The 142,883-nt window shown below is 51.8% G+C and overlaps 1 protein-coding gene across 2 annotated transcripts; it reads right to left on the bottom strand.

The window, feature by feature from the left end:
• Positions 1–44,465: 44,465 nt before the first annotated feature.
• On the bottom strand, positions 44,466–112,163 carry PDE2A (phosphodiesterase 2A). 2 transcript variants are annotated; one of them, XM_040258769.1, is made up of 31 exons: positions 111,983–112,147; positions 101,420–101,481; positions 78,549–78,638; positions 74,852–74,940; positions 65,646–65,755; positions 64,827–64,882; positions 59,524–59,583; positions 58,569–58,722; positions 58,287–58,339; positions 58,019–58,093; positions 57,875–57,916; positions 57,271–57,339; positions 56,870–57,000; positions 54,128–54,239; positions 53,610–53,649; positions 53,409–53,472; positions 52,634–52,706; positions 52,316–52,493; positions 51,987–52,099; positions 51,237–51,314; positions 50,253–50,375; positions 49,742–49,812; positions 49,344–49,466; positions 48,931–49,018; positions 48,645–48,692; positions 47,526–47,600; positions 47,275–47,374; positions 46,912–47,024; positions 46,503–46,541; positions 46,257–46,363; positions 44,475–45,913 (listed from the first exon to the last, which is right to left on the bottom strand). In XM_040258769.1, exons 1-31 carry the CDS (start codon positions 111,999–112,001, stop codon positions 45,703–45,705), a joined length of 2,766 nt encoding a protein of 921 aa, XP_040114703.1. In that variant the 5' UTR covers positions 112,002–112,147; the 3' UTR covers positions 44,475–45,702. The 2 variants fall into 2 exon arrangements, with proteins under 2 accessions (XP_040114702.1, XP_040114703.1); XM_040258768.1 differs by lacking the exon at positions 101,420–101,481 and having other exon boundaries at positions 44,466–45,913; positions 111,983–112,163.
• Between the last annotated feature and the right edge of the window lie 30,720 nt (positions 112,164–142,883).

Genomic DNA, 142,883 nt, shown 5'->3' on the forward strand with positions numbered 1-142,883 from the left:
GGGTGGGCGGTTTCAATCAGTGTGCTTCCCCTAACATCAGCATGCCTAGGTGTGAAACTGAGACATAGAACAAGGTGGTTTAAAGTCATTTTAAGAGCAGTGGAAGAGAAAAAATTTGACTGGCCAGGAGATGCTTGCAGATTGTCAGGGTAGACAGATTGAGATAATCTTAGAAGCCCGTGTTTGAAAGAGGCAGTGGGGAATGAACAATCAAAGGTTATCATGGGAATATAAATGTACAATCATTACTGTTCTCCGTAACGAACAGTATGGAGGATCCTTAAAAAAGCAAAATAAAAAGGAATGAATATGAGTCAGCTGAACTGAGGTGGATGAATCTAGAGCCTGTTAGTACAGAGGGAAGCAAGTTAGAAAGAGAAAAACAAATGTTGTATATTAACTTGTATATATAGAATCTAGAAAAATGGTACTGAGGAATCCACTTGCAGGGCAGGAAAAAAGGTGCAGACATAGAGAATGGACTTGTGGACCTAGTGGGGGATGGATAGGGTGGAGTAAATTGAAAGAGAAGCACTGAAATAGATACATTACCATGTGTAAAACAGATGGCTAGTGAGCAGTTACTGTATAACACAGGGAACTCAGCTTGGTGCTCTGTGACGACCTAGAAGCGTGGGATGGGTTAGAGGGAGGAGGAACATTCAAGAAGGAGGCAATATATGTATACTTATGGCTGATTCACACTGTTGTACAGCAGAAACCAACAGGACGTTGTAAAGCACTGATCTTCTAATTAAAAATAAATGAAAAAAAAAGTATTACAAAAATTACTGATAAAAATCCAGAGTTATCAGTAAATCAGACTGACAACCCTCTTATCAGAGTCATTGGTAAATCAAACTATGTTGTTGGTTCTGCATAATTTTGGAGAGTTTCCCAAAATCCCAGAATTGTGACATTTTAGAAGAAAAGGCAATCCAGTCTGTTTTACAGATGAAGAAATAGAGACCCACAGAAATGGACTGGCAGACTAGCACATAACTCCATAGTTAGCAAGGATCTGCTCTGCCATTTCCTAAACAGTATGATTTGGGCCAAATACACAGCCATCTTGTTTCAACATTTATTTATTTATTCAGCTGCCTTGGGTCTTAGTCGATGCGCGCAGATCTTTGTTGCATGATGTGGCATCTTTGCCGAGGCTCACGAGCTCTCTAGCTGTGGCTTGTGGGCTTAGCTGCTCCACAGCCTGGGGGATCTTAGTTCCCTGACCAGGGATTGAACCTGTGTACCTTGCATTGCAAGGCAAATTCTTAACCACTGAACCACGAGGGAAATCTGGTATATAGCTTTTTTAGATCCAAGTTACTAATATGTGAAATGGGGCTGGAATGGTAAGTACTAATTGGTAGAACACATGTGAAATGTTTAGCAAAATGTCTAACATATATTACATACTATTATCATCATTATTAGTATAGGACTAAAATCTGGCTTTATAATGACTTCCAATCTGGAATAGGCTTCCCAGGCGGCCCTAGTGGTAAAGAATTTGCCTACAGATGCAGGAGATGTAACACAGGCGCGTTCAATCCCTAGGTCAGGAAGGTTCCCTTGAGGAAGGTACAGCAACCCACTCCAGTATTCTTGCCTAGAAGATTCCATGGACAGAGGACCCTGGCAGGCTCTTTGTGATCTATGGGGTCACAAAGAGTAGGACATGACTGAAATGACTTTACCCGCGTGAGCAAGTATGTGCACGCACACACACACACACACACACACACAATCTGGGATAATGAATAAGAAGACTCTAGATATTACAGAAGTTGAAGGAAATTTTATCTCATGCTTATGATAAACTTTTAAACTTGCATATAGTAGAGACAGCAGTACAGAATATTTTTCCTAATATTTTCCTCAAAGATAAATGTCTTCTTGTTAAAAGCCTTCTGTTATAGCAACGTTCAGGGAAATTTCCCAGTAGATATAATAACTACTTAAAAGACATGAAATTTGTTTCCCTATAAATTCATAACAAATATTTATTTACCCTGGAAAATCCAGATATATTTGGTGATGTCAATCCCCTGCTTTAAAAGAAAATGAACCCAATAAAAACAAATGAAATAAAGGGAAAAAAACCCTTAAAAACAGAATCATCATGTGATCTAGCAGTCCTACTCCTGGGCATATATCTGGATAAAATCATAATCCAAAAAGATACATGCACCCCACTGTTCATAGCAGCACTGTTTACGACAGCCAAGACAATGGAGCAAACTAAAGGTCTATCAACAGATGAATAGATAAAGAAGATATGGTACTTATATACCATGGTCTATTACTCAGTCATAAAAGTAATGAAATATTGCCATTTGCAACAATATGTATGGACCTAGAGGTTATCATACTAAATAAAGTAAGTCAGACAGAAAAACAAATCATGTAATATCACTTATATGTGGAATCTAAAAAAAAAAGATACAAATGAAGTTACTTAAGAAACAGAAACAATGTCACAGATGTAGAAAACAAATTTGGTTACGGGGTGGGGGGCAACGGGGAAGGGAGGGATAAATTGGGAGATTGGGACTGACATATACACACTACTATATATGAAATAGGTAACTAATAAGAACCTGCTGTATAGCATAGGGAACTCTATTCAATACTCTGTAATATGCTATATGAGAAAGAATCTAAAAAAGAGGGGATATATATGTATGTGTGTGTGTGTGTGTAACATTCACTTTGCTGTATAGCAGAAACTAACACAACTTTGTAAATCAACTATATTCCAATAAAAAATTTTTTTAAAAAAGGATATTGTAAAAGACTTCAATTTGAGTTCTTTTTTTATTGAGGTCCTTAATGTGGTTGTTTGCGGTTTTTTTTTCTTTTTTACCTTTCTTAGGTACTTATGTGGGTGGCAGTCAAGGATTTGGCCTTCCTTTTATAAATGAAGGGAAACAGACTATGCTTTCCCAAAATAATTGCTCTTTGGCATAAGGATTATTTTGAGCTGATTATTTTTAAGAAACAGGAGGCACAGAGTGGAAGTTGTCGCATTGTCAGGGATGAAAATTATGACAATTACATTTATAAAGGAAATCTCCATTCGCCAACTGTCTCCCTCTCTGTACCAGGAAGACAAGGATGACTCTCAATCATGAAAGGACACACAGTGAGGCCAAACAAGCCAAAATGCTGGAGTTCGGAACAGAGAAGGCTATGGCAGGATCATGCGAGGAGACCTGGCTCAAACTCTAAAAAGCTCCCCTGAAGGTTTTCAGCAAAGCCGTTTTCAGCAGGGGTGTGGGCGGGTGCGGGGGTGGGGGCATGTGGCACAGCATTTTGGATCCTAGTTCCCTGACCAGGCATTGAATCAGTGCCCCCTGCATGGGAAGAGTAGAGTCTTAACCACTGGACCACCAGAGAAGTCCCTAGCAAAGCCTTTTTAAAAGCCAGGTTGGGGTGGGATGGCGGTGATGGTGTTGCAGTTCACGCACAGTTCTCTGATTGGCTGGCTGATGGTGAAGTAACAGGGAGGTGTCACAGGGGTTAACATTACTAGTTCTTAGGTTCCAGGAGGCCTGGGGCTAGGTACTCATGTCATCACATAATTAACACCTTCCACTGCGGGTGGGGGAGTTCACATCTGTAAAACAACTCAGGAAATGTACATTAGATACTGTTGTCTAGGTACCTCAGAGAGGTGGCTAACACAGAAGGTATGGGGAAAAGGCCTGTCCTGGGAAGGCCTTGGAGAAGGAAATGGCAACCCACTCCAGTATTCTTGTCAAGAGAATCCCGTGGACAGAGGAGCCTGGCCGGCTGCTGTCCATAGGGCTGCACAGAGTCGGATGTGACTGAAGCAACTTGGCATGCATGCATGAATGGGAAGGTCTCATAGCGTCCTCCTCAGTTACACAGCCAGATGGAGAGACACTGGGTGATGTGCTCCAGAGGGGCCCAAGTCCAGTAACTTCTGTCCTGTGGAGCTGGAATATACCATCTTCCTGTGACACAGATAAGGACGCCAACCTGGAAACTCTCTAAGTCTCTTTGTTCAGAGTTTTATAACCCAAACTCTACCTTCACCTCTACCACATCATCTCTGGAGGGCAAGGAATGGGGCTGAAAGTTTCATCCCACTAATCAATTAGTCTTTCTCAGCTACATCCTAAGGGACCTCATCCTTAGTTACCTCATAATTGTGATTGAAAGAGGCTTGTTATGAATAACAAAGACACTCTTATCATTCAGGAAATTCCAAGGGTTTTAGGAGCTCTTGGGTGGGAGGGTTGGGAAGGGGAAGGCAAGAATAAACATGTTTCTTATTTTATCCATGAGAAGGAAACCACAGGGCAAATTCTAATTTTGACACCAGTTTCATACTTTATACCAATTCCATTATCCTAAACAAATTATAAACACCAGGGACCACAGTTGCCTTACATATATTGAGCAGAGTTAAGACTTGTCAATTGAAAGAAAAAATGCACAATGTAAGAGTTAAGTTTTATTCAGGGTCTTACTGAGTTCTATAGCCCAGGAGACAGTTTCCAGCAGCATTGAGAAACTGCTCCAAAGGGATGGGGGGAGGTTAGCTTGTATATGATATTTTGCTGGGAAATACATACAGTCAAGTATACATCTTGATAAAAGATTACTGCTAGTCACAAAGAACAGATATCTCAAGTTAATGATTATAGTGCTTTTCTGTGTGTGTGGAGAGATGCAAGAAGTTGGTTTCATTAAAATTCTTCCTGAGATACATCTAACTATGAGGCCTGCTTGCCCTAAGCACAGAGCATCTGGTTATCTTCTTCCACTTCCTCTGAAGCATAGAGTACTTCATCCTATAACACTGCCTTAATCTCTTCCGTCTGAAGCACAAAGCTGGTCAGTGATGGCAGTAGATTAGTCTCTGGTTAGCAAAATGCTATGGTGAGCAAAATGCTGTTTGTTCTTTTCTTTGCAGACTCCTCCCAATGTGTTATGAGTTAATGAGGAAAGATAAAATGTGGGGAGACTCAGTTTAAAATCCTTACAAGAAAAGGCAAAACTCCCAAAATGAAGGTAAAGGAACAGTCCAACAAAGTGGGAAGAACTGAAATTCAGGCAGCAAAAAAGTTGGTGTGTGTGCTTAACCCTTACACTGCACACCTCTCCACGAATCACAGGCTCTGTGTGCTTCCAGATTCCGACAAGAACAAACTAGATTGTTGTGGAAAATAAAAGATCACAGACAAAAGGTGAGAGTTAAAATCTGTTATTTGCTAAGAGGGATATTCAGGAAGGAAGTCTGGGCTCACCAAGAAGTTGGGTGGCCCTTGCTCCGAAGATCCTCAGCTCACCTTGCTAGGTATGTGGCTTGTGTTCTTAAAAAAGGAAAACTGAATTTTATTTAGGTGCAGTTAATCACAGGCAGTTTGGGTCTGAGCAAGAGATTACAACATTGAAACATGTTCCGTGGTGTTGACATAAAATCAAAGCCATATATTAGAAAATGCTAAGAACTGTTTGTCATGAAGACTAATAACTCACCTTTGAAAGGGGTCGTGGTATTTTTCCATGAGGAAAAAATGGAAAGGCTCAGTTTTGGATCCCTACTTGAAACAACAAAGCCTTTGGAATCAATATCATCTCCAAAACAGAGTTCCCTGTGATAGTCCTACCCAACGGAGAGGAGGCAGGACTGTTATATTAGTATTCCCTATTCATTGCCCCTGTCTTTCTCGAGTTCTGGATTGCTCCATATTCTGCCAAGGCCAGGTCACATGTCTATGGAAAGAAACAAAACATATTCACGATTAGGATCTTGATATTTACTAAGAGCTGGGTGAGGGAGGGAAATTCTCCTTTCTTCTCTTCTACGTTCTTTGGCTGGCCCAATAATTAAATCGAGAAGACAGATTAACAAGGGAAAAACAAATTAAATTTTGCATGTATGGGAACCCATAAAAATATGAGACTCAAATAAGTGACCAAAGTAGGCAGTTTTTATACCTTTTAGACAAAGAAACAGTAAATTTGTAAAGAATTGGTAAGACAAGGAAGTTTGGGCTTGGGGTAGTAAAATAGTAAAGGACTGATAAGGTTTGTTTATACAGTCTTCTTGGCCATAAATCCCCTATCTCTGGTGATAAGGATGTCTCTCTTTCTCCTGGTATAGGAAGTGTAACTTTTATTGCTCAGGGGGACAAAGGAGGTCAGAGTGTCTTTCTTGCACTGGCTATTTCTTCAGGAACAATAATTCAAAATAATCAGTATACCTAAGTGGCATATTCTGTTCCCCTTTTGTTGCATGAAGAAAGGACTGATGACTAACTCACCTTAACTGCTTGACTAGTCTTATTAAACATGTCTCTTTTTTTATAACCAGAAGAGGAGAGTGAAAAACAACACCTTTGCTGGAGATATAATACATAATGAGGCAAGCTGGTCATGGTGAAAGCTTCTAACTCTGAGAAATATTTGGGGGCCCTAAATTAATTTGTGCCCTGGACTAGCAAATATCAAGAACTGCTTTTAAAAACAATTGATACCATACTTTTGACAAGAGTCACGGTATTCATCTAAGGGGAGAAGATGAAGTTTTGGAGGGTCGATGAAATCTTATTTTTTCCTCTAACTGGTAGTCTGTGCAATAGAAAGCTGTCTGATTGGGAGGGTCACTTTTTTCATCAGGGGCCCTCTCTCAGGCTGCATCAAAGCCAGGTTCACCTAACTGGTGTGGGTAAGATTCAGACAATGGTTTCTAGGACATCAAGTTTAGTTGTTTAAGATGGAGGGGAAATTTAGGAGTCTGGAATACTACATCACAAATTTGAAATTAGGATTTGTTAGCACTAAAGAGGGGCTTCCCTGGTAGCTCAGATGGTAAAGAATCTGCCTATAATGCAGGAGACCCAGGTTCGATCCCTGGGTCAGAAGATCCGCTGGAGAAGGGACTGGCAACCCACTATGTTGCCATTATTCTTAGTATTCTTAGTATGACATTATTCAACCCCCTATTCTTAGTATTCTTGCCTGGAGAATTCCATGGACAGACCATGGGGACAGAGATTCGGATACAACTGAGCGACTAACACAGTAGATTCAGGGACATATTTACAATAAAACTACATTTTCATACTTCACTTTCACAGTCTTATGTTTCTTTGCAGTCCCAACTGACCTTGACGATGGCGTCTGTTCTCGGTGCATGGTTCACTTTTTGATCCTAACTTGGTGTCTAAAAGTACAGGTAACATTTCCTGCTCATGAGTCCTCATCTCTGCTGACACCTACTCTCTCATAGCACATATAGGCAAGAGGCCTCCAAGGTTGGGCTCCATAAATTGGGCTTGTTAGAAATTGTGAATCTCAAGAATTTTAAAGACAAAATTGAGAAGCTAAATAAAAGCTCAAAGCTTAATTATTTCAGAATGTAATTAGTGTGTAGCTATCATGCACACATGTATGTATCATTCATGACATATGTGACCATGTCACTTGGCTTGTACATCATTCTGAGCAAGGAGTACATAAACTGGGTAATATGGAGTGCCAAGTACACTCCAGTTCCTCTTTCAATATGATGAGGGCATGGGGCAGAAAACTTTTCTCTCTTCCCCTCTAGGATCTTTGGCTGGTCTAATAATTAAACTGATATAAGACAGATTAACAGGAGAAAAACACATATAATTATGTACATACAGTAGTCGACAAAGACATGAGACTCAAAGGACAGTCACACAGTTGAGGCTTATATGCCATCCCAAGCTAAGAAATACGATAGGGGCCTGGGGCTTCAAAGGGGAGGAGAGTAATTCACAGGAAGATAAAAAAAGAGCAGATATTTGATAATCAGTTGTTTGCCCTGGGACTTCCTTGGTGGTCCAGTGATGAGGACTTCATCTTCCAATGTAGGGAGTGTGAGTTCAACCCCTGGCTAGGGAGCTAAGATCCTACAGTGCCTCGTTCAGTTCAGTTCAGTCACTCAGTCGTGTCTGACTCTTTGCAACCCCATGAATTGCAGCGCGCCAGGCCTCCCTGTCCATCACCAACTCCTGGAGTTCACTCAAACTCATGTCCAACAAGTCAGTGATGCCATCCAGCCATCTCATCCTCTGTCGTCCCCTTCTCCTCCTGCCCCCAATCCCTCCCAGCATCAGAGTCCTTTCCAATGAGTCAATTATTCACATGAGGTGGCCAAAGTATTGGAGTTTCAGCTTTAGCATCAGTCCTTCCAAAGAAATCCCAGGGCTGATCTCCTCTAGAATGGACTGGTTGGATCTCCTTGCAGTCCAAGGGACTCTCAAGAGTCTTCTCCAACACCACAGTTCAAAAGCATCAATTCTTCGGCGCTCAGCTTTCTTCACAGTCCAACTCTCACATCCATACATGACTACTGGAAAAACCATAGCCTTGACTAGACGGACCTTTGTTGGCAAAGTAATGTCTCTGCTTTCTAATATGCTATCTAGGTTGGTCATAACTTCCAAGGAGTAAGCGTCTTTTAATTTCATGAAAAAAAAAAAAAACAACAACAACATAAAACAGAAGCAATATTGTAACAAATTTAATAGAGACTTTAAAAATGGTCCCCATCAAAATGTTTGCCGTGCAATGTAGATGTAGGCTTTCAGATAAAAAATGTTATCTCTGGTAATAGCTTTCTCTGGTATAGGCCCCTTGTCTAAATGCTTTTAGGCAGTGAAGAGGGAGGTAAAATTTTTTCCTGAGTCTGCTGGTTGTTGATTGCCTTCACCTCAAAATAATCCGCATGCCAAAGTGGCATGGTTGGGGGTGGCATATTCTGCTCCCCTACAGTTCCCAAGGACACTGTTCCTTCCTTATAGGTGTCTGACCAGGTTGACCTAGACATGGCTGACAATGCATTTGATGATCAGTATACGAGCTGTACTGAAGAAATGGAGGAAATGGCACCCCAGCTGCTAAAAGAACTGGAGGCAAACAAAGAATTTTCATTTGAATGGCAATGGCCATCAGAGACATTGAATGACATAAGGAACACAACGTTTCAAAGAAACTCAATGATTTTCATGGAACAGCTCTTGTAGCCTCTTCTAATGGGGACATTGTAAATTTTAATAGAGCCATAAGAGAATTTTGCAGCAATTCAGATAATTTTCAATTCAAAGCCTTCCATTATTGTTTGACAAGAGCTCTTCAACTTCTTAATCAAGGAAATTGTTATACAGTATATAAATGCTCTGTCCCCAGGTTTCATTACAATGGGACTGGAAATGTAAGCCTAGGGGGATTTATAGACTCAACTTTGTCTGAAAGAGGTATAAGTCCTTTTATTTTGCAAAAATGGCAGTGGAACATGTTTAAAATCACCACTTGCTTGGACATTCCTATTAAAGAATATTCTTACTATCCACAGGAAGTGGAAGTATGTTGTATTAGTTCATTCCAGGGTATAAGAAAGCAAATGTCACCGAAAAGGAAAAATACTTTGAAATTACACTTGAGAATCCCAAAAATGATAGGAACAATTACAACTGCTTCTATCATAGCTTGAAAAATAATAGGAATATGGACACAAACTACTCCTATAATTGGAATAGTCCGTGCCACTTCTACGAAGTCTCTCTTCAGGTGAGTCAGGGTCTGTGCTTGAGATGGGAGTGGTGGGGCCATCGAGAGGGGAGAAGCTACCCAGAGCAGACAACAGGGAGGCTTCCAGTCAACTGAGGAGCATTTGGTCCCTGAGCAGGGTACTAATGTTCCAAAATAGAAATCAAACCTCAGGCCTAGAGACCCATGGCAATTTCTAGTCTTGCTAAGTTCTCCATCTCCCTGCGGCATTAAAAGATCAGAAAGGTCTGCTGGCGCCACGGAACACGACTCATGAAAAGTACCAGAACGTGTGGTGGGGAAGTCAGGGGAGTTGGAGACCTAGTTCTAGGCAGAAATCCAGGCAAATATCCAGATGCCTGAACTGAGGCAGTGGCTATGGCGATCAAAGGAGGCCTGGGAATTGGTGTTTCTAGGAGGTGTTCCAAGAGAAAGAGACTGAAAGCTGGCCAGACGGAGGAGTGTGGTCAAAAACGAGGGTGAGGATAATGAATCTTGAGATTTCTAGTATGGAGGGTTTGCAGTTCCTGAGTAGGTTAGAAGACATTCCCAGCAAAGTAGCTGGCTAGAATGAAAAGTAGGTGAATAGTGTTGGAGCTGAGATCAAAGATCTGAAAGGTGTTGCAGGATTAGGGCCATGTAGGAGACCACACACAGGGATGATGCCTGGCCTGATGAAGATTAGAGATGGGAAGACCAGAGGACACAAACCTCTGGGAAGGTGTATTAGGAATTGCTGGAAAGAGCAAGGGAGGGCATAGAGAAAGACTGCTATGTCTCCATCCCCAGGATGGGTGAGAAGTGTCACCAGGATCAACCTCCAGCAACCTTCCCCAAGGGGGCCTGGCTCTCAGATTTCTGTGCATTTACACTCATTGTTCCTTCTAGTCTGAAGTCTTTGATTTCATGTCATATTTCATCCAGTCTAAAACAGTGTCATTTTAGTAACTGTCTTTTAAGACCTATCTCAAATATCACTTCCAATGTTGAGCTTTCCTTGATACTTTCAGGCAAAATTTGTGATCTATGCCGCAGGTCTGGTGTCAAACAACCTCAGTGATAATTCAGGCTCAACCACCACTGGCTCTGTGACTTTGGCCAGGTTACCTTAATAACCTGTGGATCAACTGCTTCATTTACAAAATGAAGACACAAATAATAAATAGCAGATGGTAAAGAATCCACCAGCAATGTGGGAGACCTGGGTCCAATCCCTGAGTTGGGAAGATCGCCTGGAGAAGGGAACGACTACCCACACCAGTATTCTTGCCTGGAGAATTCCATGGACAGAGGAGCCTGGCAGGCTATATAGTCCATGGGGCTGCAAAGAGTCGCACATGACTGAGCTACTAAGCACAGCACAGCACAAAGTGTTTTTTAAAACTGTAATGCAATATGGTTCATCAGATTGGCAAATATATTTTTTTATTATATTTACAGTATATATATATATGCGGCTTAAGTTATATATTACATCTACCTGCATTGGCAGGCGGGTTCTTTACCACTAGTACCACCTGGGAAGCCCCTCTGAAAGGCAAGAGGAGAGTCTAATTGCTGGCCAAGTACATGGAGCCTCCAGAGCCTACCCTCTTGGTTTTCTGACCATAATGTAAAGCTCAGGAAGTTTGAGAGATCCACACCTTGAGCAACCCCATACGGAAACCTTTCCTTCTCTTCTGCCCCTCTGCAGGAATGAGAGAAAGTCCTAACTCCTGCTGCTGCTGCCTGGCCTCCTGGTCCTGCTGCTCTTCCCTGCTGAGCTGGAACCCTCCCCTGCATGGAGCCTGGTTCTGCAGGGGTTTGTGAACAGGGCTGTTGGAGGAAGACAGAGTGGCAGGGGGCTGACTGGCTTGCCAGCATCGGCAGTCCTGTTGGACCTTTGCATCCATAGGTTCCACCGACCACGGGTTGAAAATATTGGAAAAAAAGTTCAGGAAGTTCCAAAAATCAAAACTTAATTTATACCACAGACTCAGTAGCTATTTACATAGAATTTACATGGGATTTACAACTATTTACATAGTATTCACATTGTATTGGGTATTATAAGGAATCTAGAGATGATTTAATGTATATGGGAGCATGTGTATAGATTAAATGCAAATACTATGTCATTTTATATAAGGGAGCTGAGCATCCTTGAATTTCAGTACTCGCAGGTGATTCTGGAACAATTACCCCACAAATACCTTCGGACAACTGTACCGTATTAGGAAAGGTGGGACACAGGATCTTTTTCATGGCCCACGCTAGTTCTCATGTCCCCTAAGACATCTGAGGGTCTGTTGGATCTGAGTGCAAAAGTGTGTGCTCCATCTTCAAATTTATTACCTGAGATAAATCTCTAATCTCTTGATACTTTGCTATGATTAAAAAGCAATGTTTTTATGCACTGTCAGCAGGAACAGTCTTAAAAATGCAATTTCATTGTGATGAATGTTATAATCTAAAGAAATAAACCATTTATAATCACACTTTGCTTTTCTGTAACTGTGTATTTCTGCAGCCTGTATTATTTGCTCAAGAAATTTTCCCAAAGAATCAGATAGGATGCTGGCATTTTCACAGTTGAAGAGGCTCATGTGATATACTTGTCACAGATAGCCCTGCAGCCCTGATTGACTGAGCCAGAAATGTAAGAGCTGAGAATGGGCTATCCTGTATAGCTCAGTCTGAATGAACCCCAGGAGTTGGTGATGGACAGGGAGGCCTGGCGTGCTGCGATTCATGGAGTCACAAAGAGTCGGACACGACTGAGTGACTGAACTGAACTGATAGGCAACTTACCAGTTAACTTGTAGCAAAAGCAATAGAATAGGAAGATTAAAATAAAAGAAACAGATCTAATACAGAGTCAGATTGTTCTTCCCTATTACAGGATGAGTCAATGAATGGTATTGGGATGACAGTCTCTGCACATGAGAAAGATTAAAAAAAAAAAAAAAATGGATGCCTACATTGCACCACGTCTGAAAGTAATCACAGGGAAATTAAAGGTCTAAATATGAAAAATAAACCTCTAAAACAATCACCAAAGACATAGGAGTTTGTTTTTCTGTTTTGTTTTAACTCAGAAAAGGAAGATATTTCTTACAAGCAAACAAAGAAAAGATTTACTTCTTGCTTAATTCAGACCATAACAGAGCTCTGCTCATAGTCACACAGGGAAGCAGGATTCTGGCTCTATCACAGAACACACTTCTGTAATAGGGCGACAGCTGGAGGCTGCCTGATGAAATAAGGTTGTGATATTCTTGAGCAAAGATGCTTGTGGGAGTTTGGCCCAGTTCGTGACAGAATCTTGCTGGTTGTGGACTCAACAATGGTGGCCTAGAGAGCCAGGTGGGAGAGTGAGGATGCTTTAGGTACTTACTGCTACTACTGCTTCCCAGGATCGTGAGGTACAGACACGGCTTCTTATTTATCTAGGGACAAGGTGACATCATATTCACAAGAGTCTTAATGTTAGGATGACCTAGGGTATTGGTTATAAATCCTGGTTCATGATGATCCAGCAGCAAGGGTTAAGGGGGAGCTCCAGAACGGTGTGTTTTAATAGACCTCCTACCCCTCTCTCATCCCAACATTCATAGCCTCACCACCACTTTCTTCCCCAAGGATTGTGTAAGGACCAATCTCATTTTGCCCTTGGCCCCTGTTTATGAAGCCCAGGTCTTTCGGGTCCTCCATACAAGGCTCCACACATTCTCTATCTCACACTTCTTTACCTTCTGAAATGCTTCCACTGTGCCCCTGGAACTTATGGTGAATGGTTAGAAACAGGTCATCAACCTCTCTCTAAATGTGCCCTTCACCCTCTAGCTCTAACTTAGACACACCCTCAGGAGGACATGTCAGCCTCATTCTTCCAAAGCTCAGACTAAGAAACCAGGAGTTAGCCTTGACTCCTCTCTTTTCCTCACACCCCACATCTGGGCCGTGAACAAAATGTACTGTGTCTACCTTTCAATTGTATACTGAATCCATGCAATCACCTCTCACCACTTCACTGCTACCATCTTGGTCTCAGTCCCTGCTATTTCTCACCTGGATTGCTTCAGTGACCTCTGCTGTAGATAGTAATCAGACTGTCTTTCTTAATCCCCCTCATTGCTCTCCTCACTCTTGGAGAGGTTGGAAAGTTAAAAGCCACATTTCCCATAGCCCATTGCAATTTGTTGTTGTTTTGTTGCTAAGTTGTGTCCAGGTATTTTTGGACCCCAAGGACTATAGTCCACCAGGCTCCTTTGTCCATGAGATTTCCCAGGCAAGAATATTGGAGTGGGTTGCCATTTCCTTCTCCAGGGGATCTTTCCAACCCAGGGATGGAAACTGAATTGGCAGGTGGATTCTTTACTACTGAGCCACCAGGGAAGCCCCCCATTGCAATTAGGGTCTATGTATTAGTTCCTGATAATAATCACACACACAAAATACAGAAGGTGGGAAATGGAATCATCTTTTTGATGATGTGAATACTGGCAAGCAAAGGGAAACAAACAGGACTATTTTGGTGACTGGATTCTGGATCCCTTTTCCTTCCAAGGTCTCTCCACCAGCTTCATGGATATGAGAGCCAGTTTGGAGTATAGCAATAATTGCAGGAATCAGAATTGGCTTTCTCACAATTGGGTTTCATCACAGTGGTGAGACTTTGAAGACCAATGCCAGTGAGGACACCTGACTTCTACTCCTTCAGCTCTTCCAACAATTCTGCAAGCTCCAAATTTCCTAGATTGAATCCTTTTCTGTTTAAAACACCTGAGCAGTTTCCTTCTTTCGCACGACCCTGACTGATACAACCTCCTAACTGATCTTCCACCTTCTACTCTCACCCACCAGAATGTCTATGAACTTAAGCCTAAACATATTGTTTCTCCTCTCAAATCCTCAAATGGCTAACAACCAAAGTCCTTACAGTGCCCTGAAAAGGCCATATCCAATCTGCTATCCCATAAACATTGTGATCTCATCTCATCTGATCTCTTACCTCCCTGTCACAAACACTCCATCTCTCTTTCTCCTATTCTTGCTTTATGCTTCCACTTAGCACTTGTCACAATTACTGTACATGTATTTTCAATGTCATTTCATATTGCATCCTGCCCCCTCCATACTCCTGGTTCTTCTTGTCCTTCTTAGTTTCCTTTTTGCATAACAAAAAGTTACTACTTACAATCATCCTGTATCATTCCTCCGTGTATTTGTTTATTGCCTATCTCTTTCTCATTTCTAAAACTTAAGCTCCAAGAGGACAGGGATCTGTGTATGCTTATTTCACTGATGTATCCCAGGCATTGAGCATAATGCCTGCCATGTATTAGGAGCTTAGGAAAATTTTACTGAATAAATTACTTTCATTCTATGAATTGGAAAGCTATTAGAGGAAAAACTAATTTAATAGGATGCCACCTCAAGTTACCCAGCCAAAAGAGGCAGATCTTGAGTTATCTAGGGCAATGTGGTATCAAGGGAGTCTTAATTATTTTTTAAATGTTTTATTAGAGTATAGCCTGAATAAGGAAGGACTTCCCTTATGGCTCAGCGGTAAAGAATCCAGGTGCCAATGCAGGGATGTACGTTTGATCCCTGGATCAGGAAGATCCCCTGAAGAAGGAAATAGCAACCCACTCCAGTATTCTTGCCTGGAAAATCCCATGGACAGAGGAGCCTGGTGAGCTACAGTGCCTGGGGTGGCAAAAAAGTTGGACATGACCTAGTGACTAAACAACATTAAACAATCAATAATTATTGATTATAATAATTTATAAGAGAAATGTGATAACAAAAGTGAAAACTGTAGATTTATATAATTTGCAATAGTATATAAAGTACAATATTACACAAGTACAAGAACCAATTTATAAAATGCTGGTCTGTAAAATAATTAAATTTTGTTTAATACTCAAATTTTGTTTACAAACTCAAATATTAATGTGAGTAATAATAATCAGGGAACTTGAAATTTCCACTTAATTTAGATTTTGAGGTACGGGGATTAAGAAATTAAATTCAAAGTCTTGCAGGAACTAAAATACCACATTTGCATTTTCATTTCCCACTGTGGTAAGATCAAGGAGAAGACCTATAGTCATCTTTTAACAGAATTCACAGTATAATTTATTTTCTCAAAGGGTTTGCCTTGACAGAAAATATTAAGGGCGCATGTATTAGAATTTAATTTCCTGGTATTTATTTACTTTTCTGTTTTATGTCTGTTTGTTTGAGAACTTTGCCTGTAAAACTCATAGTTGATAAAGGCACATTGTTACAAAATACCTGGGGGACCAATAAGGCAGAATTCCATCTGATAAAGGATGAACACGAGCAAGATTAGATGGCTGTTCCTTCCTGCTTTTTTCTTTCTTCCCTGAACTCCAAATCAAAAGCAGCAGCTGATTTCAAAGTCTAATCTGTTCCACCCAGCCCCATTCTGGCCTCGAGGGCTTCTGTTACACTTGTCTAAGATGAACTCCCCAACTGAGAAGGATCATATATAATGCACATTCATACCCGGAACACATTTTTTTTTTTTCTCTTAAAATGCAAGGATTCTCAGGGATCCATGCGGATCACAAGTCCAAGATTTCAGATTCTGGCAAGACTCTTGGTCAAACAAAACCAACATTCAGAGAACACTGCCTAACGGTGAGGGTATGAGTTGCTGGAACAGAAGCAGTAGTTGATCCACACGGCTACTGGGCATTTTTTTTCCCTAAGGGGAAGTCATGTGTAAATTCAGAAAAATATATAGCTCTCAGCCTCTTCTATTATCCTCTTGCTATTATCATTATCTTAGAGTATCTGTCCACAGGGAACAAACTCCAGTTGCTCAGCTTGGGGTTCACCTATCTCCTGCCTCACCAGGATGTTCGTTTGAATGAGGAAAAGTGAGAGAGATCCAGCCCTCATCCAGTCACTTCGGAGCTCTTGCAGGTTCTGCCGGCAACAGAACTAGTTAATTAACATTTAATACAGTAACCTGCCACTATGGGTTCAAACCCTAGACAAGTGCAGCCACCAGGGGGCGTGGTGTGTACATGTACTCTGTCCTTTCTCAACACCCAGAGCATCCAACACAAGTTTTTCAACGTGGATCTGAAACTCTCAGGCAGGCTTACAGCTTGTTTCCCTTGACTTGGGGGGGGTGGGGGGTGAGTCATCAACATAAATAAGGGGGAAACACCTTTGAAGAGACTAAAACTAAGAAGTTAAAGAACATTGTCAGTGATTTATGTACACATAGTCATTTACTGGTAATGTGCTCCAGATAATTGAACAAGGGACAAATTACTTTAGAAAATGGGAAACTCTGGAGAGGAAATGAGGGAGCTTCGGGGTTCCCAACAGGAGAATTCAAATGAAGACTATGCTGAATCTCTTTGTTTTCAGTAAAATATCAGCTGGGTGGTAGTGTCATCTGTGAAAGCAGCAAAAGGAAATCCCATAATTCCCAGCCGTGGGAGGAACTGGGCTGTGGCTGTGGACAGGCCGCTTGGCAGAGGGGATCAAGGGCCTCCTTGATTCCATTCTCAGAACCCACCTTATTAGAAATCTTAGGAATGGAATGGAATTCTCAGAACCCACCTTATTAGAAATCTGAGTACTGAAGCAGTTCTTAAAACCTTTGTGACTACTGATTTTTGGCCTGGTGTGAATTTGCATATTACTGGTCCTGATCTGCATATTTATTTTGTAACTCAGCAGGAACCATGAAGCCGTTAAACCAAAGTTAGATTTTCCTGGTTCCCTCCCATCCAAAAACATTTTGAAGAAAAGGCTTAGGTTTGAAAACAGGAATAGTGTTTGAAGTTGTATTAATTACCTAGTTCATTTTCCAAGGTTATTTACACATATTCTGTTTTAATTCTTTAAGAATATAAAATTTACCTTTTACCTAAAGGTCTTAATACTCAGTTGAGTAGTTTCATTTTTTTCAATTGGAAGTCATTTTTCTAACTTAAAAACTGTTAAGACTCATTCTTTTGAAGACTAATTAATTTATTTACATGTATTAACATAAATTACAGAGTGCAATTTACAGCCTCTTTGTAAACACGGTGTTCTGCAGTTTGGAAGGTTTTCTTTTATTTTTCTTTCATCCTGGAGGGCTTTTCATAAAGAGCTAGCACATTTAAATTAATGGAGGTGTGGCTTGAGTCCCCTTAACCCCAGCCCAGACACTGAATCCCTTTATTTTAGTCTTAAATATGCACTCAGGGATCTCTTGAAACCAATACAAATAATTAATTTGTATTAACTATTATAACCTCAGTGGAGGTTGAGAGATATTACAGAACTATTTTCTACAAATCTACAGAGGGGGCCTAATTTATTCAGAAATACTTTTGATACTAAACTTATTGAGTCATCTGTGAAATGACAAGACCAGTCCTCCAGAAAGAATCAAACTGAACTATCTATTGGGGTTCCAACCCTTGGATTCCCCATTCCCAATCCTTTAATTCATACCAGTTCAAACACAACGCAGCTGGGCATTTACAAGTGGAACCAAACGTTCACTGAAACAACAGAAGAAGTTATTAAATTACTGGACAACCTAAAGATTAAGCAATGGCATTTTTTCCTTCTAAGGAGGAGAGTTCAGTTCAGTCGCTCAGTTGTGTACAGCTCTTTGGGACCCCATGGACTGCAGCACACCAGGCTTCCCTGTCCATTACCAACTCCTGGAGCTTACTCAAACTCAAGTCCATTGCATCAGTGAGGCCAGCCAACCATCTCATCTTCTGTCATCCCCTCTGTCGTCCCCTTCTCCTCCTGCCCTCAGTCTTTCCCAGCATCAGGGTCTTTTCCAGTGAGTCAGTTCTTCGCATCAGGTGGCCAAAGTATTGGAGTTTCAGCTTCAACATCAGTCCTTCCAATGAACACCCAGGACTGGTCTCCTTTAAGATGGACTGGTTGGATCTCCTTGCAGTCCAAGAGACCCTCAAGAGTCTTCTCCAACACCACAGTTTAAAAGCATCAATTCTTCGGTGCTCAGCTTTCTTTACAGTCCAACCCCTAAGAAACTGTGCACAAATTCAGAAAAACTGCTGTCCCGAACTTCGTGGAACCATCGTATACATGTTTATCCTCTAGGGGGCGGTAGTTCCTTGTTTCTGGGGGAAAACAACCTCTACTCCAGAGTTTTGTCTCTTGGAGCCTCCAGGGAAAATTCACTTAGCCATGCCTTAACTCGAAGAGAAAAAAAATTCACTCCAGCTTCGAAACAGATAAAATCCTAACCTAGAAACCAGAAACATTCATTCCAAGAGACAGAGGCACCAGAGCCCTTCCGTCTGCTCTGACTGCCACAGACTGACAGATAAGAGTCCACCTGTATTCTCTGGATCGTACCTGTGAACATCTGGTGAAAGCCACAGGACAATAATCCACAACAGCAGGAAACAGAAAATGCACTTTTTCACTTCCCAATGCTCTATAGATGTTCTCAGACAGCTGCAGCTTGATGTCCTTGTTTTGAACCAGTTAGAACAGGTCCCAGAGAATCGGGAAGCAGCACCCTACTCCCTGGCAGGACCCAGATCCAGAGGGTTGAGGAGCACAGCAAGGGGCTCACCCCTACCCACCTGATCCCTCCATGGGTGGAGTGGAAGCAGCAGCCCCAGACCTGAAGGGACCAGTAGACTAGGATGATGTGTGTCTCCATGGCAACAAGTGTAATCTGGTGACTCATAGCTTTTGTACATGCTGGGGAATCAGGGAAAGGACTGGGGGTTGAGGGGCCCTCCCAAAACCTTGGTGCTAGACCTGTTTGGGTAGGGATGAGGGAGCTCTGAGAATTACGGCATGGGATAGTCACTGCTGAAATTAAGCTGCTTGGAAGAAAATAAAGGGATTTGGTACTTATTCGAAAAAAAAGAAAGAAAGAAGGAAGGAAAGCGATCTCAGAGACAGGCAGCTACCCCAAGGAGACCCAAATGGGTTGTCATTGCCTGGGTTCCCTCTGAAAACAGAGCCTGAGACAAGGACTTGCATGGAGAGGATTTATTTGGGAGGTAATCCCAGGATACAGGAGTGAGGAACTAGTGGAGTAACCAGCCATGCCTGTTTGCTCAAATCCCCTGTTTGAGGGGTTCCCATAGATGGGAAATTTTCATTGCTAAAATCAAGAAAGTCCCAAGCACACTGGGACAAGTTGGTCACTATAGGAAGTGGAGAGCTAGCCCCAGAGGAGGGAAACCAGTACAAAGCTGAGCTGATGAGTTGGTTTGATCCCACTGGAACTTTTAAGACCATCTCAGAACTGGGGAGCATTTATCTGACACTTCTCACCCCTCACTGCCTCTTGGAGTGTTAATTCTACCCACAATCAGGGATCATATGCATAAGGGCCTGTGAGTTCCCAAAGGCGTTTCCCACTGAGGCTTCAAAGAAACCCTGAGCAGAAAGGGAAAGAAATACAATGCAGCTGAGGCCCAGTAGGCTGGGTGATGCCTACACAGATCTGGTTGCAGCAGCAATTTGGCTGGAGTCAGAATTGGACTGACAGGCTGTGAGGTGGAGCACAAGAGTCCAATATGTGGTAATTAATTTTGCTTCCCTTTGGATGACTCATTTGAGCTCTGCATGGGGTCACCAAGGCCTGCTCTTAGCTTCTCAGAGTTTATTAATTTAAATGAGATAAAACTCTCAGACTCTTTGTTTAATTAAGAAGTTCTGCAGAGTGGTTTTATTTTACCTCATGTATAATATTGAGGAAGAGGTCATGCCCATGAACCCCTTCTGGTGAAAAAGAGAGAATTCACCACGTAATTGTTGGACCCTCCAAAACAGAGATGACAATTTAAATGTCATCACCAGTATAAAACATTAAGTGAAGTCACTCAGTCGTGTCCAAAAAAAAAAAATTTCTAACTTCACTCAGACTCTTTGTGACCCCGTGGATTGTAGCCTACCATGCTCCTCCATCCATGGGATTTTCCAGTACTGAAGTGGATTGCCATTTCCTTCTCCAATAAAGCATTAAGAAACCAATCAAATCTTTGACTTTTTAAATTCCCTGGTGATCCAGTGGTTAGGATTCTGCGCCTTCGCAGCTGTGGGCCCAGGATTCAGTCCCTGGTCAGGGAACTAAGATCCCATGCAAGCTGTGTGATGAAACAAACAAACAAAAAAAATTACAGACTTTTTAGAGGTTACAGCATGGTTATAAGACATAGCAACAACCTCTGAAGCCCAGATGTCTTGCCAAAAGTTTTGGAAATCACAATTACAAGGATGATTTATATGTATTTTTTATTTCCATTATTCTTTTAAACTTTTTATTACCTAAAATTTTCAGAATCCCCTTGATATCATCAACAACCATCAACTTTTGGCCATTTTCCAACTCTCTCTCCTAAGAGTGCATGAAGCATCAGGAAACAGAAAAACCAACTATATGATCTTAAACAAATAGAAGCACTATTTGTCTCAGATAACAGAAAGTCCAGAGACAGGTAGTCCAGGCTGCTGTCAAACTGAATGGTGCCCCCCAAAATTCAGCTCCTTCTACTGCTTTGGCCCTCCATCTTTAGAATGTGATTGCAAGATGGCTGCCAAGCCTCCAGAAATCACATCCTTGTTCCAGGAAGTAAAATTGAGGAAGAGCAAGAAGGAGCCTAAGATACACCAACTACCTCAGATTTCCTTCAGAAACCTTTCCCAGAAGCTGTACTCAGTGTGGTCTCTACTTTCTGCAAGGGAGTATGGGAGGTGAGCTGTCTTAGCTGGAACATAGCCACCCTGAACTAGAACCAGGTCCTATTAGTCAGGAAGAAGGGGCCTCTGTCCTTTCCCCCATGTTTTTCTCTCTGTTTCTAATGCCTTCCCCTCAGCCCCTTGACTACCCAGGTTATTCCTTTATTTAACAAATATTTATTTAATACTCATTCCCTGCCAGTCCTAAGGCCAGGTCCTGGGGCTCTAAAGAGAATAAAAAATAGTGTTTGCTCTTGAACAAGCCCTAATGTAATCTATAGCAGAAAGCCAATACATACGATCTAAACTTGCTGAAAGCAGAGTCACACAAACACACACATTAGTTAAAGATATGGAGGAAGCTCTCAAAAGATAGAGAACCAGAGATGATTCAAAGGGGCTGCCTCCAGAGGTCAGGCTGCGACCGGAAGATGAAGAGCTGGGGATTGCTGATACTGTTATAAGCTCTTTTGTACAGTTAGGCTTTTTATTTTGCTTTTAAACCATGTGCCGACATAACTTTGATAAAATGTAAAAAGCAACTCTGAAAAATAACACCACAGTAGACATCTTTATGCATAAAAAAATGGTTGCCATTTTTTGCTTATGTTTTCATGACATATTCTTAGAATTTCTGTTAGAGACTGCAGCTATAAATTTGTTTCCAGAAAGTATGAAAGATCATTGGGTTTAAATGGAGTGACATATGTAAGCTACCGAGTGCAGAGCAGGCCCTCAGTACACATTTGTTAGAAACAAATAAATCACCCAGCATTTTGTCTGGATTCCAGCCCTTCCCAACAGCTGCCACAAAGCACAGCCCTCTTGATGATGCTCCTCTGGGTCCTTTGCAAAAACAAATAGTGTGGCAGTGAGTAATCTTGTGCCAATGTCAATCCAGGTCTTTGCCAGTGTGTATTTGGGATGGATTCCTAGAAATGGGTAAACGCACGTGTCATTCTGCTGGGTGTTGCCATGTCCCCTCCAGAGGGGTCGCAGCATTTTCCGCTGCCCCTAGTAATGTGCGAGTGTGTCTTTTCCTCACAGCCTCATCAAGAGAAATTATTGTCCAACTGTGGGGTTTATTCTCATCTGATGGGTGAAAAAATGGTCTCTTGCTGTGGTGTGAATTTGCATTTCTGATACTTACCATTTCTCCCTGGTGCAGCCTGTACTAAATTTCCCTCACCCTCAGGCTGCTTGCCAGGCAGATGACCCAGACCTTTGTCCCTGAGGGATCTGAGCCCTTGGCGGCCTTGCCTTTGTCAGGCCCAGGATTTCTCAGTTGCCCAGGCAGTGTTACTACTGAGAGCTCAAGTCATGTGTCCTAGGGAATTTGAGCTCTGAACGCCTTCCTTTCTGCCCCACTAAGTGCCAGCAACCGTTTCTCTTCATGAAAATCAGGGTTGATTACATCCTGCTGCCATCACAAACCCATTTGCCTTCTGCACCACTGGTATAGAGATCCAAAAATGATCAGGTGGCAGTGAGAGCCTCAGGCTCCATGGAACCCTCCTGCGCCCTTGTGACGAGCTCACCCCTCCCTGGGAACAAAGTCTTCTTTCCAGCAGATCAGAGAGTTGTAGGAACACAATGCAAAACAATTGCAAGTGAGTCACTGGAAATGATGGTAAGAGGGGCCTCTTTTTCTACCCTTGGTTTCCTGATGGAGAGAGCACCACGTAACAGCCATTGGTTCAGTCCACATTGTACAACCTCCAGGCCAGCACTCGACCCCACACGGAGTCACCCCTAGGCTAGTATCCTCACTAACACTTTCAAACCAGGCAGTGTACTTCATCCTGTACTTTCAGGATGAAACATTCCTTAGGAGACCCAGTGGATCCCATGGGAATGTGCCCCTTGACACACCTTCTCCATCATAAAATGGGGTGAGACATTAGGTGAGGTGGTTAGGGTAAGGCGGTGAAACAGAATGCTTTGTCAGGAAATCAGGCAGCCCTGTGTTGGTGCTGGCAGAGACTCTGTAGGCTGGGAAGGCAAACCCATACCCACAACTAGTTTAAGTCTCTATGAGGAAGAATCACTCCCCCTCCAGATTAGAAAGGATCTGATGCAATCAGCTTGCTTAAGCTTCTTGAGGGATGGAGCCGCATTGGGGACTCTGTGGGTGGCAAGTTAGATAATCAGCAGAGGCAGCAGGTAGAATGGCTTCGGTGAGTGGCAGCCCCATGCTACTGGGCCAGTGCAGAGCCCCCATCCCTGCCATAGTGACTGCTCCACTCAGGGGTCCATTGCTCTAGCACTGGGGCAGCTAAAGGCAGAGGCTGACCACCATCCGCCAGGGAAGTCATCCTGTCCACCGGGCCACCAAGGGCATCCTATAAGGAAGATGCTTCCTAGTGAACATGGATATGAGACGTAAACATCTTCACACTGGTGCCCACCCCTTCAGCCCCTCCGCATGCCTCTTCCCTCATCTTCCTGTAGTGCTTCTTTCAGGCCCCTGACCAGCCAGTGAGTCACTGCTGCTCAGAAGCATATATCTCCATCTTCGGCCACTTCTCACTCCATCAAATGCTAGCAACTGAAATTCCTGCTCAGAGCTCTGCCCACCAGGAGAACTTTCTTCCATACTGCATTTTAAGGCCACCACTGCCTAGAGCTTTAGTGTGGCTGCAGTTCACTTGCAGCTCACACTATCCTACCAGTGAGCTGATCCATACATGAAGCAGGCCAAGAAATGTTCTTTCTCCATCATCCAGTCGTTGGGAAGTCCTCACAAGACCATAAGTGTGAGCTGCAGGAGAGGCATCAGTACAACAGAATCCGTGACACGAGCCACCTCTGAGCCACCTGCTTGTGTGACCCATTTGTGCCCGCTGAACTTCCTCAGGCCTGAATGTACCATTTCCACCGTGGGTCCACCACAGTTCACTACAGTGCCTGCCTGACCTTGTTGTGATTTGATGGACCTAACGATACCAGGCTCATGATGGGCAGCGCCTGTCCACAATCACGTGGTGCCTGTCCACTGGTCAGTGTCTACTGAAGCCCAGGAGTGGCTTTTTGAAGGAATAGTTCCTTGATGAAAAAGGCATGGCCTAGAGGACTGTACCATGCATCTCCTATCGGGGCTTGCCAGAGACTCTGCCCAGCATCCGTGTCTCACGGGACATCTCTAACCCCACAGCCAAGTGGCAGAGCAACTTGTCCTGCAGTCTGGTCCTAAGGCAGAGGCCTCTCTTCCTCTGGGCCTCGCTTGCAATTTTTAGACCCCTGACTGCTAAATAAATTGGCATAGTATTCTCAATGTAGCATAGGACCCATCAAACATGTGTACCTTGCTTAGCAAGGAGGAGTATAAGGTGCAATAACCTGTTCTTTACCTCAGAAGGAACGTGCCAGCATGCCTCAGACCTAGACTCCCTAAAACCTTTACCTATGTAGCAGGCTCCTAAATCTTTGTAGACTTTATCTCCTTATCTTCTGGCATACATGTGTCTTTTTAAAAATATATTTCTTTATTTGGCTGCACTGGGTCTTAATTGGAGCATGTGGACTCTTAGTTGCCCCATGTGGGATCTAGTTTCCCAGCCAGGGATCAAACCCAGGCCCCCTGAATTGGGAGCACAGAGTCTCAGCCAGAGAACCACCAGGGAAGTCCCATATATGTGCCTTATTAGGATATTCAGAGTAATACCATATTTCTGTTTACCAGATCCAAGTAATGTGATGTCATCAACACAGTAGACTAAAGTGATGTTCTGCAGAAGGTCAAGATGATGAGGTCTTTGTAGACTACGCTGTGACAGAGAGCAGGAGAGTTATCATCATCTCAAGGCATGAATACGGCTGCTCTTCCCATACACACCAGAAATGCTCTTGGTTCTCCCTATTAATGGGGATTGAAAAGAGCACATCGACAGATCTAACATGATCTAGCATGATCCAAATGGTTTTCACAGATACTTAATACAGGCGTATTCAATGGGGGCTATAATGGGAGCCATCACCTCTGTATCCTTTAAGTCTTCCACGGAGGCATTAACCTCAAGCCCAAGTAAATTGCCAACCTACAGATTTAGGAACTAAATAAGCAGTTCTAGTTTTAAGCTACTAAATTTGGGATACGGTTGTCATGTAGCAAAAGCTGTACTGGATATGCAGGCTGGGAATATAAAGAGCGATCTGAACAGGGCATATAGATTTAGGAGACAGAAGATGGGAACCGAAGTCAAGGCAGTAGGTGAGACTATCCTGAGAAGTCATGTAGAGTAAGAACAGCTTGAGACCCCCAGAGTCAACATTACCAAAATAAGTTCAGTGATTCCTACCTCAGAGAATGGCACCTTCGTGACTTCCCTGGTGATCCAGTTGCTAAGACTCTAAGCTCCCAACACAAGGGGCTTGGGTTCAATCTCTGCTCGGCAAACTAAGATCCCACAGGCCCTAACTAAGAGTTCAAATGTCACAACTAAAGATCCCATATGCTGCAACTAAGATCTGGTGCAGCCAAATAAGTAAATATAAATAATTAAATATTTTTTTAAAAAATAAAAGAAAATAGCACCATATACCCAGGCACCGAGCTGGATGTCATGCCTTTCATGACCTGGCCCAACCAATGTCAACTCTCTCCTGCAGGCACCTTATACTCCAGCAAAACAGACTGCCTGATGCTCTTCACCTGTGCTGTGTATGCTTTCCTCCCAACACCGGGTGACTCTGTCCCTGCACTTTCTTCTACCAGGAATATTCTTGCTAGCCCCGTTCTCATGTATTTACCTGCCATTTCACCCTCATAGGTCATGACTTCTGGGCAGCCTTCCCTGACAATCCCTGAGCAGAAGGTAGATTCTCCTCATCCCAAATCATGGAACACACAGCATAGAGATGATTGCTTTATCTCTGCCAGCCCTTCCCATCCTCCCCACCTGCCTCTGTGACCCTGAAGGGCGTGGACTGTGCCTTTTATGTTTATTTATAATCAAGAACAGAGTGTCTCTCTGGGAACAAATAAATCTAAACAGCGTTTTGCTTGGTGTGGGGAGAGTTCAGAATGGCCGGTCTGTGAGAATGACAAGTCTGATGATTTTTTTCCTCTCTTTTTTCTATAAAGTGAATAGTAATCACTGTTTATGGTTAATGTAACACTCATCCTCAAACCACTTTTCCTTTGTCTCATTAACTATAAAGCCTGGAAAAACCTCAATTGTTTTCTCAGGCTCTTTTATATTTAGCATGGCTAATATGTAAAGCAAAAGCCTACTAGAGGCTTCTGGGAAAGTTTTTGCTTCTCTGATCAAAAGGACACATGAGCTGGCTTCATTTCTACCACCCATCTTCTTGCTGAGAATATAGTGGTGAAGCCTGAGACTTTGTCAGCCACCTTGCACCGTGAGGCAACCAGCCAGCCCATTATGGGGGATGGAGTGAAAAGCTGCCATGGGTCTGAGCTTTTGATGGCATCTTAGAAGCACTGGCCCCAGCCTTGGACTGCCTGCCTCCAGACCTTTCCATGTGAGAGATAATTAAGTAATCTGATTGTTTAAGACACGGCTTGTCGGGTGTTCTGTGGCAGAGCAGAAAGCAGTCCTAACTGAGGCAGAACACACAGAGCAGCAGGAACTAACTGCCAGAAGAGAGCTCCGAGTCAAGGTGGTCCTGGAACCAGGGTTAAAATAAACCTATCAACCAAGGAGTGCAGAGGGTGGTTGTTTTTCAGTTCAGCTCCTGGTTCTGTGGGGGAGTCTTGGAAACAAGAGATGTAGCCTCTGTTCTTAAAGTGTTTACAGTCAAGTGGGAGGCAGTGATGAAATACCACACTGAACAGCATGCAGTCAAGAGCCAGATCTTTATAAAGCTCAGAGGAGAGGAGGCTTAGTGAAGGGGAAGTGGCTCAGAAGGGGAAGGTTTCCTGGAGGCTGAGTGCCTTGAACCTCAGAAGATCAGTGGGATTTGGTGACATCATTAGCCCGTCTGTGACCTGTGCCTCCAGGAGTGAGCATGCTGTAGCGAGAAACCTGATGACAAGCCCCCTGCTCCCTGCTCCCCCCACCCCACCCCTGGCTTTCTGATTCTCCATACAAGAGTTTTAGGAAGACGCTTTTCTCCCTGTCAGATTTATTTATTTAACACGTATTTATTGAGACTTTGGGCTTCCCTGGTAGCTCAGCTGGTAAAGAATTCGCCTGCAAAGCAGAAGACCCTGGTTCGATTCCTGGTTCTGGAAGATCCTTGGAGAAGGAATAGGCTACCCACTGTGGTACTCTTGGGCTTCCCTGATAGTCAGTAAAGAATCCACCTGCAATGCGGGAGACCTGGCTTCCATCTTAGGTTGGGAAGATCCCCTGGAGGAGGACACAGCAACCCACTCCAATATTCTTGCCTGGAGAATCCCAATGGACAGAGGAGCCTGGCAAGCTACAGAAGTCACGGGTCACAAAGAGCTGGACACAACTGAGTGACTCGGCACATTGAGCCTTAACCGTGGATGAGGAACAGTCTCGGGTGCTAAGGAATCACCCGTGAGCAGCACACACAGTACCGGACCCCAGAGAGTTTCTGTTCCAGTGAGGTAGGCGAGCGACAAATAGAAGGAAAACTCAGGGCTGGGGGGGCAGGCTGAACAAACTCAGTCCCTTTTTTTAGGCCTCTGCCTTTCCAGATTGGTTACACATCTGGTTCCTTGGCCCAAGTGACTCATTTGGCAACCCTGCTTCCTGCAGGAAACACTGGCCAGGGAGGACAGCCCCGTGGGAGCTTCTGTGGGCCTCTGTGCCCAGACCTCCCCTGTGTTGCTGCAGCCTCCAAGCCTCTGCCATTCCTTTCTCTCTCTCTTTCTTCTCTTGCCAGAACTATCTTATTTATTATAAAGATACACCATGAAGAACAGACCTCACCATACACTGAAACCTGGAATGGTCCATGTCAAAATGTACAGTACCATACATTAAAGTGCAATTCTTTTCTTCCAGCCAAGCAAATCACCGTGTACCCCCACCACTACCTCCCTTTCTGGGGTTTTGTTTGTTGGTTTGGTTTTTTGACCCTGTCACATGGCATCTGTTCCCTGCCCCCTGCATTGGCAGTGCAGAGTCCCAACCACTGGGCTGCCAGGGAAGTCTCATTTTTTTGTTTTTGCTTTTTAGTTTTTTGGTCCACCTCCCTTTCTACATCACATGTATATCATGTGCTGGAGCTCAGCTTCATACCCCCTCATTCTTCCTGACAGGCTATGCCATCGCCCCAGCCAACACAGTCTGGCCACACCATCTTGCTCCCCAGGGAAAAGCAGTGATCCCTTCCTCAACCTAAGGGGCCCCTCACTTTCTCCTCTCCCTGGGAAGCCCTCCTACTCCTCCAGAGCTGAGTGATCACACAGTCAATCATCCCAAACTGGGACACAGTGAAGCAAGAAAGGGGGCACACATCAGACAACAGGCAGACCAAGGCCTGTGTGGACCTGTCCAGAGATGTTCCGGACAGCCTCTTTGGGAAATGGTGAGGTAAAAGACAAACTGTTCTGTGAAACACCTGGGAGATATCAATAGAGTTTCACAACAACAAAAAGAAACTAAAATTTTCACATTGAAATGATTTTGAGAAACTCTGAGTTAACCCAAGATTAGTAGGTAGGGGTATTCTTGCCTGGAGAATCCCTTGGTCACAAAGAGTCAGACACGACTGAGCAACTCACACTTTACACTTATAATATGTATTGGTAAGAATGCAGCATGCCTGTCTTCCAAGCTGGTTTGACAATGGAATTCTTGTGCAGAGAGCATCTCATGGAAGTCACATACCTTCAGAAACTTTGTCCTAGGCAAATGGAATTGTTCCCAGATTATGTCTTATCTCTGTCCTAGTATTTAGTATCAAGATAGGAAATCACCAGGATGGAGACCGGCTCATTCTCAGGTCTGCCTCTTTCCTTCTGGGTAGTATTTTGCACCAGGATGATTTTGGCTGCAGTAACAGATATCAGTGGACACAGTAGTTTATCACTCTCCTAGCAACGACTCCTGAGCGAAGCATTTCCAGCCCAGCAGCACCCTCAAGGACCCAGGTGTTTTCCATGTCTTCTCCCTGCCGTTTCAGCATGTTGCTTATCTCCTCTCGTGGTCACAGGATGGCCACAGCAAGCCCAAGCACAGCACATAGAAACAAAGACACCCAGCAAAGAAGGGCGTGTCTTCCCAATATGTCTTTAACATTTATTCTTAGCAAATAGAAAGTTTTCCAGATGCCCCCCCGCCTCTGCCCGCACACCTCCCCCACCCCACCCCCACACCTGTAGAAGTTTCCTTCTCAGGTCTCAGTGGCCAAGCAGGGTGACCAACCCACCCAGTCTGCCCAGGACTGATGTGTTTCCTGGGAATCAGCACTAATAGTACTAAAACCAGGACATTCCAGGGCAACTTGAAGGGAGTTCACACCTGGGTTGAAATGGACCCTATGACTGCCTAAATCAATGATTGGATAGGGGAATGGACTTACAGGATTAGTCTGGACTAATCAGGATTTACACCCTGAGACAAGAGAGGAAGCCAGCTTTCCTGAGTGTGGAAAGATGAAACCTACTTCCTTATACTGATAATTCCCTTCTCATGATGCTGTAGGAAGGATCAGACAGAATGACAGTGCCTTACACAGAGAACCAATAATAGCGTCTTTTCATTAAGCACTTATTGCATGTCAAGCACTGTGCTAAAAGCATTAATGTGTTGTCATCACATCCATACAACTTTCTAGGAGACAGGGGCATAAATCCCATTTTACAGAGGTTTCTGAGTCACCAAAGAGTTTAAGTGATTTGCCCAAGGTCATACAACTGACAAAGCTTACAGCCAGGTCTTGAAGCCAAATCTGTCTAACCTGATGGCCATCTTAATCTCTCCACCCCACCGCCTGGTAGAGCTGTGCACCAAATGCTAATTTCCTTCCCTTTACTCTCCAGCACCTGGCACAGAGCCCAGCATACCGCAAGAACATTAAATTTTTTTTTAATAAGTAAATGATAACAGCTGACATCCCTCAACCACAGAGGTTTACAAAGAACTTTTTCCTGAATTTAGGATTTTCGTCTTCAAATCCAGGCCTCTTGCAGAGATCCTTCTCCCAGCAATTGGCACCACCATCTATCCATTTGCACAACCAGAAGAGTAGAAGTCACCATCAATGCATCTCTCTCCATCCCACACATCATATCCAACCCATCTCCACAGCTGCCTCTCAGACCCATGCCTCTCTGTCCATCCTCTGTTGGTGTCACGCTCTCACCTGAACTGCTGTCAGAGCTCCCTCACTGTTCTGCACTGAAGCTAGCCTCTGGGCATTTCCCCATGCGCAGCCAGAGTGGGTGTCTCCATTTTCCACCAGGTCACCTGCCTGCTGAAAACCCTTAATGCCCATTCACTGGGGACAAAGCCCAAACTCCCTGACACAGCGTGGCTTCTGCCTGCCTCCCTCACCTGGTCTTACGTATGATCCCCTTCACTCTCATAATCCTTCAGCCACCACCTTCACTGGCCTTGTTGAAGTCTCTCCTTGTGTGTTTCCTCTAGCCATGGGATCTCCGCTCACGCTGCTCCCTCCCCTCTGTGGCTAGTTAACTGTTATTCACCTGAGGTCTGAGCCCAGCCTCCTCCTTTTTGTAAAGACCCCACTGACCACCATGACCGGGTCAGACCCCACCCCCCACCCCCCCAACTTCAGAGCAGCATCTACTTTTCCTTAATGGCCTGGTTGACACTCTTACAGGTCTACATTTGCTTGCGAATTTGTTAACAAATCAGGTCCTTGGACCCTTTAATCAGTAGAACTGATGAGAGGCCAGACGAGGAATTCAAGCAAGGCTTGGCTGGGACCTGTGCTATAGCACAGTGGATCAAAAATAACAGCTGTTCTTGCTCTCTCTCCAAGGAGTGAAGGCCTGTTCCTTAAATGGGGTGAGGGTAGGAGCGGGCTCAGGGGTGGGCCAGAGGAGTGACTTTTAGGTGGTCTGCCCACCCCCTTGCTGGTGCTGTGTGCAGGGATCATGGTGTAGTTCCCGCTTTAGCTCCTGGCACCTCCCAGCTGGCAGCTGGTTTGTGGCCTTTTTGTAGCTTGTTGTTCCTAATTGCCTCAATTGCACATGCTCGTAGTTACCTTTAGTCCCTTATATTTGTCTTTGTATTCTGTTGTTCAGGGAGAACTTTATCTAGGTGCAAGCACTCCAGTAAAGGGTCCCAGGCCCCAGCCTATCTCAGTTTGATTGACTAGCCCTCTACAAGCTTGTTGTCTGGTTCTGTTACTCTTTCTGCAGCCTTTCCAATGCCCAGCCAGGGATGGCACATAGTCTGTTTTCAACAAATGTGTGCTTGTTTAATTAATTAGTTGATTAATTAACAAATTAATGTTTTACCCATGTTACTGTGAGATCCCTTAGGGAAGGGCCTTGTCTTAAATTTTCTGTATCCCTTGTCCCCTAGCAGCCAGCAGAGGGATGGGCAAGTGTGTAACGAATACTCTGAGCGATGGTGACCACATGACTTATAGGGACGGGAGGGCTTATCAGAAACAACCATAAGGGAGTGAGGCAAGTAGGACAGGAGAGGAGAAAGAACTGAGGACAGATGTGGCCTAAAGGGGCCCAAGCCTTAGCCTGGTACAGAAGAAAGGGGCTGGAGCATAAATCATGGGCTGTACTGAAGAGCTGTCCCACTTTGAGGCAAGACGGTCAGGCTTTTGTGTGTATGTCCCAGATAGTCTTCAGTGATTTGGTGTCCCGTCAGGTGGCCCCAAGACACAAAAGCTGGAAAATGATGGTCAGCTATGTCCTCTCCTCCCTCCAGTCCACCTGTCCCCTGTGAACTGAGATACCGTGTATCTTTCCCTTGGGCTGCCACAACAAAGTACCATAAACGGGGAGGCTTCAAACAACAGAAGTGTATTCTCTCATGATTCTAAAAGCTAGAAGTTGGAAAACACAGTGTTGGCAGGACCTTGCTCTCTCGAGAGGCTCTAGGGGTGGACTTTCCTTGTCTCTCTCCTGGCTTCTGTGGTTGCTGGCAATCCTTGACGTTGCTCGGCTATGGCAGCATCACTCCAGTCTCTGCCTCTATCTTCATGTGGCCTTTCTCCTGTGTGTCTCTATGTCCGATTTCTTTCTTCTCATAAGAACCTCATCCTAACTTAATCTCATCCGCAAAGGCCCTCTCTCCAAATAAGGTCATATTCACAAGTACTAAGGGTTGAGATTTTAATATATATTTGGGGGGACACAATTAAATATACTAACTCTGAAAGCTACAGTTACCTCTTTCAAACTCCTTTTTTTAAATTGGTCTGCACCAGCACACAGGACCTTAGCTGCAGTATGCAGGATCTAGTTCCCTAACCAAGGATCTAATCTGGGTCCCCTGCATTGGGAGGGTGGAGTCTTAACCACTGGACCACAAGGGAAGTCCCACCTCTTTCAAACTGTTTTGAACCTGCCCTTTCTGGATCTGAGGCTGAAGCCTTCTTCCTGAGACCACTCTCCTGACTGCTCAATTCAGTTCAGTTGCTCAGTTATGTATGACTCTTTGCAACCCCATGGACTATGCAGCACACCAGGCTTCCCTGTCCATTACCAACTCCTGGAGCTTACTCAAACTCATGTCCATTGAGATGGTGATACCATCCAACCATCTCATCCTCTGTCAGACCCTTCTTCTCCCATCTTCAATCTTTCCCAGCATCAGGGTCTTTTCAAACGAGTCAGGTGGCCAAAGTATTGGAGTTTCAGCTTCAGCATCAGTCCTTCCAATGAATATTCAGAACTGATTTCCTTTAGGATTGACTGGTTGGATCTCCTTGCAGTCCAAGGGACTCTCGAGTCTTCTCTAACACCACAGTTCAAAAGCATCAATGCTTCAGCGCTTGGTTTTCTTTATAGTCCAAATCTCACATCCATACATGACTACTGGAAAAACCATAGCTTTGACTAGATGGACCTTGGTCAGCAAAGTAATATGTCATAACTTTTCTTCCAAGGAGCAAGGGTCTTTTAATTTCATGGCTGCAGTCACCATCTGCAGTGATATTGGAGCCCCCCAAAATAAAGTGTGTTACTGTTGCTATTGTTTTCTCATCTATTTGCCATGAAGTGATGGGACCGGATGCCATGATCTTAGTTTTCTGAATGTTGAGTTTTAAGCCAACATTTTCACTCTCCTCTTTCACTTTCATCAAGAGGTTCTTTAGTTCTTCGTTTTCTGCCGTAAGGGTGGTATCATCTGCATATCTGAGGTTATTGATATTTCTCCCAACAATCTTGATTCCAGCTTGTGCTTCATCCAGCCCAGCATTTCTCATTATGTACTCTGCATATAAGTACATGTACATTCTACATGGCAATATACAGCCTTGACGTACTCCTTTTCCTATTTGGAACCAGTCTGCTGTTCCATGTACAGTTCTAACTGTTGCTTCTTGACCTGCGTACAGATTTCTCAGGAGTCAGGTCAGGTGGTCTGGTATTCCCATCTTTTGAAGAATTTTCCACAGTTTGTGGTGATCCACACAGTCAAAGGCTTTGGTGTAGTCAATAAAGCAGAAGTAGATTTTTTCTGGAACTCTTTTGCTTTTTTGATGATCCAACAGATGTTGGCAATTTGATCTCTGGTTCCTCTGCTTTTCTAAACCAGCTTAAATATCTGGAAGTTCATGGTTCACATGCTATTGAAGCCTGGCTTGGAGAATTTTGAGCATTACTTTGCTAGTATGTGAGATGACTGCAATTGTACAGTAGTTTGAACATTCTTTGGCATTGTCTTTCTTTGGGATTGGAATGAAAACCGATCTTTTCCAGTCCTGTGGCTACTGTTGAATTTTCAGATTTGCTGGCATATTGAGTGCAGCACTTTCATAGCATCATCTTTTAGGATTTGAAATAGCTCTACTGGAATTCCATCACCTCCACTAGCTTTGTTCGTAGTGATGCTTCCTAAGGCCCACTTGACTTTGCATTCCAGGATGTCTGGCTCTAGATGAGTGATCACATCCTCGTGGTTATCTGGGTCATGAAGATCTATTTTGTATAGTTCTTCTGTGTATTCTTGCCACCTCTTCTTAATATCATCTGCTTCTGTTAGGTCCATACCATTTCTGTCCTTTATTGAGCCCATCTTTGCATGAAATTTTCCCTTGGTATCTCTAATTTCTTGACGAGATCTCTAGTCTTTCCCATTCTATTATTTTCCTCTATTTGTTTGCATTGATCACTGAGAAAGGCTTTCTTATCTCTCCTTGCTATTCTTTGGAACTCTGCATTCAAATGGGTATATCTTTCCTTTTCTCCTTTGCCTTTAAAAGGCAAAGGTATATCTTTTCTTTTCTCAGCTATTTGTAAGGCCTTGTCAGACAACCATTTTGCCTTTTTGCATTTCTTTTTCTTGGGGATGGTCTTGATCAATACCTCCTGTACAATGTCACAAACCTCCCACTCTATCAGATCTAATCCCTTGAATCTATTTGTCACTTCCACTGTATAATCATAAGGGATTTGATTTAGGTCATACCTGAATGGTCTAGTGGTTTTACCTCTTTTTTTTCAATTTAAGTCTAAATTTGGCAATAAGGAGTTCATGATGTGAGCCATAGTCAGCTCCTGGTCTTGTTTTTGCTGACTGTATAGAGCTTCTCCATCTTTGGATGCAAAAAATATAATCAACCTGATTTTGGTATTGACCATCTGGTGATGTCCATATGTAGAGTCTTCCCTTGTGTTGTTAGAAGAGGGTGTTTGCTATGACCAGTGTGTTCTCTTGGCAAAACTCTGTTAGCCTTTGACCTGCTTTGTTTTGTACTCCAAGGCCAAATTTCCCTGTTACTCCAGGTAGCTCTTGACTTTCTACTTTTGCATTCCATTCCCCTATAATGAAAAGGACATCTTTTTTGGGTCTTAGTTCTAGAAGGTCTTGTAGGTCTTCATAGAACTGTTCAACTTCAGCTTCTTCAGTATTACTGGTTGGGGCATAGACTTGGATTACTATGATATTGAATGGTTTGCCTTGGAAATGAACAGAAATCATTCTGTCGTTTTTGAGATTGCATCCAAGTGCTGCATTTCAGACTCTTTTGTTGACTATGATGGCTACTCCATTTCTTCTAAGGGATTCTTGCCCACAGTAGTAGATATAATGGTCATCTGAGTTAAATTCACCCATTCCAGTCCACTTTAGTTCACTGATTCCTAGAATGTCGATGTTCACTCTTGCCATCTCCTGTTTGACCACTTCCAATTTGCCTTGATTCATGGACCTAACATTCCAGGTTCCTATGCAATATTGCTCTTTACAGCATTGGACTTTACTTCCATCACCAGTCGCATTCACAACTGCGTCTTGTTTTTGCTTTGGCTCTGTCTCTTCATTCTTTCTGGAGTTATTTCTCTACTGATCTCCAGTAGCATATTGGCACCTACCAACCTGGGGAGTTCCTCTTTCAGTGTCATACTTTTTGCCTTTTCACACTGTTCATGGGGTTCTCAAGGCGAGAATACTGAAGTGGTTTGCCATTCCCTTCTCCAGTACAGCACGTTTTGTCAGAACTCTCTACCATGACCCATCCATCTTGGGTGGCCCTACACAGCATGGCTTATAGTTTCATTGAGTTAGACAAGGCTATGGTCCATGTGATCAGACTGGTTAGTTTTTTGTAATTGTGGTTTTCATTCTATCTGCCCTCTGATGGAGAAGGATAAGAGGCATATGGAAGCTTCCTGATGGGAAGCTTCCTGACTGCTCAGCTTTCGTCAAAGATGAATTCATGCTCCTCATTCCCAGAAATGCACCCTGATAGAGCCCTGCAGTCTCACAGCTGGCAGCTTTGACAGTGGCCAAAGGCTCTCCTGCCTTCTTTTCTCAGTCAATCGTCATGACAGCCTCAGGAAGGTTTACTCTTCTTCCCATTTTATAAATGAGGTCATTGAGACTCAGGGAAGGTAAGTGCCTTGCACAGTCTCACTGGAGGGAACTGACAGAGCAGAGACTTGGTCCAGGTATGCCTGATGCCAGATGCCATGTCCTGTGCCACCGTGCTCTACCCTTGGTGGTACTTCCCTTGCTTCCCTTGGTAGAACATCTGCCAGTCGCTGAGAGGGTCTGGGTAAACCCACCCAGCAACTTACAAGAGTTGTTAAGAGATAGAAAGTACACAAAACTAGAGGCCTGACTTTGACAGTTAAGAGGACGTAGGGCTAAGAAGTCACAGGTTTCCTGAAGAGATGAAAACAAAGTACAGTTTGTGGTGACATTTCTTTAGGAGGAAAATTTCCATTGGTGATAGTTTTAAATTGATTTGATGGTGATATAATATAAATCCAGTTATTTTTCTCTGTCTGACTTCTGTATGCTTATGCTTAGTGAATACTGTTTTGCGTCCTGGCACCTGCTGTTGTTGTAGAAGTCAGTTTGTTTTGATTGATGTTCAGCGCTGGTCACGCAAGCCTGCCTCCACTATGAACATGATCTCCTCTTATGGGAAGTCTGACTGTTCGTCATGCCAGCATGGTTTTACTGAGAAGACTATATTCTTCAGTTGAATGTGGTAACTCTTACATGCCCGTGATCACTACTGAGATACCCCTCAAGATATGCAGGTCAGCCCCAGATCTATTAGAGGATGCAGTCTCTCAGACTGGATTTTTAATGCCTAACATTTCCTGGGTGGCTCAGTGGTAAAGAATCCACCTGCTAATTGCAGAACACCTGGATTCAATCCCTGGGTCAGGAAGATCCCCTGGAGTAGGAAATGGCAACTCACTCCAGTGTCCTTGCCTGAGAAATTCCATGGACAGAGAAGCCTGGCAGGCTACAGTCCATGGGGTTGCAAAAGAGTCAGACATGACTTATGACTAAACAGCATTTCACTTAAGCTGTCAATAAATTTTGCTGAGTGCCTACTCTCTCTTAGGCTGTGTGTTAGGTACTAGTCCCTCCCCTCCGAGAGCTCACTTTTTACTGGGGACGATTGACGATCGCAGCCAATGGGATCAGTGCTTCAAGAACCATAGGTTGAGGTTCTTAGTTGTCTATACCATAAACCATACAGAATTAATCAGAAGAGGAGAATCAGGTTCAGTGCTACACAGCATTAAAGGTCAGTGCCAATGCAGCCAGCCAAAATGCCCATCCACATCAGGGGAATTTTCTTGTGAAAATGTCACCATCTTGCCACCTGTTGCTTGGCACCTACATGAGGTGCTAGCTGTTAAAAACTCCTCCATAGATGTGCCTCACACACCCAGACACCGGCATCACAGATGCTTTCCAGGTGATATTATCTACCTGCATGCAGCCATCAATGCCCGTAATTTCCTTCCACCTTCACATCTCATTGGAAACACCTTCATATAGGACCCAGGTTACAGGTGAGACCTATGTGGAGTGTGGGAAATGTTTAGTTTTTCCTCTATAACACAGGAAAGCTATCTAGAAGGGATTGGGCAATTGGATGTTTATATTCAGGGAAGATATATGGACCAGTGAGCTGAGTCAGCACACACAGGCTTCGCCCAGGTGCAGATGAGCCGGTAGACACAGATACAAGAGTGAAGGTTGCTCCCTGAAGCTCCCCTACCTTCTCATACAGGTGCACTTGAAGCCTAATGGTCAAAGCAAGGAGTAAGAAACCTGCCAGGGCAGGGGGACCCTGGCTGCCCACTGGTCCTTCTTTATTCTGTTGGGCTAGAACTCATCTGTTAGGAATATGCTTACTATCATGGAGGGACTTCCTTCAGTGGTAAATCCAAACTGCTATTCTGATTTGCAGAAGTCCTAAACAATGGGATACTAAACTGTTCTGTATGAAAATGTCAGTATTGGCACATCTGGTGGCCCAGTGGCTAAGACTCCACAGTCCCAATGTAGGGGGCACTGGTTCCATCCCTGGTCGGGATCTAGATCCCACATGCTGAATGGCACTGCCAAAAAAATTTTTTTAATGTGCTGACTGAGAGACAAAATTTAGAGAGAAAAAGAAGTTTTTCCTTCTCATCAGTCACCAGACAAATGGTGGAAAGTCTTGATTCCAGGTAGGGATGTTGGTTGGGACAGATCCTTGGTTACAGATCAGGAGCTAAGGAGAGACCACCACTTCTCTCCTGATGAGGAATGTGAATTTGAAGCCAGACAAGAATCTAGTGGTTGATTAAAAATATTTTCCCCACTGCTGCATCATTCTTTCTTTTTATTCCAGGATTCTAGTAAAATTTTCTAGAATGTTCTTAGCACGCACTGAATTATGAGAAATGATTTATCTACACTTGATGAGGATTGAACTGAAGAAAGGAAAAATCATCATGGATTCAAGACATATTATGAATCTCAAGTAGACTAAACATAAAGAAAACCAGACCGAAGCACACTGCAGTAAAACTGCTGAAAAACAAAAACAAAGATAAAATCTAAAAAGCAGCCAGAGAAAGAGATGCATTACTTTCAAAGACACAATAAGACTGATAGCTGATCTGTCAGCTGTAACATAGTCAGAAATAACGAAAGTCAGAAAGAGAACAGAATATTATCTTCAAAGTGCTAAAAGAAAATACTACCTAACCTAGAATTCAATATCTTCAAAAACATCCTTCAAGGGAATTCCCTGGCTATCTAGTGGTTAGAACTCCACGTGTTCACTGCTGAGGGTGTGGATTCAATCCCTGGTCAGGGAACTACAATCCCACAAACTGCACAGCAACGCCAAGAAAGAAAGTAAGAAAAGAAAAATCCTCCAAGAATAAGGGGGAAAAATAAAAGGAAAAATGAAGACATTGTTAAATTAATGAAAACCAGGAGAATTCATCTCAGCAGACCTACTCTAAAGGAAATAGAATGTTTTCACATAAGGAGGAATGGTCTCAGTTGTGAGCTAGAAGCTATATATCAACAATAGAGGTAGATGAAGATATTCATACAATGGAATACTCAATATATACACATATACAAGAATAGTCATGGGATTCCTTTTTCTTTCTAAATTTAATTTTGTCTGCACAGGGTCTTCCTTGCCGTGGGCAGACTTTCTCTAGTTGCAGTGTGCAGGCTTCTCACTGCGGTGGCTTCTCTCGCTGTGGAGGACAGGCTTTAGGGCTTGCCGGCTCAGGCACTGTGGCTCTTGGGCCCTAGAGCCTGGCCTCGGTAGCTGCAGCACGTTGGCTCAGTTGCCCTGCCGCATGTTGAATATTCCTGGACCAGGGATTAACCCTGTCTCCTCGTCATTGGCAGGCAGATTCTTAACCACTGAACCACCAGGAAAGTCCAGGATCAGTGTTTCTAATTGCCAAGACATTCATATCCAAATGTCTGTCTAGGGACTTCCCTGGTGGTCCAGTGGTTAATACTCACAGCTTCCAATACAGGGGGCCTGGGTTTGATCCTTGGGCAGGAAACTAAGATTCCACATACCACGTGGTACTGCCAATAATAATAATGATGTCTGTCAACTTTCCTACGAAGGCAATGGCAACCCACTCCAGTGTTCTTGCCTGGAGAATCCCAGGGGCGGGGGAGCCTGGTGGGCTGCTGTCTATGGGGTCTCACAGAGTCGGACACGACTGAAGTGACTTAGCAGCAGCAGCAGCAGCAGCAACATTCCTACATGGTGTACTACAGTGCAATGAAAGTTATAAAACAGACTTACACTCTCATCAAAGATGGGCTAATAAAGACTAGATTTAGCTTCCTGTCTGAAATAGCAACAAAACTGGACAAAATGTATGAAAGAAAGGTTTTCAAGGCATTGCTTATCAGGTAATGATTGGAATCCTAAGGGGCAGAAGACACATGTAAACACTACCACTGCCCACACCACCTGGAGAGGCCACCATGAAGGCAAAACGAACCCTGGAAGTCCCCTTAAGTTAAGGAGATGGAGTTGTGAGTCTGAAGAGGCTGGTTGGCAAGAGCTTACAGGGTGGAGTACCAGAGATGAAAGAGATGCAGAGAGAGAATTCTAGAGAATTTCAGAGGGCCTCCCTCGTTGTTCAGCTGAGTTTTGATTGATACATGCGTTGGAGTCCTGACTGCTGCTATCTACCAATCAACACACCTGTTTTGAGCTCCTGTGTGTACTCAGTCCCTCAGTCATGTCTGGCTCTTTGTGACCCCATGGACTGTAGACCGCCAGGCTCCTCTGTCCATGGAATTTCCCAGGCAAGGATACCCTGCTGCTGCTGCTAAGTCGCTTCAGTCGTGTCTGACTCTGTGCGACCCCATAGACGGCAGCCCACCAGGCTCCCCCGTCCCTGGGATTCTCCAGGCAAGAACACTGGAGTGGGTTGCCATTTCCTTCTCCAGTGCATGAAAGTGAAAAGTGAAAGGGAAGTCCCTCAGTCATGTTTGACTCTTGGCGACCCCATGGACTGCAGCCCACCAGGCTCCTCCATCCATGGGATTTTCCAGGCAAGAGTACTGGAGTGGGGTGCCATACCTTAGTGGGTTGCTATTTCCTAATTCAGGGGTCTTCCCAACCCAGGGAGGGAACCCACATCTCTTGAGTCTTCTGCACTGACAGGCAGATTCTTTACACTGTGCCACCTGGGATGCCTACACTAAGGAGGGATGTGGGAAACCAAAGCTGAGGCAGATCCGTTCCTGCCCTTACCAGGCTTCCTATCTAACTGAGGAGAGAAACCACACACACCCAGCTGGCACACACCACCTGGGAAGTCTCAGCTGAGAGCCAGAGGAATGGTTCAGGCGGCAGATGTGAAGAGAAAAGAGGGTCAGCGATTCTAACCCACACCACCCCCTCCACCACCCTGTCCTCAGCACAGGGCCGACGCAGGGGCAGTGATGTGGGAGACAAAGACCCGCTCTCCAGGTCTGGTCTGAAACGTGAGTTCTAGGTGGGACCCGAAGAAGCAAAGACTGCCATCCCTGGGAAAGGTGGTGGGGAGCCCTGCGCCAGGAAGTGGGAGCTGGTGCCCGTCCCTACGCTACCTCTGGGTCTCTGTGTGGACTTAGAGGTCCCTGCCATTTCCTGGTCCCAGCTTCCTCATCTGACCCTGGGGAGCTAAGCTGGCTTTACTCTAAGGGAGGCTCCCATCAGCTGAGCTTCTGGCCTCAGTTTCTCTTGCCCACAAAGGGGACAATAATCCTGTCCATCCTTGGGAGAGCCCCACAGTCAAGAGATTGTTCTTTTCCTCCAGCTACTTTCGAGAGAAGATGAAGAAGCCCCAGATGTTTGTGCAGAAGCGAGGGGACAGGCAATGGTTGACTGTCCAAGGCAACAGGCCTGAGGCAAGTGCTTTCTGCCAACCCAGCACCTCACTTTTACCTCTCCCCAACTCCCACCCCACTGCACCCCAGACTATTTTTTGTTAGTTCCCAGGATTCCATGCTTCCCGCTTCCTCCTCAGTCCTACAGTTTCTCCAGAGATGATTTAGGAATGGAGGGTGGCAGCCATCTTGTCAGGGAGTAGCAACACCTTTCTCGGGTCTACCCAGCCAATCTTCACACTTGAGGGTGTACTTCCCATCTGGTAGGGACCCATCCTAGTACGCCCTCAGAGAACAATCTGGCCGTGCAGATTTCACTCACACAACATACCCTCCTGTACCCCGAAGGCCTCCAGCGAACTCATCACCCCAGTGAGCGCGTGGACAGGAGTGAGGTTAGCCCCCGTCACACACCTGCCACGTGCCCTTCTCAGACCTCTGGGGAGGTGAGGCCAGCGGGGGCTCGGCGCCACCTGGTGGCCATAAGCAGCGCTACACGCCACCAGCCTCTTCACGCCCTTTCTCGTGGCCCACCCGCACCCGCAACACAGAGGCACACAGCGCTGATCCCAAACCCTTCTCAGGGGCCCCAATCCACTTGCTCTCCACTCCTTCCCGCCACAGTCCTGAGGAGGCAGACGGAGACCCTGCGCTCCTGAATCTCCTTCCTCTATCCCAGAGAAAGAGCCGTCAGGCTCACATCCCAACCTTGGCTGATTACTTAACCTCCTGGACTTCACCTTTCTAGACTGCAGAATGAGACAATAGTGTCTATGCCCAGAATCATGGTTTCCTGTAAAATGAAACCGTTAAGTTGGGAGGGCAGGGCAGTTACCAGAAGCCCTGGTGCGGGGGGCGGGGGGGCGCTAGGCTTGTATTCCCCAACCGGGTGAGGGCTGCCAGCAGGCTCTGCAGAAGCAGGGTCCTCCTCCCGCCCCTCCTCCGGCCCCCACCCCTGGCAGCCCCCAAACAGCTGCCCCGCCCATCTTCCCCGTGGACTCACCTGCCAGAGGCTCCACCCAGCACCTGGTGGCCCGGGAGGATGGCGCCTGAGGAGCTGCCCAGGGCTGTTCAAGAGCAGGTTCCTTTTCCAGGGCACTTGCCAATCCGGCCTCCGCCCCCATCCAAGCGAGCACAAGTTCTGTGAACCCAAAGCGTCTTGAACTCCTCCACCTTTGCCCATCCTAGGCCACTAAGCATCCACTTTAGGATGCTGCTGCTGCTGCTAAGTCGCTTCAGTCGTGTCTGACTCGTGCGACCCCATAGACGGCAGCCCACCAGGATGATCCCCTCCCAACCGCTCGCCTGCAGTCCTTGCTTCGCCTTCTTGCAGGACCTTCTAAAATGCACGCCTGAGCCCCCATTCCCTCGTGCCCACAAAGTCCAGCCGAACTCTGCAGTCTGGCATTCATGGCCCTCCCTGATCTGGCCTTAGCTCTCTCCATTCTCATGTGTCAGCCACTCTCCTTCTCTCCTTCTCTGAGCAGCAGCGTTTGTAGGAGCAGTTCCTTCTCCCGGGAGTGCCTTGCCCTCTTCGCCGGCAGGAAAACCCCTGCTCATCTTCCAAACCTCACTGTGGTTTTCTCAGGCCCTTGCCTGGGGCCATAGGTACCATGGCCTGTGTCTCCCCTGCCAGGCTGTTAGACCCTCCAGACCAGGGTCGAGGATGAATTTAGCTCTGGGCCTCAGCATAGGGTCCTGCAGTGCAGGAGAAGATATCTGTGAGTTGTTTAATTTGGAGGCAAGGTGGGATGTGTCGCAGCATGGGCCTTGAACAGAATTAAATGTCCACGAGGGAGGGCAGGCGCGGGGGGAAGGGGAGGAAGGCTCAGGGGTGGGTACCTAGGTTGTGCTTCCACTTTGCCCAAAGGCCTGTGGAAGAGGACACACACACACACACACCCAGGGTCGAGGGTCATAGGCACCTGTGTTAGCCCACACCAACGCTGGTGTCAGCTGGGCACAATTAGAGTAATCCTCTTCTGTCAGCCTGGAGCCAGGAAATGACTCACCCCCACCTGGGGGCCCACTGACTGGCCTGGGATCTGTGCTGTGAGAGGACAGACTGGGGGGCCCCAAAGCAGGGGCTGAGCAGGGGAGGGGCCTGGACCCCACAGCCCCACGGGCAGGCTAGAAGCCCTGGGACCATTCAGCCCAAACAGATTCCAAACCAGAATAAACTGCCAGGCATGAGACGCAGACAAGCTCTATGGTCCTGGACACCCTGAGGTGTCAACCAGCCAGGCCGACACCCCGAGGCCATTGTGGGCAGACACAGGACCATTGCCTCCCAACCGTCCCCCACCAGGAAAGGAGAGCCTAGTGCCCAGCCCCTTAACATGCCACCCTTTACTGATCTGGGAGAAATGGAGAGAAGATGGGAGGGTTACAGGCATGGTGGGCGTGGGGTCTGGAGACTGCCAATCAGAGCTTCCTCCTGGTCACCAGTCTGGAGTCTGCCCCCCTGTCTGTGAAGAAGCAAACACTCTCACAGCCAGGAAAGCAGGGACTCAACCCCAAAGACACAACCCAGGGCTGTATTTGATACACAGTCAGACCCCTTTGGCTGGATTTACAGGGACACAGACAGGTATCCTGTGGCTAGGAGAGCATTCAGAGGCTCAGGCCTTGGCTGTAAGGGCATGCATGACTAAGGTAGACCAGCAGAAAGAGGGTCTAGAAGGAGCACCAGGTCACCTGCTCCAGGCAGCCTCCTTGATTGCTTCAGTCTCTCATTTCTCCATTTCCAGCCCACAAATGACTGCCTCATGCTCAGGCCTCTGTATCTGCCATCTCCACCTCAGTACCCAGTACCTGGCACAGGACTGGTCTGGGGGTGCCCCGACAGGTCCAGGACTCCCACAGAAGAGGGGCTAGGCAGCAGGGATGGGGGTTCCAGTAGCCTGGGAGTTCTTAAAGGCATTTGCCTTCCCCGATGCTAATTCCCCACCACCACCAACCTCACGCACAAAGTCTGCAGACAGCCCCGTGGCAGAGGGTTGGTAGAAAGAAATAGATTTATTCTCATGTACAAAGCGGTCAGCCCACGGAACCATATACAACAGTTGCACAGAGTCCTAGAAAAAACACATCTCTCTAAAGGCAACTCAGAATAGGTAAGGCAGGTGGCCCCCCTCCCCCCACCCCGCAACACATACAGAACAAAACACAGAAAGGAGAAGCCAGTGGCCAGGATGACCCCAGAGCCCCAGCCCTAGGGGGTCTCCCAAGCCCTGGGGCATGGGTGGATATGGCCTTGAAGAGGAGAGAGGCCTTGCCAGGCTGAGGCCAGGTCCCCCTCTGGCTGTAGGAATGGGGAAGGGGCTCTGGCTAAGGGGGTATACTCAGGGGGCCACTGAGGGACTCAGTGTCAGCTCTGTGCCCAAGGGGGCCAGGGACCCTCAGTGGCCTCTCCTGGGACTCCAGAGAACTATGAGGACTTGGATCTAAAAGGGGTCTTAGAGGATGGATTGTCTCACCCTACTGTTTCACAGAGAGGGGAAGGGACTTGCCCAGGGTCACACAGCCAGGAGGAACCATGGCTGACCCATGCTGGGCCTGCTTCCCAGCCCAGGGATCCTTCCTTCTCGCTGTTCTTATCCTGCTCTCTTCCTGAGCCCCCTCTCCCCAGAGCACTGCACTGGCCCCCTGGCAGCTTCCTCCTGGGATCCCTATATCCCCAGGTCCCGATCCCCACCATAAGTACAAAGGCAGTCCTCAGGGCCACAGGTGGTCCCATGGCTATTTCTAGTCCTCCAGCCAGGCTGATAACTGTCTCTAAGACCCACCCTTTGCCCACTCAGATGTCTCACGTTCTTGCCTGAGGATCCTGGGAGCCAGTGAGGGTGCCCCCAGAGGAAAGGGCACAGATCTGGTAGGACAGGAACGGGGCCCAGAAGAAACCATCCGGCTGCCTCAGAGAATGTGTGGCCTGAAAGGTGGGGACTTGCCAAGGTGCGGTCAGAGGTGCAGAGCAGGGCCCACTGCTCATTGGTTACCCCTGTGCTCTCAGAGGACAAATGACAAAGTCTCAGTGAGGCTGGAAGTCTTCCATTACACAGACGAGAAAGCTGAGGCCCGGGAAGGTCAGACCTCCCCTGGGGTCACGTGGGAAGTCCTGGCCTAGAATCCAGGACCCTTGGCTCTGGTCCCAGGGTGTGTGGCCAGGCCCATGGAGGGTTGTGGGAGGAAGCCTGGGCCGGCAGGGGGGGCGGGGGGTCCCAGGAGGGACTCACTCAGCGTCAAGGCTGCAACAGCCATTGATGGGACCCCTAGCGCCATCCAGGTCAGGCACCTCATATTCCTCGTCCAGGAAGTCCAGCGAGTTGTTGCTCGGGAGGCCTCGGATGGTGAACTTGTGTGACACCTTGGTCCAGTGCTCACGATTAGAGGCCACGCGTTCATACAACTCGGCCGCCTTGGGGAATAGGTCTTGCAGCAGCCTGGGGGTGGATAGGGGCAGGTTTAGAGGTCAGAAGGCAGACTGTGAGCAGCAAGAAAGATTAGGGCTGGACCACAGGTAGAACTTCCACAAGAGCATGAGGCATAAGATTGGAAGCTCAAGGAGAACTTGACCATCTCTTTCCATAGGGGACCAAGGATGAAGCAAACGGCCCATTTAGGGGCAAAGCAAGAGACAGCTGTGCTCAGAGACAAGCAGTGGATGAGGTGCAGCAAGGCCAGCCAGCGCAGCTCTTGTGTCTGCTGTGATGCCCCAGCCAGCCCTGTCCCATTCCCATACCATCCCTGGGCAGTATCCCCAGCAGGCCCCGTGAGCTCACTCACTTGTAGATGGGCATTGCGATGTGCTCCATGAAGCTGATCTGCAGCTCGGGGATGTAGGCCTTCTCACGGTCCATCATCTCCATCGGCCTGTTGCCCATGGCCTTCTCCTGCAGGCATCAGGTTGTCAGGCCTGTCTGGCCCTCTCCATGCTCCAGAAACATCTGGATCAGGCTAACCCAGCCCCTCCTGGGCCCAGGCTAGGAACCCTCCCCCAACCTGGGCACCCTGAGGTCACACCCCACATACCAAGTCTCCCTGGGAGAAGAACTCTTTGTAGATCAGCTCCTGAAAGGTCAACACTCTCATTACCTCCTGTGAGTGCGATCCACCCGCCCACGCTCCTCCATAGCCCATTCCCGAGGGGGGAAACTGCCGCACTGGGACCTCAGGACCTGTCCTCACCATCCCCGGCCTGGGAGGAGGACGGTGGCTGGGTTCTGGCCCGCCTTCCACCAGCCACTCACTGATTTGCTGGGTGGCCCCTCAGTGAGTCCATGCCCCTCTCTGAATCTCTCCACTGTCACCTGAGGTGGCCTAGGTTTCTGTCTCCCCCACAGGCTGAGCTCAGCACTTGGAGGGCGTGCAGGCTTCAGGAGCCACACAGAGCCAGATAGTGTGTACAGCCTGCGCCTTCCCAAGATGGAGGAGCACTTACTGCAATCTTCCTCGTGGTCTTCCAGCCCTTGGTCTGATCGGAGAGGTCACAGGAGGTCATAAGGAGGCAGAGAAGGAGGCTGTGGTGCTGCTTGTTGGTTCGATCATAGCCCACTGTCGGGGAGAGAACAGGGTCAAGGAGAGGGACCCAGCATCCTGGGTCTCTAAGAGCAAGGCCCCAGGGCCCATCCCAGAGTGGTGCAGGGAATTCAGCACCCTGGATGGGAGCCAGGGATGCAGAGCTGGGTCTGCCTGGTGGGCTGATGTTGGAAGGGATGGGTCTGAACCCTGGGGATGCCCTCCAGGCGAATCCCCCTCTTGGTGGTCCCTCCCTGATCTCGAGACCCAGGCTAGAGGCAGGCACCTTCGGCCATCTTTTGGAGGTCCTTGAAGATGCGGAGGTGGTGGGCCAGGTCTGTGGCCAAGATGATGTCCCGCATCAGATCCAGCATGCGCTGATAATCCTGGGTGGAGATGGGGGTACAGGGTCAAGGCCTAGACACCCCACCCCCTACTCCCCTAAACCTCAGGAACCTCCACCCCTCGGGTCTACCTCTCCCATCTCAGGCCAGCTCCCAGCTCCCACTCCCTGCCCCCCACCCCCAGCCCCATCACCTTCCGGGAGAAGTGGTCAAAGATGTTGCAGCCGTGGGTGTTGAGGATGGCAATGGCCTGAGCGAAGTGGTGCCTCTGTGGGGAGAGGTGTGGTAGGGGCCCAGCTGGGGTGGGGGTGCTCCTCCTCACTGACTCCAAGGGAGGAAGAAAGCCCAGCCCAGCCCTGGCCCCCAAACTGAGCAGAGCAGGCAGAACTGGGGAGTCGGGGCTGGGGGGCCAGTTCCCTTTCTGGGCTCTGTTTTGACCCTCCATGTGACCCTGGGCAAGTCCCTGGCCATGTCTGAGCCTCAGATTCCTCAGCTGTCAGTCAGACGGACACAACAAGGTGAGCTCTGAGGGCCTCTCAAGCTGGAATGATTCTGAAATGATCCCTTGGAGTCTTCGACACTAATTCATGCAAGAAACATTTGTGTGCTGACAGGGAAGGGCAGTGATGAGGCGAGGGCAAGACCCCTGTCTTCTGACGCTGAAGGGCTGTCACTCAGAGGAGGAGCCGACTCAGCCCAGGGCGTGGAGGGCAGGAGCCAGGCTGCCACCAGGCCTCCCAGGAGGAAGTGAGCCCCTCGTCTCTGGGGGCGTGCAAGCAGGAGCAGTTCCAGAGGGGTGTTGTTGGGGCCAGGGTGGGGCAAGGTGACCTTGAAAGTTTGGTTCCCACTCATGCCAAGCCCTGTGCCAGATGCAGGGAACTCAGAGATGTCTCCGATTTTGTTTCTGCCTCCAGGAGCTCCCATTGGGGGTGGGCAGACACAAATCAAACAGTCTCAGGCAAAGCTGAGCATGACGGGACAAGGAGCCCATGCCAGGCTGGGGGCAGAGAGGGTTTCATAGGGTGTCCTTAGACATGCAAAGAGAAACAGGTTAACTACAAGTCCTCCCTGGGCAAACCTGGGCTCGGGCAGAACCTGCAGCCTGACTGGCACCCCCAGCCGCATGGGTACCCTTCCAAGCTCATCGGGAACAAGAGTCAGACGTGCCCTGGGGGCACTACAGCTCTCCCAGTCTGGGTGGAAAGCAGGGCTTGGCATGGGGAGGAGCCGAGCCACAGTCTAGCTTCGTATTAATAAATCATTGGCCTTAAGGGGACAATGGGGATGGGGATACTGGGCAGAATGGTGGTACCTCCATGACAGAGCCTTCTGAGCTGTAGAGTGCGGCCAGCACAGATTTCTGAAAAAAATCAAAGAAAACTCCATCACTCCTGACATCCAGAGGCATATTAGGCTCAGAACAGCCCAGCTCCTCCCACCCCCTCAGCACTCCCGCATCTCCCATAGCTTGGGAGAGCCTCCTCCTGTCTCTCAACTGGCTCCTGGTCTCATGAGCTCCCACCTCCCCTCAGGCTGGAGGGGTGAGGCTCCCAGACACCCCAGGGAGGGTGCCCACTGTGAGGAGGGCAGGGTCTCACCGAGGCCACCTGGAAGGAGTTGTTTGTGCCTCTGTGGTCCAGGTCGTGACACATGCAGGAAATAAACAAGGCAAAGATCTCCATGTCCCTGGTTGGGAGGAGACAGAGGACACGGCAGTGAGCCACAGCTCCCTCCTCCACAGGAGGGCCGGCTGGAGGAGATGGCCACAAGAAGGGGAGCTGCTCCGTGGTCAGTGGCTGAGCTCTTGGCCGCACATGTCCAGGAATCACCTGCACAGGGGCTCAGGAACCTGGGTCCCCTTCTTGGAAGGAGGCCTTGTACCTTTCGCACTGGGCTGTTAAGAGGATCCTGTGAGGCAATGCATGCAAAGTCTGCCACACAGGAGGTGCAGTTCTGTCCCCAGGAAGGGGACCCCAGCAGCTGCCAGATGGGGGCAAGGGCAGCCACTCACTCGAGGTAGTTGGTGAGCTCCAGGTTCTTGTAGAGCAAGTAGCAGAAGTGGGAGACAGAAAAGGCGTGCATCCAGTTGTGGTAGGGGGGATCCCGGTAGCCCTTCTTCACCATCAAACAGAACCTGGGGGTGGGGAGAGGGCAGCACAGCGGCCTCAGGCTCTCCTCCTCCAGCAAGCGCTCCAGGCTCTGTCCGGCCCCATTCCTTCCCTTTTCTCAAGGTTCCCAGTGTCTGTGAATTGCCTCTCACTGGTGGATCCTCCCACCATTACAAGTCTGGGCCTCCCCTAGACATCCTCAGAGGTCCTTCCCAGAGCACAGGGAGCAATGGATGTGAGAGGAGAGGACAAAAAGGGAGGCAGAGACAGGGTTGGGGAGCAGAGGGCTGGGGGTACACACCGGGCCAGTGTCGGGCAGTCAATTTTGTAGTTATTGATGAAATTCATGTCCTGAAGCATGCTCAGGATGGCCTGGACAGAGCAGAAGGAGGGATCAGAGAGACTGTCAGTTTCAAGATGCACCCCACAACCCCTGGGAGTGGCCCCACTCCCCGACTTGGCCCTTCTTGAAGCCTCCAAAATGTTGGAGTCTTAGAACTTTTAGATCTAAACTTGAGAACCAAAAAATGGTACAGCCAAGCATTCTTGGAGCCATGAACTTAGAAACAGGAGATCTAAGAACTCTTGGAACCAAGTTCACACAAAGTCTTAGAAAAACAGGGAGGGAGGTGCCAATCCTGAGGCCATCGTTGGTTCCAGTCCAGCCCCTGGGCAGGCCCTGTGGGCCATGGTGGCAGACCACATGCCCCCTCCATCTCTTGATGACTGTCTTGCCAGGACTTTCCTGTGCACATCTAACTTCGATCTCTGGCTGTCCATCCTCCACAGTCAAGCAGGGCGAGCCAGCTCACCATGGAAGTGTCATCCTCGGGCAGAGAGCGAGGAGTGTATGTGAAATTGGCAAAGTTGGAGTCAATGGCAGCCACAGGCTGGATCCCATCGTGGAGAAGTTTGGTGTACTCGTCTTCAGAGACCTGGAGGGGACCAGCCAGGGCATTAGAAGACAGCCTCTACCCCATCCAATGTCTTCAACCTCAAATGCCCACAGTGGCGGGGACCTCCGGGGACCTCCCACTCAAATGCATCCCAGTTGGGTCTTCCATGGGTCGTCACTGGGCAGGAGAACACCATCCTCCTCTCGCCATCCTGAAGCCAACCTACTGCACCTCCTTGCCTGGGCCCACCCTCATCTGTAACCACCTCTCCTTGTTAAAGGCAGAGAACACCTCTTCTTGACACCATGGTGGCCTTCCACAGACAATAACTCAAAGATTCCTTCTTTGGGGAGGACCATCCCAGAGCCAATCCTTCCTGCTACGGTTTTGACCCCAGCCACAAAGTCTGCAGCCTTTTGGTTTGGACACAGAGGAGAGGAAATATTCAAATGAACAATGACCATCACATACTCTGAACTAAAGTTCCAGACAGCTTGTCTTGCACAGGGTCTAGGGATAGGACTGCCTAGGAACTGCAGGACCACTGTTCCTAAGGGAGCTGCGGGAGGACCCTGAGTGGGCTTCCCAGCTGTCAGCAGTTCCCAGGATGGGAATTATCCCTGGACATGGGGAACACCTGGCTGAACCATACTCTCCGCTGGGCTGAGTCTTGCTGCCAGCTTTGGGGCTGAACCAGAAATTGCTTTGCAGAGAGGCTGCCCCGAAGGAGAGCAGGAGAGCAAAAGGCCAGGCACTGCTCTTATCTTCAAGAGAGGGTGATCAGAAAGCCCAGCCTGATCCGGGGCCCCAGAGGATTCATGGAGCTAGGGGAGGAACAGGGGGACTACAGGGGACCCCGGGGCCCTGAGAAAGAGGGTAGAAGCTCTGTGCAGGGCTCACCTTCATGTGGTACATCATCATCTCATTGGCCAGGTGACTGCGATACTGCGCCTCATTCACTTTCTTGTATAGGAGGGACTTGTGGGGGAGAGAGGGAAAGATAGGGCTCAAGCAAGGTGGCTGTGAAATACCCAGGACCGGGACAAAGGGATCAGATAGAACCTCCTCCAACTCCTGTCCCATGCTGGGCCCAGTCTGAGCCTTCAAGCTCCAGCCCAGAGTAGCGAGCCCTCTCCAACTTTTCTCCAGACCTGCCCTCGCTCCTCCTCCCCAGGGCCTCTTAGCACTTGATCTAGCACTTTGCATGCTCTCCTGAGCCTGCCCCAGCTTCAGTGATGGAGCCTAAGGCCCTTAATGGAGAAAGAGAAGCAAGGAGGGGAGATAGCATTAGGGATCTAAGGGTTGGATTCCTGGGTCAGAGCTGCCAGCTGTGGACAATGAGACTCAACATATCCCCACAAGAAGCTAAACAGGGGCTCGAGTTGAGGTTGCTTTCGGAAAAGGGGGAAATAAAACAGGTCTCCCATAGTCCTAGGAGGCTAACTGGACAGGATTGGAAATAGTATCTCCAATTTTCTGATGGGAAACTGAGGCCAGAAGTGACCAGTAGGTAGTGAAGACTGCACAGCAACCCAGCAGCAGGGCTCTGAGCCCCAGGGGCGGGCACAAACCCATCTGGACAGAGCAAGGAGAGCCATTGTGGAGAGGAGAACAGAGGGTCCTGCATGGGCCTGCCCCTGTCCCGCTCACATGGGCAATGCTGATTCCACAGTAGATGGAGAAGGCTGTAGCCAGGTCTTCATCAAACTTGCTGAACCATGGTCCGTTGATCTTGTTCACCAGCTCGGCCACACCGATGACCTCTGGGGACCAAAGAGGAGCTAGGATGAGCCAGTGGACGTGTCTGACAATCTGTCCTCCCAGGGTATCCTCAAGGGAAATCACAGGCTTGGGAAACCCCATCCCTTTGGCCCGGGGATGCTAGGGTGGTAGAGACGGCTTGTGGACCTTCTGCTCGGCTCCGCCCCATCCTCTCAGGCCCCGCCCCGGCCCTCTGCCGGAGCCACCACAAGCCGCACCCTGGTTCTCGTTCTTGATGGGGAAGCAGAGGATGTTGCGCGTCCGGAAGCCAGTGCTGTCGTCCACGCCTCGGTAGAAAAGTGGATGTGCATAAGCATCTGGGATGTTCAGGATCTGGCCGGTGGTCGCCACATGACCCGCGATGCCCTGGTCAGCGGGGATGCGGATCTCATAGCTCTGCCAGGGCAGGAATGGAGTTGAGAGGAGGGTTAGTGGCCGGTCCCAGAGCGGACGATCAAACGTAGGGCCTGCTCCCCCAAGGACTCCCGGCCCCCAGGACCACAGCCACACCCTCCCTCCACGCAGCCCTGCCTCACCTCATCTTCCACCACGCCCCCATCGAACACCTTGGCCACCAGCTCGTTCTGATCCAGCAGGAACACAGAGCAGCTGTGGAGAGATGGCGTTGGTCCACAGGGCCCTGACACCCCTCTGTGCTGCGGCTGCTGCTGCTAAGTCGCTTCAGTCGTGTCCGACTCTGTGTGACCCCACAGACAGCAGCCCACCAGGCTCCGCCGTCTCTGGGATTCTCCAGGCAAGAACACTGGAGTGGGTTGCCATTTCCTTCTCCTCTGTGACCACCTCTCAAATCTCAGGACTTGAGGTGAAGCCTAGATTTCTGAGCCCTGGAGGGAGTGACCTATGGTGAGACTCTCCTCAGGGCTAGCTGACTCCAGACATTAGTTCAGATGGATAATTTTTTTGTTTGTTTTGCTAGCACCTACCATGTACCAGACACCGTATTAAAAGCTGAGGACCCACGGCCTGCAAAGCAAGCAGCGTGCCTGCTGTCATTGGATGTTACAATCTAGTGAGGGACACAAGCATGAAATAAAAAATCACACAAGACGTGGGTCCCGCAAGAAGGCAATGGAGGGGACGTCCCTGGTGGTTCAGTGGTTAAGACAACATGCTTCCAATGTAGGGAACGTGGGTTCAGTTCCTGCTTGGGGAACTAAGATCTCACATGCTGTCAAGCCAAATAAATTACGACGACAACAGAGGGGGAAAAAAAAGAGGGGAGGAAAAGAGAGGTGATGACTGAGGGCCAGGGCCTCTCTCTCTCTCCCCCTCCTGGGTGGATTCACTCACATCTCAGCATTGCTGAGGTTCCTGGCCTCTGTGATGATCTCCTGGAGCAGCACGGAGACGTCATCTGCAGGAGGGAGAAGCATGGGGGACTGTGGTGAGACAGGCTGGAGTGCTGACAAGCCTGCATGCCTCCCCTCCTCGAAACACCAGTCCCCCGACTCCCACCCCACAGCCAGGCATGAAGGAGGGCAGTGCACTCACCCAGGTGAGTGAAGAGGTTCTTCGCCACTTGGAGAAGAGCCTGGAATGGAGAAAAAGGAGATCACAGGGACTCAGGTTGCAGGGGTTCACCCTCTTCAGCCCCCTGCCTCCGTCAGCCTGAGGGTCTTCTCATTCTTTCCCTAGGGCTCACAGGACAGGCCGGAGACTGAGAGAGTCTAACTGTATCATTTGGCTCTAAGGGAAGGAGTGGGAGTTCTAGCCCCAGGGAGGGTGAGCAGGAAACCTGAGTGTCACAAGTGCGCTCCCCTGGGACTCTAGGCATCCAGACGTTGTTGTGATGCCCAATCCGAACACTAGAGGGCGGTTGCATACTGGGCCTGCAGCCAGAGGTGCCGTCCTGAGGAGCTCCAGTTCTCCTCTTTCAGAGACTTCCAGGGGCCTAGGTAGACCCCCCACCACTGGCCCCCAAACCCATGGGCTTTTCCCTTGTGGATGACTCTCTGGGGCTGAGAGCTGGGGGAACTGGCCCCCGAGAGTGGTCAGGGCAGCCCACGCACCTGGCACTCACACTTGAGCTTCTGCTCCTTCTGGAAGGCCAGGGTGCTGGTGAGCACCGTGCTGGTGTAGTGGAAGCAGTGCTGGATCACGCGCTCGTCCTGGTCTGTGAACCTGCCGGGGCGGGGTGGCGGGGGTCACCGCAGAGGGCAGACCACAGACTGCTCTCCCCACTCCGCCCCACCTCCGTCCCTCCAGGAAGCCCACCCAGAAACCCACCATCTCACCTCACCCTCCTCTGCTGGGGCAGCTCACCACCCAGCGGCTTGGGCCAGCTTCCACCTCAGACTGGGGGGCTCTGGGGAGTGGGCTCTAATCCTCCTCTGCCCCAAATGTGTTCTCCTCCTCAGACTATTGCTTCTCAAAGCCAGAGACTTCTCAAAGTCTCCCTCCTCTGACTTCAGATTTACCCAGACTGAGGCTGAGTCTTTCCCCTCAGACTGGAGACCCGCCCACCCGCGGGCTATGTGTTCTCCTGCCCTTCTCCTCCAACCTCAGGGAGGGGCGGTGCACCGCCCTGTCTCATCCAGCTCCTACACTGTCCTCCCTTCCCTGGAACCTGCAGGCCCCGATTTGGTGCCTCCACTAGTCCTGAGGTGGTTGTGGGCAGGGCAGGGCCCATATCATATTCACGGAGCTGGCGGGCATCTGACAAGATTGGCCTGAAATCCTGAGGAGGTCATTCAATCTGGCCACCCAATGATTTGTCACCAGGGAGCTTTGTGGGACTTGGGCTGGGGCGGGACCTGGGCTGTGGATGTGGGTAAGCCTCTCTGGATGGGGATCATGGGGAGGTGGAGTATTCCTCAGAGACTGACCATTTCTCAGCCCCCAGATTTCCCTGCCAAGAGCCCTCCCCATTTGGGGGCTACCTGCAGCGCTCCTCTCTGCTGGGGTATCCCCCACTCATGCTGGCCATCCAGTGATTCAGGTCTAGACCCCAGTCCCCACCGCGCTGTGTCTGTCTCCCCAACTGCCTTCTCACTGCATTTGAGGCCCCTTCACTTGGTCCCACCCACCTCTCTCCCCTATTCTATGGGCGTCTCAGCCTCAGCCAGAGTAAGATGCTCATCATTCTGAGAAAACCTCAGGCTCTTTCACACCTTCATGCTTTTGCTCACACTGTTCGCTCTGCCTAGAATACCTTTCCCACCGTCCCCGCTCTGTGACCTAAAAATAAACATTGAGTCTTGAAGCCAGTCTTGAACTCTGACTGTATCACCCCTTGTCCAATGAAGAGCCTGGTACAGGGGAGATGTCTGCAAAGTGTTTGCTAAAGTCTTAAATGTACCTCTTCCCCTGCCACCAGCCTCATTGCACTCCCAGATGAAGGGATGTTCTCAGGGCTGCTTCTCTACAGTGCCTGCTCTGAGCTGAGCACCACCTTGGCTCCTGCAATTATTCAGCACTTACTCCCTGAAAGATGTGGAACCTAGAGATGACCTTGTCTCTGCTCTGAGCCTCAAGGCTGTCACCCAGTCCCCATCTCATTTCCCTTCTGATATTTCCTCTCCTCCAGGTCCAAGACCATCTCAGAACCCAGGCCGGCAGCCAGAGGCCACAACCCTTGCTGGACTTCCCACTCTGCACTCTCCCTCACCAAAGGCCTACCCAAGGCCATCCAGCCAGCACAGGGTCAGACACACTAGGGATTCAATGTGTGCTTACTGAATGGCACAAATACTCCCACACCAGGATGCTCACCAGTTCCCCATGACACAGACCCCCGTCCTCCCTGCCTCAGTTAGTCCTGCCTTGTTCCTGTCTTCATTTCCCCAGGCCTCCATGCTGGCAGGTCCTTCTACTCAGACCTGACTCCCAGATCTCTGCTCCACCCCTGCAGACACTGTCCTTGGGCTTCTGACCTCTCTAGTCCCAACATCTCCAGTCTCCACTTCCTGCAGGAGCTCTGATGCCTCAAACCCAGCTTGCCAATTTGGGCCCCAGGGGCCAAGCATCTTGTCAGCATCTCTCTGCATCCTGGAATCAGAATGCAACCCCTCACCTGCCCACTACTCCCTACTGCTGGGCATGCTGGACCAACTGTGGCAGCATTCACATCCTAAATATGCCCCCAGGACAGATGTGGCTAATCACAGCACTGTTTCTCACTAAACTAATACAATGCTTCAGGCAGCAATTAATGAGTTGGTGTAGGACATGAAATCTGTGATACCACTTCTATACCCCAAATCTGACCTCAGTTCTTGAGACATACTTCCTGACTAAGCCTGTGTACCTAGCTCTTGTCCTGTCCACCCTTCTGTTTCACATGATTCTTACAGCTGCCTTATCAATGCCTCTGAAGAGCCTCAGCTTAGCCCCACCCTCATGCCTATTCCCTTGAGCCACTGTCCACAACGTCAGTGATGCTCTGTGGGTCCCAAAGAGTTCACCCATCCTAGAGCACATCACTCCTCCATCAGTTACCAGCAGAAATGCTAATACAGGGATGGCAAGTCGGGGGAAGGCCAGTACCAAAACATGGATAATCCAAACTGTAGGAAGTGGAAACGAGAAGGGAACTTGTTTGGACCTCAGCATGATTTTACAAAGCCCAACGGAGCAGCAATAAGGGTCTATTGCTTCCATAATCTCAATCTCTTGCACAGACAAACCATTCAGCCCACCACTGCTAGAACAGTATCCCCTGCCCAGTACCCTTCCTACACTGTTACCCGAGTCAAGCCCTGCCCAGCCTCTCAGCTCCATCTCCTGACCCACATCCCTCCACCCAGACTCACAAGTCTCCTCCGAGCTTGTTGAAGGCGCAGGCCAAGGCCACGACCTGGTCAGTGGCCCGGCTGATGACAGGGACACAGAGCATGGCCTGCACCTCACAGCCCAGCATGCTTTGCAGCTGTTGCACATCCTCCTGCAAAGGAGAAGCAAGAGGGGAGGCAAATCAGGGCAGGGAAGGAAGAACATGCTTCCCTCCCCCGCCCTCCACCACACTCTGCAACAGGAGGGTCTGAAGGGATCAGGCAGGGTGGGAAGTGCTATGACACAGGGTGGGCTAGGAGAAAGTTCCAGGGTCTTGTCTCCCCTGTTCCTAGGTTGCCCAGGCCCAGAGAACCTGGCCCTGGGGACTGGGCAGAGGGCTCTCCCCTGTATCCTCCCCTGGTCCAGCCAGGCCATGGCTTACAGAGGTGAGATCTTTCAGCTGGATGGACTTCTTGTCTTCCACCACTTGGCCCAGGCGTCCTGTGGTCAACTGAGGGAGTGAGGAGAGCCAGTCAGGGCCCAACTCTTCCCAAGATCAGGCCATGTGAGACCTCTCGCCTCATCAAGTCTGGAAGTTTCAACTACCTCTTCAGTCAGTCCAAATCGTGGATGGAGTCAACATTGAGGAATGGGGGTGGGGAGTGGGGAGAGTAGGCTCTTGACCAGAATCCCCTATGAAGGACTTAAGGGTCTTCCCTAACTAGGAGAGAAAAAAGCAGAATCCAAGGATTCTCACTGATCCTAATGGATTCTAAGAGAGCCAAGCCCAGAGATACTCCAACAGAAGTGACCTGGCCCCAGGTAAACCTTTCTGTAGATTGTGAGTGATTTCTCCTAAGGGATCCTGATCATGAGAGGTTGTGATCTCTCATAACATTTCTAAGTAGATCTGAAGGTCCAGATAATTCCATCAGATTCCAAGAGATTCTAGTAGATTCTAGTCTCACTGGGCAGATCCCAGGAATGCCTGGTCCGCTTTAACTGCTTCTTCAGACCCCAAAACAGGGGACAGACGTAGAACTCACCGGAAAGCTTATCTCTTCCTCCAGTATTTTATCTCCAATGACCTGATGGGCAGAACGACGTAGACTGGTTAAAGGACAGACAAGGTTTTTCCTCTCAGAGACCCAGGTCCCTCGCCTTGCCCCACAGTGGCTCTGGGCCCTCACCTTGCAGGAGAGCTGGAGATTGTCCTCGGATACCAGTAGGAGGCAGCAGCGGGATGCCTGGGTCTCCTGTTGCAGCTGAGAGGGAGGGACACAGCAAGGGGCTGACCTCGCATCTGGTAGATCCCCACTCCCCACCCTCTGCCTTTCTGAGGATCCGCAGGTAGGTGGAGAAGAGAGGAGGGTCAGGACATCTGAATCTGTACTGAGATGGAGGGCTCAAGAGGACTTCCGTCCCGGGAGGAACAGTGGGAGGGGCACAGGGACTCACATATTGGAGGACTTTGAGCTGCAGGGAAGAGGCGTCCAGGTCGTAGAGCTCCCCTGCGATGGCGGGGCAGGAGTCAGACAGAGGGCCCCCAGATTTCCTCCAAGGGCTTGCGCCCTCCAATTCCAACTCCCACCCGGTTCAGGATCTCCTCTTCAGCTGCGGCCCCAGCCAGCCCCGCGCCGCGCCCCAGCGTAGGCCCCGCCCACCCACGGCCCTTCCCACCCGTGGATCCGCCTTCACAGGTTCGCGCCCCGCCCCTCCCCGCCGCGGCCAGGTCCTCACCGCAAAGCTGCAGGATCTTTCGGTCTTGGTCTGTGTACGCGACCCCACCCTTCTGGTCTCCTACTGCCTCCTCCGGAGGATTCTGGGTCGCTTCAGGGGCCGCGCTGCATTCGCGCTGCTGCAAGGCCTGCACCCTTTTCAGGGCCACCAGGGTCTGGGGCGGGCGGAGCGGTCAGCAAGCCACACACCCCACCTTTATCGCCCTCGCCACCGTGGGACCTCTAGCCTTGGTTTGAGCCGTTTCCTCTGCCTGCGGTGCCATGGCCCCCCACCTCCACACTCCCGTGGGCTCCCTCTTTCCCCGAAGAGTCCTTCGGTCCATGATCAGATAAATACTGGGTTTGTCTCCACCCCTAGTCCCCAGACTCTTCCAAGGCAAGAACAGGGTCAGATTGCTCTGTCTCTAGAACCCCTGGGGAGTCGTTGTTGAGTTCTTGTTAAAGTCACAAAATCACAATCTCAAGGAAGAGCCTGAGTATCATTATGTAGATATTCCTTCTTCAGTTCAGTTGAGTCGCTCAGTCGTGTCCAACTCTTCCCGACCGCATGGACCACAGCACGCCAGGCCTCCCTGTCCATCACCAACTCCCAGAGTTTACTCAAACTTATGTCCATTGAGTCGGTGATGCCATCCAACCATCTCATCCTCTGTCCCCTTCTCCTCCTGCCTTCAATTGTTCCCTGCATCAGGGTCTTTTCAAATGAGTCAGGTGGCAAAGTATTTGACTTGCCTTATATCACTAGTACCCTAAGTAGGTCAGTGCTATCCTTATCCTGATTCTCAGATGTAAAACTGAGGCTCAGAGAGCTTAAGTGACTTGCTCAAGGTCACACAGCCCAAAAGTGCAGCCCTAGAACCCATCTCTGTCCATCTCTCTGGCCAGATCATCTTCCCATCAGTTGTGATGAGGGTCTTCAGCAGCCCCCATCCTACCCCAGCCCTACCCCCACTTACATGCTTCTCCACGGCTTGCAGGCTCCACTCCTCATTGTCACTCAGCTGACCACAGTGCACCTGGAGGAGAGGGAGAGGGGAACCAGCTGTGACCTCCCCTGCCTCTTGTCTCTACCACAGCGCCCTCCCTAGGCTTGGCACACACCTGTCCCCACCAACACATACACACTCCAGTCTGTGGCCTCAATGACAAGTCCATCCTCTGACCAAGCAGATGGCTGGGAAATCCCCTCCTCCAGAAAGCTTTCAAGGGCTAATCCAAAGAAGTGGAACTTTTCTGATCTCTGACTTTTCAGCCACTGTCCCATCTATAGCACAAGCCAGGTATATAGTGAGGGACAGGGGGTGACCTTGGACCCCCTCTCCATCTCTCAGTCTATGGAGCTTTTCAGGCCCTGATGATAGAATCAGTATTATTAACTTCAGCCTCCCAGCTCCATCCTTTCTGAGTTAGGATTTGAGCCAACCCTAAGTCTGGGATAGGGGAAGAAGTCCACCATTTACAATACATCTGTTGTGCCTAAACAACTCGGGAGAATGGATGGATAAATTAAGAAATGAGTGAATGGAGTGACAATGTACTTTGCCTTGCATGTGATTCTCACCAGCCTGTAAGTCAAGCTTCCATCTTTCAGACGAAGGCCCAGAAAGGTTGAGTGACTTGCCCCAGGTCACAGAGCAGAAAGTGGCAGAGTTGGGACAGCACTGCCCATTCCCTCCCCTTCTCTGCCCACATCTTCCCCTCTCCAGATCCATCTTCATCACCCACCCCTTGTCCTGTCCCTCTCCAACTTCTCTGTGTCAGCCACCTGGAGTCCCCTCCGCCCATCTTTCATGCTCTGTGAAGTCTCTTCTCCCACCTCCGCTTGGGTGCTTGGTGAAGAAAATGGTGGGGGCGGTGGTTTGTACTGCAGGCCCTGACAGCAAAGCTCCCCACCTGCGTCACCAGCTTCCGGGCACCTACTCAGAGCTGCTCACCACCTGCGGGACTTCCCACAGTGCTTTCACTGGGGTCCCCTCCTTCATCCTCCCCACCCTCCACTCAGCAGCCCCTGCCTGCCTGCCTCTGTTCTAGGTCCCCTGCCAGGAGCAGATGGAGAGGAGGAGACCAGCAGGTTCTCAGGAAGCTCACAGCCTGGCTTGGGGGTATGGAGGAGAGCGATATGATGGAGGGGAGTATAGAACTTCATACCTGGGGAAGAAGAGGGCAGACTGAGTGGGTGGGAACTTAAAGGCTGTGGGAGCTCAGAGTGGGAGAGCACCTGGGGAGCTTCCAAAACTGGCAATGAAGTCTGGGAAGACAAGCAGAGCCCGGAAAGGATGCTGCAGGCAGGAGGCTGTCCTTACAGTGCTGGGTAGTAGGCGGTACGGGAAGCTGAGGACCCAGGCAGGGGTGCCATCCGTGGTACAGGGGGAGAGCAAGGCTAAGGAATTGGACTTTAGCTTGGTTGTACTGGGGATTCAGGGCAGACTTTAGCATCTGCAGACCACAGTCTACAAGGCAGGGAGAACTGGACGGAGCAAGACTGGAGGCAGGAAGACCCGGAAGGGCCTGGGCCACCAAGGATGGTGTGGAAGGTTAGGCTCCAGATGAGGCTCCACCTATGATTCCCATAAGACAGGCTGTTGGAAGGGCTGGGAGCATGGCTCATTTGCATATGGTTTACAGAAACATGCTGGCATTTTCCTATTAGTAGATGGGGGAGGACATCCTTCTTGTTCCTGCCACCTGGATTCATGTCTCAGACAAGGGGAAGGTTGGGACCCCTCTAGTGCTGTGGGGTTGGCAAAACAGCCTGGTCCCAGGACAGAGCTGGGAGGGTGAACGAGCCTCAGAGTGCTGGAGGGAAGGAAGGAATCACGGAATCCTCTCCACCTGCTGGGCTTGCCCCCCACTGCATGCCTCCTGGGCTGCCTCAGCCCATCCCAGCAAGCACGTGCACAAACACAGGGCACACTTTCATGGAGACCCTCAGTGCCCCCCAACACACACACACACACACACTCACTGTCCCATAGAGATATCAGGCATGTGCATACCTGCACACACACACAGTGCAGTCAAAGACATCCACACACTCACAGTGACTACCATCCACACGTGCACATTCATATCTGTACACAGGATACTTGAGTTCACATACGGGAGAGCCATGCACACGCTTCTGCCCATCCCTGCCCCCTCACGTTAAGCAAACATAATCAGCAGCGCATACACACACACACACACACACACACACACACACACACACACACGGCTCCTTGCCCACCAACAGAATGCACAATTGTACCTACTCTTGATAACTAGGGGGCGGATCTATGACCCAGTGGGAGCTCTCAGGAGTGGGGACCGGGGCGGCAGAGAAGGTTGAAAGCCCAGCAAAGGCCCACCCCTTCACCAAGTTCAACAGAACTAAAGGACACCCCTTCCCCCAAGTAAGGAACTGGTACAGCTGGCACAGCTCAGGGAAAGAGTGGGCACAAATCATACATCAAATGCCAGAGACCAAAGGCTCCCCACTCCTCAATGGGACTTATTATCCCAGAATCGAAGAACAGAGCCAAAGACTCTGCAAAGAATCTGCAATCAAGTCACCCGAGCTGCGAGCTGCAGGAGCCCAGAGCTCTGTGCAGGACAGCATGTCCCTCAGAGAGCCCTCTGCTGACCCCCTCTCTATCAGGCCCCAGTATTCCTTGCAGGGCTCCCAGGTTTCCTTGCTGTCACTTGCCATTATTTGCAGTTCTCTCTGTTTTGCTCACTTGTTTAATGTCCAGTGCCCTCACCCCTCCAGACAGTATGGTCTGTGAAGGCAGGGCCCATCTGGTCTGTCTTGGTCACTGCTGCTATGTTCGCATAGCACAGTGCCTGGCGGTGCTCAGGAAATATGCCTTCAGTTGATGGATGGGAGAGTGGATGGATGGAGGGATGATGAATACAAGAGCAGAGACCCAGAGAGGGGAATGGGGCTTGTTAAGGAAGGAGCTGGTGAGTCAGCCCTCCCAAGTGATCTGCCCTGGGTACTCCCTTTACCCTCTAGAACCTTAGTCCTTGGGATCTGGCAACAGCGGGGAGGTGTGGGGATGTCTGTGCTGCCTCTCAGAGGATGTGAGACCCCGTGGCCCCAGGAGCATAGGAAAGGGAGGGGCATGGGGCAGCCCGACAGGATCAGCCAGACAGGATGTGTCAGACCTGTATGCTCTGGGGAGGGGGTGTCCCGGAGAAGAACATTTCCACTTGAGTAGGAAGGGCCAGGCTTGAAGGAGAGGAAGATTGCAAATAATCCAAATACTTTTCAAGAGCTCCTCACTGCCCAGGGTGTTTGAGGAGGTAAGCAGACAGTAGTCAGGAACTCCTGGCAGCCACAGGTAGCATCTTGCTCACCAGCACGCACCCAACTCCTCAGCCTTGCTGTATCACACTCTTCCCCTCCCCACACTCCACCACCCTGACTCAGCTCATGCTGGTCCTAGAATATCCTATCCTTCTTCTCTGCCTGTTCCCCTCTCCCTAGGTCCCAAAGTCCCACTCAAATACTGTCTCCACTGTGAGGCACCCCTTGGTGCTCCAGCATTATTTCATTTGGCCAGTGGTGATATGAGGGTGGCCCTGCCTTCCCCAGAACTGAGCTTCCAGAAGGCAGGAATGAGTCCACCTCTTCTCTCTGCCTCAGCACCTGTCCTGGGGCAGGCAGGGCCCGGAGCAGAATTTTGCTTGGGTGCCATAAATTTAAGTGATCTGACCAATCCCCGTTGCCAACACACAGAGCCTTTCCTACCCCCAGGAGAGGGCTGAAGCCTGAACTCCTGGTCAGACATGAGCCATGGTGAACAGCGGTCACAGCAATCATCCTTCTTCCCGTCCACAAGACAACAACCTTCCAAGCATCTTGCCATTGCAGGAGCTGCTTCCTTACTGGCCCAGCCGTCACAGCCCCTGACACAGGAAGTCCTTCTAGGAACTTGGCACCCCAGACCCCTTTCCCTCAACAGGCGGGCGACCAAGCCATCACCTCCCATGCCCCACCTCTGCACAGTGTGCCTAACCCAGGTCCTCCTCCAAGCTACCAGCTCTGGGACTGATGGGGACCAGAGGAGGGAGGCAAGCGGCGCTGAGAGCTGGGTGCCAACGGCAGATCCGCTCCCTGCGGGAACAGGAGCTGGGGGTGGCGGAGCAGCTTGCGGGAGAAACCAAGGGGGCCGCCTCCCCCTCCACCAGGCAGATGGGGCTCCGAGGAGACCAAGCCAAGTGTCCCTTCCTTCCTCTCCTCTCCCCGTGGCCGCCCCCCGCGCCCACCGCGCTCCCCCGCCAGCAGCTCGGGAAAGGTCAGGCGCCTCGGAAACCTTTAATTTCGTTTTAATGAGCTCAGGAGGAGTCCCCGGGCTGGCGCTCCGAGACCGGCTCATTTATCTGTCCGCGCCCTTTACCGAGGCGGTGGTCCCCTCCGCGGAAGTCGATCCCTAATAACCGCGATTTGAGGGCGCTAATCCTTCGGTTCTTAGGCCTGGACACAGATTTTGAGGGTGCACTTCCTCACGGACCCTCAAAACCTGTGTCCAGTCCTAAGAGATTGGAGGAAACACAGAGCCCGGACCCCGCAAAGCTCGCCCCAACCCCACAGGGGGAGCCGAAAGCGGGGAGCTCCGCGAGGGGGCAGCAGAGAGCAGGAGGGGCCCTGGCTCTGGGTGCCGGCCCAACTCCCTCCACCCAGCAGCGTCCCTCCTTCCAGCGGAGGCCCGCCTCCCCTCCAGTCACCCGCCGTTGCTTGGCGTCTGTCCCAGCCTCGGATGTGGGTCTGGCTGGGGCTGGATGCCTTCCCAGGCAGCCCTGCTTCGGGGGCCTCCTCTCCTCAAGCCTCCCAGCTCCAGTCGCTCCCATCTCTGACTGGCATTCCCACATTTCTCGGTCCGGTCGGTGGTGTCTGCCCATCCCTCCTCAGTGTCACTTGGTCCTTTCCCACCTGGCTGCATGCATGGCCTCTTGGGACAGTGTCCCCAACCCGTCTTGAAGGATGTCTTGGTCAGGGCTGTGTCAAGGCTCCATAAGGTAAGAGTCCAGATGGGGCTCACACATCCCTCCACAAGTTGCTGATGGGCAGGCAGCTTCATCCTGCCCATTCAAGGTGGGGCAGAGGGCTCCTCCCAGACTCCTCCCGCGTTTCCCCCATCTCCACCCCAACTTGCTGTTCAACACACACACACACACACACACACACACACACACACATCAGTGGGGCTCCGTCCAGTGCACCCTCCCTTGCTCCCTCCCCTATTCTCTTCCCCATCCCACCCACAACTGCTCTTACCAAGATGACAGCTGCCACAGCCCCGGCCTCCTTGTCCACCAGCGGTATGACCAGCACTGAGGGGGAGAGGGCAATGAGGTGGTCCCGTGGGGCCAGTGAGGCTCAGAGGTACTGAGCCAGGACCCAGGGAGGGAGACAAAGACACAGACAGGGAGAGGCTGGGACGGAGACACAGAGAGACCCAGAGACCCGGAGAGACAGAAAGATGGGTCCTGAGGCAGTGACAAAAATGACCGCAGCGACGACCCCTGCACAGAAGGAAGCCCCCGCTCTCGGCACCTTTCTCATGATCCTCCCAGCAACCCTGGGATGGAGGGAGGCAGGTTAAGGCTGAGCACCCCTATTTTACAGATTGGGAAACTGAGGTCCAGAAAGGGGAAGTGACTTGCCCAAGATCACACAGCAAGTCAGGTCTCCTGACTCCCAGTCTTGTGCACTTTCCACATCGAGACAGAGGACAGAGACCTAGAGAGACTGAGACACGAAGCAGAGAGACATGCGGACCGGGGGCATGGAGAGGAGAAGAAAGATAACAGAGAGTGACAGAGAGCATGACAACTACAGCCCATCTAACCACCAGCACAAGCAACACCCCCTCAAGGTAGGTTCTGTTGTTCCCATTTTACAGACCAGGAAATTGAGGCTTAGAGAGGTTAGTAGCACAATAGGGAGAGAATTAGATGGCGGGTTTGCTAGAAACACAGAGCAAGAGAAAGAAGGAGACAGAGATGGAGACAGGGATAGAAGACAGATATGGTCTGGGGAGCAGGGGCCACAGTCCCTCCCTGCCCCTGCCCTTGCCCGGCTCCCAGCCCTTACCTTGGGTGTCAGGAGCCAGTGGAGCCACCAGCCTTGCCAAGGGCTTCCCAGGCAGGTCTGAGGGGCCCAGTCCATTGCAGCCCAGCCGCTTCCGGGAGATCACAGCCTCTCTGAAAAGAGGATACGATTCTACCTCTCAGTCTCTGGGCTTCCCAGGTGGTGCTAATGGTAAAGAATTCGCCTGCCAAGCAGGGAACACAAGAGATGAGGGTTCAATCCCTAGGTCGGGAAGATCCCATGGAGAAGGCCCTGCAACCCACTCCAGTATTCTTGCCTGGAGAATCCCATGGACAGAGGAGCCTGGAGGGCTATGGTCCAGGGTTGCAAAGCGTCGGACACTACTGAAGCGACTTAGCACACATACTCAGTCTCTGGGTCAAAGAGGAACAGGCCCCAGCCTGGGGACACACAGTGGGCTGGACCCTGCACATCTGTGAGAATCTGGACAAGCTGAGCTGCTGCACGGTGGATATGACGAAGGCAAAAATCAGAGTCTCATGAGAAAAGGGAACCCTCCTGCACTGTTGGTAGGAATATAAATTGATACAGCCACTATGGAAGACAGTATGGAGATTCCTTAAAAAACTACAAATAAAACTACCATATGACCCGCAATCCTACTCCTAGGCATATACCCTGAGGAAACTGAAAAGACATATGTACCCCAATGTTCACTGCAGTACTATTTACAACAGCTAGAACATGGAAGCAACCTAGATGTCCATCGACAGATGAAGGAACAAAAAAGTTGTGGTTCATATTCACAATGGGAATATTACTCAGCCATAAAAAGGAAGAGATTTGAGTCAGTTCTAATGAGGCAGATGAAAGTAGAGCCTATTATACAGAGTGAAGTAAATCAGAAAGAGAAAGATAAATATCATATACTAACACATATATATGGAATCTAGAAAGATGGTAGTGAAGAATTCATTTGCAGGGCAGCAATGGAGAAACAGACATAGAGGACAGACTTATGGACATGGGGAGAGGGGAGGAGAGGGTGAGACATATGCAGAGAGTAACATGGAAACTTACAATACTATATGTAAAACAGATAGCCAATGGGAATTTGTTGTATGTTTCAGGAAACTCAAACAGAGGCTCTGTATCAACCTAGAGGGGTGGGGTGGGGAGGGAGATGGGGAGGAGGTTCAAGAGGGAGGGGACATATGTATACCTATGGCTGATTCATATTGAGGTTTGGCAGAAAACAACAAAATTCTGTAAAGCAATTATCCTTCAATTAAAAAATAAATAAATTAAAAAAAAATCAGAGTCTCAGACCCTGACTCTGCCCTCCCCATGCAGAGGAGCAAGCAGCTACAGTCTGGCCTCTGGTGCCTCCTGCTGGTAGATATGGGAAAGGTCCCTTCAGGGTACAGCACAAATCTCACAGAGCAAGTAAAAGCCAAGGCTCAGAGCTAGGCTGTCTGGGTTAAAGCCTGCCATAGCTACCACTTGATTTTGGGCAAGTGACCTAACCTCTCTGAGCTTTCCAGGGCGATCTGGGGTGGAGAGAGTAGAAATCGAAACATCAGAATCTTCAGAAAATCATCTGGAGCAACTTTTGCTGCTAAGCACAGGAGGGGGACTCCAGAAGTTTATTAGGCAAGGTTAAAGTGTTTGCCTCCAATGCGGGAGAACTGGGTTCGATCCCTGGGTTGGGAAGATCCCCTAGAGAAGGAAATGGTAACCCACTCCAGTATTCTTGCCTGGAGAATCCCATGGATGAAGATGCCTGGTAGGCTACAGTCCATGGGGTTGCAAAGAGTCGGACACGACTGAGCGACTTCACTTACTTACTTTATTTACTTATGTGCATATTAAAAAGAAGAGACATTACTTTGCCAACAAAGGTCTGTCTAGTCAAAGCTATGGTTTTCCAGTAGTCATGTATGGATGTGAGAGTTGGACTATAAAGAAAGCTGAGCACCGAAGAATTGATGCTTTTGAACTGTGGTTTTGGAGAAGACTCTTGAGAGTCCCTTGGACTGCAAGGAGATCCAACAAACCAATCCTAAAGGAAATCAGTCCTGAATATTCATTGGAAGGACTGATGCTAAAGCTGAAACTCCAATTCTTTGGCCACATGATGCAAAGAAATGACTCATTGGAAAAGACTCTGATGCTAGGAAAGATTGAAGGTGGGAAGAGAAGGGGACGACAGAGGATGAGATGGTTGGATGACATCACCGACTAAATGCACACAAGTTTGAATAAACTCTGGGAGTTGGTGATGGACAGGGAGGCCTGGCGTGCTGTACTCCATTGGGTTGCAAAGAGTTGGACACAACTGAGCAACTGAACTGAACTGAACTGATGTGCCCTCGAAGTCCAGTCAACTTACATAGATGAATTCCCAATGATCCCATAGATTAAATACTATTATCTTTTCCATTTTTCAGGTGGAGAAACTAGTGTGCTGAGAGGTTAAGTAACTTGTCCAAAGTCCCACAGCTAGCAAGAGGTAGAGCCTGGACTTGAACCCAGGCATTTGGCACCAGAGCCCATACTGCTAACCAGTACGCTTGAGTCTTCCTAAAGACCAGAGAGGACTGAGGCTCCAATGGGAACTGATGTGAATGTCAAGGAGGCATAGGGCATCGGTGTGATGGGGGCAGGGGCGGGAACTGAGACAGGGGAGCCTGTGGTAGGAAGAACGCGCTTCTCTCTGCCTTCCCCACACATCCCCGCCCCCAACCCAGCCTCTGGCTCTTCCTGCTTAATAAAGCACCTGAGTTTTCACCAAATGTCACTCCGTGGTGATTAACTGTCCTGGGTTCTTCATCCCTCATGCTGCCTCCACTTAACTGTGTTTGTAGGAACTGCCTGGCCTGGAGAGAAGAGATGTATGCAGGGCTGGGACTCTGATGCGTGCGTGTGGAGTCACTCATGGGAGCCCAGCAAAGGTCAGGTGAGGAAGCCAGAGGGGTAGTCTGCGAGTCCCCAGATCAGGTCACAGCAGCTAGAGAAATTAAGAACCAAAGAGGCTGAATGCCTCAGTCAGGGTTATGCAACATTCTGAATCCAACCCATTCGCTCCTGGTTCCTTGGTTCACATTCTACGATGACCACTGGTGTCTTCCACCTTCCAGCCCTCACACCTGGACCTTTAGGTTTCTGGAGGGCCGGATTCCAGTTTTGAGCTGTCCAATTGTGCCAGTCACCCCAGGAAGGAACAGGGATCTGGGGTGGCAGGAGGCAATGGCAGCCATGTTTCCGAGTGACCAAGGCGATAAAGGCTGCTGCTTGGTGGAGACAGGAACTGGCCTTGTTGACCCTCAGCCAGACCCCTTGTAGCAGACCCCACCCAATCACTTGGCCTCAGATAAGCTAGTTATAGGTCAGCCACCAGGTGGCGCTGGTCCCTGCACTGCAGGTCAGTAAGTGCTGCAGCTTCATCTCACTGACCCCTGACTCCTCTCTTCCCAACCCCCAGACTGTGGGCTGCCCTGGCTTCTCTCCTTCTACCTCCCCACTCTGCCCTCAAGCAAGGACCCTGATGAAGGAATTGCCCTGAGCTTTTCTTCTCTTCTGCACAAGACTCCCCTTCTGTGCTCATGGTCTCATGACTCTCCAGCCCCCAATCTCTTAAGCTCCAGGACTCAAAGTCCGGCTAAAGGCCTTCCCCGGGTGTCCCTGAAATAGTCAGACACTCCCCCAGTCCTGATCGGAACTTATTCTCTCCACCGCTTCCCTGGAAATAGCACAATCATCCACCGGGTCCCCTGCAGCTTATCCTCAAACTGTCCTGGGTGTCTCCCTCTTCTCACCTCCCCATCCAATGGGTGAGTCACTGCCCCTGCATCCCCACAGCTCCCCGCTGCTCTCCATTCCCAAGCCACTGCCCAGCTCAAATAGACACCTCTCTCCTAGACCTGCAGCAGCCTCTCTCCTCTCCTCCTGCCTCCTGTCGGGTCCTTTAAATCCAGCCCCCAACAGAGTCAGGGCAGATGTCCTAACTATGGGGACATTCTGCTTAAAGCCATTCCACAGAGTATTTGTTTATTCCACAGAGTCCCTCTGGGTCAGGTTTGGTACCAAGGACCGAGAGAAGAAGAGGAGTCACGGTATTGTCCAGCAAATGAAGTACAGACTCACGCCTGAGTGCAGAGATGGGAGCCCTGACGAAGGAAGGAAGAGCAGGCCCCCACTGACCTGGGTGCAGGACAGAAGTGGCATCAGAGAAGGAGGCTTCCTGGAGGAGATGCCTGAGTTGAGTCTTAGAGGACACACAGACATTATCAAGGCAGACAGGAAAGGAAGTGCAGGTGGAGGGAACTGCATGGCAAAGGCTCAGAGGAAAGAAAGAATGTGTGTCTGCTGGATGGTCCACCGGCCTGGTGGCTGCAGAGGGCCAAAACCCTGAGGAACTAGGCTTGATCCTGAGGACAGTGGGAGCCCAGGGACTTGAACAGAACAAGATGAAGGTCAGGTTCAATTTCAGGCTGATCATGCTGGCTGCTGAGTAAAACTCCCACTAGAGAGGGAGAATCTGAGAGACAGAAACTGGGTCTCACTGAGGGCCTGTAGTCTCAGAGGTCCCTGGAACAGCAAAAGGGAGGCTGGGCTGGGGCAGGTCAGCCTTGACTGGGTCCAGATCTTCCACCAGGCACTGGGCCTTCCAAGGATCTTCCACCCTCAGGAGTTCCCCCCACACCTTGGAACTTTGCTCTGTAACCCACCCTCTCCTGGCTGGCCACATCCCAGAGCCCTGGGCAGGGCTGTGCCAGCCCATGCTCACCTCAACCCACCCTGCTATGAGCCCTTTTCTGCTGCCTCACCCTTCCAGAACTGCTGACCCCCTAGAGGTTTCAAAGATGTTGGAAGTGGGTAGGGGACTCCAAGGCTGTGTCTCCTCCACCCAGTCAGGGCTGGGGCTTCATCTACTGCTCACATCCCTGCTCATGTCTGCCTGCCTGTGTGCCTGCTAAGTCACTCAGTCATGTCTGACTCTCTGAGACCCTATGGACTCTAGCCAGCCAGCCTCCTCTGTCCATGGGATTCTCCAGGCAAGAATACTGGAGTGGGTTGCTGTGCCCTCCTCCAGGGGATTTTTCTGACCCAGGGATCCAACCCGTGTCTACTGCAGCTCCTGCATCGCAGCAGGCGGATTCTTTACCGCTGAGCCACCTGGGAAGCCCCCCATCCCCCATGACGTCCCCTCAACTCAGCGCCCCCGCCCTGCCTCCTCTCCCCTCCTGACTGCCCCCTCCAACCAGGATGATGTTGGAGGGGAGGGAACGTCACAGCCCCGCGGCCAGCTGTCCAGATTGAAGGCTAATGACTCAGCCCTGGTGCCGGGGTGGTCATGGGCTGCCCCAGTGAAGATAAAGACAGATGGACACAGAGTCGGGAGAGGAACGGGCGTGGATTTTATGACGGTTCCGTCCCTTTAACAACTATTTGCTTAGCGGAGGGTAGAGGAAAAGGCTCTGTGTTGGTGGGGTCAATGGCCTGGAAAGAGCACCAGGCCCTCTTCCACTCCTCTGAGCCCCTTCTTAGGTCAGGCCCCCCTCCCCTGACGGAGCCCCCCACCTCATCTTCACTCTCATATTTCATCCCTCTTAGAGACAAATTATGATTCAGGCCAAGACCCCAACCCTCCTTTCCGTCTTCCTCCCACAGAAAGTGAGACTCCAGGGAGATGGGAACAGACTGTTCTCTGTGTCCCTTGAGATCAGTCAGAGGGACAGATGGATTCTGCAGTGAGTGGGGACCCAGTCAACTCTGAGGAAGAAATTTCTCTCAAGGTTCGGCCCCTGGGCCCCCCCCCCCAGATGGTGGCAGAGGGAGACAGCCAGCTGGGACTGGGGTGGGCGGTGTCTCCGCTTTAGTCAGAAAGGCTTTCACTGTACTCAGCAGGGAGTAATCAGAGGCTTTAAGATGGCAGGAGACACAATGAGAAGAGGACTGAAATAGGCTGATTGAGATTGAGGCGGGGCACGGAGGAGAGAGAAGGCTTCCAGGAAGCCTCTCACCCAGGCAGCCCTCCAGGATTCTCCCTCCCCAGCCCTGAAGCACCCCCACCTTGCAGCCTCAGGATTCCAAGCGGCAGCCCTCAGACGTCACGGTGCCCCAGCTTATCAGCACACAGAAGCATGGACTGAGGCTCAGGGAGACAGCAAGAGCTTGTGATGGCAGCCATGCTGTCCTGGCTCCCAGCCCAGGGCTCTTCTCGTGGACAGACCCATCCCCTAGGGAAGCTGTCAAGGCCCAGACATCTTTTTTGGAAAACTGAATCCTCCTTAGTGCTGGGGATCTATGGAGTAGGCTTCCTAGTGGCCCTCGGGCTGGGCCCTGGCAGAGAAGGGAAATGGGCTGGTCAGGGTGGAGAAGGTACAGGGAAGGACTTTGCAGGGGGAGGAGACAGCACAGCAAGCGCAAGGAGGCAGGGAACCCAGGACACACAAGAGGATGAAACGGCATCTGTGAGCCCGCGGAGGGGTGCGGGGCACCACGGGAAGGGCTGGGTAGCTGGTCGGGCCGCCTCACTCCCCCTGGCCCATCTCCACCCTGCCTCCCCATACCACCCCGGGCCCTTATCTGTCTTTATGATCCACCTTCACTTCACACCTGCTGCTGTTTGCCAGCCCTGCCGGCCCTCCAGGGTTTCCTGGAGGAGCACCCCCTCCACTGGGCATAGCCAGCACTCGGGCTCCACCTTGGGCTGGGGCTGGTGCCTGGTCTCCCGATGGTGCACCAGAGGGCCCTTCAGAGAGCCACAGAGGGCGCCTTCGGAAGGGCCCTGGAAGGGAAGTAATTTTCTCAAGGTCACCCAGTGAGTAAATGCGTTGGGACTTGGGGGTGGGGGGCAATCAGCAATCATTAAACTCCTACTGTGTGCTGGCCCTAGGCTAAGCCCTGGCATCTATGATCTCATTAAGCCCATAGGCAGGGCCCACTGTTATCTTCATTCTGTAGATGAGAAAACAGGTTTGGAAGGGGCCCCAGTGGGGCAGGGATGGGTCAGGGCTAGAATCCAGGCCTGTCTGACTCCCATTCAAGTGCCCTTGCCTCTTCCACAAACCTCTGTCTCTCAGTCCAAGCCGAGGAGGTGGGCTCACCAGACACACAGTGAGTGGCTGAGTGGGCAGAGCACAGATTTCAAAAGAGAGGACTGGCCTGAACCTTCACCCGCATACTTGCTGGTGGGACGCCCCCACCAGCCTCACTGGCTTTGTCTCCTCGGCCTCCTAGGATTTCTGAGCCTCGTGTCCCAGCAGTCTTCCCCTCTCCACTCAACTCTGGGCTAACTGCATTGGAACATTTACTTTTAATTGCTTTTTTTTTTTTAATACCTTTTCCAAAGGCATTACTGAATCTGAAGTGGCCGGAGGTGGGGCTACTGAAAGGGCTTCTGATGCTGCAGAGGATCTGAGCCCCTCAAAGATGCCTGGACCACAGCGCCCACCCCCCACTCCAGCTCACGCAGGCCCAGAAGGAGCAGTGCAGACCCTGAAAGATGCTCCCCTCTTGCCGTCTGAGTCTCCGATCCTGCATCCCTCTCTCAGGAGAGCCTTCCCAGGCTGCCTCGAGGAAACTTACTGGATCGGGTAAGCTCATATTAAATAAAGTTCTTGAGGATTAGGGGTAGGGCTCAGAGGAGAAGAGGGGACATTATAGCATTTTTTCCCTCAAGATTCTGAAGACCTCCCAGGCCTATCCTGCCATCTTACAGATGGGACACTAGAAGCCAGAGATGAGCATGGCTGCCTTAGTTCACACAGTCCTCGAGAGAAGTTGTCAAACGATGCTAAAGGGGACAGTGTCACCTACCTGCCCAGCTTGTGGGAAAATCAAATGGGAGAAAAGGAGGTGGGAAGCCTCAGACCTATTGGAGAGGCACCATCCTCTTCCATGGGGAAGTGCCAGAGGATAGAACTGCATCAAAGAAGCCAGGGTTCCATGTGCCGGGGCGGGGGGCGTCTCAGGACCACCAGCACCCCCAGTATTGGAGAGGCACCATCCCCTTCCATGGGGAAGTGCCAGAGGATAGAACCGCATCAAAGAAGCCAAGGTTCTATGTGCCGGGGCGGGGGGCATCCCAGGACCACCAGCAGCTCTTTCCATGGCCTCTGTGATAGATGTCTTGCCAACCTCAGCTACTACCTGAAAAAGCCACATCCCTGACTGCTTGACCTGTTGGAGGAGAGCGCTGCCTCCTGGTAACACCCCCCACTGGTGTCCACTCAGCCCTTACAGCTCCCAACCCAGTGCTCCCTGGGTCCATGACACCTCTGCACCACCCAGAAGGCAGTGGTCATATCCTCCTTGGCCTGCCCTCCTCTGGACCAGAGTTCCTGCCCATCCACACTTTCTCATCAGACAAGCTCCATTTCCCTTCTCTCTCCCCTGGACAGCCAGGAGCTAGGATACCGTGTCCAGACCTGGCTGTGCTTCACACCAAGTATGCGGCATTGGACACGTCTCACGACGTCTGCTCATGTGGAAAACAGGGAGGCTGAATTCAATAGGCTCAGAGGTGCCAAGGGACCAGAGGGCACTGAGCCTGTGTTCCTGAAGTCAGTGATTCCAGTGTTCTACCATAATGAAAATAAAAACAGACATTTAGCACTCATTATGGATACAGTTTTAAGGGCATTACATGTGTTAAGCATTAAATCCTCCCAAGAATCCTCCCATAATAGTACTGCTAGATGAGTACTATTATTATCGCCAGTTTACAAGCAAGAAAACCGGGGCACAGAGAGGCTAAGTCCCTGGCCCTGGATAGTAAACTGGAGCTAGGGTTTGAACCCAAGCAGCTGGGCTCCAGAACCCACAGCGGGACGTGGTCTGTGATCTCCCTGTCCTCAGAGTTGACACCACGAGGTCCTGCATTCTGTGACTCCGAGTTCTGTGATTCTGTGAGAACCTGCAGGCAGTTCTCGTAACCTGCTGGGGTTCTAGCTGACAAACTGTAGCCCTGACCTTTTGAAACTCAGGCTAAGGAGGTTGCAGTGGTTTAGAATAGCTCTCCAGGAGGAAATCTAGCAGTTGGCACTTTCCTTGTGTCATCCACTCCCCAAACACAGCACAACAGAAGACAGTGCTTCTCCCCTCTATGCTGCAGTCGGTGAGCTGGCCAGGGGACCCCAGCTGGCAGGGAGGCTGAGGTCAAGGTCAGATGGGGAGGGTGAGACCAGACCCTGTGGTCTCCCTTGATCATGTGAGAGGGCAATGGGTGGAGAGCAGCTCACCGCACTTTCCCCTCCTGGGGCAGCTCGTGGAGGGGCTCCTCACACACCAGCCGGGATTCCCCGTCCAGCAGGTAGGTGTAGACCGTCTCCTAGAACAGAAGGCACTCATGAGATCCAGAGGAAAGGTCCTCCCACCACCCACTTCCAGTCCGACACAGGTCTGGGTGCCAAGGTCGTGGGCATCTGTTTGTCCATCATTACTCCCCAGGTGATTCTAAGTGCAGCCAGGGTAGGAAAACTCCCTTGTGATCTCAGCACTTCACTCTCTCCTGGGGAGAGTCTGATGGGCTGAAGGCACAGACCACAACCTTCCAATACCCCACAACCCTGAGATATTTCCCTGCAGAGACTGCAGCCTCAACAAACAATAACTGAGCATCCACTCGGGGCCGTACTGCAGAAGAGGCTCTGAATAACCTGGAATCTTCCCTCCTACCTCAGATACACAACCAAGAAATCACACACTGTGAGCCAAGCCAGGAGGACTTCTTGGAGGGAGTGACTTTAAAGTTGTAACTGACATGGGAATTGGACATATTCAGGGAGTGGGTTGGAGATGGAGACGGTAGAGGACAGGGAATCCTGGTGTGCTGCAGTGCATGGGGTCGCAAAAGAGTTGGACACGAGTGAGCAACTGAACAACAAAAGGGAGTGGGTGAGAATGGCTTCTGGGCCAAATATTAATAATAGGTAGGTAGGTGTACAGAGTCCAAAGCATTGATGGAACCGACAGTGGCGGGGCCAGGGAGGGGGCACAGGAGGTGGGTTTGGGATCAGCGGTGCTAAGTGGGAAGGGAGTTTGGGGAGGGTTTTGTTGAGGAGAGGGACTGCTACTGGGGAAGGAGGAGCTGGTGAGCCCTGTGAGACCGGAGCTGATTTGTATTTTGGAATGACCATTCCCTGGAGTAAGATCAAAGCTCTGTTTGAAGCATATCAAGTCTGCAGCTTGTCAATCCTCCCCCTCAAGGACCCAGAGCCGTCCTTTTTGGGGAGTTGAGGGGCATGCTATTCAGTGTGCAGGATTTTTGTTCCCTGACCAGAGATTGAACCCACACCCTCGGCAGTGAAAGCACAGAGCCCCAACCACTGGACTGTCAGGAACTCCCTGCCAGAGCAGTCTTGGTTTCAGTTGCAGACCATGTCTTGGCAGAAGCAGTTGCCCTCACTGACCCACAAGAGAAAATCCACATTCCCTCCAAGCAGGACTGGCCACTCTTAGAGACCCACAGCCAACCTCTCTGCAGAGCATCTCCACTGCTGGAGTCGCATGTGATGAGGGAGACCCGGGTGCTCAGCAGAGCCTACACCCCATCGAGGAGGTACCCACGTGCCCGGCTCAGTATCCTGAGAGGCGCTGTTTTCTCAGTGGGAGAATGGAGGGCTCTCCTCTCTGCTGACTGTATCAGGGAGGGCTTCTGGAGGAGGTGACACTGAAGCTCCATGTTAAAGTAAGTAAGCATGGAGTCCTTCTCAGAAGCCATTGGCTTTCACAGCTGTGAGAGTCCACAACCCGTGAGAGTCCACAACCCCCAAGAGTCAGACACTCTTGCCCTTGGCTGTCCCCAGCCAGCCCCCACCTTCTCCCAACCCCCAGGAAATGCCCCAGTCCTGCCCCCAGAGAACCTGAGCCAAGCTCAGAAGCGGCATGGGCCAGAAATGCCAGGGCCTGAGGAGAGTGAGCGGGGCAGACACAGGAAGACCCGGGCCCCCTTGTCCCCCTGGGGGAGGGTCTAGTAGGGGAGTTCGGGGATGAAGAAATCGCTGGGAAGGAGGCCCTCATGCCTCATCTACATTCAGCCTCTTCCTATCAACCAACCTTTACACAGCCTGGGAGGGGCCTGTAGGATTTGATCCCCCAAAGAGGTTAAGAAGCTACCTAGCCCCCAGAGTCCTGCCCTGGCAGAGAGAGGGGTGGGCAGTCGGAGAGTGGGGAGCAGGCAGGCAGGCAGATCCTCACTTCACTTCCGGGTGTCCATCTGCCTCCACCCCCTCACTCGCAGCCCTCTGGGTTAAAATTAGCTGAGTTTACTGGAGAGAAGGAGGAATCATTTCAGACACATCAGTCCCATCTGCATTTGCGGCTGCCTGCCACAATGGGTGCTGATGAGGGAGCCAGGTGCCAGCAGCTCCCCTCCCTGGCGTCTCCGCACCCCTCCCTAGGGCGGAGCAGACCTGCCATCTTCCCACCCCTCTGTGGAGAGCTGAGCTCCTCCATGCAGTCAAGACAGGGCTCCCTCCCCAAAGTCAGGGCTTCCCTAGCTCGTGCAGGTCTTTGTGGTGGACCAAGACAGACATTTCCCACTGTCCCAGGGACATAGTCACCTGGACCAGAGCTGGCTTCCTGGTCCCCCGCTTGGGGGATACAAGTAATCCAGTACAAGCGCATCTATGCTGGCATCACCAGCATCCTGCCTGTGAAGACCCTCCTCCTCCCCACTCCCAGGGCAGCCTCGTGGATGCTGACCTGCCAACCTCCCCACCTCTTCTTTTCCAGATGTTTCTCCACCCCAGGCCAGATGTTGCCTCAATCCCATCTCCGGGAGGATTTATTTTGGGAGCCAACACACCACCCACTTCCTACCAATTTCACGCTCAATAAAGCTCACTCATTAGTCTTCCTCCTGGGCTCTGAACTTCCAGGAGGTTTTGAAAGGACAGAGCTGAGGAAAGCGAATGGGGATGCTTAGGTGCCAAGCCCCATTTGTTCCTGTCATGCTGTGTGACCTTGGGGGAAGTGTCCTCCCTCTCTGGGCCTTGGGTGGATCATTCATCCAGCAGATTCAGACACAGTGGGCTCTGCTGGTGGCTGGTGTCCAGGGTAGAAGAGGGAACACCCCAGGCTATGGGGACTCAGTCTAGGCATCTCCTCTTCTGGTAAGTCTCCCCTGCCTCTTAAGAGCCCCCCTCCCCAGACTGACAGTCCCCTGCTCCCTGCTATCTGGCACAACTGATACACTGCTGCTTTGTGTCTTGAGAGCCAGTTCACCCATCCTACTGCATAAGGGATGCATAGTGACCACTGGAGCTGAGTTGAGGAGTGGCCTGGGGCAACTGAAGGGGAGTACAGTCTCCTCATCCAGGCACTCCAGGCCCAGGAAACCATGCTGACCTGGTGACCAGGGGCCCAAGCAGCCACCCTTCACCTGTTCCCGGTGTGCAACTCATCTATGGTGTTGGGATGGGTCAGAGAGAAGCTTAAAGGCTTCTAGAAGACATCTTATCCAGGCTCCTGACTCTAGACAGGACACCTGAACTCAGCACATCTCTATTCATCAAGGCCAAGCCCAATCCACCACAAGGCTGGTACCAAGGAAGTTCTTCTGCATGTCTACTCTCAATCCTTCCTGTTACACATATTCCAAACCTCACGTGATTCACTAGGTCCTACCTAGTGAACCCATTAGGTTATAATCCTAAGTGAATCCATTCCATAATCTGTGATATGATCTTTCCAATTACGCTCTAATGCCCCTTCTGTCCCAGACATTCCAGAATTCCTATATCAGTTCATTCACCGGGCCTTAGTTTTAGTCCTCCTCCTCCAGGAAGCCCTCTTAAACACTCACCCAAACCCTTCACTTCCCCATTAGAGTCCTCTGGGCAGAGACCCTGCTCCTTCTTTCCTTCTCAACCCTGTCAGTTAAGAGGAGCGGAGCAAAGGCTTAAGGGGCAGGAAAGTATGGGGCAAGGCACATACCACTTTGGGAAGCACAGCTGACAGGGCCTCCTTGACAGCCTGTTGCAAGCCTGCCATGTCGATGACGGAGCCCAGGCTCAGCAAAGCATCCTGGAAGAGAGGAAAGGGCAGTGAGGGCCTTTGCCAGGCTGGCCAGGACAGCGCCCCTACCCAGGGGGCTGGGAATACAAACTCTCAGCTTAAATCGGGGCCTAAGGCTAGCAGACACTTGAGTCCCAGGATCTTAGGAACTCAGAATCCAGTCTTTTCCCCCACCCCAACCAATCTATTTTTATTTCCCCAACCAGTCTTAAGGCCTTAAAATGTCCAAGTCCCTTCATCTTACAGAGAGGGGTCTGAGGCTTAGAGAAGGGTCAGGGACTTAGCAAAGAACTCACAGTAAGTCAAGAGGTCAAGTCTCGTCTAGACCCTAGGTCTCTTGTCCTTCAGCCAAGGACAACTCAGGCATAGCGGGGAAAGTACAAGCTTCTGCGTTAATACAAAACAAAACAAGTAAACAAAAAGTTCCGAATTTGAATTCTAGCTCCACTATTTATAAGCAGTGTGAATCTTGGTCAAGTCACTGAGCCTCAGTCTTCTATCTGTAAACTGGGGGCAACTAAGGCTATCTCCCCCTACAGGCTGATATGGTGATGAAACTGGGTGCTCACACACATAGGTGCTCAGCGAAACATTTGCTAAATCTGGGTCCCACTCAGTTTCCCGAGGAGGGAGGTGGTCTCGCACAGTCTCATTTTTTAGCCTAGTGAGGGGCTGGGAGTAGCAAGAGTCCATGGGGTACATGAGCCCACAAGAGTCAAGAAACACTGTGAGGCCAGCCCCTGGTGAGACAGAAGGGGAAGGAGAAATCAGCCTTGACTGCCTCACAGCCTTCCTGTCCCAGGAACAGGCCTCGTCCTTGGAGAGCCGGAACCAAGACAAGAAAGGTCCCTGCTTCTCGCTCTATTAACTTGGCCCAAACCATGGGGATCAAAGAGAAAGGTAACAGAACAGAGGATCCAGGGCCAAAGCAGGACTGTGACTCATACCATCCACTCAGCCAGGCCCTCCCCACTAGTCCCTGCGAGTTTTTTCTGATGTCTTCCTGTGGAAGGATCAGTCTGTGTTCATAGAGCCGTGATTAATTGTAGGATGGAAGACACATGGCGTGGCCCCCATTCCTGTAAAAGTGACGTGAGCTTGGGGCTCTTATTGGGCCACAAGCTCAGTATGAGCCCACACCATAAATGTGGCTGGTAATATATTAAAATGATGAGATTGCAGGGCATATTAATAAAAATCTGTTACCCTAACTAGGGAAGATGAGAATTCCTCCATGTCTGTGGGCTGATTAGATCATCCCCAGTGCACTATGTCCCAGGTAAGGACAAGAAGAGACTCATTCGGAGAAGGTGACATATGTAAAGAGAGAATAAGAAACCAAGTCCTGCATGGAGAACCTGGAGATGCCTTGCCGGCAGCAGAACAGATCCAGGGGTCTCAGTATTTGACTCCAGTATCTCAGGCTTTCCTGGGCAGGGCGACTGGACTCTGTGGCCCCAGAGAGCCTGGAGACTCACAGGATTTCATAGGAGCTGACCTTGGCCCAAGGGGGTGAAAGATCTTCTTTCAGGTAGAACCTTGCTACATAAGCAGAGGCCACTAGAAGAGAGGTGAGGAACTGAGCTCCCCATACTTGGGGGGTATGCAAAAATTGGCTAGATGCCCATTCTTCAGAAAGGTTACAGAGGGGAGTCCTGCATTGGGGTCCAGATGAAGCCTATGGTCTGGGCTTTGGCTCCAGATTTCACCTTACATCTTCTCGGCTTCAGTTTCCTTCCCTACCGTGACTCCCATTCCCACCCAGTCCTGTGTTCCAGGTTGAGGGAGCAGTGGTGGGCTTTCTCTTCAAAAGGCATTGTTTTCTCCAACCCCCAACCTCCCTTTGATCCCTTCCACTGCTCAAGTGAAGACACATTTCAGTCACGAAGATGTGTCTCCATCCTAGGACACCAGGAACTGTCCTTTGATCCTGAGGCACTCCTCATCACAGCTCACACACTCTCAGAACCACACATACCTGGCTACCCAGTCACAGACCCTCATATTCTCACAGAAACATCCCAGCCTGCCTTCAGACACTCTCCAGGTACACATATAGGTTCACACAGGTGCAGATACTTCCTAATGGATTCACAGGTCCAGGGCTCAGCAACATGTTGGCCACTGTGGCCTTTCTAGGTCAATTCTGTAGACTAAAGAGGCGAGGAAGAGCTGATGTCCCAGATAATCCTGAAATAAAGTCTGCCAACCCAGGCTCCTCAGTCAGTGGTTCCAAGGGCTTGGCCCCAGAAGGTAGTGCTGGTTTAGGTCCGTCTGTTCCTGCCTGGAGGCAGTGGGGAAGGATAAGCTAAGTAGGGGGCCCTGCCTTCTAATGGAGTTTGTATGTATAGTGTGGAAGTTGGAGAAGAGGGGCCAAGGTGACAGAGTGAGCTCTGATGTCCAGGGAGACATGTCCAGGGAGACAGCTAAGTCTCCCCATTTGACAGATGAGGAAACTGAGGCTCAAAAAAAAAAAGCAATGTCCCATCTGTGGTCAGCCAGCCAGTCAGGACAGAGGCAGGTCCAGAACCCACCTCTCTGGATCTCCAGCCTCTGTCTTGTTCCTCCTCTGGACTGACCCCCAGCTCCTTCTCCAGGGCCTTAGAGAGAATAGTCTGTCCTTTGTTCTGATTGGTGGCTCCTGGACCTGCCCTTTACTCAGATTGGGGGATGCCCTGACCTGTCCTTTACTGAGATTGGTGGAAGCCTGCCTGGCCTTTGCTTGGATTGGTCAGTTTTCTGTGACTCCTCAGGCTTAGGGCAAGATAATGGCGCAAGAGGGGAATTGGGAAGGAAACTTAAAGACAGTTGGAGCAGCAGGGAGGGGGCCCAGTGGGTGGGACGGAGGCACGGCGATGAAGCCCTGGGTGGCCTCTGCCTGATATCCTCTGTCCACCCACCTCCTGGCCCCTGCCCTGCCTGCCTGCCCCAAGATGGCGGGTGTTGAGTGTAGGAAACACAGCTGGGAAGCGCCCCTTCACACCTGGCCTTCAAGATTTGCTCTCATGCTGCCTTCTCCTTGAATCTTGCCAAGAACCCAAAGCAATTTCACCTCCTGCATCAACTCAGGGAGGAAACAGTTCACATTCCACAGACCATGAGGTGAGGCTCAGAGGTCAGAGTGGCTGCCCCAGTGAAGAGAGAAGAGTCAGTGGTACTGAGGCTCAAGTCAAAGGGGTTAAACCCCAGAAATCCTAAACAGATGAGGAGAGGACAGGCGGAGCCATACCTGCTCTCATGCACATCTACACACGCCACACATACACATATGGCCATGCACACACCCGCACACAAACTCACACACGAGGATAAAAATGCAGCCCTATAGAAATGGCCACCCACTCCAACATTCTTGCCTGGAGAATTTCACGGACAGAGGAGCCTGGCAGGCTTTACTTAGTTCATGGGGTCAAAAAGAGTTGGACACGACTGAGCTCACATGCATGCAATATACAATGCACATGAAAACATACACTTAAGCATGTACACACATGCACAAATAAACACACTCAAACACACACAGCCAAGCGCAGGGTTGGGTGAAAGAGGTCACGTTTCCTGCCCTTGCAGCGTCTGTGAACAAACATCAGTGTAACTATCAGCATGACAACCAGCACTTTCCCAGACTCCAGAGGAGAATCTGTGGTGTATAGCGAAGAGCAGCTGTTTCCAGTGTGTCCCAGATTGACTATGGAAACTCTGTGCGGCCTTAGTAGGCCCTTTCCTCTTCTGAGTTTGTTTCCTCACTAGTGAAAATGGGTCCTTCCAGCTAACAACACATAGTTCTACCATTTTGTGTTTTAATTCAATGAGAATGGGTGAAGGGATATGTCAAAGTTGCATATTGTCACCCTGCTTGTTTAACTTCTATGCAGAGTACATCATGTGAAATGGCGGGCTGGATGAAGCACAAACTGGAATCAAAATTGCCAGGAGAAATATCAATAACCTCAGACATGCAGATGACACCACCCTTATGGCAGAAAGTGAAGAGGAACTAAAGAGCCTTTTGATGAAAGTGAAAGAGGAGAGGGAAAAAGTTGACTTAAAACTCAACATTCAAAAAACTAAGATCATAGCATCTGGTCCCATCACTCCATGGCAAATAGATGGAGAAACAATGGAAACAGTGACAGAACTTATTTTCTTGGACTCCAAAATCACTGCCAATGGCAACTGCAGCCATGAAATTAAAAGACGCTTGCTCCTTGGAAGAAAAGCTATGACCAATCTAGACAGCATATTAAAAAGCAGAGACACTACTTTGCCAACCAAGGTCCATCTAGTCAAAGCTATGGTTTCTCCAGTAGTCATATATGGATGTGAGAGTTGGACTATAAAGAAAGCTGAGTGCCGAAGAACTGATGCTTTTGAACTGTGGTGTTGGAGAAGACTCTTGAGAGTCCCTTGGACTGCAAGGAGATCCAACCAGTCAATCGTAAAGGAAATCAGTCCTGAATATTCATTGAAAGGACTGATGCTGAAGTTGAAACTCCCATACTTTGGCCACCTGATGTGAAGAACTGACTCATTGGAAAAGATCCTGATCCTGGGAAAGACTGAAGGCAGGAGAAGGGGATGATAGAGGATGAGATGGCTGGATGGCATCACCGACTCAATGGACATGAGTTTGAGTGAACTCTGGGAGTTGGTGATGGACTGGGAAGCCTGGCATGCTGCAGTCTGTGGAGTTGCAGAGTGGGACATGACTGAGTGACTGAACTGAACTGAACTGAATGGACATGTGAATGGATAGACGAATGGATGAGTGGATGGATAGGTGGGTAGAAGGATGGATGGATGGGTGGATGGAGCCTTCATACTTTCCCCAGCTCCCTATCTGTAGCCCTATGGTTGGAGGTAGGTCCACTCAGCACTGTAGATGGTGCCACTCCCCACACACTCTAGAAAGTACCCCAGGTACCAAAAAAATGGGGCCTGTTTGGAGCGAGGTCTCCTCTGGAACCAGCAGTAGGACTGGATCAGCCTTTCTGCACTCATTTGGGTAGGGAGAGAGTCTGGACAAAATGACTTCTAACTCATTCATGGATTGTATGAAGCCAGAGACCTTGGTCTTATCCTTTCTGGAGCCACCAGCAGAGGCACTGATGGCCTTCTTGAAGGTCAAGGTCAGTGTCACATGCTGCTCTCCTGTCTTGTCTCTGTGAGTCTCATTGTCTCTCGCGACCTCCATCAACCATCCTATTGCTTTCCCTACTGCTGGGAACCTAGAGCCCACCCCTTGCTCTCCGGAAGGAAGCCTCCTTGTGCCCCCAGAGTGACATAAAAGAAGGCAATAACATCAAACCCAATGGCAAGGTACTTCCTAAGGCAAGCTGTGTTATTGCGACTGGCCATACATGCTGATTTATCCACCTCTGCCTGAGCTAGGTCCCCTGAGTGGCCTGGAGTTGGGGAACCTCCTCTTTCTCTGGGCTTTCATGTCCCTTCCTCTAAAATGGGGACTTTCAAGGACCTTGGAGCCCCTCTCACTCTATTCCTCTTTCCTTCCCTCTGGACCTGTCTCTCTCAGGCTCTGTCTCCCTGATCTCTCCGAGTAGGCCTCTCCCTCTTGCCATGCCTCCCTCGGTCCATGTCTGTCAGCGTCTGCTCGCGCGTCTCACCTCTGAGTCTCAGTGTCTTTTCCCACCTCCAATCCTCTCTCCTCTCGGATGGCTTCTGTCCTCTCTCTTTTGTTCACTCCTGCTCCCTGTGCCCAACTCCTGTCTCTCCTGCCCACTCCTTCCCTAACTCCCCAGGTGGTCATCTTGAGAACTTGTGGTGAAAGTGTCTGACCCAAGATTGGCACCCCCAGAATGAGGGTACCCAGCAAGGTGGCCATGGTGGGAGAAACCAGGGGTGCCCGGGCAGATGCCATCTATTCTTCTGCTTCCTGCCTCCTGTTCTGGTGGGCCTCACACACATATTCTTCTCTTCCCAGAGAACAGGGCCTTCGGGGACAAAGGAGCCCATCTGTCTCTGCACCCAGCATGTGCCTGGCACTTGCAAGCCCATCTGCTCCACCAGCATGACTGGCAGAGCTCCCTCAAAGGAGACTTCCTGGGGGCTTAGGCCAGAGAAGCCCCTGGGGACTGGGCCTCAGACCCCAGCCAAGCCTGAGCACCTGGAAATTCCTCTGTGACTCTCACAGCCCTTGCAGCATGGCTCACCCCATAGAGTCAGGGGATAGCCAGGAAGCAGGAGGGGCAGCCCTTCCTCCTCTCTCCCCTCCTGCCCACCCAGACCTGCTGTGCACCCAAGGAGATGCCTTGAATGGATCTGGCACCTTAAACACACAGAGGAGAGCTGCCCAGGAGTGCTAAGATCTTTCAGCCCCAGACCTCCCCTCAACAAAGCTGAGCTGGACTGCGGTCAAGAAAATAGAGGAAAGAGGCTTGGTGATCCCTGGGAGACCTGATCTGAGGAGATGGCAGGAGAGAGGCCCAGGCCTCAGTTGGACAAGTTCACATGTCAGAGTCCTACTTGAGTGGGGCAATCAGGCTTCAGGGAAGAAGAAGCACCTACTGTGTGCTAGGGGCATCCATCAGTGGTCCTCAAACCTGTGCACCAGAACTCCTGGAGGGCTTGTTAGCATCCAGGTTGCTGGCCCGGCCCCAGAGTTTCTGATGCGGTAGGTCTGGGATGAGGCTAAGAGTTTGCATTTCCAACACACTCCCCGCTACTGGCCCAGGGACCACACTTGGAGACCCAGCAACACACACTCTCTCTAGTCCTCCCAGGAACCTGGGAGGTGCTTGTTTTGACCATCCTGTTTCATAGGTGAGGAGACTATGGATCAGAAGGGAGGGGCCTGGCTCAGGTGAGAATGACCCATCTTCTGGCAAGTCCATGCCACTTCCACATATGAGGGGGATTCCTCAGAAGAAGGTCCCCAGGCAAGGAGAGGCAGAGGTCCTGGAAGGAGAGTGAGGTGGGGCAGCGGGGTGACAAGAGAGCAGGGCACATGGAAGAGGCCCCCCAGAGCTCAGGGGCCCAGGCCTGAAGAAAGGGCCTGCCCTCTCCCCCCGTCTCTTGCTCCTTCCTCTCCCCTCTGGGTCCCCCTCTCTCCCCACCAACCCCTTCTCCGCCCCTCCCCTGCCCTTCGCAGACTCTGGCTTCAGTTGTTACTCCAACAGGGCCGCGTCTCCAGCCTCCGAGCCACACTGGAGACACGTGCACTGTAGAATACACCTGAGCCCAGTCCCGGAGACCCCCCACCACATCCCCCCACCTCCGTGATGAGCTCAGCCCCATCCTGTGGGCTCCTTGCCTCCGACATTCACAACCAGCCCCTCCCGAGCCCCTCACCGATTCCAAGCCAATCTCAGCCAGGTAGGAATCGTATGACCAGTCAGATCTCTGTGTTCTTGACTCTCTGGCCCCCTCGGCCCCTAGCACAGGGTCTGGGGTGAGTGAGGAAAGGACGGGATGAGGGAACAGCAGAGTGGGCAGAGGGAAGGAGGCCAGAGACAAGTGGGGGAGGCAGAAGATGGTCTGTGTGTGGGTTGGGGGGGGCTCAGGATAGGCTCATGCCTAAGCATGCTGCCCATGCCCCTCTACCTCATTCTCATGGCAGAGCCAACAGCAGCCTCCACCCCCATTGCTCATGTCCTCCTCAGCATCACAGCCTTCCTCCCAAGCACACCAGCAGCAGCCCCTCATCACTGCCATCCCCAGCACCTGATGCCTCTACTGTTCTTGACTCTTGGCCAAGGGCCCATGCGGGCAAGGTGAGGCATGGCCTGGGAGTCCCAGGGAGATGGGTATAAGCTGGCCATGAGTCAGTCATACCACTAAAGAGAAGCCTGGGACCGAGGGAGGTGCGCTGCCTGCCCCCAGTGGTGTGTAGGCAAGGACAGGGCCCTGCCAGGGAGTCTGTGCCCCAACAAAGGACTGGGTAAACCCGGGTGGCCTTCTGCTCTGGGTCCCATGACCCTTAATGTCTTTGAACCCTTCTCGGCCTCACCCCCTCCCTTCAGGGTGGGTTGGGAGCTGAACAAAGCAAGTCCAGGAGCCTCTCAGAGGCAGACACAGTGGCCCAAGCAGGAGAGAAGGATGGAGCCGAGTGACCCGCTGGGATCAGCGTCAGAGACGAATTAATGTCTCTCAGGAAACGATGGTCGAAGGAACAATCGGACCCATGAATGATTGAATAAATGAGCGACTGGCCTCCCTTCTCTGGGCCTCCCTCCAGGAACATTTTGTCTTTGCTCCCTCACTCAGGCCAGTCTGAGTCTCCCACCCAGGGCTCTTACAGCCCGTGCTCCCCATGATGGCATGGCGTGCAGAGTTCCCACTACTGTCCACCCGGCTCTCCCATCAGACTGGGGGCTCTTAGAGGGCAGAGGTTGTATCCTATTCCTCCTGGGGACCCCAGTATCATGCAACCCCTGTCACGGGTGTCAGGAGGTATTCACTGAGCTATCAAATGATCAGCTAGACTCCCAAGTGCCCAGGGCTGTTGGGCTGTGAAGGGTATATGCCATTACCAAGCAAGAGGGGTGGACCCCATGACTTCTGGAGACCCCTGGGCCAGGAAGACAGCTAAGTCCTCTCAAAGCCTCCCAAGTCTAGCACAGTTACTGTCTTAGAGGAGCCTAAGGAATGAGAGTGCCTTGTACAGAGGACTTCAGCAACATTGCCAAGACATCTCTGCAGGCTGGGGGGTCCTTCTGCCTCAGGATCACCTCTCCATGCAGAGAATGCAGGGGATAGATAGTATGTCAGGAGGGAGGGGCCCTTCCCCTGGAGCACTAACATTATCACCTTTTTCATGAGTGAGGTTACCTCCTCCGGGCAGCCTTCCTGGGTGGGTCATTTGTCCTCCTCTCAGCCCTCCTGAGAATTCGCACAGGACCAGAGTCTACAGGGCCTCAGGCCTATGGAACCTAGTCCCCAGCTTGACCAGGGGAGGCTAAGACCAGGAGAGGCAGGAAAGGACTTGCCCAGTTCTCACCCACAGTCAGGCTACCCAAGTGGCACTAGTGGTAAAGAACCCGCCTGCTAATGCAGGAGACTTAAGAGACACAGGTTTGATCCCTGGGTCAGGAAGATCCCCTGGAGGGGGGCATGGTAATCCACTCCAATATTCTCTCCTGGAGAATCCCATCAACAGAGGAGCCTAGCAGGCTATGGTCCATAAGATCACAAAGAGTTGGACACTACTGAGCGACTAAGCATGCATGTACCTGGAGTCAGGAGGCCTTGCTCTGGCCAGAGGCCTTCGGGACACACGAGGCTCCCTCCCTACTGAGCACTGTTGTCTTAGAGGCCCCTCAGGTTCCGTCTTGGCTGGATGGACTGAGACCCTCTCAGATGTGGGGAGGGGCTGGGTGTCTTCCTCCAAGTCAGGGACAGGGCCTCTGGTCTCTCCCTGTGCCAGACATGGTGCCCACAGTGGGAAGTCAATAACGCATGGCACTGGCCTGGCACAGGGTTAGTGTGGGCCTGCAGAGGGCAGGCAGGAAGGGCCGGCCTGGGGAGGGGCTGCTGGGGATGAAGAGGGGCAGGCCGGGCAGGGCGTCCCCTCCAGCGCACGGCCAACAGCAGGCCGCAGAGGGGACTTTCCCGGCTCTGACCTGAGCTCTGTTTCCCTCCCAGCCTTCCTGGATTCTCCACGTCTGTCCCTCTCTCTCAGTCTGTTCTTCTCTGGCATGCGTCTCTCCCACAGCCTCACTGCTGGGTCCCATGACTGTGTTTGGCTCTGCCTTCAGGGTCTGGTCCATCTCAGCTGTTCCCCAATCCCCGGCGCATGGACTGGGGGTTGGGACGGAGGCTGAGTATGAGAAGGAGACTGAGACAGAGATAAGGACTGATTCAGAAGCTGAGGAACAAAAGAAGAGCCGGGAGGGGACCTTGGGGCTTGGGCCAGGGAGGCAGGGCTGGCCAGGGTCCTCAAACCTCGCTGGCCCTGAGGACGAAGCCTGAACTGGAGGGAGGGGTGGGGTCCACCCTTCCCCTCTGTACTGGCTCCTGGCCCCCCTTCCTTCCCTCTGCCCCTGCAGGAATGTGTGAGCATTCTCATTGTTCCTAAAAATAGTCCCACTGTATTGGGGGTTGGAATGAGAAATCTTCTGGCCAGGGTTCATCTCAGCCATGCCCCTGCCTCTGGGCTTCCAACGACTTTGTTCCCCAGAGCGGGGGCCTTTCTGAGCCACCCCCTACACACACACCTGCCATGGCTCCCAGGGCCCCAGAATAGGCTCTGAGCTCTGGGACTTGTTGGAACTGTTTGTGAAGCACCCCAGACGAGGCCACTGCTATTTCTACTGATGCCCGGGTCCAGGCTCCACACTCCAGCCTCTTCCCAACTCTCCAACCTTCTCCCTGACTACCCCATCATCCTCCCACCTCCAGGCCCTGGCTCCTCCATTTCCATTTCCTCACTTCTCCCCTCCTGTCCTTTCAGGCTCAGCCCAGGTCTGCTCTGGTGCCCTACCCCTGCTGTGCTCTTTTGCTCCCCATCCAGTCCTTCAGGGTTCAGGGGAGTCTCAGCCCCACCTTGCCTCCTCTTCTTCCCTTGGCAGATCAGCACAGGCTGGGCCTCCCTCCCCCTCCACTCCCTGAGCAAAGCTCTGAGGCACTGCCCTTCTCCAGGGAAGAGGTCGTTGGTGGGGAGACGCTGCAGGCTCTAGGGCCCCATACCCTCCCCTGACTCCAGCATCTCCCCACCAGCTTTGGTTTTCTCTTTTGCACCCTGGGCCTGGAATGTCTCTTGATTTCAGTCTCGAGGGGAAGGCCCATCCAGTCTCACCTCCTCTCTGACTCCATTTTTCAGATGGGGGAACCGAGCCCCAGAGAGGGGAGGTGATGGGCCCCCGAGTCCACGGGAAGCTGGCCGTGGGCCTCGGTCACACAGCATCGTTATGCAGGGTCCCCGTCCGTGGGGCTCCAGAGGCAGGCTCCTCACACAACCCACCACCCCACCCACCCCGCCTGGGCAGGCAGGCTGGCATCCAAAAGTATTTGCCTTTGGAGGGCCCAGGAAGCCACAGAACAAACATCCGGAGTCTCTGGAACTTCTCCTACTTTCCCTCCTCACATCCCAAGAATCCGGGAGCCACTGAGCACATGTGTACACACACACACACACACACACACACACACACACACACACACAGAGCTCAGGGCCGGTAAACACATGAGCTCAGGAGATCTCGTGCTATTGCTGTGCCTGTGAGAATCTATCTGTGCAGGTCCTTTAGAGGCCCCAAAACCCTAAAAAGATGAGACTGTCCTCTACCTCACCAGTGTGTGTGTTAGTCGCTCAGTCGTGTCCGACTCTTTGCAACCCCATGGACTGTGGCCGCCAGGCTCCTCTGCCCATGATATTCTCCACAGAAGATACTGGAGTGGGCTGCCATGCCCTCCTCCAGACCTTCTCAATTTTGTCTTGAAAATGAACGCTAGAATTGCTTTTGCATTAACTTTTCTGACTGCAAAATTCCAGATACACTCATCCCACCTGACTTTTCCCCCCACTTTATGAGGAGCTCCTCCTCCTCAGCTGGTGACCTGAGCACACGTGTGGCCTGTCCCTCAGCTGTCCATCATGCATGTCCCTATGGACCATCATGTGACCACAGCAGAATACGTCCCTCGGGTCATTAGGAGGATGTCTGTGTTAAAGCATGTGAGTCTGGGACTCTGGGAGTGTGAGCACACCCCTGAGGCCATGTCTGTGCGTGAGCCATCTGTGCATGCAGGGGCCTTTGTGGGTGTGATGTGGGTTGGTGATGTCTACGTGGGCCTGGGTATACACAGCAAGTGTGTAATTGTCTGTGGAACCTGAGTGCATCGGCGGCTGGTTTTGTCTCTGAACGAATGAATGAGTTTATGGCTGAGTGTTGGTATCTGTGCCTGTGGGGTTGATTCACAGGTTGATTCACCTGCCCTGCACACCCCATCACCTCCTCCATCACCTCTGGCAGACCTGGGCTCCCAAGTCTTCCCTGCCACACGTCATCTGTGAGGCACTGGACAAGCTTTTCATCTCCTTGGGCTCAGTTTTCTCATCTATAAAGTGGTGACTTCTCCCAGAGCCACTGAGAAGACTCAAGAGGAATCTTGCGGTCCTGCCTAAGTGGCTCCCAGCCGGGGGGCTAGGGCACTTCCATGCAAGTTGCAACCCTCTGGGCAAATGCAGCCTGAGGGACAAGCGTTGGTGAGGGGCAGGGGCGAGTGTCAGCTGGGCTTCAGTGCTGTTGGAACCCTGTGTGAGTAAAGTTCAACCTGTGAGGTTAGAGCTCCCTTTCTTCCTGTCCCTGCTCCAGGTGTGCAGCCTGGAACTAGAGGATCTCTGGCTCTGGACAAAGATAAGGCTCTGAGGACTCCCACTCCCACCAAACTCCCTCTGGGGTTCTTTCCCCTTCACCCACCCTCTACCCCGCCTTCTCCAAAGCCCAAGAGAAGACCCTACGGAAGCCATGAGGGGGACTGACCAGATCAGGGATGCAGAGATGAGCTAGGCCAGCCAGAGGATCAGAGACCACCCCCGCCCCCACCTCCACCCCCACCAATGACAACTCTCCTTGTCCGACGGGGAGACTGAGACATGGAGAGGACCAGGGACCCTCCATGGATGCAATGAACCTAGGCATTGCAAGCTTCTGTCTCAAGATCTCTGGACCTGGAGCTGGGGAGATCCAAGCTCTGGCCTCTGTGGGCTCCGAAATGGAGCCCAAGGGAGTGGGTGGGGATCCAAAAGAAAGGCCCTTCCAGACCTGAGCCCTCAGCTGTGAGTGTGGGTCTCCTACCCACCAGCCCCCCCCCCACCGCAACCCTGGCCAGATCCCCCACTGGTGTGATAACCACATTATGGCATTTTTTCTTGAGCAAATTGCATCGGCCTAATTGAATGAGGCTGCAGGAGCCTGGGCTGGAGGCTGACAGCGGGTGAGGATGGCAGGAGCCAGGCAGAGGAGGGTGTGGGAGCAACAAGGGATGGGGAGGTCCTGACGACGCTGAGCAGAGGACAGAAGGGATGGGAGAGGGAAAGCGGAGGGCTGTGAACATAAAACACATCATTCATTCCCTTCAGCCCCTCTGCACACCCACTGGTGCTCACATCACACCAGGTGCCCGGACACTGGGATGCAAGAGATGGTCTCCCCAAGGGACCACTGAGCATTCACTTCATGCCAGGCACCGTGTTCACTTAAAAGCACCATTTCACGTAATCCTCCCACCAGCCCCATTTTGTTCTTGAGAGAATTGAGGCTTAAGAGGTAAAATGACCTGCTAAATGTCAGATCCAGACACCATAGCCCTTCCTCTTACTGGGTACCTGCAGCATCCCAGTGCCGCACTCCCACCCTGCCTCCAGGAAGCCTTCCTGGGGAGCTCAGAGAAAGGAGGAGGCCTCACACCAGCTCAAACTTAGGCCCAGACACCATTTCTGTCCCCACTGAGTGCTCCCACTTGTCCACTCTGTGATGTCTGTCCTCTGTCTGATGGTCAGCAGCCGAGGCTGGGGCTGATCCCACACAATCACACCCCTGTCACTCACAACACACGCGTGACTCCTCTCATCCCATGCAGCATCCACTCTGTGTGTCACACTCATCGGCTCAGGGTGACAACGGGGAGGACACGATCGCTGCTGCCATCACAGGGCATGTCCCACACACTCAGTGACACACAGTCATTTCATGGTGTCCACAGTGCCACACTGGAGAAGGCGATGGCACCCCACTCCAGTACTCTTGCCTGGAAAATCCCATGGACAGAGGAGCCTGGTAGGCTGTGGTCCATGGGGTTGCGAAGAGTCAGACACGACTGAGCGACTTCCCTTTCACTTTTCACTTTCATGCACTGGAGAAGGAAATGGCAACCCACTCCAGTGTTCTTGCCTGGAGAATCCCAGGGACAGGGGAGCCTGGTGGGCGGCCGTCTATGGGGTCGCATAGAGTCGGACACGACTGAAGTGACTTAGCAGCAGCAACAGTGCCACACATCACTGAGTGTCACGGGGCCACACACAGTGAAACTATCCCTTGGGTCCTCACTCAGGGTGAGGCCCACGTTCAGTGTCACTCACACACCGTGTTCCCAAGGTCCTCAACACACCCTCACACGGACTCACACACACACAGTTCCGAGCTGGCTCTGGGCTGCACTGCCTCGTGTCATCCAGGACCTTAAAAATACCCACCTTTGATGAAATGGCATCATTTCTGAGATTTGCATTAAAATACTTCAGCAAAAGAGCCTACAGAATGGGAGAAAATATTTGCGAATCCTATGTCTGATAAGGGGTTGGTATCCAGAATATACAAAGAAGCCCTACAGTTCAGCCACAAAATAAACAACCTGATTTTTAAATGGGCAAAGACCTTAAATAGACATTTCTCTAAAGAAGATGTACAAATGGCTGACAAACACGTGAAAAGATGTTCGACATCACTAATCACCAGGGCACACAAATCAAAACCACAGGGAGATACCACCTCACATTCATTGCAATGGCCACTATTTAAAAAAAAAAAAAAAAAGGAAAATAAATGTTGGTGAGGATGTAGAGAAACTGGACCCCTGGTACACCATCACTGGGAATGTAAAATTGTACAGCTGCTGTGGAAAATAGTACGGTGGTTCCTCAAAATTAAAGACTAAATTATCATGTGATCCAGCAATTCCCCTTCAGGGTATGTATCTAAAAAACCGAAATCAGGATTTTAAAGATACATCTGTACATCCATGTTCACAGCATCATTATCCTTAAAAAGGTGGAGCAACCAAAGTGTACATCAAGGGATGAACTGATAAAATGTGGTTTATATACAATAGAATGTTATTTAGCCTCAAAAAGGAAGGAAATTCTGACATATGTTATGGCATGGCCTGGATGAAAATTGAGGACATTATGCTGAATGAAATGAGAATCACAAAAAGACAAATACTATATGATTCCACTCATATGAGATACCTTGGAGAGTCAGAGTCATAGAGACAGAAAACGGAATAGTGGTTACCTGGGGCTAGAGGGAGAGGGAGATGTTTAATGGGTATAAGTTTCAGTTTTGCAAAATGAAAAGTGTTCTGGAAAATGGTTGCACATCCCTGCGAATGTACTTAACACCACTGAACTCTCTATTTAAAAATAATTAAGATGGTCAATTTTATATTATGCGTATTTTAACCACAGTTCAAAATATTTCAAGAAAGGAAAATGAAAATAAAAAGGAGGGATCGATGAACTAAATACGTCTAAATCTTAATGACCGTTATATTTGGGTGATGGGTATATGACCAGCTTATTGTATTATTCTCCCAAGCATTGTGTGTTTAACATATTCCATAATAAGAAAAAATTGTACTCTCCCTTGACCTCAGGGAGGCTGAGTGTGCAGCCAAGGGTGTAACACAGAGTTGCCCCTTTGGAGCAACTACACGTCCTCTCTGCATCCCTTCACAGCCAAAGGTCTCCAGAGGACTGACTACGCTCTGTCTTCACCGCCACTCACCACCTGCCCAGGCCATCTGGCTTCTGGCCCCACCCTGTCATCAACAGGGTTCTTGTCTGGCTCAGCTGAGCACGTGGCCCAGCCCAGCACGATCTCCCTGTTCCCACCTTACCTGGCGGCTTGGCAGCAACTCACCCTATTGAACCTCTCCTGCTCCCTGACTCCCAGCTTCAGCCCATCTGGTCTCCTCCACCTCCCTGGCCGCTCCTGCTCTGTCTCGCTGCAGCTCTGCACCTCAGGGTTCAGTCCTCAGTCCTCACCTCTTCTCCCACTGTTTCTCCCTAGGTCATCCCAGCCAAGTCTGTGGTTTAATAAATCAGCCCTACCCACTGGCTCACAAATATATCCCCAGCCTGGCCTCAGCTGCCCATCACCTGGATGTCTGACTTGCATCCCAAACAGATCTGTCGATTTCTGTCTCCTTGTCCTCTCCCACCCCATGCCTTTCCCAGGAACATCACCACCAGCTATCCCTTGGTTCTTCAAATCAGAAACCTGGGAGCCATTCTCCGTTTTTCCTTCTGGTTCATCCTCTGATTCATCAGCAAGTTCTGTCATTTCTACCTGCAAATATCTCCAAAGTTTGTTCATTTCTCTCCAACTCTTCTGCCCTCCCCTTAGCCCAGGCACCACCGTCTCCAGCCTGGGTGGCTACAATAGCCTTCAACTCTCTGCCTACCTCCTCTCAGCCCCTCCAACTGGTTCCCCACCATACACTCTGCAGCAAGAGTATAGACTCTTTCAAAATCATAAATTAGACCATGTCACTTCCCTGCCTGAACCCATCAGGGTCTTCCCATGACAGCACTTTACACAGGGTTGTGTGCTAACAGCTCACACTGTCACAAGCATTACGGGATTGCACAGTATCACACGCTGGTTTTCACACATGATGTCACTCTGTGTTACACCCTTGGCTGCACACTCAGCCTCCCTATATGCCTGGGGCCCACATTGACAATTCAGTGTCAGACACTTGAGCCCCCAAACTCAGCACCACACTTGTTACTGCACAGTATCACTCACCTGCGTTTGCGTATTTGATCCCCACGGTGCCACACCCTCAGTGCCACACTTGGAATCACTCAGCATCACACAATCAATATCACAGGGTCACACTAGCATGTCCACTGTCTCACACAGTCTTGGACAAGTGGTGTCACACTCAGTGACTCGCCCACTCTCCACACAGTCCCATGATTTCACAAACTCGGCGTCACCCAGCAGAAGCCCCGCTGCCCCACTGCTAGTGTCTCGGTGTCACCCTGGGCATCACCCTGGAACCCATCAGCTGCCCCACCCCCACCCCACCGGGTCCCGTCGCCAGAGCTGCTGCCCCATGTCAAGGCTGCTTCCTGTTGTTGTGCTTAGAGTCCTCAGCCACTGCCTGTTCCTTCAAGGATTTCCTGTTGTCAGGGCCCCTGTCAGGGATACACAGCCTAAAGCCCAAGAGTTGCCCCCACCGCCTGGCAGGGACCTGGGGCCCCTCTACCAGCCCCCATCCTTGCTGGGCCCATGTGGGATTCCCCTGCACCCCGTTCAATCAGCCTGGCTCCCTCGCGTGCCTGGGCTTGTCCTGAATCACTGAAAGGTGACCTCTGGGCCCTGCCTCACCCCCAGGGGGCCCAGACCTGTGTTTCCCAGGAAGGGTACTCTTGGGCAGCCTGGACACAGCTGCCTGGACTGTCTGAGCGGCTTGGAACAAGACCTTCACTGATCTGTGGGGCTCGGTCTGAAGCTGCTGGGACCCAGAGCAGAAGGACAGGCTCCTGGGCAGGGAGGACAAAGGGTTATGGGGTTAGGGAGTCAGGGAAGACTTCCCAGAGGAAGCCAGCTGAGAACTGGGGCATACAAGGAAGTGGAAGAAACGGCATCCCAGGTGGGGGCAGCAGACAGGAGCAAAGGCTTAGAGGCAGGAACCGGCAGAGACGGGTTGACAGGGATGAAAATAGGAACGCGACAGAGGCGAGGTTATGCGGCGGCTTCTCTCCTATCAACTGCCTCCTCTCCCCGCGCACGCCGGCATTCTGACTCCAGCTCCGGTGGGAGCCGCAGGGCACACCCTTCCTGGCTCAGCCTTCCGGGGCCCCACAGGTTGCCCCCCAAGGCCACCAAGCCCCCTCACCTCCTGCCCCAGGCCAGCCCGCAGGAAGAACAGGCTGAGGCCAGCGCACGCTCCCCACACGGCCTGAGATAAATATTTCCCGGGAAACGGAACTTGTTCTCTCTGTGTTTACAGCCAAGGGCCAGGCAGGGTGGTGGGGGAGGGGCCAGCCAGAGGCGCCTCGTCCAGCCCTGGGGCCACAGCATCTGGCCCAGCATCGGCCTTGACCTGCTATCTGCCTCGGAGCCAGTCCCCACCTCCTCTGAGCCTCCATTTCAAGCACTTGAGGGGACCACCCAGGGCCTTGGCTGGCCCACAAGTCTGGCCCAGGCTCAGCTGTGTCTTCCCTGGGTGTAAATGCCTGGCGCTTGATGCCTGCCCCTGCAGACTAGGTTTCTTCAACGGCAGGACTTGCGTCTGCCCACCTCTGCCTCGTCCTTGGTCAGTCAGGGATGTGGACAGATGGATGGACAGACAGACAGACAGGCTGGGATGGCAGCTGAGATTGCCTCCCTGGCCCAGGTCCCTGCACACCCTGGGCCTGTGCAGCCTGACAGGTGGGCGCAGACAGATGGCAGGGCCTGGGGGCTCCCGTGGACACCAGATGCTACGGCCAACTTGTTGGCAGCAGCTCCCTGCAGGCCGTGGGGCAGCTTTGAGGCCACTTGCTCCTGATGTGCGGAATCCAGGAGGAGGCTGGCAGGTCTCCCAGCTCGGAGCTGCTGCTGCTGTTGCTAAGTCGCTTCAGTTGTGTCCAACTCTGTGCGACCCCATAAATGGCAGCCCACCAGGCTCCCCCGTCCCTGGGATTCTCCAGGCAAGAACACTGGAGTGGGTTGCCATTTCCTTCTCCAATGCATGAAGGTGAAAAGAGAAAGTGAAGTCGCTCAGTCATGTCTGACTCTTAGCGACCCCATGGACTGCAGCCTACCAGGCTCCTCTGTCCATGGGATTTTCCAGGCAAGAGTACTGGCAGCTCGGAGCAGTCACTTAAGAATCTTAAATATGAGCATGGGAAGAGCTGCCTGCAGCAGCCCCTCCAGCCTCACCCCAACATTCCTGGCACAGTAACCTGGGCTCCACTGACATGTTGGCCTTCTCCTGTGCAGACCCAGGGACATCCTACCCACATGCCCTTGCACAAGCTGCTCCTCTCACCCTCGAAGCCTTTCCCAACCCCCATAGCAATCCTACCCAACAGCACCACCTTGGCTCCTGCCGCTGCCTATGGCTAGCCCAGGGCCCACTTATTCACCATTGTTGGCCTCAGCCTCACTCTAGACTCGGAGATCAAGCATTCCTCAGACCAGGACCCAAGGGCGAAGAGGGTTTTGGAGCTGGGTTCTCAGCACAGAGCCAGCCTCCTGCAGCCCTCTCTGAGTCCCTGCTCCAGGCTTCTCTGTATGCCTAGTCCCCGTCCCGTTGCCCTCAGGGTCCTCTCAGAAGCCAGTCATGTAGACCTCCCTGACTATCCAGCTGATCTCTGGTCTCATTAGTCACTGACTTTAACCCTCCTCATCCTTCAAGGTTCTAAGGTGCCCCCTCCAGGAAGTCACCAAGACTGCACCCAATACCACAATACAGTTCTTAGAACTACTTCACCCTCATCTCATAGCCATTCTCGTTCGGTCAAGAAGCATTTATCAGGCACCTACTATACACCAGGCCTATGCCAGGCCCCAAATGAGCCCAGGAGAGACTAAGAAGACTCAGCCTTGGTTCCTACCAGCCAGATACTTACAACTATATGGGAAAGGATATATAACCACATGGTGTAACAAGTTGTCTGACTGTAAGTTCAGTGAAGCTTGGAGGTATGAGTGCCCAGGAGGTGGCAACTTGACCTGAAGTGGAGGGAGCAATCTAAGAGGACTTCACAAAGGAGGTGGCATCTAATCTGGGGCTTGAAAAAGGAGCACGTGTATGCCTGCATGCTAAGTCGCTTCAGTCTTGTTCAGCTCTTTGCGACCTGTGGGCTGTAGCCCACCAGGCTCCACTGTCCATGGGATTCTCCAGGCAAGAATACTAGAGTGGGTTATCATGCTCTCCTCCAGGAGGTCTTCTCGACCCAGGGATCAAACCTGAGTCTCCTGTCTCCTGCATTGGCAGGCGGATTCTTTACCACTAGCACCAAAAGTAGGTAGAGGAAAAACGGAAAGGCATTCCAAAGAGAGGTGCCAGTGTGAACAAAGTCAGAGAGATCAGGAAGAGCAGGTGTCCCAGAAGTGACCACTGCCATGTCTGGGGGCAAGGGGTGGACAGGAGGGGGTCCAGCAGGTACAGCTGTCAATGCCATGGCAAAGGTGTGGCCTTTCCTCTTCCAGTGGGAAGCCACAGAGGAGCCAGTGCTGGGCGAGCACTAGGGCGCTCGGTGTGGATACCCGTGCACTTGTTCCTGGCTGCCTCTTCCCAGCCCCTGCCCCAGCTGGGTTTCCTAACCCTCGTCTGGGCCCTGAGAGCCAGCACAGGGAGGGCATTCACCCAGAGTGCTCGACTCACTGCTTGAACTGCCTCAGCCCTGACATCCAGAGAGAGTAATGGCTCTGGCGTTGAAGGATTCCAGATGGTGCCTGAAGAGCCCCTCCTCCAAGCCGGCCAGCTGGCACAGGGGCCAGGGAGCCATCTGAAGAAGGTGTGCTGAACAGACACCTGTTGAGAGGGCATGGGAGCCGGCAGTCCCACTCTCGTGGCTGTTGTGTTGCCAGCGGCAGGAGAATGAGCTGTGCCCACCCAGCCCCGTGGGGCACCTGGTCTCACAAAGCAGAGCCATCTAGACCTGGCTCCAAGGATCTCACCCTTGAGGGAAGCAGGCAGGCTGCCAACTCCCTCCGGGGACTCTCTGTGGGCCAGGCCTGGGGCAGGCACCTCACACATACTATCTTTGTAACTTCTCCCAACAGGTCTGTCGTGATTATTACATCCAATATAGTGATTGTGTCCAATGATGGTGAAGCTTCTTATCCCCTTTTGACAGGTGAGGGAACTGATCCTCAGGTTGGTTAAGGGACTGGCCCAAGGTCACACCCCTAGGAAGTGGTGAAACTAAGACTTGAACTCATGTCCACCTGACCCCACAGTCTGTCCACTGGATGAGTGCATTCATCTCCCCAGGCTCCACCTTCACAGGAGGCTCCTCATCAGTCTCCCATCCCTCTCTCCCTCCAGGGGTCCCAATAGTTTGAGCCACACCCTAGGGTTCCTACTTTCTCCAGTCCTAGCCTTTCTGTGTTAGGGGGTCCCCAGGGGCAGCAACCTCTTTCCAGCAGGGCTGAGCATGGGACCAGGCACCCAGAAAGGGGTGCTAAGTGAACCCAGAAACACACCAGGCACTGCTCAGAAGCCAGGCAGACACCTGCCATCTTTGTGATGGGTGTGGGACTGGGGAGAAAGAAATGAGACCCGGGGGGGCTCATAGCCCATATCTTCGGGCTGAGAGAGGGGGCAGCGGGACCCAGGCGAAGGAAAGGCAGCAGGAACAAATAGAAATGATTTGGGGAAGCCTCGTGGGGAGGGTGAGGAAGGAGGCAGAACTTGAACTTGCAGGCAGCAGGGCCAAGGGAGAGGGGGCTGTGCACAGAGAAAGAAACCAGAAGCCTGGGCCCGGCTCCTGCCCTTGCAGCCCCGCTCCCATCGCCCAGGATAGGCTGTTTCTCCAAAGCCCTCTCTCCTCTCAGCTTCCCAGGAGGATGACAAATCCAGTCTTTCCTGGCGGGTGGCAGTGGCTGCCGAGACACTGCTGGCTCCCAGGAACACCATCTGTCCCAGCTCCCGGGGGAGCCCGCGCCCCACAGGGAATGTCATGGCCAGAAATAAATTAATAATGACTCTCCAGGTCCCCCCTCTCTCCCTCACCTAGCACCCAGCTGCAGGCACATCCTCAGGGCTGGGCTCCATGTCCCAGCAGTGAGCCCATGCTGACCCCACTGGGCCCTAGGGGCATCTTCAGCCATCTCACCCCAGGGCAGGGAGAGAGCCAGGGCTGAATACGTGACATAGGTCCACTTTCAGCTCTGCCTCTGATTCACTTACTCCCTGTGAGATCCCACTGGGCCTCAGCTTCCCCTAAGTAGAAGAATCACAGCCCCTGCCTTCCAGGGAGGTCATGGGGGTTAAACAAGGAAGTGGATCTACAGCTCCTGGCCCAGAGGAGGGGCTGATACAGCCACAGTCTCCCTTTCCTCTCAGCCAGGACCCCAGGGAACAGGGGAGGTTCATCAAAGGCTCTTTGATCTCACACACACCCCTCCTCTGTGCCAACCTTCACCAACCCCCGCCCACCCCACTGTGACTCAGGATCCCATGGACACTTGACAGTTCCTATGAGGGCCCCCCCAAAGGCATGGTTAGGGACTGAGATGGCACCCCTCATCTCAAAGGAAAGGTGCTCGCTGAGCCCTCCTCAGGCACCTTTTGGAAGGTGGTGGGAGACTCAGGAATGAACAAGGCACATCCTTGGGCTCAGGGTGCTCACAGTTCAGAGGGGGAGACAACCCAGTCACAAGATGGAGAAAATAGGGTGTTCATGGCACAGGCAGCAGAATGTCCCAGCAGCTGACAGCCAAAGCAGGAGAGCTCAGAGGAGGGAGCGTGAAAGGCAGGGAGGGCTTCCTGGAGGAGGTGAGGCTAGAGCTGAGCCCAGAAGGATTTGGGAAGCTGAAGGGGGAAGAGGCCAGCCGGAGTGGTGCTAGGGAGGCAGGAGCAAATGAAGGGGGAACTGTGAGCTGGCTGGGGCTGCAGGGGGAGCATGGAGAATTTTTAAGCTGGAAAGTGACAAGTTCAGGTTTGTGTGTTAGAAAGATGTTTCTGGCAGTCACTTGGAGAAGGCGGGCAACTGAGAGGAGACAGCCAGTGAGCCATCCAGGGGAAAAGTGGCCCGTCCCAGACCAGGGCAGGCAGCGGGAGAGCTGGAGAGGAGTTCACCAGATACTCAGGGCAGAGAATCAACAGGGAGTTGTTGGGTGAGGGTGGGGAGGATGAGGGAGGAGCCCCAGTGACACCCAGGTGACTCCGTAGGAGGGTGAATCCTCATGGGGAGGGAACTCTGGGCAGGAATAGGGAGGGAGAGGTGGTCTTGGTCTGCTGGAGGGGGTGGGGCTGGGATTCAGCTCCAGCCTCCCAGTCCTCCCAGGGGTGGGGGTAGCGCTCAGACTGGCCCCCAGCCTGCGCCCCCAGCCCCCACCCCGAAGCCCACCCCAGGCCTCCCTCCCTCCGCTGAGTCTCACCTGCAATGTGCCTTCTCCACTCCCCGGGGGCACTGGCTCCTGTGCAAGGAGGTCCCGGCTGGCTGCAGAGACAAGAAAGCCAGGGGCTGAGGCTGGCCAGATGGGGCGGCTGAGGCCTCCCCCGTCTCCCCAGGCTGCCGCTCCACCAGCCCCCAGCAGACTCAGGACCTCCTGTCTCCCACAGGCGGCCTCCTCCAGGGAGCCTTGCCTGATGGTCCTGCTTCCCATGAGCGCGTCTGGCTCTGGTCTGTTCTCAGTCCCTCAACTCTGAGAATAGAGCCAAACTCTTTCCTCCAGCCTGGGGCTCCTCAGGGGTGGACATGACCACACTGTTACCCCTCCTGAGGTCCCCTCCGCTTCTGCTTCTCTCCCTTCACTCTGCTGTCTGAGCCTCAGCTTCCCGTCTATAAAATGGGGTTTGTATTGTCCAGCTCACAGCCACTGGGTTGGGCTCTCAGCTAGGGTTGCTGGGAAGTGAATGGGATCATACATGTGAGTCCCCAAGCCCAGCCCAGTGCCCAGATGTCTGGGCTCCAGTCGGACCCCCAACCTGCATCCTATCAGCTCTATTCCACAGCTCCTCATGGGCTGGAAGACACCAGGACCTGCTTACTCGTTTGTGGGAGCCCACCAGCCAGGGGCATCCAGAATCGGATCCACTCTGGGAGGCGCTGCCCAGGGACCGGCTGTCCCTCCCCACCCCCACCCACAAGCGCACCCAGGCATCGGACAGGCACAGGCGGCGGGATATTCTGAGCCTGGCTTCGTTCCCGTCAGCTGCTGGCCGCCATGCCCGCCTGGCGCGAGCGCAGGGGCTGATTTGATTTGGCAGCTTGGCAAGAGTGTGGTGGGGAGGGGGAGCGGGTGGGGATGAGACACCCATCCCTGCTAGGAAATAAACAGCCTCGGGCACTCAGCGAGCTGGTGGGGAGGGCACAAGTCAGCGTGGGGTGGGAGCGGGGGCCGGGGGGTGGTTGGGCGGTGCGGGCAGTTCTGGGTTCCTTGTCTGGAGCTCCCTTCATTTCACTCAGGCTCTGGACACCTGCTGGAATCTGCGGTTCTCCTTGGGTCACCCTCAGGGTGACAGTAGCTGCACCTGGTGTGTGCACGCTTGTGGGGGGGGGCTCTGGCAGAGTGTCTGCTTGTCCCACGTGTGCCTGTATCCTGTGGGGTCTCTCTCCTCAGCAGTGCCTTCAGCTGGGCCCAAGTGTTGCCAAGGATGCCTGGGTCTAGGGGCTGAGGGGGTGGTGGTCTAGACGGCACCATCTCCCAGGTGACTGTGGCTCCATGGCTCGGCCTCAGTGGGGGACTGCCTGCAGCCCAGGGCGTGGCAAGGTCACCATGTGCCTGAGTCTACTGCAGGGCCTTATGTGCGCTGGCTCGGCCTGTTCCTTCCCTCTGTGTGATGACCCCGCTAACCCAGCCATGTCCGGCAGAGGAAATGACGCGGGCCAAGATAAGTGTCTGACCTAAGGGCCCATCCCTTTGTCCACAAGCCTAAGCCTTCTTTTCCACCCTGGCCTCCGATGGTCCACCCACCGCCGCCACTGAGTTGCCCTGGGACAGCCCCCTCCCCGAGCTGAGAAGAGGCAGTGCTAGTTTCACTCAACTCTAACTGCACCCCAGGTCCTCCACCACTCCCTGGAGGGGCTCCTGCCCCATGCCCTCTGGCTCCCCGTCACCCAGCTCAAGCACAGGGAAGGTGACAGGATTGGGGGTGGGAGTCTCAGCTAGGCATTCACAGTGCCTCCATAATCCTACCCCAAACTTCATGTTTATCACCTTCCTACTCAGAGCAGTCCAGCTCACCCCTACCAGAGGCTCCAGGAGTCTGCACCATCCTGTTAATATGCTGCTGCCACCTTGGGGACCAGGACTCCACAGATTTCCAATTAGAGAGCTACTGCTGGGTCAGGAGCTCTGATGCTGTGACCTCTGCACTGAGAGGGAGGGGGAGGGGGAGGGAGACAGTCAGACCAGGACCCTAGTCCTAAGGGACCCACATGCCAGGGTTATGCCCCAGACACTGGCCAGGAGGTCAGGGTAGGGTGGAGCCTACTTTGGGAAAGACGCAATGTCTCATCTGTCACGGCCTCCCCATTGTCCCACTGTCCTCTGGGGACCTCAGGACTCTCCCCACCCAGCCACAGGAAGCCGAGCCCCTCCTGGAGACAGAAGGAGGGAACACTGCAGGAGGGGCTCCAGGGCCAGAGGGAGACTCCGCCATGTCCTTGGGGTCACAGAGGAGGAACCTAGGCTCAACAGAACTCACTTATCACAAAGGGACTGGTGGGAAAGGGACTCTGCAGAGAAGTCCCTGGGGGCTTTCTGGAAGAGGTGTGCAGCGCCTCGCAGGAAGAGAAACTAGGTTCCAGGACAGCCTCCTAACTACACAATAGAGGTTTGCACCTAGGACTTATATACAGTTGCAAGTGTCTGTGTGTCCATGTGTGCAAGGGTGGGCACCCCAGTCATAGAGTCCTAGGCTCTGGTCTGTGTCCCATGGGCAGTGTCTGCCCAAGGTAGGGGTCAGCCAGGCAGCAGGGAAGCGGGCAAGGGAAAAGAAGGGAGAACAGCTCAGACCTGAGGAGAGAAGCCTGTCAGGTTGGCCGTGACACAGGCAGTCCTGAAACCCTAGATGCCTGACGCCAAGACTGCACCTCCATGACCTGGGCTCCACTGTAGCCTACTGTGCAGCCTCGGACAGGACTCTCCCCTCTCTGAGCTACCGTCCTCACCTGAGGAATAAAAGGGGTGGACCCGATGATCTCCTAGGGCCCTTCCAAGTCTAACAATCTTCTGGAGACACTGACATACAAAGATGGCCAGAGGCAGAAGCTTATAGGGATGGGGAGAGAGCCCAGGGAGGAGCAGAGGAGAGTGAGGGGTGCAGCAGGAAGACAAGGGAGGGGAGCCCCAGGGAGGCCGCCTGTGGGTTGGGCAGCTGGGGAGGGATTCCCTGCTAGGGACCCTAGCCTCAGCGCCAAGACAGGCTGTGGTAGACCATGTGGCCTCGTAGATGACAGTGAGCAATTATCGCCACCCCACCTGCCTCCTGGCCTGTGGGAGGGAAAAGATGGCAGGTGACAGACAAAGGCGCTCTCCCCCTGACCCATGTCCTGCCTGTACTTTCAGGCCCTGCTGTGTGATGGGTCTGGGTCCCAGCCTCTGTCCCGGGATCCGTGAACCCATCAGGCTGGGTCTTGGACAGCGCTACTGAGCTCTGAGGGACCTGGCCGGGGTGGGCTGTCTAGAGGGCTGAGATCTTTCTCCCCTACCTGGAGGTTCTTTCCCCACCTCTGGTGTGGTGCTAAGACTGTGCACAACCCAAGAGGCAACGAACTGCTGGACCAGTGAGCTGGCCTTGTGCTGGGCTGGTGGCCTGAGCCCCCATCAGTCATTAGCCCTTCAGGCCCCCTAGCCTGGGACCTCCCTTCCTTAAGTCCTTCTCACAGCCACCCCCAGGGTCCTCTCTCCTTGGCCTGTCCTCAAGGGGTGCTGATGGGTCCCTAACCGATGCCCACACTGCCCCTCTAGCTGCTTGGCCTCTGCCCTAGTCGGAGGCCCTTTGTACTTGAGCTTCACAGGCAGAGCTTCGTGCATTCCCATGTCTGTGTCCAGGAAGTGTTCATGTCCTGTTTTCCCCCTCAGGCCGGGGCTGCCAGGGAAGGAGGGGGTGGGGGTGAGCAGGCCTCTCCTTCCTCTACTGTGGACATTTCTCCCACAGGCTTTAGGGATCGGGAGGAAAGGGCACTCCTCTCTCTGCCATGGTCTGAAATGATTAGGGACAGAGGGATGAAGGAAATGACCCCTTACCCTGCAAGCTTAGGGAGTGGTGGACCTCGCATGTGCAGGTACCCCAGTTCTGCTGGTGTAGGAGAAACGGTCTGTGCAACCCAGACTGAGAGGGTCTCCTTCCCCACTAACTGCCAACCCAGCCCCTCTTCCACTCCCTCCCTGGGGGTGGGGGCCGCCCCTGGCCCCAAGCTGTCTCCATTGTTTCTCGCTATATTTTTAATAACTGAACATCAACATTAATGAGGCAGGTGGTTGCAGCTTTTCCCAGAAACCCCATTTAGAATCATTGAATCATCAAATCCTAGAATCTTAGAATCACAGAAAGTCTGCTTCTTCGGCTCCTAGAGTCTCAGCATCTTAAAGTCACAGAATGTCAGAACCACACAGCCAGGCATCCACACAGGCCTGGCTGAGAGTTAAGAGCCATGAAAAGCTGGAACCCCACAAACTGACAATGCCAGATGCTCCTGAGAGCTCATCTCACCCGACTTCCTCTTTTTACAGGTGAGAAAATGCAGCCTAAAAAGTGGTGCTATGCAAGATCACTGGACAGTAGGAGCCAAGCAGTGCCCAATCCTGAGACTGTAAGATGGGACCTCAACATCTGGTCTTTCAGAAATGGTGCAACTTTTACATTAGGAAATACAGATATTCAAGTGGGAGTAATGCTGTTCTTTTAGCTTTGCTCACATCTCCTGCCTCCCAGCCCCCACGCCCCCACTCCTCAGCCCTGTCCCATCCCACTTCCCCTCCTTCCCTCCCTACCCCTACTGGGTCCTAAAGCGGGCACTTCTCTCCGACCCCTCACCCTCGGTTCTTGAAACTCCCTCACCATCCCCCCTGCCCCAAATGGGTGAAGTTCAAGGGGTCCTCAAGGTGAGGGACAGAAAAAGCAAAATGCCTGCTGCAGGAAACCACCAGCCAGAGAGCAGGCTTCCCAGCGGAGGTGCCCTGAATGAGAGGCCAGAAGGTTCTAGACCACCCCCTACCCCACCCCAGGGCAGGTGTCCGGCCGCACCGGAGCAGTGGCTTCAAGGGAGCCAGATCCAAAGGGGTGGGAAGCAGTGAAGGTACAGTTGATACTAGACCCTCACGGATGATGCTTAGCATTTTCATAAATTACATTTTAACTCATTTTCAAATGTATTCATATATTTTTGAATTTGAATTTTATTAAATAGTACATTTTACAGATTGTTTTAATTTTTGAATGCTGAACACTCTTTGCCCAGGGCAGATCCCAAGTCCCCACACTACAGACAAGGATGTGGCCACCCCCAGTGGAATCCAGGTCTCCTGGTCTCCATTTAGCCTCAAAACGCCTAACCTGGGAAGCCATCCTGAGACCTGCTCCACAGAGGGCCCTGACCCAGGCCCAGGCATGTGCTCTCAAACCCTGTCTCCCCTCACTCGGCCACCCAGACCCCAGGGTGCGCTCTCTTCTTCTCTTCTACAGCTGACCGGCTTCCTCCTCCACCTCTGCTCCTCTGTCCCCTCCCTTCCAACTCAGGCTTTTCCCTGCTCAGTTTCATCATTCCACATCTGAAGGAAGTGCCCCAGCCTCTCACCTCACCCCTTCTATGAACTCCCCACCCCGGGCCCAGGGAGCTTCGGAACACGCAGGTCTGAGCAGTCACTGTCCTGCTTTCAGCTCTTCTAGTGCCCAGTTCCCTCTGGAGAAAGTCCAAATCCCTTGACATGGCATAAAAGTCCTGCACAATTTGGCCCCTGCCAGCCTCACCAGCCTCATCTCCTGATGCTTCAGCACCACCCCCCTCCCAGCCATCCCATCACTCAGCCGCTCTGGCAGTCCAGCATCCTGCTCCACAGAACGCTTCCCTCCCTCTGTCTGTCACCAGCAAGCCTTCACATTCCCGATTCTCTCCTTCTCTCTGTCCAGAACTCTCTCCTGGCTCATCCCTCAGCTCCCGCTTTAGCTATACTTCCTCCTGGAAGCTCCCCAACTTGCCTTCCCTGCAACTTTGGGCTGAATTAGGGGCCCCTGTCCCATCCCAACATGGCCCCCAAGTTTCTCTCCAGCGTTGCCCTCCCCACAGTCTATCAGCATCCATCTGTGTCTGTGCCCCTCCATCACCCCATCACCTGACCACCACTGGCCCTGGTACCTGGGTCTGTCCACCTGCCAAGAGGCAGATGCCTTGTTGCTCAGACTTGGGGCAATGTGTGGCTGCAGTTTAAGGTCTGCACTGTGTTTTCTCTGCCTACCATCTCTGTTGGGCACATAGTAGGTGCTCATAAAGGTCTGGCAGTACAAAGTTGTGGCACGGACTGGGAGCACTGGGATAGTCAGAGGAAGTGAGAGTCCCTGAACTGGGCTGGGGACTTCCTGGAGGAAGCATCTGGGACAATACTCCACGTGTCAGTCCTTAGACAGCAACTGAGGACAGGCCACACAGGAAGTCACCAGCCCAGCCTTAGGACCATCAGAGCAAACCATCAGACTGAGACCAGAGTCTGCAATGAGGGAGATTCAGTGACCAGAGCCCAGGACAAGGCCACTGGAAGAAGGGGATGGTGGTGCATTCAGGGAAGACTTCCTGGAGGAAAGGATACTTCCAGCTGGTTTGGGGCAAGGGGGAAGGTGGAGATGAAGCAAATTGGAGACAGAGATGTGAAAGAGAAAGCTCTGTTCTGTCTTGTCCTTTATCCCTTAGAGGAAAGGGAGGTGGAAGTCAGATGGGCAGGAAGACAGACAGAAGGCCAAGGCGGCATAGTGATAACATCAATGCTGACCCATGGTCAGGGCGGGTATGGATGGCTGGGGCTGGCAGGGAGCAGGTCCCCAGCTGTGGTCGGGAAATGTTTCCTGTCTCCTTGCCAGGGGGGTCATTAATAATCATTTACCCGCCACAGGCAGCCCGGAGGCCAGCCAGAGAGCAGCATGGTGCTGGGGCCGGAGCCCAGCCTGGCAGCCAGAGAGCTGTATTCTAGGACCAGCCCCGCCACCTTGCTGTGAAACCTGCACAAGTCACCTGACCTCTCTTGGTCTCTGGCAACACTGGGCAAAGGAGGGTCTTAAGAGGAGGCTCCCTAAAGACCTCCCACTCTAGGCCTCAGTTTCCCTAGATGGCAGCAGGGCTGCCAACCCTCCAGGGGGTTGGGACCTCTGATGATCAGTATGAGCATCTGGACTATGCTAAGCCCAGTTCAGGACACATGGGATGGACAGACCCTGCCCAGCCTCTGAAGAGCTCGTGTTCTAGTGGGAGCCAGACCCCTACACCAGGGGATGCCTGCCCGCAGCACATCAAGTGCACATCAGGCTGCAGGAAAACACAGGCAGAGGGCCGTCTGCCCAGGGTTGGAGGGGCTGACAGTGTGGATGGGCCACAAAGACGGGGCTCCTTAGACACAGAAAGTGGGAGCCCCATGAGGCCTGTCTGGTCACTGCTATACCCCCAGCACTAAACACCGTGCCTGCCTGAGGCCTAGCAGGTGCTCAGTAAATGCTTTCAGACACAATGGAATGAGCTCATCTGTTAAAGGAGACATTTGTGAAAGGAGCTTGGAATCTGGAAAGAGCTGCCTAATGCTGATGATGAAGATAATGACAATGATGATTCTGGCCAATCGGGATGGGCCAAACATGAAAACTTGAGAAGGGGGGAGGCCCAGAGATGGCCACCTGAAGTCAGACAGTATTGCTTGGGAATGTTCAACAGCCTTCAAGATCCCTTTCTTCCAACTGGGCCAGAATCTTCCTCAGCCTTCCTTCCTCGGGCTGTATTTCTCTACATCCCCTCCAGGGCTCAGCTCAAGCTCACCCACTTCAGAGAACCTTCTGGAATGTGGTGCTGAGGCAGTGGCCCTGAGCCCCTTCCCCTGACTGACTCTGATGGTCTCTGTGGCTCCCAACCATCAGGAGTCCTGTCTTTTCGTGCTCTCGAGTCCCTTTTGGAAAGCTGCCCACTAAGGTCTCCCCATAGCTTTCTCTGGAGAGTATGACCTGGATCCTCCTACTGGGTCCATCAAACAAGAAGGTCCCAGAAGGTGTGATCAGGCCTCCTTTTTTAGATTAAAGCCCTGGGCAGACAGAAACTATCCCCCCATCAGATGTGGGGTCAATATGAGTGGAGACTGGTTGAGATCTTCTTGGTTGTCTCCCAGCCCAGGAACCCTCTCCAGGCACCTACAGAAGAGGGAACAGGGCTGCTCACACCCTGGAGATGACGTGAGCAGGAAGGGCACTGGGCCACACTCACGACTAAGACCTCACGGTTGGCAAACCCGTCCAACTCCAAGCCCAGCCCCAGCTGCTCTTGTGTCAAGAAGGGGCCACGGGGATGCCACCCAGGGCCTCAGCACCTGTGCCTGAACCACCACCCTCTGCAGAACGCTGTGAGCTGGTAGCGAAGCACAGTGACCCCGAGACACGGGCATCCTCTCCACCCCTTCCAACCCTGGTCCCAAACGCGAGACAGGCTCAGACGAAAAGAATGAAGGCTCCCGGCCCTCGGCAGCACCCGCCGCCCGCCTGTCCAGCGCCTGCTCAACCGGAAACCCAAGACAAAGGCCCCGGTGAAAGCGAGGAGAATGAAGGGCAAAGGGTAGAGGCAGCCTGGCTTGGGCATCTCTGGGGACCTAGCTGGGAGGAAAGCAAGGGCAGGGTGGCAGTCAAGCCCTCCTCACACACACACATTTTTGGGACACCTGCTGTATTCTGCACACTTGAACGAACATCACACACCTCGTTCTTCACCCCAAACACCTTATACACACATACCCTCACCCTCTGCAGCACCCTCCACAGGCCTCCACACTGCCTCACCCCCACACAGACCCTTGCTCCCTGGACACCCTTCATACATAAACAGCTCACAGGGAGAAAAGATCACATAATCCACAGCACACAGAAAAGTCATCCAGCTCACACACCCATGCTTCACACCACACTCACACTCAACCTCCCACACGCACCTCTCATACCCTATACTCACCTCTCTAAGCACACACACATCCAATTAAATTCAGTACACACACACCACCAGACACAGACACACCCTGCATAAATAATGTGCATACCTAATGTCACATCAAAATATCACATGTTTATGGGCACACACAGCTCCTTAGCACAGACAGTCCTGCCTGCATACTGCCTCCTCCCCACACACACTTGTGTGTGCACATACACATACACGTAGTCAACAAGTCTTTGCCTTGGACCCTTGGGCCCTGGCCACTGCACTCTTTCCTACCCAGAGTTGTACCAACAGCCATCACATAGACATATGACACTCAAACACCAACACACGTGTCCCCATATATTTCCTGACCAACTCCAGGATGTAACTTGGTGACTCGAAGCCAGTCACCTTGGCTGCAAACACACTCCCACGTTCACAGTGACCCTCTCCCCACCCCCTTCAAGTAAGACATCCAGTAAAACCTTTCACTGGGGCCCAGCAGTGGCTTTTCCTGGTTACATACAGCAGTTTATAACATATATATACACACAGTCCCCTGCGTAAGTGGCCCCTACAACTACTCCACCCCATGAAGACAGACACACACCATGTACACATAAGTTCCCCCCACACACAACAGTCATATGAACAGCTACCACTCCACACTCACAACTCAGCCTCCCCAGCTGCACGTGCCATGCAATGCCATATACTCTTCGTTCATCATGTGAACCCCAGTGCCCTACTGCACAATCCCCACCCGCCTTAAATCCCTGGGCACCGCCCAAGGGCTGCGTGCTCCATGTTTAGCCCCTTCTACCAGCACCCACACCATGACAACATGGGTAGGGGTGAAGGCTCCGGGGACACTGGCCTGGCATTCTGAGCCAGTCCCCTCACCACCCAAAATCAGAGGCTGACATAAAGGGAAGGATGACCACATGGAAAGGCCCTAGAACAAAGATAGAAACCTGGAGAAATTGGAGGAGAGACGGGCAGACCGAGAGAGGTGGGCACATGGGCAAGAGAGACCAAACAAGAGAGAAACAGAGGGGCAGAGAGAGACACGATGCAGAAGCCAGAAAAGAAACCAGAGAATAAATTGGAGCCAACATACCCAGAGAGAAACAAGAGGAGAGGGTGAGACAAGCCAGAAAAGACTAAGATCTCTTACACACGAGGGAGGAGGGAAAGCAGGAACAGAGTGGGAGGGGGATCCTGCAGAGAAGGAGAGAGAAACCGAGATGGAAAGGGCATTTAGACTCAGGGGTGGGGTCCCGTGTGAGGACTGAGACCAGATGCTTGAGTAGGAACCTGGATGGAGGCATAGATAAGGCTGTGGAGTAGGGGCTCAGGGGCATGAGGTGAGGCTCCAGCTCTGAGGTGGAGTCCTGGCTGAAAGTTAGGATTCAGGTGTTCTGGGTGTATCTGGAATCTGAAAATATACTGGGGGTCCAGGGGTAGGGGCAGGGGTCCTCTACTATTATGGGAGTCAGGGGGTTCCAGGCTCCGGCAGAATTCTTGGGTGTGCCAGGGGGTCCCACTCTGGATTGGGAGTTCAGTGCTTGGAGCGGAGTCCCAGATCTGAAACAGGTTCAGAGTCTGGCATGAGGTTTTGAACTGTGAGCTGGGCATTCAAGGTCTCTGGGTATGGGCTGCAGTCCCAACACAGAAGTGGGACTCACAACTGGGGCGGGAGTGGGGGTGGGGTTTTCATCAGGGTTGAGGAGCAGGGTGGACCATGAGGCCGGCGACAGCACGCTCAGCGGAGGACCCGGCCGGGCGCTCACCCAGCACCCGGTTCCCCTCGTGCCCAGAGCTGGCCCCTGCTCCCTACCTGCAGGCTGTCGGCGCATGGCTGCGGCGGCGGCGGCGGCGGCGGCGGCTCGTCCGGCTTGAGGAAGACCTGCTGGCCCCGCCTGAAGAATTGGACAACAGCGATGAGGATGTGGTGCAGCACCAGGACCATGCTCGCAGCCGCCCGCCCGCCCGCCGGCCCGGCCGCTGCGCTCGGTCGGCGCGTCCGCGACAGCTTCGCCCGGTCGGCGCGAGTGTCCGCCCCGGCCCCGCCCCGAACCGCCCACGTCCCCGCCCCTCGACCCCGGCCCCGCCCACCTCCGCGCATCCGTGAACGGCACCTCTCAGCTTGTCCGATCTTCGGACCCCCATCAGAGACCCCCACCAGCTGTCACTTCCCTTATCTCTGCGCACTCAAGATTCTTCCAGCTGGTCAGCTACTGGGATCCCCCGCCAGGTAGCCGGCTTTCCGCCTTCGCTCCCTTCTCCTGCTCCTCCGCCACTCCTTTCAATATCTCTCAGGGGTCGCCTCTCTGAGCCCCTCTCCTGTATGATCACATCCTTCCCCCACCACTTACTTATAAAGTCCTGGAGCCGGGCCACAGCCCCAAGGCAGAGAGACTAGTGCAGTGAGGGAGTGGAGGGCGGTCCGCAAGGGGAGATAGAAGGGAAGGGACCACTGGCACGACACACGGAATCCTGGGCTTGCTCTTCTTCCAGGAAAAAGAGGGGAATGAGGGAAAATTTTAGAGGTCGCTCAGAGTCGGACAGGCTCTGGGAGCAGTAGCAAATCTGGGAGGGAGACACGTGCGCACTGACATGCGAGCGCACAGATGGGCGCACCATTCCTGAATCGAGGGTAGGGGCACTGGGCCCCCAGCACTGGTCAGGCAGGTCTGCGTGAGCGTCCCCGGAAGCCGGAGAGGATGCAGGCCCCAGGACCACACAGTCCACGGTTCCGCGGTGGGACTTGGCGAGCTCGAAGCGCAGTTCTCCGCAGAGCGGCCTCTGTGCTCAGGCGCCTGCGGCAGCCGTGACGCTCCTGCGCCCTCTGCTGTCCCATCGCGGCGGCGCGGCCCGGCCCGATTTGCCATCTGCGCGTGGTGTGGGGGGGTTTCGAGGGGGAAGGGGTCACCTGGGCCAACTCCCTGCCTGGACCCACCCCATTCCTAGCCTCCGCTTGGCACGAGGACGGCTGAGGCGGTGGGACGTGTCTGGACTGGAGGGTGCTCTTGGGTCTCTCTTCGCCTTTGCCAGCTAGCTGCTTACTGCGTGACCTTGGTCAGATCCCCTCCCCAGTTGGTTTCTGGGCTTCAGTTTTCCCATCTCTTTCACAAGACTGCCAGGAGAATCAACCTCACAATGGTGAGAAGGCAGCCAGAGTCCCCTGACAGCCCTCGCTGTGGTCTGACCTGAATCCTTCCCACTGCACTGCAGTCCCCTCTTTCTGCAACTCTCCCCTTATCCCCCACCCCCTGGCCCCTCTTGGAGGCTGACTCAGAGAACCCCCAGCTTCCCAGCTCCCCACCTTACTGGGCTGATTCATCTGGGTCCTTTATCCCTGGGGAGTGATTTCCTCAAGGTTGAGTCATTGAACCTAGTCCTGGACACAGTCCAGGCACCAGGCACACAGGCTGGGCAGAGCCCTGGCTGTGCCACCATCTCAGGGGGAGCCAAGAGTTCTCCCACCTCTCTTTCTGTGGTCCAGCTCTGGACATGCCTTCTCCCCTGCTCACACACCTTCAGTGACTCCCTGCTGGCAGCACAGTAAAGCCCAAACCCTCAGTCTGACATGGCAGACCCTCTGTAACTTAGAGCCAACTTGTTTCAGCTTTGACCCTCTCACCGCCATTCCTTGAATTTATACTGCCTTCTCTATTCAGCTGGGTGACTGACTCATTCTCACCTTCCAGCCTTCACTCAACCACCCCAACCCCAATGCCCTCTGGGCCTGCTTATCTTTCAGGGGCCAGTCGGATGCCACCTCCTTCAGTAGGCCTTCCCTGGATGCTGCCTTAGTCCTGTGGGTCCCCCTTCCTGTATCTTTACTAGGAGTCATGTCTAGGGGCACAGGGAGGGATGGGAAACTCCTTTGTCACCAAGTAATCCAGGCCAAGTCAGTGTTTGTTACTGCATCTTCAGACTGGGGGCAACTTGTCCTACTTATTAATGCTGTAGAAAATATTACATGGGCTAAGATGTGCAAAGGTTCTGACTGAAAAGAGAAAGCCTCCATTCTCTTTTTTTTGGCCTCAGCTTCTTACTCTGTTAAGGGGGTGACCAGTGTAAGGGCTATTATAAGGACTGAGTCTGAAACCAGCACACAAATCTCTTGGTAAATCCTGAGCATCTATTATCAGCTCAATCCTGGGCTCCAGACAGTGCAGGTAGGACAAGGTATCCAGGAGACATCTGTTACAGCCACAGGCCAGAGCTATTTGTTCTTCAGGAGAGGATATCTCAGACTCCAGAGTCAAGGGCCAACCCTGGCCTGGCACAGCCAGCATCTCTTGGGCTTTAGCATTTGCTGAGCACTCACTCTGTGCCTCATAGTTTGTCTTCTCAACAGTACTAGAAGGCAGGACCCATTATTAGTCACATTTAACAGATAAGGAAAACTGAGGCACAGAGAGACTAAGTAATTTGCTCACAGTCACAGAGTTATTAAGTAGTAGAGCCAAAAGTCAAACCTAGGCCATCTGGCTCCAATCTCTGCTTTATATTCATGCTGTCTCTTAAGGAATGGCATGAGAGAAAATCTAATTTTCCCAGCTCTCCTGTTGTCCCCAAGAATGCACTCAGGGTCCTATACTCCCAGGCCCTGAGCCCTATGCCCACCTCTGCCATGAGGAAGCTCAGTTTTAGGGATGCCTAACCCAGACCCGCAGCCACCTCTTTTCATCTCTCCACCTTACAGGTCACACTAAGCTGTCCAGGGACCCAGCTACTTCAGACTGGGTATGTTAGGACAAGGTTTCTCAGCTGAGAGCCTGTCAGTCTGAGTACTGGGCCTCTCAACCTTGGGCCCTGTCCAACCAGCCCGTCTCTGTTCCTAATAATGACCCCTCTCTGGACACTGCAGGTCTGAAGAGCAGACTTTGCTACTCTCCATCTCTCCATTTCAGGGTGTGATGCCAGCAGACCCTCAATAGACCCCAAATCTGCTCCCATCCCCCTTGACCATGTGTCCGGCTTCCAGGAGCCCATCTGTGCACCTGACATGCATCTATACTCTTGTTGCTGAGTGTGGTCAGACTCCTGGAAGCCCCAGGTTCAAGCTGAGCCTTGTCCAAAGTGCTGGGTGACCTCAGGCAGGGATCTGGCCCTGTGAAGTTTGGCCTGGTTCTCTCTGAGGATTCGGGCAGTTCCGGTGGAGGAAGGCAATGTCCAGGGAGGCCTAGCCAGCAGAAGGCAGCTCTCTGGGGCAGGTAAGCCTGCCTGGTCATGCTAGGCCCAAGGACTGTGAGCAAGGGCCAGATCCCAACATGGGGGCTTCTCAGGAGGCAGTGTGCGAGGCTCAGTCTCTCTGTGGCTAGAGATGGAGCCCATGGATTTAAAGGGAGCTCCACCACCCCAGGGACCCTGCCAGGGGACAATCCAAGAGGCATCTTGCGGGAACTGACATCCCTGCAGGTTGCGCATCCAGCTAGAGCCCGCCCTCAGTGCTTCAGCCCAGAGAGGGCATACCCTGGTGAGCCACCCTTGGTTAGCCCTGGTGTGTGCACACACAGTGTGTGCATGCACACAGGCTGTGAGCATGTGTGGGTGAGGGCAGAAGAGGCAGAGTACAGGTTTGTAACTTTGTGTCTGTAAGGATGTGCAGTGCTTCCACAGTAGAGCCAAACTCCTGTATGTGTACAGAGATGTATGTCTACAGAAATATGCCTATATGTGTGTGCAGACAGGTATGTGTGCACAGGTATGAGTGTGTATGAACACATGCATGTATATATGTACAGCTGTGTGTGTGCACAAGTGTCCATATATGGCCCATAGATGCATTCATGTATAAATGTATGTGCAAATGTGTGAGTCTGTGTGTTTTCAAATTCACACTTAACAGAGGTGCTGCTCATGTCCACTAGCCCAGGTCAGCTGTGAGTGTCCATAGGCACTGGCCCCAGATGCGGGGGTGACCCCTACAGAGAAAGGATCTGGCCACAGGCAGGTGCTGGGGACAATGTGGATCTGGGTTCAGAGTGGGCAGGGCCAGCTCCCAGAGCCCCCACAGCAGCTCTGAGTGGGAAAGAACACAAGCTGAGCAAACTCAGGCTCAAGGGACAAGGGGTGGGGGGGTGGTCAACCACAGGTCTCATCCATGCCCGTGTTATTCGCATACACATTTGTCTTCTCTGCAGCAGATGGCCAGCTCCATGGCCTTAGAGGGGGAAGGCAGCCTGGAGGATTCTAGTCTAGACTAGTCCAGGACCTGCCAACTCATATATGGGCTGAGGTCCAGGGGACTTGGGCCTTGGCACACCTCGGAATCTGCCCCCTATTTTCTACAAACCCCAAGAGTCTTCTGCCACACAAAGCTGTCCCAGGAGACACACAGTCACCTATACAATTACTATCTTCTTATAGATACGCATACACACTCCCATCACTCCTACACACACACACGCATACTCCTATACACAGACTCATCCCTTTACAGTGCTCACACGGCTCCAGCACAGGAACACTAATGGGCACAGCTGCCCTAGTGCCTCCTCTGGGGACCACTGTGTCTTCTCTCCGATGTCTGTATCTGCTGGAGTGATCTTTTCATCCCTCGAGTCTGACTCTTCCTCACCCACAGCCACATGGCTCCCCACTGCCCACTGGATAAAGTTGGAGTTCTGGTCCTGGCCTTCATCTTCCTTAACCCCGCCTCTAAACCATCCTTTCATTCTCCACCCACACTGTCTTCTGGCCACACCCCTCACCACTCACCAATCCTGCAACCAGCACCTCTGTCCTTTCGCCAGGCACTATGCTGTCAGCTCCAGGGGACAGGGCTCTCTTTCTGTTTTGCTCATTGCTGTGGCTCCACACCTAGAACAAGGCTTGACCCAGAGGAATTGCTCAGGAATCAGTGGTAGAAACTTCCACCCTACCTGATCTGCCACTTTTGAAGGACTTGCCCAGCTGTATTTGTTTCCTTAAGTGCCTCTCCCACCAGACCCAAAAGAGACGGGTCTAATTCAGCTCCATGTGTCTGTGTCCATGTCTGTTTCCGGCCCAGGGCCAGGCACACAGAGCAGGAGCAGGGGATGGGGGCCGACGGTGGCCCCGCCTTAATGAAGCACAGGGATGTCTAGAAGGGGTGGCCTCCTGGGCCAGTCATACAAAGCCCACCTTTCCCCACTTAAGCTCCTTTCTGAAGTCACCCTGAGGCAATCCAGAGGCTAGCAATCCAGCCTCTGCTTGCATGCTCCCAGGGATGGGGAGCTCGCTTTCCTGGCAGCAGACTCCTGCCCAGGTGGGATGGCTCTGCCTGACGCTGACTCCTCCCACAGCACCATCCCATCAAATCCTGATCATCCTGAGCCATAATTCCCATGGAAACTGGGAAGACAAGCAAAAGGAAAGGCAGATTCCAGCTTTCTGAACAGCTCCACCAGCCTTTCCAGCTTTGGGCAGAGGTGGGAAAAGGAGCTCATTCCTCTGAGACTACCCCAGGCTACTATAGGCAGGTGGGTTCAGGGTGGTTAGGCTCCCCCAACCCAAACCACTATCCTCAGGAGCCTGGGGCAATGCAGAGAGAGGCGGTGCTGAGAATCACTACTGTAGTCTCCACTGGGCACTATCCCCCCACTGATCTCACTTTTTCTCTCATCCCTCAAGCTCCCACCTACCCCATTTCTTCCCCTTACAGGTGCTTCCTGCCCTCCAGTCTGCAGGACCCCAAGGAGCTGCTATAACTCCAACCCTAGGACGTCCCATGGGATGCTTCCTCCTGAGTCCTGTTAGGCAGGCTGGGTGGATGAAGGCAAGCAGGTCCTCGGCCAAGGGTGGCTTCCAGAGACCCACCCAGCACCACTTGGACAGCTGCAGCACACGAGCTGCCCAGCTTTCCTTCACCAGCTATTCCTGGGCTGGCCCTTCTCCAGAGGTGCCTAGGGCTGCAGTTGGTCACTGACCCCAGTGCCCCATGCACATGGGCACACACACACACACACCAGGACTTCTCAGAGCTGAGCCCATGAGGGGTGCCAAGGCACAAGAAATTCTAAGCAACAGGGACCCAAAGCCCCATGCTCTGAAAACTCTCTGCCTGTTCAGACACAGTCATAGAAGGAGACCCAGTTTGTGGCTTCCAGGTTCCAAGAACTCCCAGAGCTTTGTAATCTAAGAAAATCAGAGTTTCTATTGCAAATCCCTTTATTAGAAAAATCTGTGCTTTTTACACCCTATGAATTTGAGAGCCTGGAGCCCTGACAATGTCGGAGCCCAAGATCCTAACACTCTATTATCCTAACTGCCTATAACACCGAGACTCTAGGACTCAAGCTCCAGGGTTTCTACGGCCCTCAGAGCTTGCTGGTCTGTGGGCTGCATCTCTGTGAATACTGGTGAGAAGAGGGCCCCTGTGAGCCCCTACACTTGCCTTCCAGCCTCCACCTTTTGTTGACAGCACTATCCATGCCTAAAGTTCCATCGCCCTCATCTCTGCTAATTAAATCTGAGACAACTTTGAAGGGGCAGGAATGACAATGCCATCAGGGACTACCTACTAAGTGCCAGGCCCACACAAGTGATTCTCTTATTTAATCATCATTATATTATTAGTCCAACTTTACAGTTGATAAAACCACAGTCGCAGGACAGGAGGCCATATGTCTAAAGTCACATAGCTAGAAATAGTAGAACAGTGACCCAAACCCTGCCCCTTGCAAACGCATGCCTCTGAGAAGAGCCCAGAGGGGAGAGGGCTCCCTCTTTGACTTCAGGACCACACTGGAGCAGTTCCTCTCACCCCAGTGGCTCCCCAAGTTCCAGAAGGCAGAGACTGTGGTCTCCTCGCCTCTTCAAGCTAGAGGCAGCCCAGAGACGGCCACGTTTCCTGTCCTGATTGATCGAAAGGAGCTCGATCTGCCAAGACTCCATGTGGGACCGGCAGACGTGGCATTTTGTTTCTAGGCACCCGTCGCTATGGAAGCCAGGTGCTGCCAGCCCAAGGCCTAGCAACGAGGCCCTGAGTGGTGCGGGGCGGAGGGCAATTGTCAGGGGCCTCGAAGGCAACCAGCACGAGAGAGAGGGAGGGTGGACCACCCGCTTTCCAGGCTGCAGGGCTGTACCCACTGCTCTGGCTGGGCTTGCAATGGGAGGAAGGGAGGCAGAGAAGACAGGACCAGGCGGGTCCTAAGAGATAGAGAGCCAGAGACAAGGCCAGAGAGAGACTTACAGAGACAGACTAAGCGGGTTCAGAGGCAGCAAAAGGCACCATCAGAGAGAGGGAGACTTGGGAAGGCGCAGGAAGATGAGCACTGAGACTCAGACCACCGAGACACACAAGCGTAGAGAGGAACTGACTCTCAGATGAGCCCAACTCCTGCAGGGGGAAAAGGCGTGCCAGGGAGCAGGAGGCAGCCGCAGGGGAATGACAGAGATGGATGGAAGTGCGACAGGAGGAGATAAGCCCGAGGCAGGAGGCAATACAGAGACATAAAAAAGGAAAACAGGGCTAGGAATGGAGGAGCAGGTTGGGGCGTGGGGGCAACAGGCCCGGGGGCAGAGCAGACAGCGGCGGGGCGGTATGGGGACAAAAGGCGCCGGGACCACAGGAGTCCTAGGCTGGCCCCAGTCCCGAGCCCCTCCTCCTGGGGCTGCCCATCTGTGCCATGGAGGTCACCAGCCTTGTACCACCACCTCACCACCCAGCCTCTCCCCCAGCACACGGAATCGTGCAGGGACAGACCCTCAGAAGAGAGCCTGGTCAGCGAGGTTCCGTGTCTCTCTTACCCGACCCCCCAGGACAGGTCTTGCCCAAGCTCGTACAGTAAGGCAGTGTCCGGAACAGTAGGAAGTCAGGCCCTGGGAATCCCAGTCCTGAGCCCCATGCCAACACCCATCGGAGTCAGACCGGGCCTTGGTGACCCATGGGGTCACTGTCAGTACAAAGAGGTCCACTGTCCTCCTGCTCTTCTCCCCAGAGTGAGAGAGAAGATGACAGACCCTGCGATGGGATCCCCTTACTACCTTCTTCCTCAACAATAGGCCCTGTGTCAGGACAGTGGGGACCCAAGGTGGAGCGGATGGTGTCCAGGGTAGAGATGGACCACAGCTGTGGCTCTTGGGGCTGTGAACAGGGAAGGCAGGCTCTGGGGAACCCAGGGGGCATGGCCCTCTGTGGGGAGGGAAATGGCAGGCACTGGACAGGTGACATCTCATTTAATCCTCTTGGGGACCTGCCACAGATGAGAAGACAGAGGCCCCTGGAGCAGCCTGCCACAGAGAAGAGAGATGGAAGGTGACTTGCCCTAACCAGCACCAGCCAGCAGGTGCCTGAACCAGGACTTGAACTCAGGTCTCTTGGGGACCAGTGCAAGTTGGAGGGCCTGGTGGAGGTCCCTCTACCAGAATGGAAGCAGATCCAGGAAGGGGGCAACACAGACCTGTTCAGGGGCCCTTCCCAGTAGGAAGGTAGAGAGGGTTCCCAACCACTCCTCCCAGCACCAGCTGTTCCCCTCCCCGTGTCAGAAAGATGATAATGCTTAGCTAGACTGTCACTTGTTAGGTACTAATCTCTCTCCCTCTTTCTCTCTCAGAGCTAAATCATTCCTGCCATCGTTAACACTGTCAGTGGCACCCGACAGTCCCTCTGGGAGCTCAGGTGCCCTCAGAGGCACCCCATCCACCCCCATCAGCCTCACTCTCTGCAGACTCCTGAGGGAGGAACCAGCAAAGACTAAGCTCCTATTGCATGCCCTGGTGGTACGAAGCACTTTACATTCATTATCTTATTAAATCAGCCATAAAGGTCTATGAAGGCTCACTCCAACCCCCTGAAACTCCTGGCCCCTGACCTCCCTGTCTGACCTCTCCTCACCTCGAAGCAGCAACCCTAGGATCAGCCTCTGGAGCACAGTAATCCCACAGGAGTGGGTGCACATAGGTGTCTGGGAACAGGTAGCTTGATTCCCAGCTGCAGTGCCCATGGTGGGGGGCAGTAGGGAGAGCAGGGGAAAGGTGTAGGGTCAGCAAAGTAGGGGGAAGGGGGCAGGCAGGGGACCTATGCCAGCCTCACTCCACATACACACCCCCTGCATGTGGAACCTGGGCTGCATCCCAGATGATCGACCCATGGCGCCACACTCCCCTGGGCCTAGGTTCCTGGAAGGCAGTGCTGCAGGGGTAATCAATTGATCGACTGCCTCTCAGCCTCCTCTTCCTACTGCCTGGGCTGCCTCCTCCATGCAGCCTCCATGGCTGATGAGTGTCACTGTCAGGGTGAGAGTCTGGGGGCAGCCTGTGGACAATCAGTAGTGACCCCTCATCTCTTCCTCAGTCCAGCACTCTCTCTACTCCTTAGGAACCAGGTCCAGGGAGACAGGCGGGGCAGGGGTCCACACGGAGGCTGGTGTTCGTGCATGCACGTGTGCATGTGCTCATGTGCGTATGTGCACTTGTGTGTATGCATAAGTCAGTAGAACAGAGAAGTGGCAAATACAAAAGTGAGCCAATATGACCTGGATTCAAATCCCATTTCCTCCATCTTCTGGATATGTGACTCTCTGAGCCTTGCTTTCCTTATCTGTACATTGGGGTTATCAACAGTAATCAACGAACTGGATGAGATCATACTTGCAGAGCTCTGGCACAATGCTTAGCATATAGTATTTTTTGATACATGAAAGCTTTTATACTGCTATTGTGAGCAAGTGTGTATGCTCACATGTGTGTATGCACATGTATGCATGTATAAGTTCCCTTGGAAGTTCTGGTGGGGATTTCTGGCCCTCTAGCAACAGGATGTAAACGGCTTCCTGACCCCTGACTCCCCTGGAGTAGGGCCTGCAGCCACACTTTCAGCTTGGCCTTAGAGAAGGGGGACCTGCTGCACCCCAAAAAAACCCACCTGCGCTGGGTGAGGTTTTGTGGAGAGATGGATGGCTTGGCAAACCACAGGCAGGACTGGTGATTAGGAGGCTAACAGCCCAGCATCCGGAAAGGAATGGAAGGGAGGCTGAGACGTGGGGCCATCCATCAAAGCTGGCAGGCCCAGCAAGGCTGCACAGCAGGATGAAGAGAAGCAAGGGACAGCTTTGGGTGGGGGAAGTTTGGACAAGCTAAGGGCCAGGCAGTCAGGCCCAGTCTGGTTCTGACCTGTTACTGAGTGAGTCACTGTTACCTTGGGACCTCAGTGTCTTCATCAGAACAATGGAGCTAAATGTCTCCTCTCAGCCCAGATGAGTTCCAACCTCAGCAGACGCCAGGACCAGGAAGAACCCTTAGGGGAGCATGAGGGGCTCAGAGAGGCCTTTACCTCTTATATCAGCGCCCAACTCAGCCGAAGATCCCTGAAGGTGTAAAGTAAGGGGATGTGGCACTGTGTGGGGCTGGGAGCCCAAAGACCCAAACTTGATTAAATTTCTAACTCTAATTTCTTGCTGACCTTAGCCAAGCCCCTGAATTCCTCTAGGGCCTTACCTGGATGCCCTCCCCCACTACCCTCCCACCCACACCCAATCCTTCCAAGGCAGGAAGGGCCATAAGCACAACTCATGCCTATGCAAATTTCCTTATATCTGAGGGCAAAGTCACTCACGGGCCTCCCCACCCAGTGGAGGTAGTGGTTACTTGGGAAAATTCAGGTTAGCTAGTCTGGGGCAAGAAGCCCTAGCTGGGGTCTAGTGGACCCTAGCAGAGCCCATAGTCTCAGGCTGTCCCTGAGGACCTCACTGAGCTGAATCCAGTCACTTTCCCTCTCTGGGCCTCAGTTTTCCCATCCCTAAAATGGGATGGGAACAAGCAACAACAACAACATTCTTCGGGGGCTCCTCTTCCCCTGTGAGACAAACTGCAAACTCCTCACTGCATCCACTCCTTCCCAGTCCTTCCCCAGGCTCCATTCCTCCTGTGCTCCCCGCGGCAGACCCCACACTTAGGCTGTTCTGGACTTTCATCAATCCCTCATCCCTCTTTATGTTTCACCTATGGGCTTATACCTCATGGTTTAACCACTTCACCTCTGGACCTCTGTCTCTCTCTCCTCTTTTTTTGTTGAGTGGTGTGACTTGCAGAATGGGAACTAAGGGTCCTGGCAGTGAAAGCACTGAGTCCTAACCATTGCCAGGGACTGCCAGGGAATTCCCTGGACCTCTGTCTCTCCATTGGAAAAACCCCCTCCTCAATCAACAGGGCTGGAAGAGGTATCACCCCCTCTGCAAAGCCATTCGCACAGACCCTGGCAGGGCTAAGCCAGGACCACCCCCTCCACAGAGCCACCAGCAGCCAATACATCTCTGGAGCCTAGACCAGGAAGCGTCTCTGTCCCCATCTCACTCTGAGCTCCCACGGGTGAGGGTCAGGCTGGGCCTCATTCCCCAACTGAGGGGTGTGTGTGAAGGTAGTGGGCAGCTCAGGACCTTGGACAGAGAAGGGGCTTAGGGACATGGAAGGAAGCAACAAGGGAGGGAGGAATGAAAAGAAAGAGATGGGAAGGAAGGAGAGAGAAACAGCTGTCTCCAAGGTCCCTGTGGAGCTAACAATCTGAATGAACTCTAGTCCTCTCCAGATGGAGGCCCCGTGTCTGGTCCCGCCCCACCCTCTCTCCCCTTTGGCCCCTGTCACACACACACACCAGTCCCAAGGGCCAGAGTCAAAGGGGTCTCTGGCCTCTGCCAATGCATTCTGACTGGAGGCTAAGGACATGCCTGGTCGTCATAGTGATGCTGAGATGCTGTCATCACTAATTCATCGCCTGAGCCCTGGAAGGCCAGCGAGGTGTGAGGAGAGCTGGTCAGAACTGATCAGAGTGGTTACTGGGGGCAGGAGCTTTGGGGCTCTGGGCCTGGGGGAGGGTCATCTGTGACCTTCTCTCAGCTTCCCAATGCTCTGGTAGGAAAGAGGAAGGCAGACCTTTCCCCAGGCTGTCCTTTGCACCTACTGTGTGCCTATCTCAGCCCAGCCTCAGAGGTAGGGGTCAGTGGAGGCCGAAATAGAAAGTTCCCACTGTGGGGCCTGTGAGCAGATGTCCAGGCCCTCAACAGAGCAGGGGGGACGTCCCTCATGCCACAGGGGCTGAGAAGGGGTGGAGGGAAGTGAACCCATGTTGTGCCCTCTCCAGGCAGTCATGTGCCAGGCATTCCTAAGAAGTAACTCATTTAATCCCCCCAGGACACCTACAGAGTCAGAATTGCTACCACATTTTGCAGATGCCTGGCTGTTCAGGGTGCCCCACACTGCCCCCTCCCCCCTCCTCTGAACTCCCAGTCATGGTGGGTGAAGGTCCTGGTCTCCCCAGTCAGACTGGACTGCTGGCTCCTCCCACCGGGGTTGTGGAGGGCACATACAGTGGACCATTCATCCCAGCAAGTCTCCTGGTCACACGGGAGACACAGGTTGGGGCTGTCCGTGGTCCTGAACCCTCCCAGGCCTCTCCCCAGAAGTCCGCCTTTTTTCTGTTGGAAGTCACCTGTTACTCTCTACCTGAGAGTGAAAGGCCAAATGCCACCTGTGAGGCACCCCTGCCCTCTACTCACCAAGTTCCTTTATTCACAAAACCTCAAAACAAGGAGCCCGTATGGATCTGGAGAATGGAAATGAAACTAACATCTATTCACTCAATGAGCATTTATTGAATGCCTACTATGTGTGGCCCTGTGAATGGAGCTTGGGATACATTACACAAAACAGACTTAATTCCTGCCCTTTTGGAGGTTTGGGTCCTATAAAGTCAGTACTGGGGTTTGCTTCACATTTCACAGTAATCCATTTGATCCTTACAATATATACAAAGTGGGATATTATTATGCCCATTTTTACAGTGAAGGAAATAGAAGCTTGGGGGTGATAAAGGAACTTCCCAAGGCCACACAGCTAGTACCCAGTAAAGGTGGGATTCAAACCAATACTTGTCTGACCCCAAATGTGTTAGTCAGTCAGTCATGTCCAACTCTGTGACCCCATAGACTGTAGCCCACCAGGTTCCTCTGTCCATGGGATTTTCCAGGCAAGAATACTGGAGTAGGTTGCCATTTCTTACTCCCTGATGCAAGGATTGAGCCTGCATCTCTTGCTTCTCCTGCATTGGCAGGTGGATTCTTTACCACTGCACCACCTGGGAATCCCTGTCTGACCCCAAGTCTCATTCTTATCCTGTTTCTGGGTGGAGAGGGGCTCACAGACATAGTATCTGCCCTCAGAGAGCTCATAATCTAGTTTACCTGTCCCAGCTCTTCAAGGAGCACCACTGGGAAGTGTTCCTTGAGTGTCATCTGAATCCCTTCTGCTGCAGCTCTGACTTGCCCACTTTTGTTGGGACCTTAGTGGGCAGAGGATCAGCTTTCATCTCCTTGCAGACACCTGGGGTCCTCCTATGAGCTCCCAGTCTTTTCTCCACCCCCACCTTGCTCAGAGGCCTCCCTCCACAGGAGGGAGTGAGGTGTGTGCGCTAAAAATACCTTAATCTCTCCCTGCTCGTGCTCTAATTAAGCTGAGTGAGTCACTACTTTAAGTAATTTATTGCTAGTTACATAATTGCTTTAATATTTAGCTCTGAGAGTGGGGAACAAAAGAGCCCCCTTCTTTGAAGGGAATCTCTGGTCCCCAGAGGGGTTTATGGCCCCTGGTGGGGGAGATAAGAAGTGGAATCATGTTGCAGAAGCCCCTGCTTGAACAATATGTGGCCATTTCCACCTGGGCCACGGGGCACATCTGATTCCAGGAGAGGAGGGTTTAGGGGAACACCAACTCCCTAATCTCTGTCATCCACACTGTGGATTTCTGAGGCCACCACTCCCAGCTGACCCAGCCCTTAGACCCAGGGCCGACCGTCAGGACACTGTGGCCTGAGCATCCCTTCCCTCCCCTGGTCTCGGGCTTCTCACCAGTCCACAGGAACCAAGGCTGAGAGAGCGCAAGCCATTCCTTGGTGTCTTCCGGCATGCACAAGCAGTCCTCGCTCTGTGCCCAGGTTATCAGCTCAAGGAAAACCCAGCACCTCTCACAGCCCTGGAAGACATCACCCTCAAGGGGTACTGACTGCAAAGGGCACAGGGAAAGTCTCAGGAGATGATAAAAATAATCTTTTCGTGATTGAAATAATGATGGTTATATGACTGTATAGATTCAGCAAAACTCATCAAATCATACAGTTTAAATTGGTGATTTTACTGTATGTAAATTATACCTCAATAAAATGGATGTGAAGAATTTTTTAAAGAAGTCACACCCCTACCTTCCCGGCCATAGTATAAAAACCATGCAGAATTGGCAGCCATGCGGAAACTGAGGCAGGGAGGTGCAGAAAGCCAGCCACGGGAGGTGCACAGTAGGTGCTCACACCACAGATGCTGGTTTCACTCAGTTCCCATCACTAGGCACCTCCTGGGTGCACGTGGCTTGATCTTATTAGCTCCCCTGCTCTCACGCGGGCCCCGGGGAGGGAGCGGAACTGAGCACAGGTGCGTCACACGCTTTGTCTCAGTTCATCCTCACAGCAGCCCTAACGAGGTGGGCTCTATTATCGTCCCCTTTTTACAGAAGAGGGAACAAAGGTGGCAGAAGTCAGCACAGGTCCTGCAGCTAAGAAGTGGAAGAGTTGCGAGCTGAAGCAGGAGGCAGTGCCCAAGGCTTGGGCTCATAATCACTCGTCTCCGCCACCTCCCTTTCCCACACTAAGTGACGGGGGTTAGGAAGCCATACACGAAGGATGTGCCTCTGACCCAAGGCCCTCATTAATGAGGTTTTCACTAGGCTTAGAAGTGGAGGTGGAGCACACTCAAGTGAAGATGGCAAATGAGCCTGTGAGTGAGCTCAGAGAGGTGGCAAGAGGCTGAGCCGGCTTTGGGAAGGAGGGAACTGGGTCAGGCAACAAGCCTGGAAGAAAGGCAAAAGGAATCAGAAGCTGAAAAATGAGGCAGAGGGCATCTGGCTATGCTGGCTGGTATGTTAAATGCCTGTTCAGGCCCCGAGTAGCCAGGGCTCCTCACAGCTATTCCTGACTCACTCTTCCCAAAGTTTCTTGGCCCTAATCGCCCACTCAGAATTCAGTCATCACCTCACCTGGCACCGGCAAAAAGCCTTCATCCCCAAACTTGTAAAGACTGGTTGGAAAACCATCAGTGATGCTATGTGGCAGAGAGGAGCTGGGGAGTATGGAAGGGCCACCAAGACCTGGAGAATGATAGGAGTTAGCCATGAAGGGAGGGGCTATTGAGGAAAGGTGTTTCAGGCAAAAGGAACAGCGTATGCAACAGCCCAGAGTGAGAGATGCTGGACAGGTGGGGAGCCCAAGGGAGGTTGACCTGGCCACCTGATGGGTATTCTGTGTTTATGCAGAGTGCAAGTGTTTCTGTGTGCATGTGCTGAATCCACATCTGTGTTGCGTGTCTGCCTCTGTACAGCTGGGTTGTATGCAAGGGTACTGCAGTTCACTCTGTTTCTTTTGCATTCAGGCCAAACTGTTTCCTGGTGTATTTTGATGTTTCTGTGTGGGGCTCTCCATGCCTGTAGGCCGTGGTCTGCTTCTTCTTGTGTTGCTTTTCTCTTTGTTTGCATTTGTTTCCCGCAGGCCTGGAGCAGTCTGTCTGTGGCCAGGGCACTTGGTACTGGAGGAGCAGCCTGGGGCTGGGGGTGGCAATGCAGCCACTCACAATAGCACCTAATGACTGTCAAGCACCTAGTGGGGTGGAAGGCTGCCCTGGAGATGCTAATTATCACTGATAATGAGTCAGCGGCCTGAGGCCCAGCAGCGGCTGAGAGTGGGTCCCCATTGGCACAGGGCACTCAGATGAGCTGGCTAGGCCAAGGTCCCTCACCACCCCAGCACCAGGAGGGGCCATCTCACTGACTCATCTCCCAGGGAGGCCCAAGGACTGAACTCTGAGCAGCAAGAAGGACTGAGATCAAACTCCAGCAGAAAGGTCTCAAATGGGAGGACTTTAATCCGATTTGGCAGTGGACAGGCCATAATGTTATTAAGAGATGAGGCAGCAGTGACATAACTTTGTTCCTGGGGGGCCATAGTCTGAGGGGGTGGCTTATGGGTGCCATGGATAGGTGCTGTGGAGTGTGGAAGCCCCAGGGGGGATGAATCAGGGAGGAGTGCTCCTGGAGGGGGATCTCGAGTTATCACACATCCCTGCATAGGTGGGCAGACAACGGGAACTAGGGCCCTAGCTCAGGCAGGTGAGGTGGGGGCGGGCGCTGTCACTCCTCCCCTGACCCGTCCATGCCACTCACATGTCCAGCCACCCCTGATGCGGCCTTCTTGTCCCTCGCTTGGGTCTCCACACCAGCCTCCTCACTGGCTCCTCCAACTGTCCCTTCAGTTCAGTTCAGTTCAGTTCAGTCGCTCAGTCGTGTCTGACTCTTTGCGACCCCATGAACCGCAGCACACCAGGCCTCCCTGTCCATCACCAACTCCCAGAGTTCACTCAAACCCATGTCCATCAAGTCAGTGATGCCACCCAACCATCTCATCCTCTGTTGTCCCCTTCTCCTCCTGCCCTCAGTCTTTCCCAGCATCAGGGTCTTTTCAAATGAGTCAGCTCTTTGCATCAGGTGGCCAAAGTACTGGAGTTTCAGCTTCAACATCAGTCCCTCTGATGAACACCCAGGACTGATCTCCTTTAGGATGGACTGGTTGGATCTCCTTGCAGTCCAAGGGACTCTCAAGAGTCTTCTCCAACACCACAGTTCAAAAGCATCAATTCTTCGGCACTCAGCCTTCTTCACAGTCCAACTCTCACATCCATACATGACCACTGGAAAAATCATAGCCTTGACTAGACGAACATTTGTTGGCAAAGTAATGTCTCTGCTTTTTAATATGCTGTCTAGGTTGGTCATAACTTTCCTTTCAAGGAGTAAGCATCTTTTAATTTCACCATCTGCAGTGATTTTGGAGCCCATAAAAATAAAGTCAGCCACTGTTTCCACTGTTTCCCCATCTATTTGCCATGAAGTGATGGAACCAGATGCCATGATCTTAGTTTTCTGAATGTTGACCTTTAAGCCAACTTTTTCACTCTCCTCTTTCACTTTCATCAAGAGGCTCTTTAGTTCTCCCTTCACTTAGGACTTCCTAAACCCAAAGTTCACCATAGCCTGGATGACATTCTTCAGCAGCCCCAGTGCTGCTCAGGCGAGCTTAAGAGCAGATTACTAGGTCACTCACCATGCCCCACTGGACATGACAAAGTGGGTGTTCAGAGGCAGGGCCTGGCTTCTGGCTCCAGCTCTGAGACCTACTGGCTGTGTGACCTTGGGCAAGTGGGCACCCTCTCTGGGTTTCAGTTTCCCATCATCCATTTGTCCCTCCAACTCTCCATCATTTCCTGCCCTTTTCTGGGCCCCAAGGCTGATGTTCAGAGCTGCTTCAACAGGCTCCTTATTCTCTGGCCTCCAATCTGGTTCTGCCAGTGAGGGTGGGAGGGGGTGATGAGAAGTAAGAGGACCCAGGGTACTGGCACCCTCACCCACCCCACCTCCTCTGATGGCTTCTGTAGGGCAGCCCTCATCCAGAACCCCAGCTAGGGTCTGGAGCACTCTCCTTGCTCCTCAGGTGTCTCAGATGCTAGTCTTAAGTGCCTCCACATGCCCTGTTGATTCTCTTAATCCTACCCCACCTCTGTAATCATTGCTTCATCAAACTGCCTTCAATTAAACCACCTGAGTGTGTCATCTGTTTCCCCTCCACAAAACAGTGCTAGCTCCTTGAAGGATAGTTGAGGTGATTAAAGGTGATTTAAACCTACAGTTGGCCCTCCGTATCTGCAGGTTCTGCATCCATGTATTCAACCAATGAATGGGAAATATTTGAAAAAAACAAAATCCAGAAAGTTCCACAAGGCAAAACTTGAATTTGCCACTGGCTGCAACTATTTACATAGTATTCACATTGTATTTACAACTACTTACAGAGCATTTACATTATATTAGGTACTGTAAGTAATCTAGAGATGATTTAAAGTAAATACATGGGAGGTTATATGCAAATACTATGACATTTTCTATAAAGGACTTGTATCATTGACTTGACGGACATGAGCTTGAGCAATCTCCGGGAATCGGTGATGGACAGGGAAACCTGGCATGCTGCAGTCCATGGGGTTGCAAAGAGTTGGACACAACTGAGAAACTGAAATGATAAGGGACTTGAGCTTTCTTGGAGTTTGGTGTCCACAGAGGATCCTGGAATCATCCCCCCCGCCACCAGAATACAATAGGGCACTCTGTAAACGTTAGTTCTCTCCATCTAGCCCCCAAGCCCCATCTCACTTGAAGTTTTAAGATAGCTCTGCATCCTCTCTGGCTTTGGAAGGATGCAATACTGGGCTGCCTGCTCCTCTCCTCTCCTGCCCTAATTCCTGCCCAGCCCCCAACCTCACTCAAAGTCTGAGCCCCCAGCCAGCAGCCTCCCACCCTAGACTCCCCACGACTCAGCACAAAGCAAGCTGCCTCCTGTCTGCCTGCCTGCTGTCTGCTCCCTCCCCACCAGTACTGAACCAGCAAAACCTTTGCAGAGTGGCCCAGCCCTAGCCATTGCACTCCCATCTCCACCAGAGCGTCCTCACGGCCAGTTCCCCTGCCTCCAACCCCAAATCTCCAGGAAGACAGACTACTCTCGCATTCTCCCAAGGAAGGGGAGCTCCCTGCCTCCAGCTGGATGGTCTCATCTCACACCTTCCCACTGCCCAGACTGCCAGGGGGAGCACTCTGGAGTTCAAAAACCTCCCTTTGCCTGATGGCAGGGGCAAAGGCATGTCCTTCTCTGGCCTCTCCACGGCAGCTACAGACTGAACGAACTTCAGAGACTTTGCCACCAACTTCCCTGCTAGGACAGGAATCTCACTGGCTGCCTCCCTAACCAGGCTGCTCAGCCCCTGCTCATACCTGCCCAACCCATGGACAGGAAGCTCATCCTTCCTTCCCCAGGGCAGAGCCTCCCCCTATGGGGCTGCCCTGCCCCCCCACATTGAGCCAAGCTGGGCCTCCAGGACTCCCCCAGGGCTCAGCACTGTCTCAGTACTAAGAGCCCATGGAGAGATTTTAGGGAAAGCCCAGAATGTTACAACACTTGAAACCTAAAAAGGTGTCTGGTGCAAAGATGAGGACATTGAGGCTTCTTAAAGGAGGCCCTTCCCTGATCCTGCCCCATTGCTGGACTCTCCTCCATTGAGCCTCTATGCTCTGCGGAGAGACAGACTTCATAGGTTCCTGGGAGGACTCTCACAGCAGGCAGAAGCTCTGGTAGAAACTTCAGAGGCAGCATCTGAGGCCTGGGAGGGGTGGAAATGCCCAGGCACAGGGGTGGCCTCCTGCCACAGACTTGACTCTCTACCCCGAGCTCTCCTCTTGGTCCAGGGTAGAGGGAGGGAGGTCTCCCAGGCCAGACATAACCCCTCTCTCTGCTCCAAGCCCTGCCACCCTTCCCTGAATCCTGCAGTGTAATCTTGGGTTAATCACTAGCCTCTCTCTGGGCTTCAGTATTTGCATTTATATAATGAGAAGATTGGGCTGAGAGTCCCTGAAACTTTCTAATAGGACACAGGTGTGGCCATTAAGAGTTCCCAGGAGAATGGAAGCTAGACACCTCTCAGCTATGTCCAGCATTTCAATATGATGGCTCAGTATCCTGTCTGGCCCTACCTGAGTCTGAATATAGAGACAATCTGCTCCTTCCAGGGCTTTCATCGACTAGGAGCAGGCCAGAGTCCCCAAAGGGAAGCCCAGTCCCACACATGACCGCCCATTCAGCCTAAGTCTACACACATCTTTTCTCTTTCTTTAGACAGGTGGTACCCAGGAGACAAAGTGTTGTCGCACAGAGTCGGACACAACTGAAGCGACTTAGCAGCAGCAGCAGCAGCAGCTATACTTTGGGTGTGGCCTTGCTGTCAGCAGAGCAGGTATTTGAGCCTTCACACATACCTATTCATCTGTGCTCTCCTGCTCGGACATGGACACCCACATACACAGACATCGACACACAGTTTTACCAAAACAATGTGCATAACACTCTGTACACGGGTACACATACACACAAGCCACACCAGCACGCATATAACCATCTAACAATAAATCGGGCGTAAGAATGGACAGTCACATGTTCACGCATATAAATATGCCCAGACTCTATACAAACACTGATCTAAATGCTCTCACCTTCTCAGAGCCATATATACACACATACAACTGGAAGGTCACATTAACACACAGAGAAACACAAAGAAATCAACCAACCTCACCCTCACCTCAGTATCAGGGAAATCGCCATCCAGTAGAAATCCAGACACTATCTATAATTTCAGTCTAAATTCATTTCCAAATCTAAACCTACCCTAGAACTGTGAGGAACAAATTTCTTGCCTCCAGGCTCAACCCTTCCAGTGTGTCTGTCCCTGTTTGCATGGGGTCCAGCCTCTCTTCAGCCTCCCTATCTCCCTAGGTTATTTCAGCGGGGGCCCTCTCACCTTCCAGCACAAAGCAAGTGGAGAACAATGGGTTCTCCTCTCCCTAACCTTCATCTCTACTCCTTATCCATCAAACTTGAAGACCCAGGCTAGAATGGACTTATGTGATAGCACCCCTGCTGGAGATATGTGGCGTTACAGCACAGCTCTAAGATTACGGGGTCGTCACTCCCCAGGCTGTTAGAAGGGAGAGGAAGAAGAGGAAGTGGGGGGCTGTGGGGGTTGGGTGGGGTGAGGAAGGAGAGGTTGCGAAGAAGTGTACCAGAGGAAGAGGAGCAAAATTCTGGGAGCACCAGGAGTGGAGTTCAGAAACCTCAGGCCATCTCGGGCTTCTCCACCTCCATCCAATCAGTCCAAGCCTCCCAAGACCAGCTCTAAGCAGTTCCTGCCTCTGCTCAGAACCCTTGGGTAAATCCTGGTGAGCCACAGCAAGAAGTCCAATCTCAGTCTGGAGCTAGGCCTCTGGGGTTGACCAGTCCATCTCTTAGTGTCATATCCCAAGGAGCCCAACCCTGCCTTCTCACCTTTGAGCCAGGTCTTTGCTCAGCTGTTCCTCTGCTGAGATGTCTAATTGTCCATATCTTATCTGTCCTTTGAAGCCTGGCCTTTGCCATTTGGGACAATAATTCATGGAAAGGGCAGGAGCTTTAGGGGCAGACAGACCTGTGCATCACCAACTCAATGGACATGAACTTGAGCAAACGCCAGGACATAGTGGAGGACAGGGAAGCCTGATGTGCTGCAGTCCATGGGGTCACAAACAAACAGTCGTACACGACTTAGCAACTGAACAACAATGACAGATCTGTGCTCTAGGGATTAGCCGAATACCTCTGGGCCAGTTATTTCCCCTCTCAGATCCTCTGTCTCTTCATCTAGAAGACAGCAGTCTCTTGGGTTTGTGGTGAGGATTAAATGAGATCATAGATGTGAAAACAGTGCTCTGGAAGCTGTAAATTTCTCTGTGAACGTGTGAAGAGTCATAATTATGGCTTAATCCTTTTATCCCTGCCCCCTGCACCTGCCAACACTCAGCAGGCTGAGTGATCCCTGAGGGAAGGGATGCAGGCTGCTTCACCTTTGGGGCCTCAAATGTTCCAGCATTCACCAGGGCCTGCCCCAGCCAGCCTCAGCAGCAGGGCATGGATTTGGATCCAAGGTAGCAGTACAAAATGTACTCACTGCAAGTTCACTCAAGACTACAGCTCCCAGAATGACTCACAGACTGTCATGGGTGTGGCCACAGACTTGAGCCCTCATCAAGCCCTTTCCGCCATTGTTTCCCCTGGGGATTAATCTCAGCCCAGACCAAGCAGCCTGGGGAGGTGGTTACGTGTCTCTAAGGCCCCTCAGCTCCTCCCACAGAGCATCCACACTTCTCACCATTCCCACCACCTCGGCTCCATTTCAGACTTCTTGTCTCACCCACAGGATGACAGCTTCTGGGCTCTCTAGCTCTGGTCCAGCCCCTCACTGAATCTTTCTAAAAGTGTAGGTGAGGGTGGGTGTTTCATAAGGGCAGCGGCTAACCTTTATGAGCACCTGCCACTTGCCTGGTGCTAAGCGCTCCACTTCCAGATTCTTCAGTCACCCTGCCAGGAAAGTACTGTTATTCCCCCTCCGTTATTAACATGGGGTTCAGAGAAAGAAGCTAAGTCACCCAGGACGACACAGAATAAAGTTACAGAAACTGGAAACTATGTCTGTCTGCCACCTTCTCAATCCTGTTTTCAAAGCCCCCTCTGAACCCAAGATAGCCATCCGAAGAGTGAGAGCCTGGAAGCCCCAGGGTTCTCATATCTCAGCAACCACACTGTTGGGAAGTCCTCCCGGTTGTCTAACTTAAATCCCTCCTGCTGCACCAAGCCCCCACTGCTCCCTGTTTTTCAGGGTAGGCAGTGAGAAGGGTGATTTCAGGGACTTAAAGAAGTGGGTCACATCTCCTGGGACCTGGCCTTTCCCAGGGAATGGGCAGCTGAACAATGGGAGATAAATGTGTTGAAAACATCCCTGTTACTAAATACATCTACTTCCCTGAGAGGATGGGGGTGCTGACAGGGAGCCCACGGCCCCCACCCTAGAGGGGTGGGGCTGTGGTTCAGGCATGCTGGAGTGTTCAGAGCATCAGACCAGGCTACTCTGGCTGTCCCGGGGGCTGGGGCAGAAGGGGTGGGAGGCCAGCATGGAAGGGGTGACGTCTCATCCTCCCAGCCAAAGCTGCCAAGCCTGGGCTGGTTTATTTGCATATTGCTTTGGATTCATTTGCATGCCACTTTCTGGAAGGGGCCCACATTCTTCAGCCGCTGCTCCTCCCTCACTTCCAGAGTCTCCGTTCACTGAACACCCCATTCTCAAATGAGGAGGAGATCCTCAGCAGGCCCTGCTGGGGGCACTGGGAGAGACCAAGAAGTTGCAGCAGGCTACATGTCAAAGCTGCTGGGGGACACTTTGGTGGCAGAAAGTGCTTCCTGTCTTCTAACTTCCATTCCCTTCCTTCTCTCCTGCTCCATCTCTGCCCAGTCCTCCGCCCCCTGCCCTTGAACTTCACTCTTAGGCCACTTGGAACTTTCGTAGTCCTCACATAAACAAAACCATGTTTGCGCTCACCTCAAGGTCTTTGCATGTGGCATTCCCTCTTCCTGGAGCTCTCTCTCAGTTCTGTCTGGAGAAGTGACTCTTCCTTTTAAGGCCAGCCCAAGGCCCCTCCTCCTAAATGTCTTCGTCTGACACTGGCAGAGGTAGGAAAGACCACAGGCTTCCCTCCAAGTGGTCACTGGCTCTGTCCCTCTCCCCGCAGGGCTGCCATGTTTGGTTGGGCAGCAATCCATTGAATGGCTGCTGAACGAAGGAAGGAATGAATGAATCCTGATCCCTCTCCTCTGTATGTCTGAGCCCCTCCAGTCCCCTCTCCCTGAGGACATCATTCAACTGCAGGAAGAGCACGGCTAATTTGTGCCTCTGCCCCCAACTCCCCCTCCTGTCCTGGAAACGTCCCCCCTTCATGCCCACAGTCTGCTCTTGTGAAGCCAGGTGATTCTATAGCCCCTCTGTGCTGGTAGGAAGTTCTCCTCATTGTCTACCCTCACTCCCTACTCTGGCCATGCCTGCTTCTTTATCTTTACTCTTGGAGAGGGCTCAGGGACTGCTCCATCTCAGTTTTACCATCTATAGTTTGAATAAAGGCTGCTAATCTCTCCCCTCTCTCTGCCCAAGGCATGTTCCTAGCACTACTGAACCACCATGCCCCAGCCTGGCCCTGCTTAGAAAGGAGAGTGACCCTGGATCAAGAAATGATGCAAGGCCAGGCAGCCTGGAGTAGCTGAGCCCACAAGGGAAGGGCTCCCCAAGAGGGAAGGAATGAGCATCCTGACCCTGGGGGTATGTAAGCAGAGCTGGACAGATCTGAGGGCAAGCTGTAGAGAGGAGTGAAGAGAATGCTAGACAGTGGCCCAGATGCTCTTTATGTCCTCCCCCTACCCTGGGAAGCTGCACTGTGTTGGGTGCCAAACCCTGGGCTGTGAGTGAGGTGGAGAAGCACAAGGAGGTGACTCCTGCCTTTGAGGAATTCCTTGGCTAGCTGGATAAGGAGCTCACACACGGGACATCACAGGGGAAGGCTAAGTGGGGGCTGCATTAAAAAAAAATTAGTACTTATTTGGCTGTGCCAGGTCTTGGTCGCAGCATACGGGATCTAGTTCCCCAACCAGGGATGGAACCCAGGCTCCCTGCACCAGGAGAGTGGAGTCCCAGCCACTGGACCACCAGGGAAGTCCCATGGTGCTTGATCCTGCACCATCGGGGAGAAAGACTTCAGGGTGGGTCATGGGGTCAGAGGGAAGGGGGAACCAAGGAGGGCTTCCTAGGGGAGGTCTCCTATTCAGAAGCCTTTCCCTAGCTCCCTAATTTTAAGAGGAAAAGTCTAAGCCTCTATAAGCCCCTTAGCCTGGCACTTGAGATCCAATGGAATCTGACCCCTCTGTCTCTCTCTTCCTCTTTTCATCTCCCTTCTCACTTCTGCCAATCCAAACTCTGTCCATTGAACACACTGCACTTTCTCACATCCACCCACTTTTATAGGCTTTTTTCTCTGCCCTTCCCTGCCTGGGCAATTCTTATCCATCCCTCAAGATCCAGCTCAAATGTCTCTTCCTCGGCCACCCTGACTTGGTGTGGGTCCTCCATTCCCTCAACTTCTCTCTGCCTAGCACTATTCCCTGGAGGGTTGTAAGTTTCCATTTCTGCCTCCCTCATCAGATTGGGCACTCCCTGAGAGCAAGGTCTGGGTCATCGTGCTGTGTCTTCAGAGCCCAGCCCACTGGGCAGCAAGCAGGCACCGGGGGATGTCTGTTGAACAGAGGAATGAAGGCATGAATGCAGGAATGGAAGCACGCCCGGTGGGTAGATTGGAAAGGCCGAAGCAGCAGAAGCCTGAGGAGTGCAGGCTGCACCCAACAGCAGCACGGCTGAGGGTGAGACTCCCAGCCCATTAAGGCTGAAGGAGGGTATTGCTGGGAGTCCTGCCTCCCCCATTTGGCTAGATCCCAGCCAAGCCATCAGTAATCCCCTGGGACAAGAGGCTGGAGTGGGAAGCAGGAAGAGTAGCAGGAGGAGTGCTTGGTGGGCAGGGGGAACTGGGAGGTGCAGGAGTGTAAAGGCAGTTAACCCTCACAGAGCCATCCAGCTCAGGGGACCAAGAGGTGCTGAGCAGGCCTGAGAGGAAGGGGCCCGAGGCTCAGCCCCAGCCTGGCAGCTAGAGGAGAGAGTCAAAGCAGCAGTCTTGCTTTCTCTGTCTGGGAAGAGATGGCTCCAGGATCTCCAACCTTCTGCCCAGCTATAAACCCTACCAGGTCCCTCCACTACCTTCGTCTCAACCTTCCAAGAGCTCTTCCTTTCCCACATGTATACCCTCTGAGGTTCTGCCACTGCACCCCCAACTCTAGCCCAAGTCTGAGCCACCTCCACGCTCCCTTGCCCCCATCCTCTCTTCCAAGACTCCACAACTCTCCCTTCAGAAAGCCCCTGGTCTCATCTGCCTTTTGGTCCAATAGGGCCCAGACGTCCCTGATACCCACAGTGGTTTAGCCTTCACACTGGTCTCCGGGCCGCCACCCTTCCCTTCCAGTTCAACCTTGACAGTTCCAATGAGGCAACTTTCTAAATCCCAAAACCATTATACCCCGTGTTGTACAAAACCTTCCTGGACTCCCCAGGGGCCTTAGGATAAAGCCCAAGAGGCCTGGAGGTCAAAGTCCTGTAGGATATGGTCCCTGCCCACCCCTCCAGCCTCCTCATGGCTGTAGGCACACGCCCAATCCCAACCCAGGGCCTTTGCTTATACTATGCCCACCACCCCCACCTGTTAGCTTGTTCTTGGTCTTTACTGCTTAATTATGTTCAAGCTATTTTATGTTAGGAAGCTTAAGAGGCCCCAGAGAGCAAAGCCATTATTGCCTATTTGTTTTCTCCATCTCCCCGCAGGGTGTAGAATGAATTGTCCTGAGCTCATGGAGGTGGTCACACATTCAGCCACCCCCGCCCAGCCTTGGTGGGCCACAGTGTCCCAGCTGTGTCCCCAACCACCAGGGAAGGAAACAGCCACCCACACACACTCAGGTGAACACACACATATAGACACACACACAAAGCAGCCACACAAGCACCAACATGCACACTCATGCACACTAGGACCCATGATCACACACCCACATAAGAACAGTTATGCTAACATAGACGCCTACATAACACACACATACACACAGTAGCACTAATATTCAGACACCAATCAGTATACACACAAACATGAATACACATGGAATCAAATGACACGCTCAATATTGAGTCATTCTATTTTGCAGACACAGCACACATATTAACATGCATGCCAATAGACAAATTCAAGCGCACACACACACACACACACACACCAACACACATACTCTTACCTAAACTCTCAAGAGTCACACTGGGATGCTCACACACCCTGCTGCATACCCAACCACCAAGGATCCCTACATGCCCTTTGATACTCCACATGTTCCCTTACACCCCAACATTTATACACAAACACACACACACACACCCTCACATAGCCTGCTTGGACCTGCACTATCACTGACTTGGAGACACATGTCACTTGCCTGCTACCTCAGCAGCCCTCAGATGATGGAGGGGCACCTCCACGGAGCCCCTTCTGCTCACCTGCATCTGCATCTCCCTGCACGTGGGTGCTCACGAGGCTGGTGCACAGGAGCCTCATTCCAACCGGCCCCATGGTTCTCTCTGGGATAGGGACTTTGGGGACAACTTGCCTACATTGGTGACTCTGAATCCAATCCCCATTCCATGGAGGGCAGTTCCCCCAGACCTTCTCCTGCTCCAGGGCCACTCTTATTCATAATTCATGTTCTCTCTCTCTACACACACACACACACACACACACACACACACACCCTGGTCTGGGACATCATCCCTCTCCAGGGTCCTGAATCAGTCTATCAGACTCCGGAGCTCCTTGGAAATACCCTCAACACCCCCCCACCCCGACACACACACTCCCCACAGACCTCCCCTACCCCCCAGCCCCGGAAGGGATGGTTCATGTCCATCACCAACCCCTCCCCTAGCCACCAGCCCCTTCTATGGGATCCCAGCCGCAACACACCCTAGATTGATGTCAGACACCCCCGCCCTACAAAGAGATCCCACCCCCGCCCCCGCTGCCCCCGCCATGCTACGGTCCAGCAACCGGGCACCCTGGAGCAGGATCAATGTTCCCACGTGGCTCAGATCTACACCAACCTCAGCTCCTTGGAGGGACTCCCAGGACCCAGTCCACAGCACCTCCCGAGCCGCTCACCCAGACCCCAGACCCTCAGCAGTACTCACGGCTCAGCCGGTCGCGCAGCCGGGTACGGCTGGCTCCTGCAGAGGATGGAGTGGCCGCATGCCTGCCCCATCGCTCCTCATCGTCTGCCTCCCCAGCCAGACTAAAGTGGCACCTCACCCTGTCCACCCTGCCCGGGGTTCCAGGCAGGGCGCCTGGCCCAGCAGGCACGGGGACCAAGAACAGTGGCCTGTCCCCGACTCAGCCTGGACTCAACACCCCGATCCAGCCCTGCTGCCCTGGCAGTTCCCGCTTCTCCCGCTGTCACTGCCTCTGCCGCTAGGCTGGCTCTGGCAGGAGGTTGGAGCAGGTCTGATAATGCAGAAGGGGGAGGGAGGAGGGAGGAGGGACCGAGAGACCCAGACGGAGAGGGAGAGGGAGGGGTAGAGAGACTGGCTGGGAGAGAGGAAAAGAAAGACTCACACACAGAAGGAGAGACTGAGAAAGAGAGACAGGGAGGCGCAGAGAAACACACGAAGGAGAGGAGAGAGCGATCAGAGCCTCATAGAGATCAAGATGGAAATACAAAGAGATCAGAGAGGCATAGGGAAAAACACACACAGAGGAACATAGACTGGGTGAAAAAAGCGGAGGTGGAAATGGAGACACAGAGAGAGAAGCTGACAGAGGAGCCCAGAGAGACAAGTGTGAGGATGAGGGATTTTGAGGCATGTGCAGTTCTTGTCGGCCAGGATGGGATCTGGGGATGAGGGTCAGGTGACTAACTGGAAAGAAAGCTCTACAACTGGAGGCAGGAGATGGGAGTTCAAGTCCTGCTTCCACCACTAATGAGAACATTCATTCACAAACCCCTGCCACTGGCCAATCTCATCAGATATGATTCAGATTGTGCTTTGCCTTGGAGAAGCACCCAGGCTAGGGGAAGGGGGTACTTGGCCGTATGACAGAGGGGAGGGTCTGTGGTGCCTAGAGGGAGCCCAGCAGTTGGCAAGCATTTCCAGAAGAGGGGACATCAGCTGGATTTTAAAAAAATATTTATTTGGCTGCACCAGGTCTTGGTTTCAATCTTTGATCTTAGTTGTGGCATGTGGGATCTAGTTCCCTGACTGGGGATCGAACACAGGGCCCCTGCATTGGGAGCACAGAGTCTTAGCCACTGGGCCACCAGGGAAGTCTCTCAGCTGAGTTTTTTAAGGCAAGGAGAGGGACCCAGAAAAAGGGGGTGTATTCCAAGATAGAGGAGCTATATATGACCCTCACCAATAACCCTTCCTCTCTGAGCTGTGGGGGGAGTAACTCCTGCTGCATATACCAAGCTCCAGGCAGAAAAATCCATGAGGCTAAGTGGAAACCTGACCCTGCTGAGGGGCATGGGGGTGCTCAGTAGTGGGGGGTGGACAAGAATGATTGAGCTTGTGCAGGACGCCTGCCCAGGCTGAGTGCTACAGAGAGCAGTTGTCTGTGGCTTAGGAAGTGTTAGGAAAGAAAATGCGAGGGAGTTTTTGCTTCACATTGTGGCCTCAGAAGGTGGAATTTTAGATCTCTGAAAGCTGTGGGCAAACTGTGTCCTCAGCCAGGCCCATCCCTAGGGCCTTGCTCCTCCACACCTGCCAGCCAGGAAGGCATTCTATGGTCTCAGAAAGCCAAGGCCCTGGACTATGTCCAGTCCTGGCCTCTCACAGCTCTCCTTCATGCCCTGAGGATCCTGGCGGTAAGAAGCTGAGTCAGAGGAGTTCAAAGGAGGGTGCCTCCCAGAGGGGTGCAGGTGCACTGAGGCCTCACTTGGCCCTCAGCCTTCTTTCTGTTCTCTTACTCTGGAAACGATGGTGGAGTCCTCATCCTCAAAAGTCTCCTGGGATTATGCTCACACAGGTCAGGTGGGAGGGAGGGTCTCCTCCCCATCCCACGGCCACACCAGCCTCCACAGCTGTCCCAGAAGTAAGGAGTGTGCAGAAATGAGGTGCAAGATCTAGGACCATGAGCCCTCCAAGACTTAGAGCCAGGCAGGCGGGAGTTCAAACCCCAGCACTGCCATGTGCCCTGGGCAAGTTCACCTCTCTGAATTTCACTTTAGTTTTCTCATCTGAATGATGAGCGACTCAAAGAGTTATGAGTTTTGGGGAGTGTCCATCAAGTTCCCAGTACACAGTTGCCCCCGCTTCCCACTCCTAAAGAGGTTGAATTAATGGGGCCGAGGGAGTAACAGCAGCAAATGTTGGGGTAGGGGTTGCTGCAAGGCAGTGTTGGGAGGGGGGAAGTGAGGAAAAGGGAGAAGCCCTGAGACTGTCTGGGCCTGCACTTCTCTCCTCCACGGAGAACCGGCCTTCTAGACCAGCCAGGGCAGGAACCCACGACCCAGCGCAATTACGGCGAAGCCCCGCCCCACAGCAGGCCCCGCCCCCGCCTTTCTCCATGGTGCTGATCGGCGCGTGCCGCGTTCACAGGCTCTGGCCCGTAGCGGGCCAGCATACACCATTTTGGGGGGCTTGTTACGGGGCTGGAGAAAGGTGAAGGGAAGCAGGACGCCCCTGAGAGGCGGGTGGCGGCTCAAGGCGATGGGGGGATACAACCTCTGGGGTTCGGCCTCCGCCCCGCGCCCACCGCCTCGGGAGGACTGCAGGCTCCAAAGGCTCCTCATTGCCTAAGAAGGCCGCTTCTTCTGTGCCCTCCCCGGCCCCTCCCCTGTGGCTGTTTCCCTCCCACCTTCCAGCCGGCCTCTCCTTTGTCTCACTAACAGGTTTTCCCTATTTTTCACCCCCTCACTGGAGCACTGGACCCTGTTTCCCCTCATTCTCCACCCCACCCCCACGAAGCATGGAGTCCACCCCAATTCACCAACCCCTAAGTGCCAGCCTTCTCTCTGGAGCTCCAGATGTCCAGTACAGGCTACCTCCTGGAAAGCAGCTATGCTCGTCATTATACCACCAGCGTGGCTACCCACTGAATGTATCTGGGAACATCTCATTAGGGCCCTCACACTCACAATACTCAATATCCAATATTGACATTTTTGTCTCTCTCAAAGGCATCAGTAAACGTCTAATCCCCGGTCTGGAAACTTCAAAGTCTCTGCCTCTTCCCTCTCTCTCCTTCACTTCCTCCGTCAAATCTCCCTCTCTTGCATCTACCCCTCCTTGCCCCGAGCCCCAGCTTACTTCCCCCCTTCCCTGTCATTCTCCAGCCCCTTATTCCAACTCAACCCCTTTATTCCACCTTCACCCAGCATCAAAAGCACTGAGTTTCTAAGACATCCAGCTGGTCATATGACTCCTCCTCAAAACGCTTGCTTGGCTCCTAGTGCTTTCAGAATAAATGTCAAGCTCCTCGGCCTGGCATTTGAGGGCTCTCATGATCGACCCTGGCTGACCCCTCCATCATCTGCTCCAAGTGGAGAAGGGTCTAGTCCCCAAGGACATGCTGGTCCTTTCTTCCTCCTTGACTTGGTACAGTCTGTCTCCCTTCCTAGGTTG

The sequence above is a fragment of the Oryx dammah genome, unplaced genomic scaffold, assembly GCF_014754425.2.
Source record: "Oryx dammah isolate SB20612 unplaced genomic scaffold, SCBI_Odam_1.1 HiC_scaffold_17, whole genome shotgun sequence".
NCBI lineage: Eukaryota > Metazoa > Chordata > Mammalia > Artiodactyla > Bovidae > Oryx > Oryx dammah.

Coding starts and splice junctions, on each gene's coding strand:
- PDE2A (XM_040258768.1), bottom strand. CDS start 112,114: ATGGTCCTGGTGCTGCACCACATCCTCATCGCTGTTGTCCAATTCTTC. Junction 64,883..65,645: donor ACTGGCTCCTGACACCCAAG/GTAAGGGCTGGG, acceptor TCTCCCCCTCAG/TGCTGGTCATACCGCTGGTG. Junction 52,494..52,633: donor GGGGCGTGGTGGAAGATGAG/GTGAGGCAGGGC, acceptor CTGCCCTGGCAG/AGCTATGAGATCCGCATCCC.